The sequence below is a fragment of the Notamacropus eugenii genome, chromosome 1 (assembly GCF_028372415.1).
Source record: "Notamacropus eugenii isolate mMacEug1 chromosome 1, mMacEug1.pri_v2, whole genome shotgun sequence".
NCBI lineage: Eukaryota > Metazoa > Chordata > Mammalia > Diprotodontia > Macropodidae > Notamacropus > Notamacropus eugenii.
The window spans coordinates 696,164,090-696,306,511 of record NC_092872.1 but is presented as its reverse complement, the minus strand read 5'-3'; the positions used below and the strand labels follow the sequence as shown (position 1 = coordinate 696,306,511).

The following is a 142,422-nucleotide window of genomic DNA, read 5'->3' as shown; positions in this document are numbered from 1 at the left end:
TGAACTGGATTTAAGTGAAGGAGGGCTGTGCAAAGTCACCCGTCTTACTTTCATCTCTGGAGTCATCTGGATCCAGTGATCAGATATAGATCAGGACCACTGGAGATGGCCCAGGATGCAGTAGGGATCCTTGGCCTTTTCAGGCTAAAGTCCTTAACAGGTCTCGATTTGATGGAGGCAAAACTTGTCCTGTGATTAAGGCTTAACAAGAAATGAAGCAAAGAATGGCCTCTTAAAAAAAAAAAATAGATCTGGGAGGGGAAGACCCTCGAGGTTTCTGGTCAAAACAGAAACAACTGCTATTTACCTTCATTCTAAGCCAATTAGGACCCAAATAATGACCAAGGAGGGCACGGGTCTGGGACCTATTATTGGCCAATCAATGAAAGACAAGTTTGATTTAGGGTTAAGGCTGCTCTTTGAAGAGAGGAGGAAAAAAAAGTTACAAAGATGGGTATGATACCATATGTGGACATAGAGGAAGGATGGAAGGAAGAAAGGGAGGGAGGGAGGAAGGAAGAAAAGCACATGTGACCTCAAGGCCGCAGGTTCCCCACCCCTGAATTAGACTCTGTCCCAAAGTGCGATGAGCTGCCTCAAGAGATGGCAAGTTCCCCCTTTTTGGAGCTCCTTTCATTTGATGGCACCTGGGGTCATGTTCAACTCTAAATTCTGGGATTCCTTTTACAGATGAGGCCCAGAAAAGTTATGTGTCCTGCCTAAAGTCATGTAGCTAGTAAGCAGCTGGGCCAAGTTCAGACACAGGTCCTCTGACTCAAAACCCAGAGTTCTTACCACTAAAATGAACAAAGGTAATAAGTATCAGAAGCAGAGTTCCTACCTATACCCAATATTCTTTGAGCTCCAGCATGTGGCCTCCCCAACGAGGGGCATACCCTCTGGATATTGATACATAGTCATGTTTTTAACCTGTGAACTTACCTATAAGCCTAATGGGCTGTTCCTGTGGAGGTTCCCTCATTACCCAAAACTGGGTCATCACAGCTGCCCACTGCAGTGTGAGGTAAGGACCCTAAAGCCACATTCCTTCAAAGTCACAGGAACTAAAGCCCCTGCAGAGGAGTAGCCTATCCCAAATCTATAGCTTTGGCTCTTCATCGTACCCTGGAGTGATCCCTTCATCGAGTCCTGGCCCACACCTCACCTCCGCAGCTATGTTAATCCTAGGCCCACTGGGTCTGTTTCCTTTTACATCTGCCCATTCCCACATTTCATTCTTGCCCAAGCCGCCACCTGGTTGTCCTTGGAGAATATGACTGATCATCTAATGCAGAACCTATTCAGGTCAGGACAATCTCAAAGGTGAGCAGCCCAACAGGTCTCAACCCTCTGAGGTGGGGAGATGGTTGAACTGAGGTTAGGAAATTGCTAGGACCCAGACCTCACCATCTAAGTCAAAGGGAAAGAGGAGACCCGGCACCTAGACCTGAATCCTGTAGAGATACACAGTCCAATTCATTTCTAGTTATTCTTTTCAATCTCCACAAGATCAAGTTCTGAACCCAAAGCACTCAACCACCCTATACCTAAGTGTCCCCTTTCTGTGCCTGTCTATTAGGCCTTACCAGGGAAGAGCCTTGAGACTTCAGACTTGACTCCTGTGCCCTCAGGGCCCTATCCAACCTCACTGAAAATGGTTCCCCACCGGTCATCACCTACCCTGACTGGAATCCCAATACCATTAACAATGATCTTACTCTGCTTAAGCTGTTCTCATCTGTCCAATTCCAATAACTCCTGTGTGTCTGGCCATAGACAACAGCATTCCCCAGGACATCACTTGTGGCACTACAGGCTGGGACCGCACCAGTGGCATGGGTGTGTGAAGGGGAAGGTTCAGAATGAATAGGACTTCTATTGGGGCACCCAGAGGAACGATGTTGTATGTGAATCAGCGTAAGGGCTCTGGGGCCATTTGGGGGGACATTCAGCCTGGGGCATCACTAGGATAGAAGAAAATAGTAAAAGACTTTTGCTTCTACTTATAGCCAACACTACCCCTGCTCAGTTCCAGCAGGTGGCTGTGCCCCTGGTGACAATATATTAGTGTCAGCAGTACTGGGGCAGCCAAGTCATGGATACCATGATCTGTGTAGGAGGCTTTGGAGCCTCCTCCTGCCAGGTAACATGAAAGCTCCTGGTGCTGCCCCTAGGGGCTAAGGCAGCCCCCAAAGGATCAAGAGCTCAACCCAGAATAGGTTCTCAGATTACAATACCAACTCTTCCTTTCCCTCAGGATTCTCCACTGTTGACTCACAAGAGCCAAAATTATGTATTCTCAGGATGAACCAGAGGCTCCGTCAGAGTGCCCAGGCACCCACTACTCTCTAGGCTCCAATGTTAGCCATCTCCAAGCCATTCCAGCTCTCCGTTCACCTGAGTGATGATGGAGGCCCCCTTGTTTGCCGACTAAACAACCTCCAGGAAGCACCCTGGGTCCAAGGTGGTGTTGTCTCCTGGGGGACAAGCAACTGCAATGTCCAGGCACCAGCCGTGTACACACCCATCAGCAAATTTAGCTCTTGGGTCAGATGATGGCCAACAACTAACGAGCTTGAAGAAGGGGCTTTGGGGACACCCCACACAAACCCAATACCCTTCTTCCCTATTCCCTGAAGCACAAGAAATTCCGTCTTCTTTCAAGTCTGGGCCTTTTTTCTCCTCAGGCTCTTCCTTTACTCATCTTGGGTAACCAGCGGGCATGGGAGCTGGGTGCCCAGGATGTGGTGAAACAAGCCAGAGGCTCTGCTCCTAGCACTCCACACAGTCCCACCCACTCGGGATACTGCCAAGGTATTCTGCTTCACCTGGGGCTGCACTAAGAAGACCTACTGGGTGTTTAATGAGAATGTATGCGTAGAACCCATATAAGATTGCATGCCATCTTGGGGAGGGAGGGGGAGAAAATTTAAAACTTATGGAAGTGATTGTTGAAGACTGTAAACAAACAAATAAATTATCTAAAAAAAAAAAAAGACCAGGACTTGGCCCTGGCACCACCAGAAAGGAAACCTGAGACTGGCGAAGGAAGCAATGTGCTTCCAAAAGGTGTTTCAGCAGAAATGAAGTGGGACAGGGAGACCTCAGGGTGAGAGGAGCTGCTCCTCCCTAGACTCTAGCACTACCTCACACTCCCTACCACTCCCCATTAGGGTTCTCAACTCAAGGCATTCATGTGCTATGGTGGACACAATGCTAGGCCCAGAGTCACGAAGATCTGAGTTCAAATGTGATCTCAGATATTTGCTAGCTGCGTGACCCTGGGCAATTCCTTTAACCCGTTAGCCTCAGTTTCCTTATCTATAAAGTGGGGATAATAACTACATTTACCTCCCAAGATTGTTGTGAGAGTCAAAGGAGATAATGATTATAAAGCACTCAGCACAATACCTGGCACTCATAAGTGCTATATAAATGTTCATTATTATTATTATTTTTCCACCTCCTCCCCTACCCCAAACCAGGAAACAGTCATGGCCACAGGGACGGCACAGTCATCCTGGGGGAAGACTGCACGTTTATTGAATATACAAGATACATTTGCAAACTGAGTACACAAAATAAATAACTTTATACATTCTCAATCCAATGGCACAAGCTCCCAGGGAACAATAGTATGAGGGACTTTTTTAATGTCAAGACGCTGAGACAAAGAGCGAAGGTCTCAAACCCACAAGTACATATTTATTCAGCCTCTCATGGGGCAGGGGGGAGGAGTGGGAAGGAGGGGAGATATGTGGGTCCAAAATTGGCAAAAAAAAGTGGGGTAGTGGTATGTAGGTAGTAGGATTGGCAAATGAGAAAGTCCACTGAAGGGACAGGCTCCCCAAAGAGATCCCTGGGAAACAAGTAACAGAAGAAAAGTACAGGAAGCTTCCACCCAGTCATCTCCCTTCCCCTAACCTAGACAAACTCAATGACCTCTCCAGGGTAGGGCTCCTGGAAGCAGGACAAAGAGTAAGCTGAAGGAGGTATGGGAGCAAAGAAGCTCTAGGTCCACCACATCAGGGATTTGCTTTGCAGTCCCTTAGGTCTCCCGTTGCTGTCCAGAACTCCAGGACATTGGATTAAGTGGCTGAGAGTTCTCCTGGTTGTGGGACCATCTGCCTGGGGAACCTTATGTCTTTGGGACAGTAAACTGGGTCTGAAAGTCACTGGACTGTCAGAGGAAAGCAGAATGGCCAGTAGAGTAGCCTGGGAGAATAGTGTCTAGGCTCCCTAGGCCTTGGAGAAGGCACTCTGTGACACATGGCTCTCTCTCTCTCTCTCTCTCTCTGGCACAAAAGTAAACTTGCATACATAAACATAAAAAGTCACTTTGGCTTGGTTTTCCTGTTGGTACCAAGAATCACCAGAACAGGAGGCCTGCTCCTTGGCACTGCTGGTCAGAGTGGGCAACAATGTTCATATGAATAGTTTTTGTCTTTTTATTGTTGGTTTGTTTTACATAAAGAACAGTGTTACATTAGATCTCTATGGGCCTGGAATATAGGAGAATACCCACTTGTTTTCTTGGCAGAAGCCCCTACCCTAAGTGCAATGAGGGTCTTATTAAGGAGGCAGCTTGGCTCCTCTACTAGAAATGAAGCCCTAGCCCCTTCTCAAACTTGCTGAGAGTAGCTTCAGTTTAAAAACAGGCAATAAAAACTGAGGGCAGCCCCCTAAAATAGGCTCTACTGCTTTATCTTAGCTGCAAGCCTGACAAAGTTTGCAAGTCCATGCATTTAAGAGGAGTCAGAGATGTCTAAGCAGACAATACAGTCTGGTCAGGACTGACAGTATACAGTCCCAAATGGGCCATGTTGGGGGAACCAGCCCCCCTCCATCCCAACCCTGCAGTTTCACCTTGGGGCACTGGGGCCTCCCCCACCCCTTCCCTGCAGGGCTAGGCAGATTCGCACAGTATTGCTAAGTTCCACAAGAAATTTCGTAAGGAGAGGCTTTCTGGGGGGTGGGGGGGGTGGGGGGTGGAGGGGAAGGGGATGAAGAATGAAGCTATCACAAACTGCCTTATTCCTCAGACAGCACAATTCCAACTCCAGAACCTCCTGTCAGGCCCCATAGTGGCTCCTTCCCAGACTCACTGCCCATCCATATCCCAAGTAGCCACTAGATGTCACTTAGACTTTGTCCATGGAAGACTGGTTCATTTAGTGGGCAAACCCTTATATACAAGCCAAAAGAGCCCTGAAAACATCCTGCCCGTATAGTATGATGGAAAAAATAGGCTAGACAAATGAGCTCTAAAGAGTACAGAAGAAATAAGGCAGGGACATCGGGTCTACATTGTGATGGCAGAGACAGCACCTGGAGGCAGGACAAAGAGGTAACACTCACCCAGCTTTGTAGCCATCCCTGACTTAGAAGTGGAAAAACCCTTGAAAACAGAGGCAGGGCATAACTCCTCCCCCAAGGACAACAGGGCATATAGGATAAGACGGGAAAGGGAAATGTGTATATGCAGTTTTCTAAGAGGAGGGAAAAATTGGTAGCCACAACTCTGCACAGAGGCCAAGATGATTTACCTCAGTCTGCCTTGGAGACTAACTTCAGCTGTTTTCCCCTCCAGCCCAAGTACTCACCAACAGGAAGGAAAACCAGCCACTATCCTTTTTCCTGGCTACAGATTAGGTTATATGCCCTTTGTCCTTCCAGAGCTAACGACTAGTTAGGTTCAAGTTTCCTTTATATACAATTTCCTGGAGAAATCAGATGAAATGTAGAAGACCAGGACAACACTGGGATATCATAGGACACTTGAACCCTTGGAATCAGCTGGGTACCAGGTCTGCTTCGAGATAGTCAATATGTATATGGTAGCAACTTCCCAGGGGAAGGTAAGCAGCTAGGTAATACACTGGATAGAGCTCTGCTCTTAGAGTCACAAAGACCTGAGTTCAGATTTGGCCTCAGACACTTATTAGCTGGGTGACCCTGGGCAAGTCACTTAACCCTGTTTGCCTTAGTTACCTCATCTCTAAAATGAGCTGAAGAAGGAAATGGCAAACCACTCCAATATTTTTGGCAAGAAAATCCTTAAATAGGGTCTCAAAGAGTACTACAAGGCTAAAAATGACTAAACAACCAGGGAAAGGAAGCAGATTGTCCTAAGGGATGGAATGACCAAGATGGCTACATGTACTCTGTATTTCTTTTTTCACATACACATATTTCTATTGAAAAGAAGATCCTATAAGAAGATAGGCCCTACACAGGCTCCTTAGTGGATCCTTCCCCCATTCACTAGATAGAAATGGACCTGGATGCTCAGCTGCACCCCTCCCATGCCACCCTCACCCCAAGGCCCCCAGAGTAAGTCACACTCTTGCACATCCTGGTAGATTCTCCAGCCTCCCTCCCCCCACCAGGCACTTCCCCTCTGAGTCACTACTGATCACTTCCTCCAGCCCAGGTGAGCCCACCACAAAGGCAATTCCATTTTCTGTTAGTTATAGCGGTGGTACTGATCAGAAAGGGTACTCTTGTGCCAAGGACATGCTATAGATAACAGCTCTGACTTCAGTGTTCCCTTCTCTATTTCTGGATACTCAGAGCCTCTCTCAGAAAGGAAGGACAAGAAAATGGGAAAGAAAGGAAAAAGGGTAGATATTTGGGCAAGTTTTCCTGTGAAGCCTTCAAATAAGCAGAACTAAAGGAAACTTATTTGAGATCAGGGGGCTCTCATGTACTGGCCCCATCTGGTGCCAAGTGAGTAGAAAAGAATAAAGAGGCCTGGGGTTTGGTTAAAAAAAATGACAAAACAAAAAGCACCTCTCCTCAGGAAAATTTGGAGCATTACCACCAAATAATGCAGCCTGCAAGGAGGTGCATCCCTTACTCTAAGCCAACAGCCTGGCCTGTGTAACATCACACCCACAAGTACCATCTCTAGGGTGGGAATAGTAAGGAGACAGGGCAGGGGGGACTGGATTCAGGGAAAGAGGAACAAGGGACTTCCCTTTCTTTAAAATGCCCACAGAGCTCTGCTTCTTGCCCTACCACTGTAAGGTGCTCAGATCTAAAGTTCCTAGTCTAGTCTTGGTTCCCTCTTCATCCTCCAGACTGCCACTGGTTCCCCCTACCTCCACCTGGTGCGTTTACAGTTCTGACACAGCAGGAAGCTCTTAGGTAGTTGAGTCATAACCACTCAGTACTCCAACCTCCCAGTAAAGGTGGGCACACAACAGAAATACCATCTGTCCTTTGTCATCTAAGAGGGGTTCTTGATACAAACAAACATGACACCTATGAATATGGGATGGATGTGGGCAGACAGTCCTTAGAATCCAGCATTAATAAATAATAGTGGGTACCCCAGCCCCACAAGGCTTTTCTCCTTCTGGGGCCCTCACTAGCCTGGGGAGCAGCACAAGGCACTTAAGACAGTGGATGTCTGGCAAAGGGATGGGAGTCTGTTGTGTAGCCCAAGACCCTTCCCCAAGTGAGAAGGGAAACTCAGGGGACTATGGTGCCTGCTCCTGCTCCCAGGCACCGGGTCCCACTGCCACTTCCCCAGGGTGTGTCTGAGAAGATCTCAGTTGTGCAAGGACAGTAGCCGCTCAGCCATTATACTGCTGTTGGTAGCGCAGGTTGAGTTCTCGAAGTTCCCGCTCACGCACACGCCGAGATTTATTGGACTTGGTTGAACGGCTGGAGCGTGTGGACTGAGCCGACTTGGTGCTCTGGCACCGAGAAGATGCCCTCTTGAGAAGATTCTGGGAAATTGAGCGGTGAAGATTCTTCATGGATGAAGAGGCAGCCATGCTCACCACCCATGGGTGCTTCAAGGCTTGGAGAGCTGTCATCCTGGCACCAGGATCCACAGTTAGCAGACGGTCAATGAAATCCTTCGCCAAATTTGATACACTAGGCCAGGGCTGGGAAAGCAGAGAGGGAAACTAGTTAGGGCTAAAGAAAACCTGGTGAATAGAAAGATCACTAGATTTGAGAGTCAGACAATCTGAGTTCAAATATACCAACTTTCTACCTGCATGATCTTTAGACAAATTATAATTTGTGTTTCAGTTTCTACACCTAAAAAATGAGGGTCACTCTGTGACCTGTGTCCTGTTCCTGTGTCCTTTAGGACCTTCTGTCTTAATCTTCTAAGAAAGTCAGTCCCTTCCCAGCTATAAATTCCACAAGCCTCCATGGCTGACACTAGGAAGTTGGGCAATCCCAACACTGTTACACAGCAGCTGTCCTGCTCTGGGCTCCCAGGCCTTTGGCAAAACTGCTCTTAAAAGCCAGGGTGCCAGGTCTGGCATTTTAGGTCACACATTTCCAAGGTTCCCATTATCTTCTTCTTGGGGAAAGTCTCTCTGAGGAATTGAGAACCACCCCACCCCTTGTGCCTTGTGCCCCCTTCTTTTCTAACCATTCCTTATTAAGGTTTTGGGTTTTCCTTCCCTACTCCTCAATCTTAACCAAAAGGCCTGGTTTCCATTAGTCCCTGATAAACTGGCAAATTTCTATTCTGCCCCCTACTCTTATATCCCATGTAGTTAGCATATCTCTAGATTTGCCAGGGCTTCACAGCACTTCCAATCCTTCTGAATCTGAGGCAGGGTGGGGAGGGGGTGGCAGTGGTGATGGCGCCTGACTTCCCAGGAGTGTTGGCTTTCTTGAGAGTAAGAGGGCCTCTCAAAGGGTCCCAATGACTCCAAGCCTACTTGGCAAAATGCCTGTCCTACTTCCCAACCACTACTTGATCCAGTTTTACAACTGAAGAGACAGCTCAACCAGGCTATGAAAGAAAGCTTTTTCAGAAAGGCCTGCTTTTCTTTTGCCACAGAAACATAAGGAACAGTCTTAGCCCTGAAATACAAAAACTCTTGCTGGTCATGAAAAGAAATCTCTTCCTTTCATTAGTCCCTCCACAACCTGCAGATGCTTCTTCAGTTTAATTCAAACTTCATTAAGGGCCTTCTGTCTCTAGAGTCCTGGGCCTGTGGGCACTAGGGGAGATGCAGAACTTAGATAAGACAGATGTGTCCTGCCCTCACCCATCTTGGTCTACTACTATAGGACTTCTTAACCTGAGGTCTATAAACTTAAAAAAAAAAAAAAAGGATTCTGATAACTACATTTCAATATAATTGGTGTCCTCAATCATGTGCCTATCTCCAGTATATGGTACATTATATCTTAGGAAGCTCCTGACCTGCAGAGACATTAGCCCTAGAATTCACACTTCTCTAATTAGTGAGGTGCCCTGCCAGCCACCGGGCAGCAAGCCCAGCTTCTTCAACAAGCTCTCAGGCCAGTGGCCTCTCTGTCTTCTCCATTAGAAGGCAAGCTCCCTGAGGGCAGGGATTCACTTTTTTTTTGCTTCTGTTTGTACTCCCAACATTCAGCACAGAGCCTGGCACATGCTAAGTGCTTAACAAATGCTTGCCCACCAACTGCTAATTTTATTCATTTAAAAACATCATTTTGAAAAGAGGTCCATAAACCTCACTGCACTGTGGAAGGGGTCAAGGACACAAAAAAGTCTAAGACCCCTGGCCTAGGAGACAGCGGTGACACAGACCAACATTAGTGCAACACTAAGTAGCATGTTCAGGGAGGGAGGGACAATGGGTTATGGGACATCAGAGAAGAGAAGAGCTTATTTTCTACCATGGCTAATCCCACACAGATTAGAATTCTGGGTCTCAACTGGAAGGTTCATACAATTATAGATTTAGTCAAGCAGTCATTCAACAAGCATTTATGAAGCACTAATTAATTATTAATCAGGCACTGTGCTCAGTGTTGTAGATGCAAAAATGAAAAAACAGTCTCTACCAAGGAGCTCGCATTCTAACGGGAGGCACTGAGGGGGAACAAGAGACACATCATATGGAAAACTAGATGATATAATACATAATAAAGTGGATGGAAGGGAATCTGAGAAGGAAAGCACCAGCAGCTGGGTGTGGAACTAATGGGGAATGTTCCTACAGAAGGTGGGATATGAAACTGAGTCCTGAAGTCAGAAAAACTAAAAGACAAAGGCCAGAGATTTAGAGTTAGAAGGGGCTTTAGAACTCATCTAGTCCAAGCTCCTAATTTTACAAGTGGGGAAACTAAGTCCCAGAGAATGGAAAAGTCTTGCCCTAAGTCATGCACTACTGGTCACCCAGGGGTGAGGTCTCCCTATTACATAGAGAGAATGGGCAGGTTAAATGATTTACATATCTAAGGGTTTTTTTTTTTAAATTAGCTTTGAATACCATGGACAAGTCATTTTCCCACAATGAGCTTTAGTTTTCTCATCTAGAAGATGGGTAAAGATATTTTACAATCGACCTTGGCAGGGCTGCTATGCAGGTAGAGGTTTATACAGGTGAGCTATAACATCTGTCTGCATAATCATGTAGCTTTAGCTACCCAAACAACGAACTCATGAGCAAATTGGATTTCTTAAGCGACCAATTACTCTGTTTTCATGGAAAGAGGCGGCTGGCAGGTTCGCTAATGAGCAATCTCTCCCAGTCAGCAGACACAAATCACCGTATTGATCTGTTTATGCCACTAGAGGGCTCACCTGCTGTACTCTGTGCAATTCAAATTTTAATTCATTATACTCCTCTGAGGAAAATAACAACATGTCCAAGGCCACTGGTCATAAGGTGCCACCACTATCTGATGGGCCAGGGCTAAATTTCACATAAAGTAGCACCGAAAGAAGGAATGCTCTTTGGGAGCAGGAATTGTATTCACTGTGCGTTATGTATTCCCCCTGAATAATAGTGCCTTCTATACAATAAGCACTTAATGAATGCTTGTGTAATTCAGCTGAACCATGACAAAGCTCAGGTATAAGACTGATATCACCAGACTGACACTGGGTAGGATAAAGCACACTGCCAAACTCAGGATGAAGCTAGCAGAGAACCTGAAAAGACTATCAAAGAGAAACGCAAGACAAGGAAGGAGGATGAGATGAGTGGAGCTGACCAGGATGGTGACATCACGGAGTCCTTCCCCACCTGACTGAGTTTCCTGGATCTTGCTGGGGAGTGTCCCCAGTGGAGAGAACTGGTCCGCTGCAATACTATTAGCAAGGCAACATGAACTCAACTTTCACCAATCATGGACACAGGGGAAAGCAAAGAAAAATCAACATTCTTGCATAAGAGGAAGCAATGGTAGAAACAAAAAACATAAAAAGGACAAAGGGATATCAATTAGATCTCTGATCCCTTGAGTGTTTTGGATGGAAATGGTGAAAAGTTAGATGCCTGGGACTCCCTGAGGAACAAGGTGGACCCAACTAAGCATTGTGTTGAGGCTTCCTTAAGGCAATATGGTGTAAAGAACCCTTACACAGTAAGTGAAAAAATCTAAGTTACTGTCCTGGCTCTACTAATTCCAAGATGTGTGACCTTGGAAAAGTCAATTTTTCTGAACCTCAATTCTTCAAGTATAAAAAAAAGAAAATAATAATCCCTCCCTTACCTCCCTCATACAGCTTTGATGAAGATCAAATGAGATAGTGTATGAGAGTGATTTTAAGAAGAGAGATTTAAGAAACATAAAGTACTGTACAACATAAAAGGGTATAGTATTAACAAGAGAAGCACTAATCACTAAGTTCTACTTCCCTTGTATTTGCTGAAGCCTCTTAGCACAGTTTAAAATCCAAAGGCTGTCACTGAGCCCACAATGCCTATCACCACTTTACCCATATCCCCATTTCTCTAAACAACAGCCCTGTGCCCTCCACACTATAAACACCCACTATAGCCATACCCTGAGAAACTTTCCTCTTAAGGCAGGAAGCAGGGCCCTCTGTCAACCAACTCAAGCCTGCTCACTCTGCAGCCACTGAAAAGGGAAGAATCTCTGCTGTAATTAATTCTCGTTAAAACAAAGCATTAAGAAAAACTGCAAGGCTGTTAGCGTTATTTCCTTTTTTTCTTACCTTCTACAAAATACCTAAGTCACAGCTTTGGGACAGGGAATGATCAGGGAAAGGCAGGGAGAGGAGGCTGGGAAGAGGCTTGCTCAGTATGATGCCAGGGTAAGGAAGTAGATTCCAAGTTGGGACTCACAGAATCACACAACTGGAATAGGAAGCAACCTCAGCAGCCATCTAGTCTAAACGCTATGTGAAAGGAATCGCTACCCAGCTTACAGGACAAACGGTCCTCCAGCCTCTTTTTGAGGACCTGTGATGAGGGAAATGCATCACATTTTTGGTCTCAAGGGGAACAGTTTGATGAAATTCAACTACTCTTCATACAAGGTAGCATCAATTTAACTTAGGTGAAGATAAATTCACTGAGGGTGACCTTTTGGGCAGATCTAACAGTGAGGAAGTTTTCCCTAACACCGATCCTGACTCTGCCTCTGTATCTCACACCTATGGGTCCTGGTTCTGCCTCTATGGCCAAAGAGAACACATCTCATCCCTCCTCCACAAGGAAGACCTTCAAACACACATCTACCCTGTCCCTGCTCCCTTCTTCCAGTTAAACATCTCCATTTCTTTTAGTGATCATCACATGGAACAAACTCGAGGAACTTCTTTCCTAAAGATGAGTGATTACAAAGCTTATTTTATACAGTGCTTTACAATATACAGAGCATTTTCTCCTCACAACAACCCTGTGAAACTCTGAGATGAATGGAAGAGTAACTTTCTCCCTAGCTCTCTGCAGTGGGAAGAAAGCATCACTCATTGAGCTCACCAAATATTCATCCAGGCTCACTCTCTACAAGAGCCTGAGAGGGCCATGAATGGAACTGGCTGGTATCTTTGCCCACCCAGAGTTTACAATTATTCAGGAGGAAGAAACTGTGTACAAAGCTGACTACTTTAAACTGTGATTACTTTTAAATACCATACAGGGGCACAGCTGGCAAACCCTGGAGAAAGTGCAGCCTTTCCTCTAAAAGACCTTGATCTGCACTTGCCCTTTGACTTCTTATGGTCACAAACAGCAATTCTTCTTCAAAGGTCTTCCTTGGCCTGGGGAAACTTGTTTTCAAATGAAAGGCACGCCCCTCGAGATGAAGGGAGGGCATCACAGCACTCTTAGGTGCCCCCCAATTCTCTTGTCAAGGCAGCTAATCCCTGCTTTGCTGGCCATCTGTCACTGATGGGGAAATCCCTTCCTATGGATTGGCCCCTGGCCTTTCTAGGCCTGAAGCTGTGGAGGAGACAGAAAACCACAGTGAAAAGGGAGAAAGGAACATGGCCAGCAAGTCTTTGGCCCAAAAATAGGAAACTCAATCTGCTTCTTTTTGTTGCTGGCCCTTGTGGCTTTCCCTATTGGTGACTAGCCTTCCAGTGAGCTACTAAGGCCCTGCAGCCTCACAAGAAATAGTCAAGAGGGGGGAGAGAGGGAGGCTTCATAATCAGTCTCCCCAAAAGCAGGTCTACCCAGCAGCTCTCTCAGTAACCTGCACTGGTGATAATGACCACTGTTTACCAGGGAAACCAGGTAGAGTTTACATGTCCTGTCTCAGAACTGTCCCATTTTACTCTTCTAGCAAGGGTTAGATACCAGCAGGGAATATGCCTCCAGTAAGACCCAAACACTGAATAGTTTGATCTATAGCCAGGAAACTTCAAAAGAAGCTAGTTCCAGAAAGGTCAATTCTGTCACATTCTCCTCATCTCATGGCACCAAATCTGAGAGACCAAAGAGAACCCGAATGTTTTAGAAAGCCCAGTGCTCACTCAGCAAAAACTAAAAGCCCACAACAATTTGGAGCAAGCCTAGCAAGTCATCGGAACTTCAACAGGGAGAAAGGAATCAATGTTTTCTAAACAGAACAGAAACGATGAATTATCAAACTAGATGATGCCTCCCCTTAGATGTAAGCCTATACTCCTGCCCTCCCAGCTGACAGGCTCCAGATTATCAATGAGCTTTATAATAGCTCTGCCAATCACTTCTTTAAAGAAAAGCTGGGTGCTTTCTGTGGATAACAACTACTTTGGCTGCCCCGTTATCATAGTAGGAGAAGCATCTGAGTAGGAATTAGAAATCTAGGCTCTGGCCCTGGGGTTATCTCTCTTTTCTGTGACATGGACCATTTCGGCAGTCTAAGGAAGCCTATGGACCCCTTTTCAGAATCATGTTTTAAGTGCATGAAAGAAAATATGTAAGCTTGTAAAGGAAACTAATTATATTGGAATAGTTATCCAAATATTAGAAAAACAAGCTGGCAAATCCCAGGTTAAGAGCCCCTGCTCTATCTTATTCTGCTACTCACTGGCGCTGTGATGGAATAATTCCCTTCTTGGGACCTCTGTTTACTGATGGGGTTTGAGTATTTGAAGTTCCTTCCAGGCAACATTCTATCATTACTCATTTCAAAAATTTTCTTCTAAATTTAATATTACAAATAATGCTTCCATCTGGATTCAGATTTTACTTTTCAGGATACTTGGCTTGGAATCCTGATGTCTAGCCTCTGCCAGTGTCTTCTGCCTCTGGATCCAGAAGCCCCCAAGTAGCCTGGCCCATAGGCCACAATCTACCTTGCACCAGTCTCCCAAAAGGTCCAACAGGAGCCTCAGTTCTATAGAAGAGGGATATACAATGAATCACTTTTTGTTGATTTTTAAACATACCTGAAAACATTATAAGAGGCAGACTGAATGTGTTACCTCAATCATGATTGGAAAGCCCTTTCTAGAAGAGCCCCACTGCTTGCTCTTTATCTCTTCTCACTATCCAAGTCCTCCTCTAGAATCTGACAAGGCCATGCATTCCTGTTCCTCTCTTCCTTTTCATTCTTATTCCAGATTCAGCCCTAAAGCAGTTAGATTCCACCATGAATCACAATGACTAAATTCATTTTCTGCACGAGCTCTTAACTAGGTAAGCAGAACCTAAGTTCTAAGGATGCAAAAGCACTTGCTCCTGAGCCCTGTGTATGTCAGCTTCCCCTTACTGTTCTTACAACATCACAAACACCACAGAATTGCAGAATATGGAATTCAAAGAACTGGGAATTACTTTAGAGAAGATCTAGTTCAATCCCCTCATTTTAAAGCAGAGGTGAAACTCAGAGAAATGAAGGAGCTTCTAAGATCATGTAATTAGTAAGAGACAGAACGTTATAGTGAATTTTTTTAAGTGGATTTGGAGTCAGAAGAAAGAAAGTTTTCTCATCTGTAAAATGGGAATAATGTTGGTGAGGCTCAAATGTGATAAGGGACGTAAAGATATTTTTTAAACAATAAAACATATAAATGTAAAAGATAATGAGAAGAACCCTCAAGTCAATATTCTATCCATCACGCCATGATGCTTCTCCTTTAAGAATGGAGAACTTTCTCCAACATTCCACAATGCAAAGGGGGGCACCTAAGCCCTCCTTGGACCATCCTAACATTGTGTTAAATTTGTCTTTGCACATATTTTCTAAGCCTTCGACGGTAATTGGATAAAATAGAATACAGTGGCTGAGGAGATGACATAAAAGAGAACCACAATAACCTTTTAATAATCCACTGTTCTCTAAGCAGGAGCAGCCATCTGGGGCTCTGAACTGCTACGACCCATCTTTCCCAATAAAATCACCAAGTGGATTCCACTGATACAACCCTGGCCACCTGGGCACCAATGCTGCTCCAGATGCCCCTGGGCTCTGACCAACTGCCCTGAAACAACGTCTGGGCAACCCAGCTCTGTTAGCTCGTTCAACCTTCATGGACACACCAGCTCAGTATAGATTTCTAGGGATCAGACAGTAATTAATGGTTTTGCAGAGTAAGGGGGTGGGAAAGAAGGCTCAGGAATGAAGTATTAGAAAGTTGGCACTTTTTAGCAAAGGCCAAGGTGACACAGCCAATTAAAGCAATTAGGAATTCTGCTTTCTGGCATTTGCCTCCTGAACAAACTTTTTAGAGGAGACTGCTGGTTCCAGAAAGCCTGAATGCTCATACTACCATGATTAATTATCATCTACATTCCTATTGACCTATTTCTTCTCTAAAGTAAAGAAGATAAAACACCCAAGTGGGTGTTTAAACACTAGGTTTAAACACTGGCTGTGTACTTACCACCAGCAGAACCTCAGACAAGTTCCTTAAACTTGTGGCCAGCTTCCTGGCCTATAAAATTAAGGGCTTGGGACAATCATGATCCTTAAGAACCCTTTCAACTCTAAATACTACGAAACCTCTTCCTGATTCCAAAATAAGGGGTTTTTCTTTATGCACATCCCCAACAAGCCAAAGAGACCACACTGATGGCTCCTACAGAAAGGAATCTTTCCCAAGACCTGTGGGACAGTTTCCAAGGGTAGGTAGGGAGCCTGTGGTCTCAAGGCCATATGTAACCCTCTAGGTCCTCAAGTGGGGCCCTTTGACTATACCCAAACTTCAAAGAACAAATCCCCTTCATAAAAGGATTTGTTCTGTAAAACTTGGACTCAGTCAAAAGGCCAAACTCGAGGACCTAGAAGGCCACATGTGGCCTCAAGGTTGCAGGTTCCCCACCCCTAGTAGAACTTCAGAGTCAGGAGAGAAGAAAGACTAGTGCAGGGGCAGTCAACAGTCAGTAAGACAAAGGCAGTATTACTACTTATTCCTCACAGACTTCAAAGTTCCTGAACAACAGTATTGTGGTTTTTAGCTCCACAAAATCCTTAATAACCTTGTTGCCACATCCTGGAGAATGAGGTGAGCCACACTGATGAAGATGACCCACTAAAAGTCACACATTCCAATTTGCTTCCCCAGGAAGTCAGTCCACTGTAGGAACTAGGAATGGCAGGAGGCCTTCCTCTAACAAGCAACTACAAAACCACCATTAAGTTAGAAATCTGCACAATCTACATTACAGATGCCTGCTGCAATATAATACTGCATCAACTGAAATGTAACCTAAATACAAAAAATACAGAAGAAAATGATGTGGCTCAGATCAGTACCTGAGCAGAGCAACAACAAAAAAGGCCATTAGCCAGTCAAAACAGAAGTCTGAAATCTTGGTCAGTCAAAATGCGCCTGAGCCTTGGCTAGTCAGAAAAAAGATTGGAAAATAAGCAGCATTAACCAGACATGTCAATCAATTAATCAACAAATATTTATATTAAACATTCACTATGTGTCAGGCACTGTGCTGTCTGTCTGTGCTAGGCCCTGGGGATACAGACATAAAGAATGAGACAATCTTTACTTGCAATGAACTTACATTCTAATGGTGGAGATAATAAGTACATATAAATATCAATTTGTACAGCATAAAGTTAATAAACACAATTATATGCAAAGTATTTAAATACCAGGTGGTTTGGCAGAGAGGAAGAGAAGGAGGACACTAGCCATTGAGGGATGAGGGAAGGTTTCACGAAGACTGCCTGAGCTACATCTTAAAGGGAGAGGGACTCTGGGGTAGAAGAAAGAAGGGCTTGGATTCCAAGTATGGAGGACAGCCAGTGCAAAGCCACAGACACAGCAGATGGCATATCTTGTGTGAACAACAGACAGATTGCCAATTTGGCTAGACCACAAATGTGGGAAGGGGAGTAATGTCCAATGAAGCTGGAAAGATCAGTTGGGGTCCAGCTGTATAGGGCTTAAGAGCTAAACAAAGGAGCTTATATTTGATCCTAGAGGCAATGGGAAGTCACTGAAGTTGGTTAAGGAGAAGAGTCACATGATCAGATCTGCACTTAAGGAAAATTATTCTGGCAGAAGTGTATAGGATGGACTGGAGTGGTAAGAGACTTGGGGCATGGAGATTGACTAGAAGGCTGCTGCAAAAATCTAAGTAGAAAGTGATAAGGGCCTTAACTAAGAATGTAACTGTGAAGTAGCGAAAAGGGGTCACATGGGAAATGCTCGTAAGACAGAAATGGCAATTGATTAACTTCACAGGGTGAAGGCACTAAGGAGTCCTGGATAATGCTCAGATTATGAACCTGAGAAAATGGATGGTGCTTCCTTCAACAAAAACAGCTTGTGTGCAATCCTTAGAATGAAGGATTTAGAGGGGGAAAATAATGAGCTTAGTTTTAGACATATTGAGTTAAAGATGTCTCTAGAACATCTAGTTTGAAATGTCCAATAGGCAACTGGTGATCCTGGGGCTGGATATATAGATCTGGAAGTTATCTACATTTTTCAAATCCATAGGAGTTGATGAGGTTACCAAGAGAGAGAACAGAAGAGTAAAACACCTATAATTAGGAAACATGATGGGGAAAATGAGGAAGTGTATGTAAGCGGTAGGACAAGTAGGAAACATACTAGGACAGAGTAGTAATGAAAATCCATATATGCTATCCAATCAGGCTGACTACCTTTATGGACTCCAATGACATCTATCCTAGTATGTTTCATTTACACCAAGCTTTGAAGGAGGAGCAGCAAGATGACCAAATCACCCCCACTGCCTTGCCGTGAGTCATATCCATTTCCCTAAGACACTGAAGGGAGATAAAACCTAGATCAAGGGTTCTTAATCTCTCCGGGGTCATTGATCTCTCTGGCAGAATGTTTTTAAATACATAAAACACACAGGTATTAAGACAATTATCAGAATATCAAAAACCAAAACCATCATGTACCGCATGTCAGGAATACCTGGGCTAGAGTAGCTAGATATCTCTCTGGTTCCTGTCCTTTTTACTTTCCCAAAACAGAGCTAGATTCCATATTGTCTTTCCTGCAGGATACATGCTGGAGCTCCCTCTGGAGATTCTAACTGCACTCACTTTGGGTCAGCACTACTCAGGATGCTACACTTAGGCACTTACCTTAGTATCAGACCATCACGTTACACAGTGCTCCAAAAGGTGAGCCACCAACTTGAGAAACTCTCCAGGCTAGGGGAAGGCCTTGTAGCTGTATGTCTCAATTCCTTCTCAGCCCCTCTGCACAGGAGTAGACCACACCACCCTTGGCCTCTCATTGTCTCAGTCTAGATTTCTGACTAATCTAAGGATATGACTATGCTCAACAACAATTCACAACCTGTCAAATGGCTTGGCTCTCATCCCACTGAAATTCTAATTTCTGAAACTTCAAACCTGAAAGATGTACTTACTCTTACATAGATTAGAACACACCTGCTAAAACAGAATCAAAAGGAAAGTACAGGGTTAGAGTTCCTGAGCATCAAGATTGCTCTTGGGTTGATTCTGAAATTCAACTCCTCTAGAATCATTGTTATAAAAATGAAATTAAAAATATAATCTTTAAAACCTCCAAACTTCCTTTCCAATAATTCATTTTCAAAGTCTCAAAAAAGGGAAGAAATCATCTCACCAGCATCCTGCTCCTGACTGACAAACAAGGGAAAAGTCCTTTAGTCCAATGCTTCAAAAAGCACAACAGTACAGAATCTGAAGTCACTATGGGCTACTGGCCCTGGAACTGTCACTGACCTTGAGGCAGTGGGCCTCTAATCAAACTAAAAGAATGACTATCCCCTGAAATGGAACTGTAAAATTCCATCTTCTCTGAACTCTCTGGCTTCTTTGTTTTAAAGTATGGAAACTTTCTTTTCACAGTTCAACATTAAAACAACCTTATGCAACTGCTTTTACATTAAATACCCTGGACAATTCAATTCTTCAATTCAATTCAATTTCTAGCTTTTCTCTGGAGCCTAGAGATGACAGGAAAATGCAAAGGAAAAGAAAAAACTGTCAAGTGGAGGTACTGAGGGCTAACTTGATCAGTGTACAGATGTTCAACATTGAGATGGTTAATTTAAACATAAAGGTTATGGCTGGTCAATGTACTCACCAGCTCCTCTTGCTTTACTACTAAATGATCACTTCTATACTCAGCAAAATTGGGGATAGCTAAAGCCAAAAAAATTAGGCTACTACTCATCCTAGAGTTTCTATTCAAAGGTGTTTAGAGACCAAGCAAAAGGAGTTGTGGTGGAGGTAACCTGGGACACAAGTCATGCTCTATAGGAGGAAGAAAATGACCACCTAATTAGGAATCAGGAAACTACTATTACCCTAAGGCTATGATCTTACCCAAGTTGTCAAAAAGCAGCCTGGGCCTGAGTTTAGAGTAGACAGCAATGCCTGCGTGCTATCCTTGTTTAACAAAGCAGCCAGAAGCCAGTGGCAGCAGCCTTGGGTTTTGTTTCCAAGGCCTTGGTTTGAATCCTTAGCTCTCCTGTTGACCTTAGATGTCACATGACATCTGTGAAATTCAGTTACGTTTCCACAAAACAAAGGTACTAAAGCAAATTCCTAAGTTCCTTTCAGCTCTAAAATTCTACAATCCTAAGAACACAAAAATTTACCCGAATGCTGAAAATTGCAAAAGAGAACAGAACAGTTCACATAACCAAAGAGTTTTTCATTCCTATTTAAAAGACTGACCATAGATGGGTTTGTTCTTAGGCAATGCTAGTCTGCTGATGCTAGGCTGATCATCTCGCCAGACTGAAGCCATATGCTTAAGCATCAATGTCTACAAAATGGCACATTCTCATATAAGGTAATGAATTCTGCTGTCCTACTCTGGCTGAGCAGTTCTTGTTTATTTTTTCTTTTCCAAGCCAGTAAACTGATCAACCCTTCAGGTTTTCCCATAAAGAAAACACAGTCTCTAATCTGGGCTGAGGTGGGATGCTCCTGGAACCACACTTATCCCTCTGCCCAGCCCCAAATGCATCAAGCATTTTCTGTTAATCCTAAGAGGCTGCTTGTCATAAGCTTCCTCTACTCCCGTGGTATATTTTGCTGACAAGGCTGATAAAAATCTGGATGGAACAACAGTTAGTGTAGGGTCATACAATTTAAAACTTGAAGAGAACCTAGAGATCATCAAGTCTACTTTCTCATTTTAGAGTAAAACTGAAGCCCAGAGAAATAAGTGATTTGCCTAAGGTCAAAGATGTAGAAAATGGAGAACTGAGAAGAGGAACCCAGGTTTCTGACTCCAATTTCTACCATACTACATTACCTCCTATTTCAGGGGTTCTTAACCATTTTTTTAGTCAGGGACCCCTTTGGAAGCCTAATAAAGCCAATGGATTCCTTTTCTGAATGTTTTTAAATGCATAAAATAAAACATATAAAATTACAAAGGAAATCAACAATATTCAAAGACAATTATCCAAATATCAAAAACATAACAACAACAACTTTATAGACTTTAGGTTAAGAACTCTAATCAACTGATCCAAATGAGGGAAGTGTTGTCATGTTTTGTTGCCCAGGATTCCAAGTTCTATGCTGAAAATTCAGGTCTAATCTTGAGAGCTGACCCAAGAATCCTAATTCTTTGGACTCAGTTTGTCTCCACCCAAAGTTTTCAGTCAGTTAACAAGTATTTATTAAACACTTACTATGTATCAGGTATTATGCTAAGAGCTGGTGGTACAAAGAAAAGCAAAAACAGTCCCTACACTCAAGGAATTCATATTCTGATGGGGAGGCAAAATGTAAACAATTATATATATTATTTGTATACATCTATGTGTGTATACATGTGTATATATATGTATATGTATGTACAGACACACAGAGCAAACTGAATGTGTAATTTTCAGAGGGAAGGCAATATAGCATTGAGGGGAACCTGGAAAGGCTTCCCAAAGGATTTCAGCTGTGACTTGACAGAAATAGGAATGTTCAGAAGAGGAGAGGCTGGGAGAGAAAGCTGAATGCTGTTCTGAACATGTTGAGTCTGAGGTACCTGGAAGACATTCAGTTGGAAATAGGAAAATGATGCTGCAGGAATGGAGCTCAGAAAAGAGATGAGGGCCAGGTATAGATCTGGGAGTCATATGCTGAGAGTCATAGTTAAAATAACTGAACCCACTGAGGACAATCATATAAGACAATATAGAATGACAACAGAAGAAGGACTAGGACAGAACTTTAAAAGACAACCACAGTTAATAGTTGAGACTTGGGTAAAGATTTAGCAAAGACAGTGAGAAATCATTACGAAGGTAGGAGGAAAGCCAAGACACAGCAGTGTCTTTAAAACCCAGAAAGAAGAGTGTGTCAAGGAGAATGGTCAGAGAGGTAAAGAAAAGATGAAGACTGAAAAAAGTCCATGAGATTTGGCACTAAAGAGATGACTGCTAACTTCTGGAGAAAGTAGTTTGGAGAAAGTTGAATGATGAGTTTGAAGAGTGTAGAAGAGAGGAAATAGAGATATCAAGTATAGGTGGCTTGTTGGGGAATTTAGCTGAGAAAGAAAGAAAAGAAATAGGATGACAACCAGCAGAGATGGTAGGATTGGGGGAGGAGACATGGGCATATTTGAAGGTGTAGGAAAGTAGGGAAGGAACAAGTATCTAAGGAGAGACTGAAGATTGGAGGGAGAGTGGAAATGATAGTGGGGACAATCAGTTGTAGAAGAAAAGAGGGGATGAGATCAAGGGTGCATGTGAAGGGATGGTTTCAGAAAAACCTGCGAAATAATACAAAGGGAAGTGAGCAGAACCAGGAGAACAACCTACACAGTGATAGCAATATTGTGAGGAAAATCAACTGTGAAAAACTTAGTAACTGATCAACACAGCAATCTACCACAACTCCAAAGGACTCATGACATAAAATGTTATCCATCTCCAGTTAGAAAACTGATGGATTCAGAGTGCAGACTGAAGTATATTTTTTTCTTTATTTTTGGGGGGACTTAAATTTTAATTAAAAAAAAAAGGTATTTGTGGCTTTGGCAAGGACAACAGCCTTCAGCAGAAACTGGAATGAAACAGAAGAAAGTAAGGGCTGATGCCAGAAGGATATAAGATGAGAATGAAATAAAAGGGAACCCGTAATAAATGGCCTCAATCTTTTTGGTGAAGTATGATGCAAGGTGTTCAGCTGAAATGATAGGAGGAATCATTCCTGTAAAAAGTTTGATGAGAGATGAGGTCTAAAACTGCCACTGTGGTGAGTAGGACAGAGAATTAATTAGGGAGAAGATTATTTTGTTGCAGTGAGGCCCCAGCTGAGATTTGTCAGGAATTTAAGAAGTCTTTTGATAGTTGCAAAGACTGGTTTCTTCACTTTGCACATAATGGGAATTTTGTGTAGATCCTAACAATGCCTATGATACAAGTCAGTTGGTGCGGAAAAAATGAAAGACTCTCAGTAACCCTATGTTTTAAGACCAGATCCCTCAGTTCCATGTCAGCTGGTGGCACAGAATGAGGGGGGCAAGGATGCCTGCTCCACTGGCTGCCATTTCTAAAATAAAGAGAGAAACACAGAACTCTGATTCTTTGTCAATAGAAGGAAGCCCCTTAGAATCTGAGAGGGCAAATGCTAACCTTTGTAAAGATCTGCAGTGTCATATTGACAAAGACCTTGAAAGTACAGCCTAAGGAGCTATCATTAGCAGTATTAACTCCTCACTAGAAATTGCTTCCTTTGGTAGAGGGATGTTTTAGAATACTGGGAAGTACAAGAATTGGGTTTGGACATTCTAGGCTCTTTGGATTTTGTCTAGATCTGTGGACTGAATTTTCATTAAATTACAAGGGGTTTCTCTCCTGCAAAAGAGAGTTAGAATTTAAGCTTTGAAAATGGCAATTGGAGAATAAACTGAGGGATTGTGCTCACTGGATCTTAATCAGTGAGTATACCAAGTGTTTTTAGGCAGAATGTCATTTGCCATTGCTATTGACAGAGGGACTAGAGGCTTCAACTTGTAGTGGAGAGCGAAACAGACAAGTTATTAGGCCATGTGTTAACTAGAAAGAGGACTTAATTTGATTTTTGTTTCTTGTAGGGCAAAATCTCTAGAAGAATCAGGCCAAGTCTGCGTCTTGGTCATGGCAAGGAGAGTCTATGGGTCCTTTACCTCCAGTAAACAATTCAGATGGAGTGTGTGTTTCAGGTAGAGAAACAATGATAAAACCTTTAAAATCCTGCTCCAGTGATTTGTAATCAACAGTCAGTCAACTACCCTTTCAGTCTTTGGTATGTTATTAAATCTGATGCAATATGATAGAGTGGAAGGCATTATGAGCATCAGGGTCTGAGAAGTAAATAGTCTTTTTTTCAGAGGTAATGCAGCTCTTTAATTCCAAAACACTATTTACTTAGGAATGGTGTTAAGATGATTGATAGAACTTTTTTTGGAACTCAGATTTACAGGGAAGAGGAGGATAAGAATTTTTGATCAAGGTAGCTGCCTGAAGAGAGAGGCAGGGTGCCTGGTCCTATTACATGTATTCCAGAAAAAAAAATTAGACTATCCAAACACCTTAAGCACCCTATTTCAAGAAATCTTTAGAGAAAAGTACCCAAATTTCTTAGAAACAAAGGACAAGATGAAAACAGAAAGAATCCAGCAGTCTCCTCCTAAAAGAAACCTCAAAAAGAAAACTCCCAGGTACCTCATAGCAAAAATTCAGTTTCATGTCAAACAAAACATGCTGCAAGCAGCCAAAAAGAAAAAATTCAAAGTATCAAAAAACCACAGTCAAGATCATATATGTTTAACAGCCACCACTATAAAGGAGTGGAGAACTTGGAATAACATATTTTAGAAGGCAAAGGATATTAAGAGTTATGTACTCAGTTTTGCTGGATTTCTAATGAAACAGAGGACTTCCAAGCATCCCTGATGAAAAGACCAGAGCTGTGGAGAATCTCTGAAGTTCAATCACAGGAGTAAAGAGAAATATGAAGTGAAATCTGAAGTTCATTCATAAGTATGAATGAACAATAATAAAATACATGAAAAAATAGGGAGAAGATACACGTCCCCTACAAACCAACAGAGGTCATCAAGAGGTCACAGAGGAAGTTCAATCAGACAAGGCCTGGTAGTTTCATAATGTAACAATGAAGAATGTTAAGAGAAAGGTAGAGGAATATGCTAAGGGGGAAAGGGAAAGGAAAGTGAGGGAAAATTATCTCAAAGTATCAGAGTGGGCAAATAGACATCTATATAAACAAGGAGAGGGAGAAGATAGACCTTTGAATTTCACTGTCATCTGAAGTGGTCAAAAAAAAAGGAACACACACGCACGCACACATGCACGCACGCACACACACACACACACCCAAAATAATTTCACTCAACAAAGGAAAATAAGAAAAGGCAGGGAGGAAGAATCAGAGGGAGAGTAGATTAAAGGAGGGATTAATCTTAAACAAAACAAACTCAAAGTTATGTACAAAAGTATTTATGGCTCTTTTTGAGGTAGCAAAGAATGGGAATCTATAGGGATGACCACAAATTGGGAAACTGATGAACAAGTTATGGCATATAAATGGGATGGAATACCATGGTGCTGAACACTTACCAGTAAAATGACCAACCATGAATCCAGCCAACTAACCTGAAAAAAATGTGACTCACCTCCTGATAAGAGAGATAAAAGACAGACTGCATAATGAGACCAATATTTTTGGGGACAAAGCAAATGTACAAAGTTGTTGTGACTAACCATACATGTTTATAATGAGTTTTGTTTTGCTTGTGTGCTCAACTAGGGGAGAAGGAGGAGGGAGGGGAAGAAGGCAGATTTTGGTTGATTAAAACAAAGTATTTCTTAAATTAATGTAATACTATACATGCACTTAAGAGGATTGCCCTCCAGATACCTATCCTGTTCCAACCAGGTACAATTCATTCTAAATAGTCCTCACAAACCTTAAGAGCAACTTAGCCCTTTCACAAATAAAGATGTATAGCTGTTGTACTCACAGTCTCTGGTCCTGAGCATTAAATCACTAAGGCTGACAACCGTGACAACCTGGACTGGGGAGCATTATGGGATTCAGAGGCAAGAGGATGATGCACTATGGCTTTTTTTTTCTCCCTGTGGTTCATTCAAATTATGTTAGATCAAACTAGATGAGAGAAGGACTGAGATAAAGAACATTTCCAGCTACTCCCTGCCCCCATCCCCACCTTGTGAAACGATCAGTTCATGTGACAAATATTTCCAACAATCTGAAATAGCAGCTTCTCCTTGCATTGGGAGCCCAGGTGTCTGAAGGCAAAGGGGCATCAATCAGCCCACTTCTCAGGAGTTTCCATCAAGGACAGTACTAAAGTCAAACATGGAACTCAACAGGAATTTGAGGGAGGAACATATTTGTCAGCAACTTAATTCTTAAATACTGGCTATTCTTAAATCTCCACTTGCCTGGGTTAGTATTGTGGGATCAAAGCTCACAGCTTCAAACGTAAAAAATAAAAGCTTTCTAGTTCCTTTCTCAAAGATTTTTTACAAGATATGTTCTTTAGTCAGAAGTTGAAGTGACAATTAGCGTACATTCTCTGTACTTACCAGCCTGGCATACATCTATAAAGCTAATGTATTTTTCCAAAGATCATCTCTACACTCTGTATACTGCTTTCAGAAGCTCTCAAAGCCTGTCTAAACGAAGCCTGAAAAGAGTAGGATGGAAGAGGAGGAAACAGGGGAACAGAGCACAACCAAAACATCTTGGTTTTATCCAACAGACTACAGCTCTTTTCCAACTGACCTTAAAGAAACCAGGGCCTATAACTGGCTGCGCGATTTGGCAGAAGGAAAGACTCTATGGCTTTAACCCCGCCCCCCTACTTTAGATCAATCATCTGGATAATAACAAATTACTGTTTACAAGTCATTTTACATACATGATCTTAAAATGTATCAGCATCTCCAGCCTCCATGTGAGGTTCAAACAGGCAAAAGTGATTTGCCTAAGACCATACAATCTGAAAATGAAGCAGCCAAGACTCTGACCCAGGGTTTCTGACCCTAAGAGTCATGTTGTCTCTCCAAAAGCCTACTTCTTTGTCAAGGGATTCCAACTTTCAGTTTAGATGGAAGAAATGAACTTTAGATGGAAGGCCACTCCCCTTAAGGGTGATTAATCTTCCTACGCTAAATGTATTTTAAATGTCAGCCTGATTCTACCTCCTTTGTAGTGGTGTGAGACTTAAATGATGCAATTGTAGGTAAGGACCTTTACAAACGTTAAAGCATCATATAAACGTTAGTTTTATTATTATGAATGTGTGCAGTAAGAACACCCCTGGAGTCAAAACCTCTAATGATAATATAGCCATTTGTTTGCCTATTTACTCAGGGGGCTGGAAATCACTCCTCAGATGCTTAGGAGGAGAGTGGGTTCAGCTCTCCAACTCCTTGGCTAAAGGCCAAGAGCAGTAGAGAATGAGCCAAGAATGAGAACTCACTGACATGGAATTTGTTCGAGGAAGGTAAGCTCGGTAATTCAGAACCCTGGGCTGTCCACAAGCAACCTTTTGGATGAGGAAGAGGAGCATCGTGTAACCGGACGTGTCACAGACTAGGAGCAGAGAGGCCTGGGCTTTAGGCCCACTGCTACCACTAACATTGGGCAAACCACAACTTCAGCTTCCTACTCTGCAAAGCCAGGCAGCCAGAGCATCTGAGGCTGATCTCTCAGGCCCCACCCAGCTCCAAAGCTCTAGGCTCCAATTTACAGCCACTTTCTAACGCACTCACCTTTGTAAAAGCATAGGCCATAGTTTTGTTGTATTCCTTTATTAGACAGAGTGTAATCTTCATGACAACAGGGACATGTATCATATTAACTACAAATCTCCCCTCATCCAGGAAAGCCCTCCACCCAAAAGGGATTAAATGTTTATTGGGCTCAACTTCTTCCAGAATCTGTTTAGATGACACAAAGTTCCTGACACTACTGACTAACTGCAGCAGGTCCTAGGAAGAAGGAATTCTCATCTTTTTCCCACTTGGCTCATATGAAAACAACAGCACATGCGGAGTTTAGGCGGTGCCTCAGCTGCCTGTACACTAGCTCTTCTATGAAACACTGGACCTGACCAGGCTGAGAATGAGAGGGCTTACCTTATCAGTCCTCATTCAGAAAGAGGAAAACCATCAGGCTTTTAATAACTCTATTCACCAACCAAAACTATTAGTTGTTCCTGAGAAGAACCATCTGGTGGGAGAAGCAATTTCACCCCTGAGATGACCCTAGGAGAAAAGAAGCCTGGACTTGACTAGCATGATCTGGTCCTTGGTTGCCAACAATGCCTAGTTATAACAGGAACGATCTGGCTCTCTTAAGCCATCTTCCCGCTCTGTCACTTTGCTTCCTATCCCTTTTCTGTCTCTGATGCTCAATCTCATGACTTCATGGAAGTAGACATGAATGAGGAACAGAAGTAGAGGCTGAGGAAAACATTCTAGAAAACAGAGCAGGATAGTTTTACTCCAGAGAAAAGGACCATCAGCATGCCAAACAAGAAAATCACACATTGATCTGGCTTATGAAAATTATCTTAAAAGTATAGAAAAAGTGAAACATACCAGTGGTATAAGCACTACTTCCTCAACCAAATGTCCCCTCCTCCCTTAGGTGCTGATACCATCCTGCCACCTGAACCACAATCTTCACCCCCAGGACTGAAAATAAAGTACAATCTGAAATCAAGAAGCAGAGATAGGAGAAGAGACAGAGGAAAGGAAGCCTAGTGAGATAGGAGTAGGAGTAAGTAGAAAACTCAGGGAAAAGGAGATGAAAAGGTCGGAATTTTTTTTTAAGAGAACAAGGGAGATAAAAATAACATTATAAAAGACGTGACAACTTAAAGGTTAGCAAAATTGCTTTTTAGTAAGCATCCTTCTCAGATGAATACTAAGATAAGACTGCGCCCCCACTGGTCCAGGCCCTACATGTCACATATGAGAGAAGAGACTGACAGGCACACAGGAAACAAAACAGGTGGTGACTCAGAAGACAAGCAAGGGTTTTTCACATTCTGAAAGCCACTGTCCCAGGAATAGAGCTGGAGAATGACAAGGCTATACCACTGAGTTAGCAAAAAAAAAAAAAAGTGGCATTATGGCTTAATAAAATAAAAGAATAAGAGCAATGGGCAAAACTAGTGACATACAATACTTAGTGGCAAAACGTGAACTTCTAGGAAATTTAATTTAACTCTAGGAAATGATATATTACTTCACCACCTTTTACTGTCGAATTAGTTTAAAAATTGGTTGGGATGAGGTCACAGAGAATCCAAATTACCTCAAGTATTAAACAAGAGAAAACAAAGCAGAGAAGAGGACAGATTTAGCAGAGGATGCTTGGAGAGGTGGGGAATGGGGGCCTTCAACATCTCCACAAAAGCCAACAGTAAATGAAGAAGTATGAGGCTGTAAGAAGGGTAGAGGTAAGAAGCTGTCTAGACAGAAAGCAAGGGAAAGAAAGATGAACAAATCGGGGCGCTCTGTAATTTCTCTTTAAAAATGCATATCTTCACTAAAACTCTCCTCCAATGCCTGAAAACATGATTGTAGTTTCTCAGAAGCTATGGCAATGGACTGCCAACTAAGGCAGGTTCTACACAGCTGAAAAAGCTTCAAAAAGAACAGACCTCAAAGCCTGCCATCTGAGGCCTGCCTTGCTAGGTTCAAAAAGGGTCAGCAGCAGGCTGTAACACATGAGTCTGTCCAAGTCTGAAGTGGGCTTATAAGCATGTACTCCAAAAATGTTGTTTAGGCACTCCACAACAGCCAACTCTGTGACCTTACCTGGGATTTTCTTGGCAAAAATACTGGTTTGCCATTTCCTTCACCAGTGGATTAAGCAAAAAGAGTTTAAGTGAGTTGCTCAGGGTCACATAGTGAGTGTCTGAGGTCAAATTTGAACTCAGGTCTTCCTAACTCCAAGGTCAGCACTTTATTTATCCATTGAGCTACCTAGCTGCCTCAACTCAAGAATAACTTTACCAATTTTAAGCACAGGCTCTGCATTGGGAATGCCCAACTTAGTCTTGGCTGCTCTGATACAAAGGCAATTTGGGTTACTTTGGCAGATGAGCTGAAGTGAATTCAGGGAGAAACAAATAGATTCATTTATAGTAGAAACTGGACACAGTACTTAGGAAAATCCCAAACTCTTTACTCAGTAAACTAACAGCAATTTCCTGAATGCCCACCATGCTCCTAGCCAGGCAGGCAGTATGGGGGGAATGAATGAAGTATAGGACATAGTCCCTTATCCAAAAAAAGCATATACTTATACTGAGGAGGCAGAACTCACACGAAACAATCAATGCTAAACTATATGCAACAGTACCACAGAGTTCAGAGACAGAGAGGAGAAAGTAGCTTTAAGGAGATGGGACTTGAGCTGGGCCTCGAAGAGTAAGTAGGATTCAAAAAAGCAGAGGAGGACGGAGGGTATTACAGGCTGGAGATCAGCATGGGCAAAGGCACAAGGGTAGGAGTAACCATGGGTTGACAGTCAATAGATCTTCCTGACTGAAGAATAACTTTTGGGAAGCTGCCCCCAAATCAGACTGTCTAGGCAAGGTGGAGCCAGACTTGAAAAACAAGCAGAGGGGTCTAAGCTTGATAGCGCAAGCAAGAGGAATAAGTGCAGATCTTTGGGAATCTGTCCTAGAAAGGGACTAGAGTAAGGAAAGCTGGCCAGGAAGATCTTTTGATAATTAAGCAAAGCATAAAGTATTTAGATTAGATGGATGGCATATGAAGGACAAGACAATGGAGAAACTGACACACCTCTTTTGAAAATTAAAATCCTAGAATACATCAAAATACCTACTATACAGGTGAGATCAGGTATTGGCTGGTCCAATCAGAAAGGTACGGAGTCTCAAAATGGCCCCTAAGCTGCCAAGACAAAGTTAAGGAAAATCTCCATGTTGGAGGGTCCTGTCTGTCATTATGGTTCATGAACAGATGATAGTTACTGCTCAGAGAGAGAGAGAGTCCTGACACTGAGGAAACTGTAGTACACAAGCCTAGCCTGGGCATAGTTCATTCTGAAATCTGGCATTAGAAGTAATGTGCCTTATGGGAGAACCACTGGAGGATTTAAAAAGGGTTAGAGTGTGGGGAAAAAAAGATAGCTTTGGTAGATATATTTTGGAATGATTACAAGGCCTAAAAAATCTGGAGGTGGCAGGGGCCACTGAGAAGGTTAGAGTCCTCTAAGTGGGAGATAAACAATAGAGCCAGAAAGAAAAGATGACTAGGGACGGCCAAAGCAACTAGGCTTAGAACACAATCAATGCTGCTTCCCTTTTGTTAGTGAGTGTGTATGTCAATGCCTGTGGGGGAGGACGGGAGATGAGGAATAGGGTTTGTTAAGGGCAGTTTGACCTGAAGGTGAATGAAATGAGGTCAGAGCTCAGTGTTTCTATAAGAACCAGATAAACAGAGCAACATTGTGTAAAGAGGCCCTTCATTCTCAGCCCCTAGCACTGGGATGGACTTAGGTTCTTTATGCACAAATACAGTATAGGTAGGTATGCAGGGACATTTCCCATATACCCTGAAAAGGAGAGGAGAGCATATGTTAAGCAGCAGAAGGTTTTCTGGAGGAGGAGTGGAAAAGGAAATGTGGGCATGACTCAAGAGCACTGCAATGAAATAAGGCGTAGCTAATGCTAAAAAAAAAAAAAAACAACAAACCCTCCCCTGTATTAAGGCAGGCAAAGAGAAATCCTACTTACTTCTTGTTTCTTAACCCTCATATTCAGGGGGTACAACTACCCAAATTTTCTAGCTCTTCAGCTATGAAAGGCATTTCTGCAGCCAAGTGAAAGAACTGACCAAACTGACCTATGTTGGGAAGCACCTTCCTTCTCACCCTACCAAAAAAAGCAACCAGTTGGTATACTGTCCATCTTCACCAGATTCCCACACACAGCTATTCAGATGCCTCACAGGGTAAAATCCCACATCTTTCTTCTCCCAGGAACTACAGGCCAGGCCTTATCTTTTCAAGTTAACAGATCCTGAGAAAGCTATAAAAGAACCTTCTCACCAACTAAATCCCTCTCCTAAACTCAACCGTTGGAGAATGAGTTACAGCCCCCAATTCCTACCACCCCTACCAGTTCTGTACCTACGCACCTCAGAGGAGTCACTCGCTTCCCGCTATCTCCCATCCCCCTACCTCGAAAAATGTTGAGTTGTAGCAAAAAGGCATTTTTAGGATATGCTATAATGCCACAAAATCTCCATATGCACAACACGACTTCACTCTTGGTAAACTTTGCTAGGGGCTGGTATACTACCAACTCAACTCCAATGACTCAGAATCCCACGGTCCCTACCTTGGATTGTTACCAACAATTACCTTTGGCTGTTGATGTGTGGAAATGTCTGGGGGGGGGAAGGAAAAGGAGGGGGCAAGCTGGTACTTGTATCTGACACTTCACCAAGGTGCCTCAACTCTATCACTACTAAGGCTACAAAAGTTCTCAAGTTGCTACATAACAAGGTTATCACTCTCTTGAGTTCTCTTGAATCATAATCCAATGAGAAACATTTGAGTAAAATCCAAACAGTCTCAGAATGTGGGGGAAAAGTCAGAAGAAGGAAAGGAAAGGGTTTAAACATTTCCTTCCTGGTGTCATATGAGGGACAATTCATTTTACACAGAATTGAAAAATAATCTAAAAAATGTATTTTATATTCTCTGTTAACATTGTCCCTTGTCTACTCTTTGCATCATACTTGGTCACACTCTCTCCTGCCTAACCAATGTTTTCTTTCAACCTCCCATATCTCCCCTATCCCCATATCTTCTGTTTGAAGGACTTTGAAGGCCTCACATTAGGTATAGAAAGTAGGACCTAGAGAAAAGGTAACCATAAATAAGCTCCACTGAGTTTAGGGCAGGGGACCGCTATTCCTCTCCTTTCTGCACTCACTGTGGAGCAGTCTCATCAGGGAAAAGAAAGAAGATATGAAGAAGAATTCTTTGTGACACACTTGGAAAGGGAGTAGAAAAAGAGACCATCCGGTATGTCAGAAAGAATGTTAGAGTTTTAGTCAGAGTCTTAGGTTTTCATCTCATCTCTGCCTCTTTAAGGTGGGTAAATTACTTCTTTAAACCTGAGTTAGATAAAAACTGGACTGGATCTCATAGGTCCGTGGACCCCAGTTTGTTGTGTGGCTTTTTTTTTTTTTTACAAAGGTAAAGGATCATAGAAATGCAACACTGACTGCCAACAGACTTATTTGATGCATTGATTAGTTTCGCTGAAACTCTTTTTGGTTCTGTTTAATTCTAAGGAAAAGTTCTCTTGGAGGAGAGAAAAGAAAGATACATTTGGCAATATAGGTGATATAAAAACAAAAGATATCCATAAAAATTTGTTTTGTGTTTTTACACTCCTTTCACTTAAAGAACATAGTGTCTCTACCTAGCCTCAAACCCCTGTGAGTTGAGGATAGCAAGTATCCCTTTTTAGAGATAGGAAACCTGTGCACAAGCTTCGCCCAGTGAGTTGTACAGCTAGGACTACGACTAAGGTCTGGTCTCTAGCATCAAGTTTACTAGATCCCACTGCTGGGCATTCTGAGTGTCCTATACAGTAGGACTCACCAAAACACCAATAGCTCACCAACAGGCCAGATTTCTCCCTTAAGGCAACAATTAATAAAAACAACTGGGTTTGGGTTTTGTTTTTAATAGGTCAAACCATTTCTGCCTGGCACAGTGTGCTCACTCTCTCCTAGACAATATCATTAGGAATTAGGTTCTAACCAAATTCTTGTTTCTAGAACTTGTTCAACTTCATGACTTTTCTGTACCAAAGTTCTCTGGATTAGAAACTGCCAGAGCAGATGGGAGTGATAATTAGGCTGAGGTGGGAAGAATCTCAAAGGCCTGTTATAGGATACCTCTACTATTGATCCCCTAATGGCCTCTTCAAATATCCTATACTATAGGGGCATAACTAAAATGGCAAATAAAACCTCTTGACAAAAGCAACTCTACTAGGCTGGGTCACACCTCATCCACATGAAGAAAAGAGAAATGATGCTTTGTTCAACATGTTTATCACTAGCCTAGGATGCACACAGACTGGTTAGTCCTTACCTACAATGCTTAATGTGGCAGCAAGAGGCCATTTTACCAGATGACTCTTACTCATCTATACTCTAAATCATCTCCTCCTTCTGATTTGTAGGACCTCAAAAACTTGCCTTTTTTTCAGGCATCCAAGTCTAGCCCAGCACTATTCTCACCAGAGAATCTCTCTCCTACCTGCCCAAAGAAAGTGGTAGAGTGGGTAGAGAGGAGGACTTGGAGCGAAAAAGACCTGAGTTCAAATATGGCCTTACTAGGCACTTCCTAACTGTATGAACTTTCTCATTTCTTCAATTATAAAATGGGGATAAAAAAAATGCATGACATCTACTTCATAAGGACACTGTGAAGTATGTTATCCTATCAACAAAATTAGCCTCTGCAAACCTTAAAGCACTGTAGAAACACTATCTAGAATCATGATTAGCAATCAGGATCTGATCACCTAAATTAATTAGTTTGTAATACTTGAGGAGTTTTTCTCTAGGTCATCTCTTGACCTCCAATCTACACCAGACCACTAATGCTGCTTTTAGCTGGCCTTCACAGCCATCCCCCTGAAGCCACAACTGCAATGGAGAAGGCACTAGTTGCCACACCCAGAGCAGGAAAGGCAAGTGACCTGAAACATCAGGGTACCCTCAAATGCCTCCGCACAAGTCCAATTCACCACCAACTCAACCACCTTGAACCTGATGGAAAGAATATTATGTCTAATTTTCTAACAAGTATCTTAGTTATCATCAACATTAGGCCTCAACCTTGGATGAACATTCTCAGATATCTTCCAAGCCTCTCTTTCTAGGGATGGCTCCATTTAAAAAATCTACATTTTTGAATTATAAACTTAATAACCATCAACAAAAACAAACATACGAAAAAAGGAGTATAATAGAGGATAAAACTCTTAGCAGCTAAACTTGCAGAAACAAATTAGCAAAGAAAAAAATGTCTTATTCTGTGTCCCCCCATTATCTAGGATGATTTCTAATAAAGCAGAATGGCATAGGGAACATTGGATGCCTTAAAAACAGAAAGCCGAGGTTCAAACCTCAGTTCCGCCTTTCGCTTCTGTGACTGGGTAAATAGTTTAAGCTCTCTAGGCCTCAGCTGAACTAAATGGCATCTAAATCTATGACTCTAGGGAGTAGAAGGGTGGACCTGCAGAAGCTCTTCCCCCCTCCCCCCACAGCCCATAAAATACCTGTTAAAAATGACTCTAAATAAATTCTAGAGCAGCAGAAGCCACAAAACGACAGACTGAAAAAGATTTCCAGCCCAAGGCAGCCTGGAAGGCTGACAGGAAAGGTCTATCACACCCAGTCTCGGAGTGAAGCGCAGGTCTCGAAGTGGAGCACAGTCCATGAAGCGTAGCCCAGCCTTGGCTGCAGGGCCCAGCTTGGAGAGTACCAGAGCAGGCTTTAGCAGCTGTGGTTCCCAGATTTCTCAACTCATAAATGCCAAAGACAGCTTCAAATGTCAGTGAGAAAGCTCTTTCACCTAGGTGAGAAGGGAACATGGTCTAGCCCTGGCCCCAGCAGCATCCACTGTTGGAGCCTTCATCCTAAAGACCCTGGGGATCTGGATCTCAGCCCTGAGTGGAGGTCCTGGGGTGAGGAGGAGCACTGGCTGGTGGAGCTGGTGGAGGCTCTGGAAAGGGAATTCTACTTGTCGATCCTTGGCAGAAAGCTGGTGGTTGCTCCCAAACCAGAGCACAGACCAAGAGAGGAGCAAACTCCTCTCCCTTGATTGTGCCACCTTGGAGGAACTGAGAACTTACAGGTCCCTAGAGTATATCCTCCACTTGACAAAGGATGCAAAAGTCAAGTAACTGGCTGGAAAAATGCCCCAAAAAGGAAAAAAAAAATAAGAATAGAAAGTTACTTTCTTGGTGAACAAGTATTTTCTTCCATCCTTTCAGATGAGGAAGAACAAAGGATACCATCAGAGGAAGACACCAAAGTCAAGGCTTCTGCATCCAAAACTTCCAAAATAAATATGCAATGGTCTCAGGCCATGGAAGAGCTCAAAAAGGATTTTGAAAATCAAGTAAGAGAGGTGGAGGAAAAATTGGAAGAGAAATGAGAGTGATGCAAGAAAAGTGGGTCAATCCCTTACTAAAGGAGACCCAAAAAAATGCTGAAGAAAATAACACCTTGAAAAATAGGCTAACTCAATTGGCAAAAGAGGTCCAAAAAGCCAATGAGGAGAATGATGCTTTAACAAGCAGAATTAGCCAAATGGAAAAGGAGGTCCACAAGTTCACTTAAGAAAACAGTTCTTTAAAAATTAGAATGGAGCAGATGGAAGCTAATGACTTTATGAGAAACCAACAAATTACAAAACAAAACCAAAAAAACGATAAAACAGAAGACAATGTGAAATATCTCACTGGAAAAACAACTGACCTGGAAAATAGATCCAGGAAAGACAATTTAACAATTATGGGACTACCTGAAAGTCATGATGAAAAAAAGAGCCTAGACATCATTTTTCATGAAATTATCAAGGAAAACTGCCCTGATATTCTAGAACCAGAGGGTAAAATAAATATTGAAAAAATCCACCGATCACCTTCTGAAAGAGATCCAAAAAGTAAATGTATGATTCTAAAATATCTCCCCTGAAAAATCTCTAACAAAAGAACACCCAGAATCAGCTGCCCTTTAACTCTTTGTCAGAGGAACAGGAAACCTATGTCCTGAGTTAGCACAAACTCAAAGTAACTGGCTCTGCCTTAAGAGAAGCAATAAAGAACTCTGGGGAATGATTAGTTAATTTCCATTTGTAAAACAAGGTTTAAATTCTCAAGACTGGGAGAAGTATTTGACATCCATCCATGCTAAGCACCAAAAAAGAGACACATGAATGAGGAGGTGGGCTACTGGACATAATCCCCATTAGATAGAACCAAAGTCCCTGCTCCTAGTCAATTTTTGCTCATTGACAGAAGGACTTGAAGGTAAAAACACCACTGCATTCTCTTAAAATTCTCCTGCTGTAAAAATCAATAGCCAGTTAGAGACTGCAAAACTTTAATCAGATGAATTACCAGCATCAACAGCTCTCAAATCTGGAAGTTATATGCAGACCCAGAATACAAGAAAGTAGTCTTTCTCAAAAGTATGGCACCTTTACATATAGACTTGCATATGGATTTCTTTCTATTGTAGCCATGTAAGCTTGGACAAATCATTTTCTTTGAAGGTATATTTCCTCATCTACAAAATGAAGGCAATAATTCCCACCCAAAGCTAATAATGTCAAAATAACTATAAATTGTTTAGCTGTTTAGCTTGTTTTAGAAAATAACAAAGAATTATACAATAAGAGTTACAAAAAAAATGTTTTAATATCCTTTGATCCAGCACTTCTACTTTTAGGTTTATACCCTAAGGATTTATGGATAGGGAAAAATAGCTGTTTGTACAAAAATATTTGTGTCCAATAATCAGGCATAAGTGAATAAATCACAGTGTGTGTATTGTTCATTTTTCCTAGATTTCATAAGGGTGAGGAACTCCAAATGTAGAAACTCTCTCCACTGACATATTGGCAACTGATTTGTAACTCAGAATCTTAGCACCAAAAATTCAGAACTGGTAAGGAAGGTGCCTTAGGTGTCATGTAGTCCACCTCCCTCCCTGTAGAGATAAGGAAACTAAAAAACCAAAGAAATTAAGCAATTTGTTATTTGCACATGGCGTATATCAAAGGTAAAATTAAATCCAGTTCTTCCTGACTCCAAGGCTGCCCCTTTATCACAACAGGCTGCCTGGCATAGTATCAATATAAACAGAGATTACTGACAAAAAAAAACTAACAAATTTGAAGAATTCAAACAAACGTAAGAAGACATGAGGTGATAGAGTGATGAAAGCAGAACCTGAAGTACATAAATATAGGCTAAAACTACACAAATAAAAATGTCCACAGCAACAAAATTCATGTTACATATAAGGGACAATTTACTACAATTATTAAAATATCTCATTTCTTTGGACAATCACTAAATAACAGAACTATCCAGTTATGTGTACAATCACTGATGACCAATTTTTAAAATTTATTTTTTTGTCCTTATCCTTATTTATTTGCTGCAAGTTAAATGTATAGTTTTAAATTTTAAAATACCTAGCTTATGTGGATAACAATTCACCTAATATATTTTTAAAAGCACCTTAAGGTTTACAAATCACTTTACTCACAACAACTTTAAGTAATGTAAGTATTATTAACCCCATTTTGCCAATGAAGAAGGCGAGGCTCATAGCCTCTGTTATTCAGCTTTTGAGTTTGTGAGTGTTCTTAACTGTCTTAAGAAGATTCTGCGCAGAATGAAGCAGACCATTTTCTCTTGTGTTATGTTTTGTTTTGTTTTTTTCTCATGGCTTCTCCCATTAATTTTAATTCTTCTATGCAACATGATTAATGTGAAAATGTGTTTAATAAGAATGTAGGTATACAACCCATATAAGATTGCATGCCGTCTTGGGGAGGGAGGGGTAGAATTTAAAACATAGGAAAGTGATTATTGAAAACTGAAAACAAATTAATTTTTAAAATGTATCATATAGGTTAAAAAAAAAGATTCTGAAGATCACCCAGCAAGATAAAGTATCAGACACTAAGGTCTTTTTCTGAGCCAAACTGTCAAGCATTCAAACTCTACTGCAGAGAGCGCACCTCTGATAGGCCAGCATGTTGTTCCAATGCCAAATGTACATTTGCCTAAGACTGTTTTACAGAGAGCTATCACAAGGCAAGCACCCACAGGGAGGTCAGAAGAAGTGATACAAGGATACTCACAAGGTCTCTCCGAAAAACTCTGAAACTGACTGTGAGACACAGGAGACACTGGCAGAAGACTACCCAACATGGAGTGCCCACATCAGAGAAGGTGATATGCTCTATGAGTGAACTGTAGTAGCTCAAAATAAACATGAGATGTGCCAACGTAGAGACACTCCAAATGTTTATATAGACTATTTGTGCCCGACCTGTGGTAGAGCCTTCCAAGATCATACTGGTCTAATCAGTCATAGATAACCTTGAACCCAACGTAGTGATGTCATTTGGGTCCTCTTTGAATACAAAAGACAATAATAACCAAACCAAGGCTATTTTTTGCAAAGAACTGAAACCATGTTTTCTGATCAAGGTCCAAGGTCCTTTACCACACTAAATATTATGTGAATGTAAGAAAGCATTATCATTAATACTTTTATTATTTGAGTTCAATTAATCCTTGATTATCTTATGCCACTCCCTGTATCCTTCTGAGACACAGCACAAGAGTTACAAAGCATTGAGACACCTAATAAGTACTCTGGGTTTTGGCAGCCAACAAAACTCTGTAAAATATGACTCTATTTAAATTAACACACCATATTTGGAAGCCTGTACCTACCTAGTCATACTTTAGATTTGGGCTTTTTTATGACTATCCATACCAACACCTGGCAGCTTACCTCATGCCTCCAGGCCTTTCCTTCTTCTGGTTCAATGTGAAGCACAGAAGGTACCATGACACTCCAAAACCCACATCCCCAGGGAGCTATGTGAGGAAAAAGTGAGATTTGGTAAGTCCCCAACTTTCTATCCCTTTGCAACCAGCAACTAATGCCTTCCCACAAGCTTCTCCTTGTGCCTGTGTTTCCATAAGATGGGGAAAGCTAGTTTCCATTCCTGCCAAGGCTTAACTTAGCTAACACTTCCCCATGACATCACACTGAAGTTTTCATGCACAAATCTGTTCTCTCATTTCAAGGGAAATAAAAGAGAGGAACCCCATATTTACAGGCAACTTATCATTTACTGTATCTGGTTTGTGAATTATCTAGAAACAAAATCTTAGCTACCACCTTCATTCTCTGTGCATTTCCAGTCTCAAAACCTTAGAATTTTTTTTTTTAAAGATTGGTTCTCCCTATCTCATCCAGGCTAGAAGTTCGAGGACTCCTCCCAGGTACAATCCCACTACTAATTAGCATAGGGGTTTTGACCCATTCCATTTCTGACCTGGGTCCGTTTGCCCCTCTTTAGGCAACCCAATACTCCTTCACTCCCTGGGGGGAGTGTGAAGAAGGGGAATCACCATATTAATGCCTAGCATAGTTCAGGTACCTGGTCATTATAGCTCAGAACTCCTGAGCCCAAGAGACCAGCCAGCCTCAACCGCCCTGGCTGGGATTACAGGCATGTTGCCACTACACTCCACCTCAAGAGTCATTTTTGATTCCTCACTAATGAATGCTACATTTAAATAGTCACCAAGTCCTATTGGTTCTTCCTTTCTCTTTACACTAACAATGCCTTATTCCAGGCCCTTGATCGCCTCATATCTAGACCACTGCAGTAGCCTGTAGTCTCTTTTCACTTCACAATACAAAGTGAGGCCCTCTCTTCTCTCATCTCCTGTAATATTGATCTATGGCTTCTCATCGAGCACTTTGTTAGCATTTGAGGGTGTGCACATTTGTCCTTTTCATGCCTCCCCCACTAGACCACTAGAGACCTTGAAGGCAGAATCTTATGCCCTCTGTCATTCTCCAGGCCTTGCCCAATGCCGTACACGGCAGAAATTCCATAAATTGCTGACCATATTTCTGCTCCAAGTTGGCCAGAATGAAACAACAGCAGGCAGGGAAAAAAAACACTAATGTGTGAATCCTCTTTAAGCCCAGAGTACTAGAGGCTGTCTAAGCATGAAGATACTTGGGGTCCTCAGGGTACCAGGCAGACCTGGAATGAGGACCAAGAAAAGCACTTTGAAGTCTCAGCAATGCACCAACAGTGGACTGTCATGATCACATGCAGTAGAGGCTTGATAGATGCTGATTCTCTCACTCTTAATTCTGTCAGTACCCAGCTTCATAGCCTTGCACAACTCACTTCTACTGTAAACTTCAGTTTCCTTATCCACAAAATGAAGATGCCATTGACTTAGATGAGGGGATGGTTAAAAAATGGTACATGAATGTGAAAGAATATTATTGCATTGTAAAATGTTAAACATAAATGCAGAGAAGCATGGAAAGACAGAGAGAAATAAGGAAAACACACAATGACTACGACAAGATAAACAGAAAGAACACAAACTCAACACAAGTATTTATAATGATGTTTGGTCCTAGAGAAGAGATAAAAAAATACATCTTCCTTCATTCTTTGCACAGGGGGAACTAAAGGTGTGGAATAAAGCAAGGATTGCCAGGCATGGTTGATATGTTGCCTAACTTTCCTCCACTGCTTTTTCCCTCTTTTTTATTCTGTTACAAGGAGTGGCTGGATAAATAATGGCAAGGGAAATTATATCTTCAGAAATAAAGGTGATATGAAAACAAAAGATAGCAATAAAAGTTGTTTTTTTTTTAATTTCTAAAATAATGGAGCTAACCCTTTGACCCAGCAATATCGCTTCTAGGACTATATCCCAAAGAGATCATAAAAACAGGAAAGGGTCCCACATGTACAAAAATATTTATAGCAGCTCTCTTTGTGGTGGCCAAGAACTGGAAATCAAAGTGATGCCCATCAATAGGGGAATGGCTGAACAAGTTGTGGGTATATGAATGTAATGGAATACTATTGTGCTATAAGAAATGATAAACAGGAAGACTTCAGAGATGGCTGGAAGGACTTATATGAACTGATGCTGAGAGAAAGGAGAAGAACCTGGAGAATGTTGTACACAGCAACATCCACAGTGTGTGAGGAATTTTTCTGGTAGACAGTCTTTCACAGCAACGCAAGAACCTAAAAAATTCCCAATGGACCCTTGAGGCAAAATATCTTCTACATCCAGAGAAAGAACTATGGAAGTGGATCGCAGAATGAAGCAGACCATTTTCTCTTGAGTTAGGTTATGTTATGTTTTGTTTTATGGTTTCTCTCATTCATTTTAATTCTTCTATGCAACATGACTAAGGTGAAAATGTATTTAATAGGAATGTATGTGTAGAACCTATATAAGACTGCATGCTTTCTTGGGGAGGGAGTGGAAAGGGAAGGAGGAAGGAGGGGGAGGAAAGGGAAAAAGTCTAAGACATATGGAAGTGATTGAAGAAAACTGAAAAGAAATAATTTTTAAAAAATGAGGGAGCCAGACTAGTCCCTTCCATCTCTAACATGGCATGACTATGAATCAGAATGAACTAGGAAATACTGACAACCACTTCATATGTCAGGCACACATAATCTCAACTAAGATGATGCAAGTTAAGTTCTAGGAAATTCTCTTGGATTCATATTTGTTTGCTGGGGAGCTGGAAATTTTCAATAATTTAACCTCAACTTCCAAAGTTTCACTTGATTTTTCAGTTTTCTTATCTATAAAACAGGAATAATACTTACTTTGAAAGACCTGAAGCATTACAGAAATGTAAGTGATCATAATTACTTGTTATTCTGTAACAGAGTGAAGAAACTTTGGTTCAAATTCTTAAGCTGCTAGAAGACCACAAAAACTTAACTGCTTAAATTACACAACTTGTAATCTCAAGCAAGTCACTAAAATTTCACCAAACCCTAAGGTCCTCATCTCTAAAAATAAAGACTGCACTCAATCACTAGGATCGGTTCCAGATCTAAGATCTGATCACTCTAATCTGGGTGCATCACAACAATGCATTTCAAAATTTCTCTTTCACTATAATCTGCTTTTCATGACATTTACAAAGGTTTAGTCACAGCAATGAAAATATAACAGATAACATTATCAGCAACGGTTTCTAGGTCTTCATCTATCATTTCATATCAAAAGAAGGCAGCAGAATTGCTACACAAAGATTCTGATAGCTTGCTTTCATTTGTTACCTGTAATATTGGGCTGTACTGTTTCCCCTACATTTCTAACATCATTATTTGTAACAATCATTATGCTTCCTAAGTACACTATCTATAAAAACAGTATGGTACAGACAGAGAGGGAGACACCTTTACATACATACGCACGCGCACACACACACACACACACACACACACACACACACACACACACACTCTTTCTCTCTCTCTCTCCGCCTCTCTCCATTCAGCCAACTGGGTTTCACAAATCTCACCCTGGAATTTCCATGATGGAAATAACATATGTAGAAGGTTTCCTCTAAGCAACATAAGTATCTAACTTGTAACTGGGGGAAATTGCTAATTTGGACCAGCTTTGACTTTTAAGTTGATATGGAGAGAGAGAGAGAGAGAGAGAGAGAGAGAGAGAGAGAGAGAGAGAGAGAGAGAGAGAGAGAGAGAGAGAGAGAGAGAGTCAGATAAGTTCTATCTTTAAGCAGTCATCTGAGAAGCATGAGGAATCTCAATGACTTGTGCAAGGAAATGCAGTCTTGCCAGCTGACTGAGGCAGAAGTAGGGGAAGGCCTTTAAAGCTTCCTATTGTGAGGCAAGTCTCCAGGCCCTGTCCCTCACTCCTCAAACTAAAAAGGATGGAAAATGTTCTTTCTAAGCAGACCAAACAATGACCTCTTTAAGGAAATCAGCAGTGGCAGCAGCAAGCCATAAAGCCCTTTCTATTCTTTCACTGTCCTCTTCACCAAGAAAGATTAAAGAGCACTGAAGACATGGAGAAAAAGCAGACAAAACTCTAATTTAATAATCATGCACTGATATCAGGCAGAATTCACTGTTCTGAGCACAGAATGCCAAAAGGAGCAATTCAAAGCTTAAAGAGGGCAAAGAAAAATAAATAACTTCATGGACTAAAATCCTGTATTCTCTGAGAAAGAGATCTGCCTACTTATCCCAATAACATTTCAGAGGCTACTGCCAAACGACCATGCTTGGCAAATGCTTTGCTACTGGCAAACCAAAAGGTAGGATGATTTCCAATCCCCAGCATTCTCTCTGCAAACCTCAATGCCTAGATTGATCTTTGCTCCTTGGAATCCTGACTTTAGGATACAAAACGAAGCAAAACAACAGTCTGCCCCAGGAGCTAAGCTCCCTTGTTCCCTTGGGGAAGTTAGGGGCAAGTCAACAAACCAAGAGAAAGGACGCTGCCAAGACTATCCAAAGGATCACTTTCCAGATATGCACTAAGATAACTCTAAGCAAAGTATTATGGGGTTCAGATATGACCTAATACCTCTCCCTAAGTTTCTGAGGTCGCCATAACTACCAGTAGTGTGACACACCCTGAATTGAGAAAATAAAAAACAAGCCTTAGCCCATTGGCCATGAGTCACTTAGTCATTCTAGGATCAGAGATAACACTGGATTCCACATGCAGGAATTCAAACAGGACATCAGAGGTGCCAGACATACATCAGCACTCTCAATAATACTATTCACTGAAATGCTCAAATTCTATCTATCCTTTAAAGCTCTGCTCAAGTCCCACTATTTTCATGCAATCTCCCCCACCTATTTCAGTCCTCATGAATGCCCCTCTCTTCTTAATTCGTAGAGCATGTATCTAAAGGCAACACAGTGTATAGAGCACTGAATCTGGAGAGAGAAAAGACCTAAATTCAAATCCAGCCTCTGCCACTTACTAGCTGTGTGACCCTGGACAAGTCCCTTCACCTCTTCCTGCCTCAGTTTTCTCATTTGTCAAATAAGTTTTATAATAGCACCTACCTCCCATGGTTACTGTGAGGATCAAATGAGTATTTTAAAGTGCTTTGCAAACCTTAAAGCACTATAGAAATGCTAGTTATTATTATCATTATTACACAATCTAGCACCTAATAAAGTATTTTTTCCTAGGCAGACCCTGTGCCATAGCAGGCACTAGAGCTTGAATCAGGAAGCCCAAGAAACTCAAATTCTGAAAGGAACAAGCTGTGTGAACAGGAATAAGTCATTTCTGAGTCTTTGAAACATAGTTTCCTCCTCTGTAAAACAGGGATAATAACCCTGCAGTCCCTACCTCAAAGGGTTGATAGAGGGATCCAATAAGATCACGTGCTGCACAGCACTTTGTAAACCTAAAGCTCTATACACATGTCAGCTACATTAATCTTTTCTTCAGATAAGACTTGGGTTCCCTAAGGACAGAAACTGTCTGAAGAGTACTTGTGTTTCCACCATGATACCAGCTAGCCACTGGACTGAACACATACATAAGAAATATCGACAAATGAAATACTTAGAGAAACAAAGGAAAAACTCTTAAGGAAACCCACAGAATTGATATCCTTGAGCAGGACCTGCAGGGTAAGCCCACTTACCATCTTTGTTTTCAATGCTAAAAAGATTTTAAAAAATATTTTTAAAAGAATCCACACCATAACCTAAACACACCTGTCTGCTTTCTCTCTACAACAGTCACAAATGTTCTGGAAAGAGAAATGTATGGAAAGAAAGGCTTGTGGGACATGTTTAGTTTAGGACAGCAGAAGGGATGTTCTCTCCAAGGGACTCCTTGGAAGCAGAAAACAAAAACACTGTCCATCTTCATGCATGTCAGGAGAAGTCACAGCCACCATACTCACCTCCCCTGAGTAACTATACTTCCCCTTTAGGATCTGCCGGTACAGCCTTGACCGGTTGTCATCTTCAAAGGGCATAGTTCCACTCAGCAGGATGTATGATATGACCCCCAGGGCCCACATGTCCACAGAGTTAGTGTAGGGCTTCCTGACTAGGATCTCTGGGGCAATGTACTCAGGAGTGCCACACGTAGTCTTCATAAGGCAGTCATCCCCTTTTTTCCGGGCACTTGCCAACCCAAAATCAGTGATCATGATCTTAGAGTCTGTGCCAGGGTGATAATACAGTAAGTTTTCTGGCTTCAGATCCCGATGTGTGATACCCAGTGTGTGCAAGTACTTGACCCCATCCAGCACCATCTGCAGTACCCGGGTGGCATCCCTCTCAGTAAAAGAACCTTTGGCAATGATCCGGTCAAACAGTTCTCCACCAGTGGCCAGCTCCATCACCATATAGACACGTTCCTGCGTCTCAAATACTTCAATAAGCTGGATGATGTTAGTATGGCGAACTCGTCGCAAGACACACAGCTCAGACTCACATACTTCCCTCCCTTCCCGGTACTTAGTCTCAATCATCTTAATAGCATAGGGTTGTTTGGTAGCCTTATGCTCTACCCGCACAACTCTGCTGAAGCTGCCCCGCCCAATTAAGGCCTTGATATCATATTTAGCTGTTACTCGAGGATCAAATTTGGCCCGGTATTTGGCCACTCTGGTCCTTCGGGGCTCATGAGGCTCCATGTGGTTAACCAGATGAGTACCTGGATAAGGCTGAATGTGATAAGGGGGTGATGGGCATCCAGTTTTAAGGCCCCCACTTCCATCATCTTTGATGAAATGCTTATATACATCAGTCTTGTGGCCAGTGTAAGGCTCAACCTTTTTGACCAGATCTAGTTGGACATCCTTGGGAGGCTCAGGAAGGACCTTACTTGTCCCACAGCCCATCACGGAAAGGAGCTAAGCAGCCATGGAGGCATTCTCTCAGGTCAAGTCCAGCAGGATCTGCTGTGCACGCTGTGTCCCTGTCTATACCTAGACAGAAAAGAAACAAAGATGATCAAAATCACAAAATTTCAGAGATTAAGAGACTTCAGAGATCACTGAGTCTAACCCCACCCCTCATCAAGAATTCTTTTTACAACACCCCTGAAAAATAGTCATCCAGATTACATTAAGACATTTTCAAGGATAAAGAACTCAGGATAACCTCATGGAGCAACCCATTTCTTTGGGAGACAGCTTTCATTCCAAGTCTTTCCTTACAGCAAGTCAGAATATGCCTCTGCAACTTCATTATTCCTAACTTTGTACTGTGGGGCCAATCAGAACAAAGTTAATCTTTCTACATGATTACCTGAATAAAGAAATCACTGCCAGACTCAATAACCCTAGCTTTTTCAACTAATCCTCTATGGCATAATCTCCAGTCTTTTCACCATCCTAGTCACATTCCTGTAGACAGACTTCAAGAAACATTTCCTTCCTAAATGATGGAACAATCTCCCACTTCATCCAAGACACTATACTTCTCTTAAAGCAGCTTAAGAGAATATTATTTTAGTTTTTTGTTTTTGCTGTCCTGTCACCTTGCTGATTTATACTGAATTTTCACTGTACTAAAATTGAGCTCTTTCTCACATGAATTAGTTTAACCACACATTCCTACTGACTTTTTGAACGAAAGTGTGGAACTTTACATGTATTCCTATTAAATTTCAGGCCACTAGACTCAGCGCATGGCAGACAGAGGAGTAGGGAGGAGATACTTCATTGATTCTTTTTTGATTTTATTTTTAAGAGCACTGTCACATCCCAAATATTCCACTGGTTACCCTCCTCATCCCCAGAAATGGAACCCTCTCTCTTTAAAATTATTTATTTTTAGTTTTCAACATTCACTTCCATAAGATTTTGAGTCCTAAATTTTTTCCCCCTCCCCAAGATGGCGTGCAATCTGATACAGGCTCTACATATACATCCACATTAAACATATTTTCACATTAGTCATATTGTAAAGAAGAATTAGAATCAATGGAAGGAACCATGAGAAAGAAGAAACAAACAAAAAAAAGGAGTAATTAGTCTGCTTTGATCTGCATCCACACTCCACAGCTCTTTCTCTGGACGTGGATAGCATGTTCCATCATGTCTTTTGGAGTTGTCTTAGATCCCTCTATTGCTGAGAAGAGCTAAGTTTATCAAAGTCAATCATCGTACAACATGGTTGTTATTGTGAATAATGTTCTCCTAGTTGGGTTCACTTCACTCAGCAGCAGTTCCTGTAAATCTTTCCAGGTTTTTCTGAAGCTTGCCTGCTCATCATTTCTTATGGAACAACAATATTTCATTACATTCATGTATCACAACTTGTTCAGCTGAATGGGCATCTCCTCAATTTCCAATTCTTTGCCACCACAAAAAGAGCTGCTACAATATTTTTGTACATGTGGGTCCTCTTCACATTTTTATGATCTCTTTAGGATACAGACCTAGAAGTGGTATTGCTAGGTCAAAGGGTATGCAAAGTTTTTATAGACCTTTGGGCATAATTCCAAATTGCTCTCCAGAATAGTTGGATCAGTTCACAACTACACCAACAATGCATTAGTGTTCCAATTTTCCCACAACTTCTCCAACATTCACCATTTTCCTGCTTTGTCATGTTGTTCAATCTGACAGGTGCGATGTGGTACTGCAGAGTTGTTTTGATTTGCATTTTTCAAAACAATAATGGTTTAGAGCAGTTTTTCATAGGGCTATAGATAGCTTTAATTTCTTCATCTGAAAACTACCAGGAACCTTCTCTTTTAACAATTAAGCAAAATAAATCAAAACAATGGCCATGTCTAAAAATCTATGTATCTTTCTGTACCTTTAGTCTACCACTTCTCTGTTGAAAGGTGGAAAAATAGTTCAGCCCATTATGCCAATCTACTGAGATCCTGACACTGCTGTCCAACATGTTAGCTCTCCCTCACAACTTTGTGTCATCAGAAAACTTGACAAGAAATGTCGGACTAGGCTGTCATCCAAGTGAATTCATTTAACAAGTATTTAATTGCCTAATATGTGTAAGGCACTGTGAGAGAAGCTGGGGATACAAAGATTAAAAATGACACGAACTATGAACTAGTTCAACCATTCTAGAAAGCAATTTGGAATTATGCCCCAAAAAGCTATTACACTGTGCCTACCCTTTAACCAAGGAATAAAAGAGAGAGAGAAATCACCCATATGTACAAAAATATTTATAGTAGCTTTTTTGTGGTAGTAAAGAACAGGAAACTGAGAGGATACCCATCAACTGGGGAATAGCTGAACAAGATAAAGTATATGGATGTGATGGAATACTATTGTGCTACAAGAAATGATGAAGGGAACGGCTTCAGAAAAACCTGTAAAAACTTGTATGAACTGATGCAAAGTAAAGTGAGCAGAACCCGGAGGACAATTTATACAGTAATAGCAATATTATAAGGGTAATCAACTTTGAAAGTTCAGGAACTGTGATCAACAACAATGACCCACCTACAATTCCAAAAGACTCATGAGGAAATACGATATCCACATCCAGATAACAGAACTGATGGACTAAGAAGGCAGATTGAAGCATTTTCTTCTATTTTTTTCTTTTCCTTGCTTTTTTTCTTTTTTTGGAGTGGTAGGAATATAGCTAATGTGGAAATTTGTTTTACAGACCTATGTATATTTGTAATGGGGTGGTTTGGGTTTTTTTTTCTGTCTTCTCAATGGATAGGAAAAGGGAAAAAGAGAGGAAGGGAGTTTGGAAGTGAAAATAAAATTGAATTTTTAAAAATGATAGTCCCTCAAAGAACTTACAGGCTAATGAAGTCAAATGAGAAAACAATAGGTCAATATGCAATATGCTACTTAGCAATTTTCCAGAATCAGATCTACACATAGAAAAATATGTATTCTTTTTTTTCTGATTAAAATATTTAATATCATGGGCCAAAGGCACCACCCTTGCAAAAGAGTCTCTCAAAAATGTTTTTGTCTACACGACCTGACAGTAAAATAGGCAAAAAGAAAACCATTTAGTAAGTTGAACTTAAGTCATGATACATAATACAAGTAGTAGTGTCAACTGTATATACCTGCTAGAAAAGGTAACAGAGGAAAAAGAATACTGGCTCTGGAGGCAGAGAACCAAAGTCAAATATCACCAGTGAGGGTTACTGGGCAACAAACTTAACCTCCCTGGGCCTCAGTTTCCTCATTTGTAAAAGAGGGGAGTTTGATTTAGCCTCAAAGAGCCATTCCAGCACTAATATTTCCAAGTCATCAACATTCACACTACAGTTTAATCTTATTTTGTAAAGAATATATACTATCACTAAAGTTACAGAATCATAATTTTAGAGTAGAAAAGGCCCTTAGATACCATCTGCTTCAACACCTCAGTTTTACACATAAGTGGGAGGCATAGTTTAATGAAATGAATGTTGGACTTTTTGTCAGAAGAACTGAATTCAGATATACCCTAACTAGATGTATGACCTGGGTAAAAGAGTTACTCTGGCCCTCATTTTCTTAATCTAAAACATGAAGATAACATTTGTACTCTCTACTTCACAAGACTATTGTGAAGAACTTATGAGACCACTATATAAAGTACTCTATAAACCATAAATACCATATATAATTATGTCAGCTATAATTGTTTCAGTTATAGAATCTCAGGTCCAAGGAAGCGAAGCTCAACAACTTTTCTTTACAAATTAGTATATCACCCTCACTCAAGGGCTTTGCTCATCTTTTCTCTTATCATTCCCATTACGTGCTGCCAAAGTGAACACTAAATGACTTGTCCAAGATAACACAGCAAGTCAGGAGCCAAGCTCAAACTAGAACTCAAGTTTCTGCCTCTCTGTCTAGTCCTCTTTATGTTGTACCACTGATACCCAGATTTACAGCCTCCTAGAATCTGAGGAGCCAACTGCTCTGTTTCCAAGTGGATGAAATACAGTCTGAACAGGAGAACTGATACTGCTATCCATCAAAGTTAGCCTTAAACTCTGGACCAGTAAAAAACATATGATAGCTACACAGCCAACTGTCAGTTCAGTATGAGAGGTAAGAGACAATACAAGACATCAAAGAGAAAGCTAAAAGCTCAGTTCTGACCCCTCTCACTGAGCTGACTAGGGCATGGTGCCCTGTTTCTAGGGATGAGATGAGAGAAAATGGGATGTCACCCACCCACTTCACAGGCCTACTGTGACAATTAATTTCCTCTAGTCAGCTCAACACTTGCAAATGTTTAGTGCTAAATAAAAAGCCAATCTCAAACAGGGGTTCCCAACCTTTCTGTGCTAGGACTACTTTTCTCTAATCCTTTCAGAGGGTCACTTCAAAGGAGCCTCTGGTAGAACCTGAGGAAGCAAAAAGTGGAACTACAGAATGGCTAAAATGTTGGTTAATTCACAGCAACAGAGAACAAGTTAATAGGATGAAAAATACAGATAAAGTTTTCCTTATTTAAAATAATAAATCTAAATTATTATCAGACAGAATGAGGTTCTCTTATTTTTTCTTCCATGCAGGCGATAGTGTTACACACATACTCTTTCTTCCTTTCACCCTCTCAAAATTATTTATGATTTTATTTGTTCTCATCTGGCTGCCTGAAAGGCCAGAAGCCCACATTCCAGCCACAGGCTTCACACAGCCAAGGAGCAGATTCTGAAAGTTAATTTTTAAACAAAGGCATTTGGAAGTAAGCATCCTTTTTATAGAGGTCAAAAACCATAAGTAGGTCTTAGGAATTCTGCAGATTTATCTTGTTCCCTCAGAGAAAATATGCAAACTAAATGTCCTGCTCAAAAGCAGCTACTAGCTCAAAACATTAGCCTGTTGGGGTTTTTTTTGCCAATATTCCTGATGCACGATGAGGCCCCTGAATTCCTGGACAACTGGGCACAGATACACATTGTGTGGAAACATACTAAAAACTTCATTTCTCTAGAAATATTAATACTATTTCTCCAGCCTAAAACTCTTTCCAGATTTTTTTTCCTTTAGGAAAGTGCTGAGAACTAAGTTTATGGCCTTTCTCTGAAATGGAATTAAATTTCTTAGCCAAACTAAACTCTTGTCTAGCTTGGATCACTACCTTCCCACCAGGGTCTTCTCTTTTAAGATTCAAGATTAAGACACTGATCACAGGAAAGGAACTACGCGGTGACGATTCTGGAATATTAATTTCAAACTGTATTTTAACATACGTGATCATTCCCTCATTCAAGATTCCTGTTATCTGAAATCATTTTGGAGTAGTGCTATGTCACAAAGCATGGGGCACTATGCCAGTCTGGATATCTCTCTTTGTCCAGGCTTCAAATGGCTTGGATATATATGGTATTGAATTAAGGCTAAATTCAATAAAACTGTTTCTGTCGGACTTGAGTCTAAATTGCTGTGTACAGTTTTCATATTAATTTTTTTGACAGCAAGTGAACAATTTATATTATCTTTTCCAAGGAAAACAAATCCCAACATCACACACACACACACACACACACACACACACACACACTCACACACACAGCCTTAGTTCATTCAGGCTAAAGCTTTGGGCTACGTTCTTTGCGACGGTAAAACAGAATTTCAGATACCTGAGGTCAACAAAGATGATCTCCTTTCAGTTCATATATCTACTTTTTTCCTCATGTGAAAAATTCAAACATCTGTAAAAGGCACAATAACTTTTCTCTCTCCCTTTAAATAAACAAGCCTCTCTCATACTTGAAAGAAGGACCAGGGATTTAGCCTATTTGAACTCTGCCCTTTGTTCCTGGAAGATGTCTCTCAGTTTCACTTTGCTTGAAGAAATCCTCAAATCTGAATAAATGTCTACAGATTCCCAAATACCCTGTGCCTTGCTTTTCAACACAAAGCAGTTCTATGTGTGTATGCTTTTGCATGTACATGTATGAGAATATGTGTTTGGGGGGGTGTATGTGTACATATGCAAGCAATGCTGTATGTTGTGGGGTGAAAAGAGGGCATACATGACTCCAAAGGGTTGCAGCTGCTGCTTGCTCCATAACATCTGGTAACTTTTTTCTAAAAAGGTCAAATACAGACTTTTAAAGCCACTTCTGGGAATGGAGAATGGAGCCCCTTCCTGCCTACAGCTCTACCAGACAGCTTTCCCTGTTCAAGTGTCCTCCAGAGTGACTGGCTGGGGGCAGGCCAAGTACTCTGAGTCATCCTTCTGGAAAACAAGTAAGAAAGGTCCCCTGGGGATGCCAATGCTGAAGTTTTAACATACTTCACTAAAACTATTACAATTGCTGATCTAGTGCCTTCAGCATGAATGGACTAATGCCCGCCAACATTTGGCCAACCAAATCACAGCCCAAGTTAGATGACTTCTGCCAGACCAAAGAGGAAAAGGCAAAGAGGCCAGGGGCAATGGTGGCGTGAGGGTGACTATGCAGCAGAGTTGTCATGACTGCACAAAAAAAGTAAGAACATCAGCACTGCCCTGAAGAACAGTTTTCAAGGAAGCAAAAGGCCAGGGATACCTCTATCACTGAAAATGTCACAGTCCAGATTAAAAAGAAACATTTCATTTTTCAAAGCAATTGCAACCCTGGGAAGATTTGCAAGGACATGCTAGTTATATATGAATCTGAATATACACAATGGTGAAAGAAACTAATAAAAACTTACCCAAAACTTAAGTGTTGTTTGAACTGTATCGCAGAATTTCACAGTTGGAAAGGATATCACATTTACTCCAACCAGCACCTGCCCACGTACTCACTCTACTCCTAATAAGGTGGTCACATGGTGTTTACTTGAAGACCTCCAGTGAGAAATAACTAGTACCTCCTGGGCAATCCACTCTACTTCCTGGCAGCTTTAATTGTTTAAAAGATTTTCATTATACACTGAGCCCATATCTGTTTTCTGCAACTTCCACACTGTTTCTAGTTCTAATTTCTAGGGACAAGCAGAGTTAAGTCCAATTTTATTTCCATATGTCAGCCCTTCAAATATTACAAGACAACTGCCACATTCCCTAGGTGAGGCAGTGGATGGAGTCCTGGGCCTGGAGTCAGGAAGATCTGAATTCAAATCTTTCCTCAGACCTTTAACTAGCTGTGTGACCCTGAGCAAGTCACTTAACCTTTCTTTGTCTCAGTTTCTTCAACTATAAGAGATAATAAGCTGGTACCTCCCAGGACTGTTGTGAGGATCAAACGAAATAATACTTACAAAATGTCTAGCACATAGTAGGCATTTAATAAATGCTCATTCCCACCTCTCCTTCCCTTCTGATGTCTTCTCTTAAAGTATTAAATTTGCTTTAACTTTTGAGTACTTTTTGGTGTTAAAGACTTAAGAGTTTCTCTTAGGCTTTTAATCCTCAGGTTCTAAAAATGGAACAGCTTTTTCCAAATCTATATTCTAAGGTTTTTGTCTCTTGAAGATACAAAACAGAACTTGTTACACTTATGCTGGAAGAGGGCTACAACTTAGCATTTGGCCATAAAGAAGCTATATTTATAAATGACCAATTTACAGATGAAATTCTTGAAATCAGAGACATTATCGCTCTCTGAGTAAAAGACATAACCCAACACCACGGAGCAGCCTGCTCTGCCTAAGGAAACGAAGAGCTGCTCCTCTTCAGTACCAGCACCATCACTAGAAGCAGCACCACAACACACTTAGTAAAGGAGCCCAATGATCATCAGTTCCCTTTCCAGCGTACGGATGTAAGGAATCACTGAAATCACAACGTCTTACACACCAGGACAAAAGATACAGTGGGCCCTTTCTAGCCTTATGATGAAGGAAGGGTCCAAAATCCCCAGGATGAATGGGGAGCACAATCCCTGCCCCTAAACTGGAGGAAAACTGTCTGTCATGCCAAGAATGATATTCTAGGAGTGGGCCCGTAGTTGTATCATGTCAGAGATAAAGGACACAGATCCAAATCCTAGTGCTGCTCCTTGCTATTTAAACGGCCACAAGCAAGTCATTTAAACTGCTCTGGATAGAAGTGTTCTCATTTGTAAAATGAGTTGGTTCAATGAAATGATCTCCAAGGTTCTCCTTCCAGCTCTAAATTCTATAGTCCTACTACATAAAGGGTCAGAGGTACTTCAAGGGCCAAATTTGCCAGCAGATATTATTAACAACCATCTATAAATTGCATTACCTATCTCTTGTCTTCTGAAGGAGTGAAAATAAACCTAACACAAACTATTGAGGAGATAAGAATTTGTCCAAACAATCTGGAGAGCAATCTGGAATTATAACGCCACCCCTAATCACAAACAATGCATATCCTTTGACCTAGCAATACTACTACTAAACGTAAAACACACACACACATACATACACACACACACACACACACACACACACACACACCTGCTCAAAAAGATCAAAGACACAGGAAAAGAATTCAAATGTACAAAAATATTTGCAGCAGCATTTTTTGTTGTAGTAAATACCTGGAAGTCAAGTAGGGGGTCCATCAGTTAATGAATGGCTGAACAAATTATATGAATATAATAGAATATTACTGTACCATAAGAAATTACAAAAAGTGGGGATTCAGGGAAATATGGGAAACCTTTTGCATGAACTAAACTAAAGTTTAAAAAGATAGAACAAAAACAACTGTTCAATGAGAAATATACAGGAAATGCAAAGGAAAGAGTAATGCAAAGGAAAACAACTCTGAAAGACTTAAGAACTCTGATCAATGCACTGATCAATCATGATTTATAAGAATGATGAGAAATAATGCTTTCCCAGCTCTTGGAACAAAAGTGGTGATTCAGAATCTAGAGATTCTAGGTCACAGAAATTCTAGGATTTAAAATCAAGAGTCTTGATCTAGAGGAAGAGAACATGACAGACATTTTTAGTCATAGCCAACGCATGAATTGCTTTGTTTGACTACAGTTATTTGGTACAAGGAAGGGTTCCTATTTGGAGAAGACAGTTGTGAGGAGGCATAAAGGTAATAATAATGATGCACAACAAAAGAAGAAAAGAATACCCAGAAATGTGTTTAAAATAAAAAGAAGAGTGCACATGGAAGTTCAAAATGGGACAAGGCCAACCAGGGCACTTTTTTCATTAATACTTTTTAAAAAATACCTTTTCTCACTAATACCCTTTTTAAAAACTTCACATAAAAGACATTCACAATTTCATTATTTATTTTAATTCTTTTCGCATCCTTTGTCTACAGAAATGTTTGTGAAGATGGCAGGGTGAAGCAAGGAAGTTTTCAGAGCTTTCCCTAGTTTCCTTCAGAAACAACTTTAAATCAAGCCTCTAAAAGAATTTTGGAGCAACAACCAACAAAAAGATAGAGTGAAACATTTTTCCGGTACAAGATAACTTAGCAATTCAGGAAAGACCTGTCTCACTTGTGTAAAAGGAGAGCACAGCCCAGTACAGGCGGTGTCCTGGCAAGCCAGTGGGAGGCTCTTAACCACAGTACAGATCAGCACCTGAGGCCCCACAGTTCCAGCTCAGAAGGCCAGCTGTGACGCTGCCAGTCCTGGAACCCAGAGCACAACAGGCACAACGAGGACAGGTCACTCTAGCACAGTGGGCAAGCCACCAGCCTCAAAGGTCCCAGTGCATAAGCTCAGGGACCAGGCCCCTGGCTTCCAGCGCAAAAAACTTGGGACAGTGCCCCCTGTATTCCAGGAGGAGAGCTCAACTTTTTAAAATGAGGAAAAAACAAAAAAGGGCCCTGACAATAGAAAGCCACTACAGCAACAGGGAAGATCCAAACACAAACTCGGAAGAGGACAACAATGTCAAAATGCCTACATGCAAAGGGGAATGAGTTAGTCTCAAAACCAAAAAGTCCTCTTGCAGAGCTCAAAAAAAGGATTTTAAAAATCAATTAAGAGAGGCAGAAGAAAAATTGGGAAAAGAAATGAGGATGCAAGAAAATTATGAAAAAGGAATTAACAGCTTGATAAAAGAGGCACAAAAGAACCAATCCAACCATTCTGGAGAGCAACTTGGAACTATATCCAAAAGGTTATAAAACTGTGCATACCCTTTGACCCTAATGTGGAAACAAGTTTTATATGATCTCACATGAATAATTGATACTATATTACTTGTCAGTGGACAAAGGAATGGTAGGGGAGAGGAAGAGAATTTGGAACTCAAATATTTTATTAAATGCTAAAAATAAATAAAATAAAAAATGGTTTTTTTAGTTTAAAAAAACCGGCAAGAAAGAAATATACTCAATCTATTTGCCCAACCAGGAATACCTTCCCCATCCAATTTAATCTACCCAAGTCCTATCTCTTACCTTAAGCCTCCCCAATGACTCCCATCCCCACTAATCAGAAAATAAATATTTGTATGCCTTACAAAACAATCTCACATTTAAAACACACTTGAAGGTTAAAAAGCATTTTCCTAACAACAATCTTTTGAGGTAAGTAGGGGTGCAAGTCATAGTATTGCCATTCTGTAGATCAGAAAACAGAGGTAAATAGATAAAATGACCACCAGACACTTAATTGCTGCTCTGCCTTTTTTGAACTTCTGACAGATTTAACATTTCATTCTATACATTCTTCCACTACTCTCTAAATGCTTCATCAAAGTTATCTGTCTTCCCAACTAGATGGCAAATTTCTTGAGCGTATGGATTGAGTCTCATACTTCTACTATTCTCCTAGCCAAATACAACACATGGCTAAATGTGTTAGGAAAGCCTGGGCTGTAAGTGCTTGCACACAGAGTTCTCTGGAGCAAGCTCTTAGTGTCAGGGCCTACTCTGACTAAAGTAATAAAGCCTTGGAAATGAGAAACAATCTCCTTATTTTAGAAGATACAACTGGTTAAATAACTCCAGGGTAGGGTAACACAGAACCCTCTGAAACAGAGCCATTCTACCCTCTGTGGGCATGAAATCTGTCGTTCAATCGTTTATAGTTGTGTCCAATTCTTCATGATTCTATTGGGTTTTCTTGGCAAAGATAATTGAGAAGTTTACCATTTCCTTCTTCAGTTCATTTTACAGATGAGGAAACTTAAGGCAAACAGGATTAAATGACTTGCCCAGGGTCCCACAGCTAGTATCTGAGGCCATATCTGAAGTCAGGTCTTCCTGGGTCTGAACCTGGCACTCTATTCACTATGTCATCTAGGTGTCCTGTGTTTTCTATATGTTATGTCTTCTAAAGATAAACCTAGTTAAATTAAGAGAGGCTCACCATCAGCTTGGTCAGAATTTGATGAATTTGCCATAGCAATTCTTGAAGACGGCCTACTGAGTTGTATATTACAACCCCTCTAAATTGCTGAAGAAAATACCTATACTAATGAAATCAGCGTTTTTTTAAGTATTGAAGTATAGCGATCCCCTGGTTCTTCAACATTCCAAACTACCATTTTTTCTTACAGATGAAGTAATGTTTGCAAAATACTTTACAGACCTTAAAGTTCTACATAAATGTTAGCTATTATGATGATGACCAAGAGTCCAATCAGTAAAAAACTCCTTAAGAGGCAGAATCTCTCCTAGGTAAATAAGATTACCTATATTTCTCTCCTTTGGAATCACTGTTTCTGGACAACTTGGTAACAAACGTAACAAGTACTGGCTCAGCGATGTCTGACAAAACTCATCTTAAACAGAGAAAGTGAATAAGATTCCTGGAAGAAAAATGATGTCAAATAAACCTCTTTTCAATCCTTTCAACAGAATAGCTTTCCTCCAAGGTAAAGAGAGGGAGGAAAGGAAGGAGGGAAAAAGGAGAAAGGAGGAAAAAGAAGGGAAGAAAAAAATCATAACTTTCAAGTTTCCTGTAAAAGTAATAGAAAGACCAAGATTATAAACCAAGAATTTATAGTCATTTCTTGGTGCCCAAGTCACTTAATCCCAACTGCTCCATGGAGCATTCGATCTGGCAATTGAAGATGATTCTGAGAAATAAGAAAACATTGAGTTCCAACAAAACTAAGTCCCTAAATTCACCGTCAGAAGCAAGCAAGTTCCTACTCACTACAATTTAGCCAGTTCAGTAACAAAATTGGAGAGGAACCAAGAAATCAAAGCAACCTCAACAAAGTGTTAGAACAGCAAACCTGTTCTACAGTGTTCACTTTTCAATTCAATTCCATTCAACTCAACAAACACTGACTAATTACCCACAATTAGTAGTACTGAGAGAAATACAAATAAATAAGAAAATCATAGAATTATAAGATTTATGGCTGATTGCTACCTTAAAGAACATCTAGTCCAAGTCTCTCATTTCACATACGAGAAGACAGACACTCAGAGAGGTCTCTTGTCCCCTTTTGGAGATTATAATCTTTTTTGCTTTTTTCAAACTCCAAAGCCACCCATTACTTAAGTCAACAAGCATTTATTAAGCACCTATTATGTATCAGGCACTGTACTAAACATTTGGGATACAAAGAAAAGCAAAAGACAATCCCTGCTCTCACACAGCTCACAATTTAACGGAGTCAACATGCAAACAACTCTATACAACAAAGATATATAGAGAACAAACCAGAAGTCATTTCAAAAAGAAAGCACTAAGATTAAGGAGGACCAGGAAAGGCTTCTTGAAAGTGGGTCTTAAGCCCAGGCTGAGATAAAGCCAGGAGATGGAGGTGAGTAGCAAGAGTTCCAGACATGAAGGAAAAGCCAAGGAAAATACATGGAGTCAGGAAGAGAAGGAACAGAAAAGTCAGTGTCACTGGATCTCAGAGTATGTGGAAGGGAGTAAGCTGTAAGACGCCAGGTTATGAAGGGCTTTAACAGCCAAAGCAGATCTTACACTTGATACTGGAGGTTATTAAATGGTATATGTGAGAAAGAGAGAGAGAGAGAGAGAGACTTGGCTTTACTTAAGGAAGATCAATCTGACAGCGGAACAAAGATGGACTGAAGTAGGGAGAGATTTGGGTATATATGAGAGATATCACAAAGGTAGAAATAAGACACTAGAAGGATAGTAGTGTTCAAGATTAATAAGGACATTGGGAAGAAGGGGGGGCTTGGGGAAATGATAATGAGTTCAGTTTTGGACGTGATGAGTGTTAAGATGTCAGACACAAGACATCCAGTTTGAGACATCTTTGAGGCACCTACATGATGCAATGGATAGAGCAGTGGGCCTGGAGTCAGGAAAACTCCTCTTCCTGAGTTCAAATGTGGCCTCTTACTAGCTGACATTTACTATCTGTGTGAACATAGGCAAGATTCTTAACCTTGTTTGCCTCGGTTTCTTCATCTGTAAAATGAGCTGGAGAAGGAAATGCTAAACCACTCTAGTACCTCTGCCCACAATGGAGTCACCAAGAGACGGATGTGACTGAAACAACTGAACAACAAAGCTGTGCAACCCTGAGCAAGTCAGTAAACCTTGATATCAGTTTCCTCAGCTATAAAATGAGAATAATAGCATCTACCTCAAAAGGTTGTCGTGAGGTTCAAAGGAGATAAAATTTGTAAATCACTTAGCATAATGCCTAACACAGAGCAAGCACTATATAAGTATTAACTCCCATTAGCTATGTTTTTTTGTCCAATAAGCAGTTGGAGATGTGAGACTGGAGGTTACAAGAGAGAATAAGACTGGACAAACAGATCTAAGACCATCTGCATAAAGGTGATAACTGAACCTGTGGGAGTTGATGAGATTACCAAGCAAAAGAGTGTAGAAGAAAAAATAAAAGGGCTTAGGACAAAGCCTTAGGGAACACCCATGGTTGGCACACATGACCTGCAGGAACATCCAGAAAAGAAGACTGAGAAAGAGGGTAGGAAGACAGGAAAGAAATCAGAGAGGTCAATCTTATAAAAACTTACAGATGATCCTTTCTCCTGTCTTACTAGAGTCATGGAATCAACATTTACTACTTACTATGTATGTGTTAGACACTGTACTAAGTGCTAGAGAAAACGCCAAAAACATGGTTGTGGCCCTCAACGAGTATGGCTCCACTTTCCCACCATGTCCTCTTGCATTCTGGCTTCTAAGCCCACCACCCTACTTGCTGAGCATGGAGAACCTGGGCAACAAGTTGCATGAGGTCTTTCTTTGTCTTCAGAGTTGAGTCTCTGGGAGGTTATCTACAACTGTCCAAGTGCTAAAGCCAATGGCCTTTGCTCAGTGCTCATTCTCCTCAACTTCTCTACAACATTTTACGTTATTGTTCACCATTTCTTTTTAATATTCTCCCTTCCCTTCATTTGCTACATTACATTCTTTTACATAATTCTCTACTCATGTTATTATACCAAACATCCCCCTGTTCATGTAATAGTATTATACTATGAGAGATTCATAAAGGCTCCCAACCTCCCTTGACAGACTATACACACACACACACACACACACGCACAGACAGAGAACGTGTGTGTATATATAGTATGTATGTGTGCAAACACATACATAGGTATACACACACATACACACTCTCAAATGAGCCAAGACAAAAAGTCTGTATTAAGTAAAAACTGCCTGGCTGTAGGTTTCTTCACCACACCTGCAACCTTCTCCATGACTAATGGAAACAGCTGACCAGCACAGCTTCAGTGGAGACCATAAACTAATTTCATCCTGTCCTGCTACCTTCAATTCAATGGGCTGTGTAGGTTTTGGCTCTGATGCAGGAACATAACCCCAAATTTCAAGCCTGGATCAACAGAAAAGTAGCCAGAATTTCAACATAGGTTGCCTACACAATAGATAACCAAATATAAAGCAGTATACCCTTCACCCCAAAGTCAGACTTAGTAATGGTTTTCAGTTGTTCAGTTGTTTCATGTCTGACTCTCAGTGATCCCATCTGGGGTTTTCTTTGCAGAGATACTGAAACAGCTTGCGATTTCCTTCTCTAGACCATTTTACAGATGAGGAACAGAAGCAAAAAGGGCTAAAGTGATTTGTCTGGGGTCACACAGCTAGTGTCTGAGGCCACACTTGAACTCAGGTCTTCCTGACTCCAGGCTCAGTGCTATATCCACTGTACCACCTAGCTGCCCCATTAGGGGAAGAAAAAAACCCTTTTGAAAAGAAATGGTCAGTTGTGTAATTGGTAGTAAGAAAATGATAAGGTTTCAAAGGACAATGAACCCTTCCTCAGTCTTGAATACCTCTCTCACCTCTGAAGAACACTTATCACCTAATAAGCTGCTCTGATAGTATGAATGCTAACAAGAATGACCATAAGAAACAGCAGCTCACTACAGGGAAAAGAATACTGGATACCGAGGAAGAGAACAGGGATTTATCCCAACTAGATCTACTACTTAAAAACCTCAGTGACTCTGGACAAGGTGTCTCTCCTCTTTGAGTTTCCATTTCTTCAGCTCAAAAATGAGGGAATCATTAAACCATATGATCTCTAAGGTCTCTCAGAGCTCTAAATCCTTTAAGGACAAGTCCACTACCACCAGCACCATTTCACAAAAACAAATAAGGCTGTGCAGGAGAAACAGGGAGCTGCAAAGAAGTGGGAGGGAGAGGCTAGAGAGAGGTTTGGTCAGTTCTGGGAAATAAGAGGGGGGCTGGCTTTTAGGGTTACAGGAAAGGAATTAAGGTAAAGAAGGAGATGTAAGATTGAATTAACCCACTTGAGTACAGAAAGTGGCTGCAGGGGGGCAGAGCCAAGACACTGGAGTGAAAGCAGGTACTTGAATTCTCCCTCAAATTCCAACAAATACCTGTAAAAAATGACTAAACATATTCAACAGCAGCAGAACCCACAAAAAGACAGAGTGAACCAAATTTCCAGCCGCAGACAACCTGGACAGTCAAGGGGAAAGATCTGTTGCACCAGGCTGGGAGAGGAGCACAGTCTAACGTGGGCTGTGCTGGCACAGAATGAGCCCCAGCAAATCCAGAGCAGGCCTCAGGGGACGAAACCCCTGGCACCTACATGGTTTATAGACTTCTCAACTTACAAACACCAAAGACAACTTAGAAGGTCAATGAGAAAAGTCTATCGGACGTGGGTGAGAAAGAAGTGAAAAACAGCCCTGGTCCCAGTGTAGTCCTAGGGTGGTGGCAGCAAAGGCCACAGCAGTTGTTTTCACAGGGATCTGTTTGCTGGCACTGAGGCAGGACTCTATTTGTTTGCTCAAACTTGGATCTGGGTAGCAGTCCTGGGGCGAAGAGAAGCACTGGCACAGCAGAGCTTGTGGCAACAGAGGAGAGGGAACCCCTTCACAGTTCCAGGGCAGAAAAGAATGCTTGTGTGGACACTCTCATAGACCAGAGGCACACGCCAGGAGAGGAGTAAACGCCTCTCCTTAGATCATACCACCTTAGAAGAACTGAAAACTTATGTTCCCTATAAATATCTCTGAAACAGCTACACAAAACCCCTGAAGCTTGGGACAGTACACCCTCCACACTGGAAGCAGAGCCCTACCTTAACAAAAAATTAAAATTTCATGTAACTGGCTGGGAAAATGAGCAAACAGTGAAAAAAAAACCTTAGACTACAGAGTCTTACTTTGGTGACAAGGAAGATCAAAAACATACCCTCAGAAGAAGACAACAAAGCCAAAGCTCCTCCATCCAAAGTCTCCAAGAAAAATATGAATTGGTCTGAAGCCATGGAAGAGCTCACAAAGGATTCTGAAAATCAAGTAAGAGAAGTACAGGAAAAATTGCAAAGAGAAATGAGAGTGATATAAAAAAAATCGTGAAAAATAAGTCAATAGCTTGCTAAAGGAAACCCAAAAAACTACTAAAGAAAATATCACCTTACAAAACAGACTAGACCAAACGGCAAAAGAGATCCAAAAAGTCAATGAGAAGAATTCCTTAAAAACCACAATCAGCCAAATGGAAAAGGAAGTCCAAAAGCTCACTGAAGAAAATGATTTCTTAAAAATTAGAATGGAGCAAATGGAAGGAAACTAACGACTATGAGAAATCAAAAATTATAAAGCAGAACCAAAAGAATGAAAAAATAGAAGAAAATGTAAAATATCTCCATGGAAAAACTACTGACTTGGAAAACAAATCTAGGAGAATTTTAAAATTATTGGACTCCCTGGAAGTCATGATCAAAAAAAGAGGCTAGACATCATCTTTCAAAAAAATTATCAAGGAAAACTACCCTGATATTCTAGAACCAATTTAGAGGGTAAAATAGAAATTGAAAAAATCCATCAATCACCTCCTGAATGACATCCCAAAAGGAAAATTCCTAGAAATAATATAACCAAATTCCAGAGTTCCTAGGTCAAGGAGAAAATATTGCAAGCAGTCAGAAAGAAACAATTCAAGTATTGTGGAAACACAATCAGGATAACACAGGATTTAGGATTTTCTACATTTAAGTGATCACAGAGGACTTGGAATATGTTACTCCAAATGTCAAAGAAGCTAGGATTAAAACCAGCAAAACTGAGTGTAATCAAGGAGGGGGGAAAAATGACATTAAATGATGTAGAGGAATTTAACGCATTCATGAGAAGCCAGAGCTAAATACAAAAATTGACTTTCAAATACAAGACTCAAGAGAAGCATGAAAATGTAAACAGGAAAGAGAAATCATAAGAGACTTATTAAAGTTGAACTGTTTATATTTCTACATAGAAAGATGCTATTTGTAACTCATGAGACTTTTCTCATTATTAGGGTAGCTGGAGGGAATATTATATAGACAAGGGGCACAGGGTGAATTGAATAGGAAGGGATGATATCTAAAAAAATAAAATTAAGGGGTGAGTGGGCAATGTACTGGGAGGAGAACGGGAAATGTAGAATGGGGTAAATTAACTCACATAAAAGAGGCAAGAAAAAGCTTTTAGAGTGGAGGGGAAGAGGGGAAAAGTGAGAGAGAATATGTGAACTTTACTCTCATCAGAACTGGCTTAAGAAGAGTAAGACACACACTTAACTGGACATGAAAATCTATCTTACCCTACAGGAAAGCAGGGAGGAAGGGGATGGGGGAAAGGGATGGTAGAAGGAAGGGCAAATGGGGGGAGGGGGTAATCAGCAGCAAACCTTTTTGAGGAGAGACAGAGTAAAAGGAGAGAACAGAATAAGCAGGGCAGATGGAGGGAAATATGGCTACTCTTTCACAACATGACTGTTAGGGAAGCGTTTCCACCTGTATAATCTATATTGAATTGCTTGCCCTCTCAATGAGGGTGAGTGGAGAGGGAGGGAGGGAATTTGGAACTCAAAGTTTTAAAAAAGGAATGCTAAAAATTGTTTTCACATGCAGCTGGAAAATCAGATACACAGGCAATGGGGCACAGACATTTATCTTGCCCTACAGAAAAAGACAATGGAAGGGGATAAGAGAAGGAGGAGAGAGAAAGGAGGCAGACTGAGGGAAGGGTGGGGGGAGGTGAGGGAGAGGGAGAAAATCTGGAAATCAAAACCTTGCGGAAGTGAATGTTGAAAACTAAAATAAATAACCTGAGATGCGAAAAAGAAAGCGGCTGCGGGAGGCGGAAGGGACCTTGGGCCTGTCTAGTCCCCCCCCATTTTACTGATGAGGAAACTGAGGCCCGAGAAGGGGGTCGGTGGAGAGGGGAAGCCTGCACCACTCTCCGCGAGTCCTAAGTGGAAGGGGGGGTGCAGGGGCTGCCCCCCATGGAGGGTGGGGGTGGGGCAGGGCTGGAGATGAGCACCGGTCCCGCCCCTCTCAGGGCTGTGTAGACTAAGTCCGGCACGACAGGCAGAGAAGCGGGGTGGGGAGGACCCCACCCGCCGGCCTCCGGCCCGCGTAGACGCCAGCTTCCGCAGAAGGGACGGGCAAGGAAGGCCTCTGGCTCCGGGGCGCGGCGGGTGAGGTCGTTCCCGGGAAAGCCGGGTCCGGGCTCACCTCGGCCCGACCCCAGCCAGGCTTGGCGTAGCCCGGCCCGGTCGGGCCCGACCCTCCGCCCTGCCCGGCCCGGATTGAGGTCGGGGGGCCCTGGCCGCAGAGCCCTCAGGCCCCCGAGGCGCGAGCTCTTCCGGAGCAGTCGACCGAGCGGGGCCGCGCTCACCTCAAACCCCACAGTTTCCTCAACTCCTCGGCGGCTTCCGAGGAGGACCCCGCCGCCGCCATCCTCTCGCGTCAGCGTCATTGTGTCATCAAAGTGCGCGCCTGACGCCAAACCTCCTCTCGGCGCCCCCCATTGGGAGTGGCGAAGGGCGGGCTCTGGGGCCGGCCCTTGCTCTCCAATGGGAGAGCAGGCTGCCAATCCTGCCAATCAGGAGGCGGTCTCCCGGGATGGGCTCGTCAATCATTCAGACAGGCCCTGTCATAGGCTGGCAGGTGAGACCGAGGCTATAAAAGACCCGCCGTGGGCGCTGAGGCGCGTAGTTGGGCTGCGGAGAGCTGCAGAGGTTGGTGAGGTGGCGGCGTCTGAAGCAGGGTCTGTAGTCTGGCGCTTCCTGGGCGCGTACACCCAAACAGAGGAGTGTTTACGAGATGTTGTGACGCAGGGATAGGGCTGACAGCCAGGCTTGCTCAGTTGTCTCAGACTCTTCGTGACCCCGTGTGGGGTTTTCTTGGCAAAGATCCTGGAGTGGGTTGTTTCCTTCTCCAGCCCATTGTACAGATGAGGAAACTGAGGCAAGCGGGGTGAAGTGACTTGCCCGGACTCACACAGTTGGGGCTAAATTTGCACCCAGGTCCTGGTGATTCCAGCCCGGCACTCTAGCACCTCCTGCCTGCCCTAAGGCGACTTCCTCCTCAACCTAGGGGCAGTCAGTTGAGGACAGTATTGATCACCCTTCCCCCCCCCCACACCAAGCCCTCTTTTCTACCTCTCTGACCACTCCTCAGACACCTTTGCTAGATCCTCTTGGTGTTCATACCCTCTGACCACAGGTGTCTCTCCGAGTTCTGTCCTGGGTCCTCTCCTCCCTCTGTCCTACTTCTGTTGGTGACCTGCTCCTCAGCAGTGGATTTAATGACCACCTCTATGCTGATGATTTTCAGATCTACCTGTCCTGCCCTAACCTCTCTCTGACCTCCAATCTCGCATGTCCAACTACTGTCTTTCAGAATTCTCAAACTGGATGTCCAGTAGACATCTAGACTAAATATATCCAAAAATAGACTTACCTTTCTCCCTAACCCACCCCTACATCTTCCTTGTTACTGTAGAAGGCCACACTGTCAGAGTCATCCCAGAATCCCCACTATTTCCCACCACCACCCCACTATATCCAAGCTGTTGCCAACGCCTCTCATTTCATCTTGGCAACATCTCTCAAGTACATCCCCTTCTCTCCTCTGACACTGCAGCCACTCTAGTGCAGACCCTTTTCACCTCACATCTGGATTTTTGCAGTAGCTTGCTGGGGTGGGGGTGGGCATCTGCCTACCTCAAGTCCCTGCTCTCACTAGTCCATCCTCCATTTAGCCAACAAAGTGATTTTTCTAAAATGCACTCCTGACCATGTCAGGACTCTATAATAAAGTCCAGTAGTTTCCTATTACCTCCAGGAGCAAATACAAAATGTTCTGTTTGGCATTCATTCAAAGACCTTCATAATCTGGCCCCCTCCTACCATTCTGGTCTTCTTACCCCTTACTTCCCCAGTAGGTATTCTTTGATCCAATGACACAGGCCTTCTGACAGAGACACTCCATCTTGGGTCCAAACACTTTCTCATTCTATCTCCCATGCCTAAAAACTCTTCCCCTTCTTCTCTCACCACAGACCTCCTTGGCTTCCTTCTAAGTTATAACCAAAATCCCGCCTTTTACAGGAAGCTTTCCTTCTCTTTCTAGTGTGTTCCCTTTTTAGTTATTTATATAGATCATTAGTATGTATTTGTTGCATATTGTCTTTCCCATTGGATTGTACGTTCATTGAAGTTAGGGACTATCTATCTTTTCCTACTTTTTGTATCCCCACTACTTAAGCACCATGCCTTGCACATAGGTGTAGGAGGCATTTAATAAATGTTTATTGATCAATTCATATAAAAAGTATTAATGCAAAAGGTCCAAATATGGGAGAATGCAAAAGCCCCAAGGCAAGAGATCCACAAGTTTGTTAAGTGACTGTTATTTGTCAGGCACTATGCTAACTAAGCCTTGGCACAAAGGCAAAATAAAAAGAGTTCTTGCCCTCAAGTACCTTACACTCTCATTTGGGAGGCAACGTGCGCATATATACGTATATATATATACGTACATATATGCAGAAAGGAGTCTGTTCTGGGCATGGAGGGCGGTCTTCACAAAAGCACAGAGAACAGAGATGAAGTATTATGTGGGCTGTCTGGCCGCAGAGCACAGTACACGGAAAGGGACTATATCTTAAGACTAGGAAGGGAAGGACAGAGTCAGTCTGTAAAGAGCTTTGAATGTTCAATAACTGAGTTTACATCTTACCCTAGAAGTAATAGGAAACCATTTGGAATTTATTGAGTAGAGGAGTGTCATCAGACCTACTATGCTTTGGGAAAATCCCCTTGGTGGTTTGTATGAAGGATGGATGAATTAGAAAGAGAAACTTTAATAATAATAATTATTAGTATTGCTAGCATTTAGTTAGTGCTTTGTGGTTTACAAAGTACTTTACAAATGTTATTTCATTTGGTCTTCAATTCTGGGACATAGGTTCTATTGCTATTTCCATTTTACAGTTGAGGAAACTGAGGCAAAAAGGCTAAGTGACTTGCCCAGGGTCACTCAGCTAATAACTGTCCAAGGCCATGTTTGAACTCAGGTCTTCCAGACGACCAACAGTACTCTGTCTACTATGGCGCTCCCTAGCAGCCTGGGCCATCTCCAGCTGTCCTGATGAATATCAGGCCACTGGATCCAGATGACACAAGAGAAGAAAGTGAGGTTGGTGACCTTGCACAGCCCTCCCTCACTCAAATCAAAGTCAACTGCAAGTCATGTCATCATCTTGATGTTATGGTCCTCTTCGAGAACGAAGGACAAACCTAGCTGCTAATGCACCTGAATAAGTCAGACGAATTAGGAGGATATCCAAATTAAGGCCAGACAAGATGAGGGCCAAAAAGCTGTAAAGTAGGAACAACATTTAGTAACTGATTTGGATATATAGGGGGGAAGAAGAGTTAGAAAGCTGAGATGACAGGCGCTAACCTCCAAGTAACCAGGCTCACATCTTCAGGGATGAAAAGAACTCTATTTGTTGCCTCTTTAGCTTTCTCCCATTTCACTGGTAGACTCTAGCATACTTTCAATTTAAAACATCTTCAGCTCCTCATTAACAACTCACCTGAAAAACCTAGTCTGTTGTTAAATTTCATTGTTTCTAGGTTCATACCACTTCATAGACATACCCTTCTCTCCACTCATACAGCTAACATCGTGGTTCCATACTGGCCTCTTGTTGACCCATGTCTGGGTTTTAATTGGGTTGTCCCTGCCTCAAGTCTTTCACCACTAATCCCTCCTTCCACTTAGCTGCCAAAAGTATTTCCCTGATGTGTAATTCTGACCTTGTTGCTCCCCTTAAACTTCAGGGACTCTCTGTTATCTCCAGGACCAAATATAAAATCCTCCTTCAAAGGTGGTGAAGTGGACAGAGCACTGGGCCTGGCATCAGGAAGACATCTCCGAGTTCAAATCCAGCCTCAGACACTTAACTAGTTGTGTGACCCTGGACAAGTCATTTAACCCTGTTTGCCTCGGTTTCCTCATCTGTCAAATGAACTGAAGAAGGAAGTGGCAAACCACTTTAGTATTTTTGCCAGGAAAATCCCAAATGGCGTCATGAAGAGGCTGACATGACTGAAAAAACAACCGAACAGAATGTGCCAGATACTCTGCTAAGTTCTGGGGACTCAGATAAGTACAAAAAGTAGCCTGTGTCCTTAAGGAGAGTCCATTCTAGTGGAGGAGACAAATTTGAAAATCCCTAGGTATATACAAGAGAGATGGAATAGATGAAAGTTACCTGAAAGGGAGAAGGAGTCAGTAGCTGTAAGGCCCAGAAGAGGCCTCCCACAGGAGGTGGCATTTGAGCTGAGCTTTGAAGGAAACTGGGGAAACTATGAGGTGGAGGTGGGGGGTGCAGAACATTCCAGGCATGGGGAAGGCACCTGTTCAACAGCTATTATTCCTATTTTACAGATGAAAACACCGAGGTTCAGAGAAAATTTTGTACCATCCCCATGTTCACACAGATAGGGAATGAGGGTTTGAACTGATGTCCTTCCCTCTTTGCAAGATGTCATTCCACCCCCTCCTGCTCAGTTAATGGGCTATACAAGGAGAGCTTTGTGACTGTCTCCTTCCCTCTCCCTCCCTAGGCTCTGCTAAGGATTGGAGGCAGGGCTGGGGGTGGGGGTGGGAAGAGAGAGAGAGAGAGAGAGAGAGAGAGAGAGAGAGAGAGAGAGAGAGAGATAAAGATCTAATCCAATGAGATTGTGTGTGTAAAGGGCTGTAAGAATTAAATAACACTATAGAAATGTCGACTATTTCATTATTATTAGAGGGAAGGATTTATAATAATACATACATATAATATAATAATATAAAAGTATGTCTTTTCTAGGAAGACACTTGACATGACAGCTTTCCAACTCTGGCTAAAAAGCTGGGGAGGTAAGAGAAGCAATTACACTCACTCCCAGAGCTTAGCTCCTCCTTTAGTGGGAAGCTGTCTTCCTGATCACTCTCCGTTCTTCTAATGCCTCACTGATGCTCTGAAGCCGCCAGAGGATCCAGGAACCAGTTGCCAAGGCTGAATCCCCAAGGAAAGGGAGCAATTTCTGGTCCTCTCTCCCACTCTTTCTCTTTATTCCTGGGCCCCAGCTTTGTCCCTGGGAAGGAAAGGGATAATGCCCACAAAGCACTTAATCTCCTGGCCAGAAAGCAGTAGAGAGCAAATTAGGCCCCACTCCAGTTTATCCTCTGCAATAGGGAAAAGCTGGAGAAGAGCCATCTCAGGGATTTAGGAAGCAAAGTTGGGAAGGAAAAGTAGGTCACTGGAGTTTTGAAAATGAATGAGAAGGTTCCCCCACTTCCATCTAAGACAAGATTCCTCAGAGGCTCTGTGGGTAGCCTGGGGAGGACCCACACTGGGTGGAAAAGGAATTCTGGCTAGTAATTACAGCAACCTCCTGAGCTGGTTTAATAGCTCGTCAAAGTTTATAAGATATTTTATGTCCATTAGCTCATTTGCCCCTTACAACAGCTCTCTGAAGTAGAGATATTGCAAGTATATTGTTGCCATTTTGTAAATGAGGAAACTGGAAGGCAGGATTCAAATGCAGGGTCTCTCTCGATGCCAAAGTTCTGTATTCTCTTCGATGAATCTTCAGCCTTAGAACAGAAAGCAATGTTCAGGGTGGGGCCTTCCCTACGTAGTCTCTCTTCTCAATTCAAGTCAATTTATTTACTGTCTCCAAGCCTTCAGAGCAAAGGATTGAGTAGTAAAGACATCAAGTTCTATTGTTTAGGTATAGTGGAAAAAGCAAGGGGCTGAGAATGAGGTGAGGTCTGGGTGCAAAGACTGTCAATGAAGGAGGTTGACACAGAACTAGTTGGATGATGACTTTGGGCAGGCGGACATTGACCTGTCAACATGATCACATGAGGAAGTCTCCAGGGGTCTATCTTTGGTGTTGGGTCCTACCATTTTTAGCAGTGATTTGCACAAAGGTATCTTATTCATCAAATTTATAGCTAGAAAGACTTATAGCTGACACACCGGGCAACAGGCAGGATCCAAAAAGATCTTGACCAGGTTAGAGATATGGGGACGAAGAGGATGATGAACAGGACAAAATTCAATATGGATAAATGTAAACCTTTATGGCTGAGTACAGAAAGTCAACTTTACCAGGAAGGCAGAGTTGGTAGTTGCTCTAAAAAAGATCTGGGGCTTAAATGGACTGGAACTCCAGCTCAATACTCAGACCCAAAATTTCATGCCATCTTGAGCTGCTTTAAGAGGGGACATCATTTCTAGGAACAGAGAACTGTTCCACCTTACTTTGGTCTCATTAGCTTCATCTGAAATATTGTGGTCAGTGCTGAGTGTTAGGCTGAAGGACATTGGTAACCCTGGAGAAGATACAGAGGTAACTAGAAAGGTAAAGGGTCTTGAGTCCATGTTCTAGGAGAATGGATATAAGGAACTGGGCACGTCTGGTCCGGAAAAGTGAAGGTTCAAGGGGAACATGCTGGCAGTCTGTCCTCAAGGATTTGAAGGGATTTCATAAGGAGAGGGGATTACACTTGGTCTGTTTGGCCATAGGCCAATGAGGAGTCATACATGGAAGTTACAAAGAGGCAAATTTAGACTAGAAAAACTTCCTGCCAATTACAGATGTTCAAAAGTACAATAGCCGGATTTCCTAGAGAAGTGGTAGGTTCCCCGCTCCTTGGAATTGTTAAGGCAGAGCCTGGATGACCAGGAGTGGGATATGTTCTAGTGAGGAGTTTTGACATATATGGGTTGGACTAAGTCAATGGTTTCCAAAATCAGGGGGAGGGAGGAAGCTTCCTGGGATGCCAAGATATGACTCCAAAGGGTAAATGATCATGCAATTGAAGGGTAGGAAAATAGGTCCCACTATAGGCAGTCAGTTGTGGGATTTACTTCAATGTACACCTTTACCCAACATTTTCCTAACCTCTGTCTTGCTTGGTACTGCCCCCTTCAGGGTAGTCATAACTTAGACACACACACACACACACACACACACACACACACACACACACACACACACACACACACGCACACACTTTCTCTGTCTCTCTGCCTCTCTGTCTCTGTCTGTCTCTGTCTGTCTCCGTCTTTCTCCATCTCTCTCTCTCTCTCTCTCTCTCTCTCTCTCTCTCTCTCTCTCTCTCTCTCTCTCTCTCTGTTTGTCTGTCTGTCTGTCTCTCTTGCTCTCTCTCTCTCTCTCTCTCCCCAACATTTACCTTCTGCTGCCAAATCTGACTTTTTGGCAGGTATCCTTCGGAAGGTGGGCTCTGTAGGTCTGAATCCATCTACCTTTTCATTTTAAAAGTGAAACAAATCGCAAAAGGTGAATGGGCATGATTGGATTGTGATCCATGGCCAGAAGTCTTATTCCATTATCTTTTCCCCAAGACCCATCTGTCTCCTGAATGTCTCTGAGGCAAAAACACCATCAACTTTCCATATAAAACAGTCATCTAGGTTTGGAACCTTAGTGTTATCCTCATCTTCTTGCTTTCACTCACTCCCCCTACCGAAGCAGTTACCAAATCTTGCCATTTTATTCTCTATGACATCTTTCACATCTCTCCCCTTTTCTCTGCTTTCACTGCCACGTACTTCCCAAGTTCAGGACTTAAGCTTATGTTGACTATTGCAGTGATTTCCCCAGTAGTCTCCTTGCCTCATGTATTTTTCTATTTTTTGTTTTCCTAAAGTATGTCTGGCTATGTCACCCAACCCTACCCCAACTCAATAAACTCCAGTAGGGCTGACTTTTAGCTCCAGAATCAAATATAAAGCTTCTTTCCATCTAGCCCCTTCCTATCTTTGTAGAATTCTTACACTTTTTTCTCCTCCACAAATTCTAACTAAAAGGATTTATTTTCTTTTCCTCACACATGACACTTGATCTCCCAACTTCCTGGCTATCCCCCTCTGCCTGGAGTACCCTCCTCCCTCACCTCTGCCTCTTAGAGACCTTCCCTCAGGTCTCAGCTCATTATTTCCCCATCTGTCAGATACCTTTCCCAATGCTCCCAGATCATAGAGCCTTCTCCTGTGAACTTTCCTTTACCTCTCATCTCCTCATTGTGTGTGTGTGTAAACACATCTTTATATACAGTTATTTACATGTCGTCTACCTCGTTAGAATATGAACTTCATAAGGGCAGAGATTATTTGTTGTCTTTCTTTGTGTTTTTTGTATGATATTTGGCACAGTGCCTAGCACAGAGTAAACATTTAATAAAATTTTATTGATTTATTAATTGATTACTTAAAAAAAGAAAGAAAGCAATTCACCTGCTTGGCCAGCCACATCAGTGAAGTTAACTGAATAATTAATTACTGACAATTATTATTTACAAGCCCACCCTTTCCCCCAGGGCATGTACACAGGAATTTTTCAGAAATAAGGAAACATATTCATTCACATTGCTCTCAGAAACAAAAAATATATATTTTAAAAATTGTTAGTAAATAAAGTTTAAAATTTGTAAAAGATATTGTTTATTTCATTTTTATCTTTAATTTCTATTTTGGGTATGTTTAAAATAATAGTACTATATCATTTACAAATAAGTACATGCTCAAAAATTTTGGCACTGATAAGATATGTGATCCAAGACTATTGCCTTGATGACTAACTTTCAAATTCTGTGATTCTGTGAAATCCCATGTCTGACACTTACTAGCCATGTGACCCCATGGGTTGCCCTCTCTGAACCTATTTTCTTATGTGTAAAATAGGGACCTTTGGAGGATCAGATGAAAGAATATATGTAAAGTAGTTTGTAAAGTTTAATGTGCTATATAAATGAGTTATTTAACCTGATGATCCCCTTCTTTTCCTCTTGTCTATCCAAATTCTACATATTTTTAAAAGTCCTAAATGCTGTTCCTTCCCTGATCTAAAATGACCCAGCTAAAAATTACCTCTCCCCTTTCTGAACTCTAATAGCATTTAATGTCCATACTGCCTACTTGGCATTTATAATATGCTGCCTGCATATCTACTTGTATCTATCTTATGCTTCTTCTCCTCAGAATCCCTACCTCCCTCCATCTTCTCCTCCTTTGGTCCAACCTTAGAAGATGAGGTGGCCTCTCCTCCTTTTCACAAATCTCTAGAAAAATCTGACTCCTGCCTCTGTCTTCTAACTTCTTGGCTCTTTAGAATCTGTGTTCCAACTTGTATGAACTGATAAGGATGAAATGAGCAGAACCAGGAGAACAATGTATACAATAAATTGTAGCGTTGTACAATGTTGTACAACAACAATGTTGCACAATGTTGTAAAGACAAACAACTGTAAAAGACTTTACTCTGCTCAATGCAGTGACTAGTCACAATTTTGGATAACTCATGATGAAGTATAATACCACCAACTGACTACAGTAATCAATTGCCAAATCTTGTTGATTACAGCTCCTAGATATCTGTCTCATTTGTCCCTTCTTGACACTGGTTCAGTCACCAGCCCTTGTCATCACCTCTTGTGTGAACTTTAGCAGTCCGCATGAAAAGAATCAGTGTCTAACTGATATCCCTGAGTCCAATTAATTCTTTCTACAATCCAGAGAGCTGCCAAAAGAATATTCCTAATATTTAGTGCCTACTATGTCGCTCCTCTGCTCAAGAAGGTAAAGAGCAAACTATACATGCTCTCTGGTATTAGTCATACAAGGCAAGCCACCAAACCCACCACTTTTCCAAACTTCTCAATATTTGTCCAGGTCCAAGGTTCATGACCTTGACATTATCCTGGAGTTCACTCTCCCTCATTCCATCTATCCAAGCCAGCTGCCAAATCTTTGTATTTCTATCTTTACAACATTTCTCACATCCAAACCCTTCACTGCACAGCCACCCTCTATGTTCAGGCCTTCTCTATCTCTTAGATTATTTCACCAGCCTCTTAATGCTTCTCCCTCCCTGCCTCTCTCCACTGCAGTCTGACTTATACTCTGTGGCCAAAGTACTTTCCTTAAGTGCAGATTTGACCTCATGATCCCTCTTCTCAATCAGCACCACTGTATTCTTGTTGCTTCTGGGACCAAATGTGACTGTTTGACTTTTAAAGCCCTTTACAACCTGGCCTACAATTTACCTTGTTATCCTCTGCTCTTCCTCCCATACTCTGCAATCCATGTTCTACACACACACACACACACACACATGCATACACATGCACACACACATGCATGCGTGCACACATACACACACACACACACACAATGGGTGCCTTTGTGCTGGCCAGTCCCCTGCCTGGAATGGATGCCAGGCTTAACTTTGCTTCATACAGTTGCAGTTTAAACATGATGCTTTCCTGGTCCCTCTGATTATTGCCCTTGCTCCCAAACTCCCTTCTATTTAACTACTATTGCTAGTATGCTCTGGTCCTCTCTCTCTCTCTCTCAGAGACAAGCTGACCACATCTATACCCCTCAGGAGTCTCTGAGAGCTTTGGGGCATTCTCTTCTTTAAGGCTCAAGCTCCCATTGGCTGTGTTGCCTCCCATGTGAGGGGTCAATGACTAGTGCCCAAGATCCATTAACTTTAACAAATTAGCTTTTACAAAGAGATACTTCTTTACTTCATACTTCAAGCAAGAGCAAAATTACAAATATTTCTTTCAGCACCTTGGACAGGCATATACTCTCTCCTGTACCACTGGTGGGGAACAGGGAGGGGAAGAGGAGATGAATAGGATCACAACTTTTTTCAATTCCTCCTTAGCATTGGTCCCACCAAGTTCATGTCCAGATGGGGTGTGACTGCTGGACAAGTTCTCATCTCAGCTTTCAGTGGCCTGGATCCAGAAGGTCACTCCCTGCTCCTTGAGGCATCAATGAGAAGTTGGCTACAAAACCCAGTTTGGATTCTGTGACTCATTCCCCTGACCTTTCAAAATTCCCAAGGTTGGAGACTCCCCTCCCTTCCCCTAGAATGGAAAAGAACAAATGCAGAGGCCAAGGACTGAAGCTAGGGTCACATGGATTCAGTGAGAAGTCCTCAAAACCTCTTCCCTTCATAATGGTCTCCCAGTGGAGTCAAAGAGGTAACCAAAGCTGACAGCCTTTCTGTAGATGTCCCCAGTTGTAGCTACACAGCCAGATGGAAAAAGAAAAACCAAATTCCTTCCCATTGTGTGGTTCACAAAAGGGAACTGGGGACAATATGCTAGGCAGGCTTCCTGGTCCCCAAGGCACTTTCTTTCTCTGTATGCCATCCTGATTCTTCTGGAAGCATGCTTCCCAACTGTTTCCACATGGAGAAGACGTATCAGTTGAACAACCTAATGGGATCTGTGTGGAATTTAGATCCTGGTTACACTATGTTGTAGTTATTTCTATTTATTCATTTGATTTACGCAGCATATATTTTTATATGTATTTGTCCCACCCATTAGGATGAAAGGTCTTGGCAATTATGAGTTTTCATTCTTTGTGCTTGTGTCCCTAGCATCTAACAAAGTGCCTAATACATAACAGGTGCATAACAATTGCTCCTGATTGACTGATAGATAAGAGAACAGGTGACTAACAGAAAGTAATACTGAAAGACTTCAGAACTCTGATCAATGCACTATCCAAGCATGATTTCAGAAGAAGAAAAACAAAGCATTCTTCCTCTGCCTCTCAGGGGAGAGATCGGTGAGTCAGCAAGAATTTCAATGTTTCCTCATACACTGTGCCAATCCCTGGGGATACAGAGAAAGGCAAAAACAGGGACCCTGCCCTCAATGAGCTCATGTTTTAATCTGGGGAGACAATATGCAAACAACTACGTTCAGAGAAGACAGATGCAGTGTAAATGGAAGGCAATCTCAGAGGGAAGGGACTGGAGACAGGAAGGAAGGCATGAGGAAAGGCTTCTCATAGAAGGCTAGCTTTGAGCTAGATCTTGAAGGAAGTCAGAGGAGCCAGAGAGCAGAGGTGAGGAGGACAAACTTTCCAGGCATGAGTAATGAATGGAAAGCCAGGGCAAAGGCAAAGGTGGGAGGCGTGCTATGTGAAACAGCTAATTGTGTTTGTCCTTTGTTTTTGGAGAAGACCATGACATCAGAGAAATGATGACATGACTTGCACTTGACTTTGTTTTAAGTGAGGGAGGGCTGTGCGGGTCACCAGACTCACTTTCCCCTCCTGAACCATCTAGATTCAGTGACCACATATTCATCAGGATGACTGGAGATGGCCCAGGATGCGCTGGGAGACCTTGGCCTTTTTAGAATAGGCCTTTTCATGTACTCCCTTAGAGGGAGGTAATGCCCATTGAGTGAATAGACCTCTTTAAGAAGTAATCAGAGAATGGCTCTTTTAATGAGCAGAAGAAAAAAAATAACTAAATCAAACTGGGAAAGAAAGAGAAACTGTTACTATTGATAATCACTCTAAGCCAGCCATTAAGTGGAACTTGGGCAGGGACCTATTGTTGTCCAACCTATGGGCTTCAGAGTGCACTAGGTTTAAGGTTTTGGGAATGACAAGAAAGGAAGGAAGGAAATAAGGAAAGGAGGACATCTAGCCGGTAAACCCCAAAGGAAAGGGAGAAGTAGACAAAAGGGAGAGGATGAGCTGGGACTAACTGGATCCCCACTCAGGCATCTCGGTCTGCTCACAGGTTGTGTTCATCCTTCATTTTTGAAGAAGACCATGCCATCAGAGAAAGGATGACATGACTTACACTTGACTTTGTTTTGAATGGGGGAGGGCTGTGCAAGGTCACCAGCCTCACTTTCTCCTCCTGAAACAGCTAGTAGATGACTGGAGAAGGCAGAGAGTCTGGAGACAGAAGTGAGTGTGAGAAGATGAGAAGAAGGGGCCAGACTACGGAGAAAGATCCTTAAATGTCAGACAGGAAGAAAGTTGTCATCTGGAGGCAAGGAACAAGACCTGCATCAGGCATGGTCAATGAATTGATTATTTCAAGTTGATTTATTTTGTATAATTATATTTACTTATGATGAGGGAGGGATTACGTGTGGAGTAAGTTAAGATGAGGTAACAGAAAAGTAAAATGAGTATCAATCAATTTTAAAATATACAGAGGAAAATAAAAAGGGTCAAAGAAACAGGTCAATTTTGTTTAATTTACTTTTTTAAAGCCACACAAAAGAAGTTTCTCATCTTAGGTACAATTCTTTTTGTTTGTTCGTTTTCATGTATTTGAATGAGTTTGCTGCTGGTTGAGGTCACAATAAAAAAGAAAATATTCCAGAAAAAAAACTAATAATTTACCCAACTTCCAAAGTAAGAAGCTGTAGTGGCTCCCCATGTCTTCATGATAAAATAAAAAAATTTTTGTGCCATTAAAGGCTCCTTAACTCTGGTTCCAGACTCTTTCTAAGCTGTTGACATATTATTCCCCTCATCCACTCTGCATTCCAGTCAAACTGGTCAACTTGCTGTTCTATATAATCTCCCGCCTCTATGCCTTTGCCCAAGATATCCCTGATGCTTGGAATGCTTTTCCTACCCCTTTACCTCTTGGATCCCCTAGCTTCCATTTCCTTCAAGTGCCCTTCCACAAATCCTCCATTTGTTAGTCCTACCCACTCAAATAACTATGTATTTATACCATATATACCCTGCATTTACTTATCTCTAAACATGTTGTTGTACAAGGCAGCTAGATAGCTTAGTGGATAGAGCACTGATCTTGGAATCCAGAAGACCTGAGTTCAAATTCAGCTTTAAGTGACCCTGGGCAATCACTTAGCCTTTGTTTACCTTAATCCACTGTGGAAGGAAATGGCAAACTACTCCAGTATCTTTGCCAAGAAAACCTTATGGGCCATATGATCATGGGTCATGAGGAGTCAGACATGACTGAACAATAACATAAACATGTTGTACCCCCTAAAATGTCATCTCTTTGATATTTGAGGAGAGGGACTGTTTCATCTCTGCATTTGGATCTGTGGTGACTGCCACACAGGAAATGCTTTTAAATTCTAGTTTGATTACACAGATTCATAGAAACATATTTGGAAGCAATCTCACACTCCTTCTAGTCCAACTCATGCCTTGTGCCAAATGATCCATCCCAAAGGATCAGTTATCTGGTCTCTTGTTTAAAAACACCCAGTTTTCAAGGATGGAGCTGGGGTGGGTGAGAGTGTGGAGCCCTTTGAGCCAGTGGTCACCCCATTCCACTTTGGATAACTATAATTGCTAGAATTTTTTCCTTACGTTGCCCATAAGTCAGTCTTTCAGCAACCTCCCCATACTGCTACTACTTTTGACCTCTAGGATCAGGCAGAACAAATCGAATTTGCCATCCTGTACATGATAGTCTTTCAGTTATCCTGTCTGTCCCCTGCTAAGTCTTCTTTGCTCCAGGCTAAATGTCCCCAGTTTCTTCATATGATCTCCAGTAACTCCTGACCCCCTCTCTTCTCATTATGCCATTCTACCTTTTTACTGTATGAGTGATGCCATATTGTCATTTTGTTGGACTTCCCTCAATGTAAGCTACTCAAGGGCGTGGACCATTTTGTTTCTTTCTTTGAATCTCCAGCATTCACTCTGGTGCCTTGTACATGGGTGGTACTTAATAAATATTTTTTAAATTAAACTGAAGGGTATTTTAATGTATTCCCCTCAGGGTTCTGTGGAATATGATTGTGCTACTTTCATTTCCCCAAGGAGACATAAGTTTCTATTTAAAAAAAAAGTTTTAATTTCCAAAATCCTTTGCATGTGGGAAGGAGAGAAAAGGTCCAGTTGCTTCATAAGAACTTCAAGAACTGGCTGAAAATTTCACATTCCCCTTTATCAGAGTTGGGGGACCTCTCCATCATACCCCATCCCTAATCACTTCAGACCCAAGAAAGGAAGAAAAGAGGAGGAAAAGGTAAGGACAACCCCACCACCAAATCCCAATTTCTGTTTCCCTCTAATTACTTCCCTACTAATGGAAGTTTCACAGGCCCTTTCAGCCTCCACCTACTTGGTTCCCCACCTTGATCATAGGACCAGAAGCAATTAAAGGGTACTAGATCTGAGTTAGAATTTTGAATCTGGTGCTGAATATCTGTGTGACCTTGGGTGAGTCACTTAACCTTGGTTACCTCATCTGTTAAATATATGGGTTAGGTTAGATAACCTCTAAGACCCCTTCCAATTCTACATCTATGGAATCATGCCCTAGAACTGGAAGAATCCTGAGAAGCTCATCTAGCTCACCTCCTTCATTTTACAGATAATGAAACTGAGACCCTGAGGCCATGTGACCTGCCCTCAAAGTCATACAGCTAATACTTGGCAAAGCTAGAATTTGAACCCAGTATTACTGAACCCCATTTTCCTCATTATACCATGCTCTGCCTTGTTATTATACAAATTATATCATGTTGTCATTTTTTTATCTTGCTTTGGACTGAGTCATTTACTTCCCTGAATAAAGTTGTTTGGGTTTTTTCTCTTAACCAGAGAAGTTAAATGCAAAGCCCCAAGATCTATCTACCTTCTGGAAAATGCTGAAATGCAAGAGCAGGAGATCCCACCTAGATCTTACCTGGTGTGATTACTGGTTTGCCACCAAAAAATACTGACCTCCATAGAATACCTGAGGATTTCCTATCTCCTTGTATGGACCCAGAGCTACTAGGGTGCAGGCAGACATGACCGCCCTTGGCCTCAGGCTTGATTGGCTCATATCACCTGGAAGCCAATGGGTTAAGGTTAGGGATCTCAAGTCAAGCCTCCTTGAGATTTGCCTAAATAGACAGCAGAGAAAGGGATGTAAGTCTCCATCCCCTAAGCCCTCTACCCTCCTGGTCTTTGTGTGTTGGTGAGCAGGGGCTGGCAACTCTTGAATGATGGGACCAATCTGGAGTTTTGCAGAACAAGGCTTTCAATAGCACCAAACTGAAACTGGGATGGGTATATATGTGACCCGACCAGGAATGAACATATTGAGATGAGGGTCTTTTCAGGAGCCTTCTATTAGGATCAAGGAGCTCTTAAGCTGTTGTAGTCTAGTGTGATGGATTTGGAGTCAGTACCTGGGTTCGAATCCTGACTCTGCTACTTATTACTTGTGACACCTTGGATACAAGTTACTTATTGTCTCTAGGTGTCAATTTCTTTATTTTTGAAAATGAGGGACTTGGACTAGATGATGCTAATAGCTCTAGCATGTATGTAGCGCATTAAGGTTTGCCAAGCACTTACATATATGCTCTCATTTGGTTCTTACAACAATCCTGAGAGGGATGTTCTTATTACTGAAGCTGAGAAAGGTCAAACGACTTCTTCAGGGGGTCACATCCAGTGTTAAGTGAGGATCTGAACTCAGGTCTTCCTGACTCCAGCTTGGGCACACTATCCACTATGGCACCTAACTTAGATCATTTCCAAGGTCTGTTCCAGGTCTGGTTTCTGTTAGCGTTCTTGTCTCCAGACCAGCATTGATTATGAGAGCTGTAGGTTAGGACCCTGTGGAAGTGAGGGCCACAATCTGAATACTTAATGAGTAGCCAAGCCTCACACACACACCCTCTTCCCTCTCCCCACTTATTAGGTCTCAGAAAAATCAGATGTATAGTAGGATCAAGGAGGCACCTAGGAACTTTAGCTCCAGACTGAAGGGTTGGGAAGGACGTAGTGATACGAAGCCAGAGGAACCCTCTCCCCCCAACCCAGTGCCCCCCAGGGCAGTGAATATTGCTTATGTTCCTCCAGTGCAGAGGCTCCAGAGAATGTCCACTCTTCTCTCTAGCACAGAAAATCAGTTCTCTACAAACCATCCCAGCGAATGGACTATTGATAAGTAATTAATTTTTGTTGATTGCACTGATCCAGGTAGGCCCATCCTCATTAGCATTTTCCCTGAGCACACTCTCGCTGCTATTCCTGCCTTCCTTTTTCCATTCTTTCACCCGATAAGAAAAAGGAAATAGTTTAGGGGAGTCAGATGTAATGTCAGGAAACAGGCCCTTCCCCTCCTTTGCTCTGGGGACATGGAAAGAGCACACAGCAAGTTGTACTTACTCCACAGCTATCATCCTCTTTAGCAACCCTGGACCAATCTGTTTTGGGGGATGAGGGATACAGCCTCCTTCCCCCTGCTAAGCAGAGCCTTTGTACTTCTTGGCTAAGTCTGAGGAAGGATTCACGAAATGGAGCCAGGGAGGCTCCCAGGGGTACTCCTGTTTGTCAGTGGAAAATGCTGAGTTCACTGTCCTGACCCTGGGGAGCTGGTTGTGGGCCCCAGACACATTCCTGTCCATCCCTAATAGGGAATTTATTTTCAGTTTTTGTTGTCTTGTCCCACTCAGGACAGGACAGAGCAAGGCTGAGGTCAGAACTTGACACAGCCAAGCCACAGTCCAGCTAAGTGGGGGACTGTGTTCTCTTTTTCTCATCTTTACTACAGCACCTGGCACCTCTCTCAGGAAAATGAGGCATAGAGCAGGTCAAGATCACACACGGAGGAAACCAGAGCTGGCATGCAAACCCAGGGTCTTTGCCTCTTTCTTTGTGCCACTTAGCCTCTCCCTTCCTCTCCCAGATCTCAGGCTCTTGCCCTCAGTAGGCTGCATGTCACCCTCACACTTCCAGTCAAAGCAGTTCCAGGAATAGAGGCCTTAGGGCAGAAATCTCCTTGGAATCTGGCCCACAGGTACACTAGACAGCAAGTGCCCTCAGCAGGTGGTCATAGTCTGCATACCTCAGGCATCCTGGGCTAGACACATCTTTGAGCCAGACAGCCCCAGTCCTGGGTCAGACAGATGCCACAGACAGGGCATGGACCAGATGCTCCAGCTCTTAAGGTTAGGGTTGGAAGGAAACGATCTTTAGTACAAATATAGATCCTTTTTTTAATGAAACCAGAACAGACAGAGACGGGACAGAGGGAGGGGTGTTAGAGATGTGGGACAGCATCCAGTTCTGGTACGAGGGTTCCCAAGCTTTGTGGAACTCAGGGATCCCACAAGAGAGTCAGGAACTTTAAGGAGAAGGGGCCTGGGAGACAAGAGGGCTTGCAAGCCCTTGCTTTGGAGAGGTCTCTGCAGCTGCCTCCCCTGCAAATGAAGCCCCAGTTGGAGCTGTCCGTGGGGAGCTGAGGGACTAAGGAGCTCCACAGAACTTGGGGATTCCTGCTCTCCCCTCTAAGTGGACATCAAGGAGAGGGACATGGGACGCAGGGATTCCCCTTCTCCCATGAGTGCTCGGAGCTCTGGGAGGTGGTCCTTCACACCCTTTCCTTGGCTAGAGGAAGGCAGGGAGAAGATGAGCAGCTCCTTTAGACCAGAAAGACCTAGTACCAAGTAGGGAAAAGGAAGGGCTGGACCCAAGGAAGGAAATTTGGTCTTTGTAGTTCCAGCCTCAACATGGTACTTTGCACATAGTAGGTGTTTAATCCAGTCATTGGACTGACCTGAAATAGATCTCGGGCTTCTCCTTAGAGTGGGCTGTGAGGGTTAGGCTCTCTCCTTGGAGAGCTAAGCCAAGGGCCCCAGGATACAGGCAAGGGCCAGTGCTGCAGCCAACAGTGCTGGAGCTGGGGCTGGGGCAGGGGAGGCAGGAGATGAAGACCGTTGCAGGGTCTCCTGGTTGGTCTCCTCACTGGACACACCTCTGACACTGCTTGGGGGGAAGGGCCGAGAGCTGCACAGGTCATGTAGGTTGCCTGGGTATTGGACCTTGCGGGATTCTTCTGTCAGTGATGCCCAGATGGCAGTTGCCTCCTGTGGGCAGTTGGCCAGGACCCCATTGGCACAGGTCTGAAAGTTTTCCCATGACCTGGAAGGAGATGAGAAGGGTCAGGAGTGAGTCATGCCAGAAGGACTGGAGGTGTGAGGCAAGGGCAACAGTTACTATATTATATACATGACAGAGTGACAAACAGAAGTTAAGAGTCAGAGACATGGCAGAAATTAGGTCAGCTGGGGATGAGGCTAGGGTAGAAGTGAGGCTTGGGAATAGGGGAAGCACCTGAAGACAAAGTGGAGAATGGAATGACGGAGGATGGAGGTAGAGATGGAATCAGCAGTGAGGGACTCTTGTCCAGGACCTTGGATCTCACCTGCAGATGGACTCAAGTTCAGGGGGTGGGAGGTCAGTCCCTTTGTCAGACTGCCCACTCTGGACCATACTGTTCCCAAGGTTGATCAGACAGTCAGCAAAGCCCTTGTAAATAGTATCACATCTGTTAGAGGTGGCAGCAGTCCCAGGACCCGGGGCCAGGACTGCAGAAAGAGAAAGGAAAGAGGCATAAAGCTGGGCACACACCCTCAACTCCTGGGGGAACCAGCCCTGTTTACCAGAGCAACAGCTCAGCCCGAGGGATGCAACTCAGCTAGAGTCCGTGGCAGCATCACTGGTGACTTGCTGAGCGAAGTAGTTTCACAAACCCCTGGGTCCCCCTCTCAATGCAACAAACATTAATCACTTGCTATGTGCATTGTACTGGGAGTGCTAGGGTAGATATGAAGATAAAATTGAGCAGTCTCTTCTTTCTCCTTTCAAGGAGCTGACAAAAAAATGGATGAACCCCAGTGCAACATGTACACACACACACACACACACACACACACACACACACACACACAAATAATAAGGAAAGCTTGATGGAGGCAACGCAGAGATCCAACAAGCTTTAAGAAAGAGAACTATGGAATTGGATTGCAGATAGAAACAGACCATTTTCTTTTGTATTATATTTTGTTTTGTTTTATGGTTTCTCCCATTCATTTTCATTCTTCTATGCAACATGCACTTAATAGGAAGGTATGTGTAGAATCTATATAAGACTGTATGCCATCTCAGAGAGGGAGTGGGGAGGGAGGGGGGAATGAGGAGGAGGGAGTGGAAAAAAATCTAAGATATATGGTAGTGATTGTTGAACATTGAAAACAAATAAAATTATTCAATTAAAAAAAAAGAAAATTTTAGGGGGAAATCCCTTTCAGTTGGGGGAAGTAGTTCCACAGTAGTGGAAGACAGAGGCACCTAAGTTGGGATCTGAAGGAAAAGGATTTTAATAGGGGACGAAGTGGAAGTGGATTTTAGGGAATTGGGGCAGTCTCCCATGATGGGCCCCTAAAACTTACCATTCAGGCTATGTGACTGAGGACTGTCTGGGAGAGTAAGGGGAAGGACATTTCTTTGTGATTCCACTTCTCAAGCTGTCAGACTTGGGGGAGAGAAGGGTGGCAAAAACAGTACCCAGTCATCCTACTATCTCTTCTTAACGTCTGTTCCTGCTCTTTGTAGTAAGTCTGAGTTCTTCCCCAGCTAACTAAGGGAATGTGGTCCAGAGGCCCAGGAGGAGACTTAGGGGCAACTTCTGCCTAAGAAATCAGTTTGAATCTGTTCCAGGGACACAGTTCACAACCCTCCCACCTTCAGGCACCCATGTAGTGGTTTGGGGCAGGACAGGATACCCCCTACATGGGCTCCAAACCTGAGTGTTGATGATTTCCGGGCAAAGAATACATTTAGACTTGGGAGTAGGGAGAAGACCACCACTTCCTCAGAGGAACACAGAACCCTTGTCTGAAGTCAGCCAGGCCTCTCTCCCTGCTGTCCTTCCTCCCCTCGCCCTGCCCCCCCCCACCAGGTCATCTGGCTTGCTGGTTAAAGACAGGCTACAGCTCTACACACTCCTCATTCATGCCCTTTTCACATTTTTAAAATTATTATTAATTTGTTTTTAGTTTTCAATAATCACTTCCAACCCCTTTCCTCCCCAAGATGGCATGCAATCTTATATGGGTTCTACATATACATTCTTATTAAACACATTTTCACATTAGTCATGTTGCACAGAACAAAACAAAACGCAAGAGAAAATGGTCTGCTTCATTCTGCGTGACAACTCTATAGTTCTTTTTCTGGATGTGGATGGCATTTTGCATCGAGTCCTTTGGGAATGTTTTAGGTCCTTGCATTGCTGTGAGCTCTTAAAGGGGTCTGTTCAGCTCCATAGCAAGCAACCACTGGGGTTCCCCAGAGCACAAGCTGGCTAGATCCTTTTTTCTGAGCCTTCTAACTTAGAATCTATTCCTGACCCTGCTCAGGAGTACCGTGGCTGAATTCTTTGAAGTCACTGTAGGGACTGAGCTGGGAAGGGTCATTATGGCCATCTGTGGCCAGAAATGGATAGAAACCTGGGGGTGCAGTTCACCACAAAACTTACTCCTGGCCAAGCTTGGTTCCAGAGGAGATATGAGACATACCTCCCTTCCTGCTTTACAGTAGTGGAAGACGAGGGGCCTTGAACATTGCATATACTGTCGAGCTCTTTAATGTGCTGATTAGTTTTGAACTCTCTCCTTACAAGGAATTGCTAACTGGGGCAGGGGAGAAGAGGGATATTGGGAAGTGAAGGTGATGTTAAAGCAAAAGGTAGCAATAAAAACTATTTTTGAAAATTGCACTCCCTAACCCCTGGGGTTACCTCCTCCAACTCTATCCCCACACAAGCGACCAGTCCCCAAAGCTTCAGTCCTCCCCCTAACCCTCTTCTCTCCAGATTGCCAGTCAATGTGGGGAAAGGGGGAGGGAGAAATGGTGGAGAGAAGGTGGGGGTGTGCCTTTGGGCCTGGGTCATGTAGTTGGGGAGGGTATAGGCTCCTCCTGAAGTAGGAGAATGCCACCTTCCTCAGTTCTTAGCAATCAGCCCAGGCTCTAGACTGGGGAGCAGGAGACTGGTCATAGGTGATGATGGAATGTATAACACTGGTATGAAGCCATAGTAAAAAAGCAGATCCAGGATCCTCTTCCCTCGAACATCTTTTAAGCAGTCCCATCTCCCTGAGACACACCCCAGTGAGATTCCTGAACTTTGGCAGGGAGGGGATGGGCAGGGACCACCTAGGGAACTGTGAAGGCTAAGACTGTGGGATACAGGATCATAAAACCACAGATTTAGAGCTAGAAGAGACCTTCCAAAGAGGCTGTGACTTGCTGAACATCACACGGTGGCATATTTGGGATTTAAATTCCATTCCAGCACTCTTTTCAAACGCGGCCAGAAAAATTTCTGGGTAAGATATATGATCAGGGGAGTTGGGGAGTGCCCAGACCTGTCCTATCCCCACCTCCCTAAGGTCAAGTCGAGCACCAGGGGACAAGAAAGAGGAACCCCCTTCCTCAATGCTCACACTTGTTTCCCCAGGACTTACTGAGCTGCAGTAGCAAGAACCCCAGGAAGGGGAGTGGTCTCCAACAACAGCGGCGGCGGCGGCAGCAGGAGCGCATCATACCGGCCACGGGAGCGCCGGGAGCCCGCTCCCACCTCAATCCCAGCGGCTCCAAAGCCCGAGTGCAGAGCCGGCGAACTGGGGCTAGGGCAGCAGCTCGGCCCCGCCCCTCCCTTCCCCAGCCCCGCCCCCTGCTCCTCCCCGCTCCACGCCCCCTTCCACCTTTCCCTTCCCCAGCTAGCTCCAAGGAGCCTTCCCTCTGGGTCTCTGCTTCTGCCAGTCTATTTCCCAAAGTAATGGAGTTGTGGACCCAGGCAGCCTCAGCACCACCCCAAGATACCAGTACTGCTGCTCCACCCCGCCAGGGATGTCAATGGGGAGGGGGACCCCCAACCCCATAGATAACAATACTGTCCCCACGGGATGCCCATTCTGCTCCCCTCCTCCCCCAGACCCACTCCTGGCCCCACACGATGTCAATTTTGCTGCCCCCCCCCAGCCCCACAGATTATCAATGTACCTCCCCTCCCCCCAGGTGTGTCAATTCTGTTCCCCCCACCCCGGCCCCACAGATGTCAATATTGTCTCCCACCTGCTGGCCTCCACTGACAATCAATTCTGCCCCCCTCTGGCAGGACAGGATGTTTCCGCCGGCCCATCATTCCATCTCCATAGGATGTCAATGCCACCACCCCCCTTGTCCACAGAAAACTGAGAGCCTTAAATTAAGTGCAGGGGAGCTCAACATGGGCATGAGGATTTGCTAGAAAATCAGAGACAGGAGCAGGGGGTGGCTGCCCCAGCAGATTGGAAAATAGGGCAAAGGTGCCCTAGGTTCACCCTGCTGCTAACTAGCAGACACCAGATACAAGAGGCTGGCCACGCACATCAAGAGGACGACCACACACATCAAGAAGACCAAATTCTCTTATGAAAAGAAAGATATGTCTTCTAAACATCTCCCAGGAAGTGCTAGTGTTCCAAATGGTGTATGTACACTAGCAGGTTCAGCTGGGGTAGGGGGTAGTGTGGAAAACAAAGGGAAGGAAGATCCAAGTCCAAGATAGTAGAGGAGAGAGAAGGGAGGGTGGAGATAGCACTTTAGTAACACTGGCTCTGGGAGAGCTCCAGGTCCCTTCCTACCTCAGTTAGCTCTTTAAGAAACCTGTGTTTGGCCTATAGGGCTAAAGCATAGCAAGGAGAGAAACAGGACATTCTAGCACAGGTTTTATCTAAAAAGCATTTAATTGAATTTTTGTTCAATGTTTCTCAAAAACAGAAAGATCCAAATTGGAGGTAAAAAGGAACGTGTAAAATTCAACTCAAGTTATAATAGTTGAATCTGGAAACATGCTCCCTAATTGATGGAGCCTGGAGCGGGGGGCATGCCCAGATTCCCCAGCCTCCCTAGTCAGAGCTGGAAACCACAGCCCCTTCAGCATGAAGAGTCAATCTGAGGGAAAAGGAGGGAGACCTCTTCTGCTCCAGAGGCATCACCAGAGCTGATCCCCCAAGGTCAGTTATGGTCCTCTGACAGACAAGGGGCAAGGAGGGGCTGGCAAAGTTCTGGCTTTGGACTTTTCTTTATCAACAAGTCCCCAAGGCCTGGAGTCATCATAGTTAAGTACTACAACCCCTCCTTCCTCCTCTTCTGGGTCACCTAAGGTGCCTGTGTCCACCTAGTTGAGGCCAGGGACAGCCAGGCCCTGCAGCATGATGGTGAGACGCCGGGCGGACTTGCTGAGTGAGTTGTGGGGCTCAGCCTGTAGGAACTGAAATAGCTTCTGCCGCACCTGGGCCATGACTGAGCCCATATGGTCCCTGGTGATGGGGTCACTATGGTCCAGATGCATCACAGCTTCCTCCAAGTAGCTATGGGTGAAGAAGAGAGGCTGGAGTCAGAGGTAAGGAAGGCTCCACTTGGCAGCTTGTGGCCTCTGGGATCTCCTATGTTTGATGAAGGGAGTATTCTAACCTTCTGTGAGCTGTCAGGTCCCCTGTGCTGCGGACAGGGGAGGTGGAAGTCCACAGGCACATTAACCTTTGCTACAGATTCCCTAGTTGGTTCCTGGGGCAAGGTGAGGAGCACAGTCCACTGTGTTCCTGATGGAGTGCCCTGCTACGCCCACACTGACCTGAATTTGAGCTCTGTGCGGGTTCCCAGGTCGGAGGAGAGCTGCTGGATGAGGGAAAGCAGGACAGGCTGGGACAGGGGACAAGGTGGCTGGCCAAATACCTGCTGTGGGTCTACAGTCTCACACACAAAGAGCACCAGGTTCAGGTCAGCTGCTGTCAGGGCCTGAGGAGACAGGGTGGATGGTGAGAAGAGATGAGGGGAAAAATTCTGAGAGGACACATGAAGGAAGACATTCGAGGGCAGAACACTGGAATAGGAATAAAGGATCAGGGAGTATCTGGAGATGAGGGAGAGCAGGGAGGTGGTGAAAGAGGCAGGTAAAGCAGTGAGTGGAGAGGCAGAAGTGAGGAGAAAGGGAACTGAGTTAACAAGGGAGAAGAAAGAGGGAGGGCAGGGATGTGTGCGCACACACAGGAGAGGATACAGGACCAGGAAAGTGCTGAGGCTCCGAGCTAGCACAGGTCTGCCTGCTCCCCCTGCTGGCACACTGCAGCACAGTCTCCAGCCAGGAACATACCTGTTGGAAAGCCTGGTTGAGGTGGCCCTGCTGGAGCATCTGCAAGATATGTGCCTGCTGGGCCTGGCAGTCAAGGTGGGCAGCTGGGATGGGTGTGCCAGCAGCAGAGCGCATTGCTTGCATGATGCTGGAAGTGACTGCCGCCTGCTGCTCCTTCATGGCCAGGCTTACCTCCCCCTTGATGATGCGCTGAACCTGAGAGAGGATCGACTCCTGCATGCTGGGTGAGGAGAAGACAGGCGGAAAATGAAGGCATAGACTCAGGCTACTTACAGTGACCCATAGAATGTCAGCATGAACAGCCTTTAATACTGTTCAGTTTGTATGCCCAAAGGGCTATACAAATGTGCATTTCCTTTGACCCCACAAGAACACTTCTAGGACTGTATCCCAATAAGATAATGCAAATGGGAAAAGGATCCACATGTACAAAAATGTTTATAGCAGCTCTTTTTGTGATGGCAAAGAATTGGAAATTGAGGGGATGCCCATCCATTGGGGAATGGCTGAACAAATGGTGGCATATAAATATAATGGAATACTATTGTGCTATAAGTAATGATGAGCAGGTAGACTTCAGGAAAACCTGGAAAGACTTGCATGAACTGATGCTGAGTGAAGCGACCAGAACTAGGAGAACACTGTATGACAATGTTGTAACATTGTAACACGACAGCAACAGTATTCGATGACCAACTCTGACAGACTTTTCTCAGCAATGCAATGATCTAAAACAATTCCAAAAGACTCAAGATGGAAAATGCTGTCTACATGTGGAGAAGGAATTATGGGACCTGAATGCAGATCGAAGCATATTGTTTATCCTTTCTTTTTTTTGTTTCTTCTTTCTTGTGATTTCTCCCATTGGTTCTAATTCTTCTTTATATATTACGTGCCGTCTTGGGGTAGTTGGAGGGGAGAGATGGGGAGAAAACTTGGAACTCATAATCTTATGGAAGTGAATTTTGAAAATTAAAAAAAAAAAGACTGTCCAGTACAAATTTCAATTGCACAAAATTAAAAAGTTTTTATGTAAACAAAATCAATGCAACTGAAAATTGAAGGGAAAGTTTGGAAAAAAATCTTTGCAACAAGTTTCTCTCATAAAGGTCTCATTTCCAAGATGTATAAAGAACAGATTCAAATTTTTAAGAATAAGAGCCTTTCCCCAATGATAAAAGGTAAAATGGAATAATAAAAATAAGAATTTTTTGGAGCAAAAAATCTAAATTATTAACAGCAAAATGAAAAAACTGCTCCAGATCACTAATAATTAGAGAAACCTCCATCAAAATAACTGAGAGGTTCTACCTCATACCCATCAGATTGTCAAAAATAATTAAGAAAAAAAGAAAATGACAAATACTAGTGGGACGATAGGAGAATAGGCATATTAATGAATGCAATGTTGACAAAAAGTTACTAAGTGATGCGAAGTCTTCGATTCAGAGACGCCAGGCTTACAACCCAAAGAGATCAAAGAAAAAAGAAAAGGATTCATCTGTACGAAAATATTTATAGCAGCTCTTTTTGTGGAATTGGAAACTGAGGGGATGCCCACCAACTGGGGAATGGCTGAACAAGCTCTGGTTACACAGATGTGATGGAATACTATTGTGCTATAAGAAATGATATGAACTAACAAAAGCATAAAGACAAATAACTCTCACAAACTTAAGACTTCTGGCCAATGAAAAGACCCAGCACAGTTCCAGAGGATCACTGAAGAACTATGCTAGATGTAGAAAGAAAAATACACTTTCGGATATGGTTAATGTAAGTAATCTGTTTTGTTTGACTATATGTATTTGTTCAAGAATTTTGGATTTTGGATTTTTTTTTTTAAACTGGAGGCCAAGGTAGAGGTAGGAGGAAAAGAAATTAAATGCTTTGTGTAGAACCCATATAAGACTGCATGTCATCTTGGGGAGGGAGAAGAGAGGGAGAGGGAAAAAATTTAGAATTTATGAAAGTGATTGTTGAAAACTGAAAACAAATTAATAAATCTGGAACAAAACCAAAAAAAAAGAAACAAGAAAAATTAAATGCTTGTTAAATGAGAAAAAAATAAGAGTTAAAAAGATTTAGCCTAAACTTCTCATTTTACAAGGGAAAGGGGGAAAGGGAAGGAGAATTTATTAAGTGATTAATTTACTATGTACCATGCACTGTGCTAATAAGCACTTTATGAATATTATCTCACTTGATCTTTACAACAACTTAGGGAAGTAGGTGCTATTAATATCCTCATTTTATAGTTAAGGAAACTGAGGCAGCCAGAGGTTAAGTGACTTGCCCAGGTTCATACAGGTAGTAAGCAGCTGAGGATGAATTTGAATTTAGGGTCTCCTTGACTCCAGACCCAGTGCTCCAACCAGTGGGTCACTATCTGCCTCTGGAAACCTAAGAAAACTGAGACCCAGAGAGGGGACATGGCAAGTGCCCAAAATGATCCAGAGTTGGTAGAGGAACAAATGCAAATTTTGCTTCCTATCATGCACAACAGACCCCTGGGCTGGCCCCTCCCCTGGTGCCCAGGATCTATAGACTAGCTGAGTGACTTTGGGCAAATTCTTCTACTTGCAGGTCCCCTCAGGCCCCATCTAGACCTCATTCTTTGCACCATGCCTGTGGGTCACTGAACAATACAACCTTAGAGCCCCCTTCTCCTCCTCTGTGGGGGCTCCTGTCCCTGACTCACTTGCTCACAGCAATGTGGAGCTGGTGCTGGACCTCGGCCCGTACACTGCTGCTCACAGTGGCTGCCATCTGCTCTGTGGCACTCTGCAAGGTGCCCACCAACCCTCGAAGCTGCACCAGCACTGGCTCTCGCGCTTCCTGCTCTCTCACCTTCCGACTCTTCATGTGGTTCTCTAACTGCTGCAGGTCTGAAATTGAAGAGGACAAGAAGGATGGAGAGGGAGTTTGGTTATCACCAAGACGCCAGACTACGAGGACACAGATTCTGAATGGGGCACCATGACTGAAGGTGAAAGGGTCCAGGAGCTGCCCCGCAGAGCAGAGGGGCAGGCTTGGCAGGGAAGGTGAGGCCTTCACTCACATTCCTGGGTCCCCAGCTTGAAGCTGTCATTGATCTGCTGGAACATGGCCTGGCAGCTCTTCTCAAAAGTGGGCAGCACTATGCTCTGGAAGGCCTCTCGGTAGGCTGCCTGCATGGGCCCCTGTAGCGTGTCTGCTGCCGCACGGGCAATTGTGTCAGTCAAATTCTGGTGAAAGTGATGAAGAGCAAGCGGCAGCACATGAATTATTCTATGAGGAGAAACAAGCTCCCGACCTCCACCTGCAGATTCACTGGATGTTCTAAGAACCCCTGGGACAGGCTCCACACCTTGGACTTGACCAGCTTGGTGACATTCTCCTTGAGGGTGCCTTCTACTGCTGTCAGCTTGGCTGCCACAGTGCTGCTCAGCTGGCTCGTCACTGGTTCCAAGCTTTTGGAGACGCCTGTGCCAGAGCAGAAACAGCAAAGGGATAGTGTGGGCTGGGGCACTGGACTGAGCTGGTAGGCTAGGCAGGAAAAGAGGGGCTCCAGGGTTGCTAAGTTCTTTTGCCCCTATACCTCCCTCTTTGATGCCCACAAACACCATTGTACTCACACTGAGGAATCGTTTTCTTCATCTCCTCTCTAACCGTGCGCTCCAGCCGGCCTGCCACAGCTGAGGACAGAGCCTGAGACAACTGCTGTGACAAGTGTTCCTGCAGCTGTCCGCTGCGCTGCTGCCCCTCAGCCAGGGCCCGCTCTAACCGTCTCTCTAAATTGCTGGCTAAGGATCTGAGTAGGCCCAACAGTGGCCAAGCAACTTCCAAGCAACTTCCACCACCATCCCTCCACATGCCTCTAGTAGAGACTGTGGAAGAAGCCCACAGGGTCTCCTAAAACATTCTAAGCAAGCATGAGCTTTAAGCCTTTGGACATTCCCCAAATAACCCAGGGCTGTATGTAATGCACAGATAATTGTTCCCATTTTACAAAGGAGAAGAACTGAGGTGCAGAGAATCAAAATGACTCGCCTTGAGTGTCACAGCTGGGAGCCAAAGCTAAGTATCCAGAGTGCACATCCAAGCTCTTTCTTTGCCATGACCACACTGGCAGTTCCTAGAAGAAGCCCCTCACCTGGCACCTGCAAGTATGCAGACAGATGACCCCTTCCACTGGCCCCAAAGCCTAGAGCCTGCCCCAAGGATACGCTCGTGTTCTTGTCGAGACTCCAGGACTCTTTCCACATGGCCCATGATGGAGCTCTGCACGGAGTCCAGCTGGTCTGTCAGTCGCTGTAGTAGCTCGGCATGACTCTGCCGCAGCTCAGCAAGCTCCCGCTGCTGCCCTCGAACCAGGGCCAACCACTCTTCAGGAGGTTCTGCTGCCTGGTATGGGGACATGCATATCACCCTAGGATGAAGGTACCAGGCCCTCTTCTTCCTGCTTTGCTTCAGGCATGACCCAGAATGTCTCTGAATCCTGCCCTGCTTGGAAGGCAGCCTTCTGAGATGTCCCGGGGAGAGAGAAGTCTTGGTCTGAGGAGCTACCCAGATAGGCAGGGAAGGAGAGAAAAAGACCTAGGGAGAGGAATGCCTGGGGGAACTCTGAGCTCACCTGGTGTTCTACCAGCCAGGGGCCTTGCGCCAAATCCCTGCAACAAGAAAAGAGTCTGATGAGACCTGATCACAGGGGACCTCCAGGAGGTGGAAACCAGGGAAAAGTAGGGAAGAGGCCAGGGCAATGGCCAATGACCCCACCCGGCTGCCCTATGGCTCCACCTACCCATCATCCTTCTTGCCCTTTCTCTTCAGCTTAGGTGAGGCCCTGGGAGACCCCTTGGTTTTCCAGTCCTTCACTGGCAGTCGTGGGGCTGTTGCCTTGGCGACAAAGCCACCTGAGGTTGAGGCCAAGCTGGCCACCTCATCATCATGGTCACTGTTGAGGTAGGAGAAGGCAATTAACACCACCCTCTTCTGCACCTCCTTGTTCACACTGCCCAACATCACCCACAGAAAAGATGGATATGGTCACCACAGAGGCGAGTCAAGACACAGCAGCCCAGGGGCCCTGAGCTAGGTCACTGTAGGGATGGCCAGGGAGAGGGCGAGTGGTGGGGGAGAGGGTGGCACCTCTGTTCAGCACTGGCATCTTGACTGTCCTGTTGCAGCAGATGGTAGGCATGTCTGTGGTAGGAAGAGCCTTTGTGCTTCTCTTGAACGTCATCCCTGGGACTGTGTGGGAAGTTGAGGGGGAGGGAGGACATGTTTAAAAAGGCCAGAGAGCAAAGGATCACCCCACGCCCCTCCTACACCTGTGGAGCTAGAGGGGAGGGAGACAGGGCAGAGCAGGCAGGACCTTACCTGTCGGCCAGGCTGTTGCGGGTTTCCCGGGTGATATCAGGGGCGGCAGGCCAGGCCTTGCTGTCTGCAGCGCCGGACTCCTGGCTCAATGCTGTCTCCAGCAGGGAAGGTGTGCTCCGCTTCTCGCCCTCCCCAGGACTCCCATCCAGGCTGTGCTGGGGGCCATGCTCGGGGCCGGGCCGGGGCCGGGGAGACAGCAGGTGGAGGGCCGAGGCAGCAGATGCCATGCTGTCAGGCTCAAGGCCCTCTGGAGCGGTGGTGCCAAACCCTCGGGGGAGAGCCTCTGAGGCAATCTCAGGGATGTCCTGGGATAGGGCTGTGGAGGCTGAGGAGATGACGTCGGGGGAGCGGGCCCGGGTCGGAGAGGCCTGTGGCACCACTAGGGGCTCTACCTCCTGCAGCTCCAGGGACAGTGATGAGTTCCCTTGTGGGACCTGCTCAAAGAGCTCCCACTTAACCACTGCCCGTCTCCCTCCTGACCCCCATTCATTCCACTTCCCAGAAGGTGCTCACCCACCTGGCTGGGCCCCTTGGTAGCTAGTTTATCAGAGAGGCCTGGTATGAGGACGCTGTGGCCACGGGGACTAGCCTGAAGGCTGCTACTGCTACTGCTCAGGGTCAGACTGCTGTCTAGCTGCAGCTTGGGGCTCAGAGTCAGCTCCTCAGGTGGCCTGGGTTAGGGGAAAAAGGCTGATGCTGTAGAGAAGTCCTCTAACCCTTAACTCTTGATCCCTTAATGGCCTTTTGCAAGTCTGGGATCCTCCTTCTTACCTGGGCATGGTCGTGTCTGTGGCCGAGGTGGTATTCAAGGATGTCACAGCTGTTAAAGAACTCCCACTGCTTCCAGGGGACACTGTGATCTACAGGGAAACGACATGAGGAGGGTGGCACAGCTGACCTGACAACCCACAGGCCAAGAAGGGTCCAGAGCTCTGTAACCTTGGACAAGTTACTCATCTTTCCTGGGTCTGAGTCTCTTTACCCTTGTGATGAAGGCAGCCCCTCCCTCTACCCAGGCTATACCTGCTGCAGAGAGGCACTCGGAGTCATGAAGGCATCAGGAGTCATAAGCTTGGGCTTGGCCTCATTAGTCAGGCTGAGAAAGTCGGAAGGGACAGGCAGGTCAGCAATGCGCCGAAGGTCAGGCTGAGAGCCCTGGCCAGAACCCTGGCCAGAGGCCAGACTCTCTGAGTTCAGTTCTGGCAGGTGCTCTCCAAACCCTGAGGGAGGAAAAGAGCATCCCTGAGACTTGACCCCTTTAGAGAAAGACAGAAAACAAAGTTGGACCCCTTCCCCTTTTGCTCTGCCATAAGGATTCTGAGCCCCACCACTCACCAAAGTCTTCTCGGGCCGAGTGGGAAGGGAGTGGGGCCACCACATCAGGGCTCTGCTGGGGTTGGAAGCGTATCTGGACATCCTGCAGGGCCCTGTGTCAGGGAAAGAAAACTCAGTGCTCCTCTACATGAGCCTCTGGGCTCACAAAGACCCCAGGTGCTGGGGGGCTCACAGTCCCTCAGCTGAGATGGACCCAAAGGTTACTGGGGGGAAAGGCTTACTTGGTGTGGACACAGAAGAGCTTGATAAGGACACCAGCTGCTGACTCCACTGCCCCAGCACCATGGGAACCCTCTGTAAAGACAGCGACATGGCCTCAGGGGCAGCCCCTTTTCCCCTCCCATTTCTGTGGCTCCCAGAGCCGAGTTGGAGCAATTGATTTGCCTCAGTGGGAGTGGGAGGGTGGGGGAGAACAGGAGGGGTAATATGTTAAATTAGTCTCACCTGTACTCAAACTATCACCCTCCTCCTCAGCTGGGAGAACCTCAGTGTGCCGAAGTCGACAGCGGCTCACCACCTGGATGCCAAAGCTCAGCACTGGGTGAGTGAGCAGGAACTCAGAAATGGAGCTGAAGTAGGCCCTACCCTCCTCCTGGTTCTGCAGCAGCTCCATCACATACAGCACCTGTGCATGGGATCCAAGGGAGGGCTCAGACTGTGTTAGATCCATCTAACTCTTGGGTAAGCCCTATCTTCCACAGCTATCTCCTACCTTTCTCTGGACATCACTGAGGATCAGGTATTCAGCTGAAAGGTCCAGGCAGGCCTTGAGGCTGGGAGGCACACTCACTGAGCTAAATATGTCTGGACAAAAGCTAAGGGGATACAGAGGAGACAGGCATTAGTGCAAAGGGAGCCTCCAGAATGGCACCTTTTCCCTGCCTCTGGCCCAGACCTCACTCACCGGATGGTCTGCAAGCAGGTCCATGACACTGTGCACCACATCTTCAGCTCCCGGTTCTGGTCAGCTCCTGTGATGAGGAACCTCCAGAAGGGGACTCTGCGAAACAAGGAGGAGCTTGGGGGTGGGGTGGGGGAGTGGGCATGGGCTCGTGGGGCCTTATTTGCCATTCCCCACCTGCCCTCCTCCACTGGTGATCTCTCCCTCTCCTCTGCTCCATGGGGCTCACTCTACGACCACCCTCCCCCACTCACCCCCAATATTCCTGACCTGAACCTTCTGGGGGGCCCCAAAGTAAAGGGAGAGGGAGGGGGCAGGCTCACTCAGGGTCTTGTTTCTTGTGGTTGTCACAGAACAGGAGGCAGGACAGAGGCCTGCCATCATGAGGTTTCCATTCATGAAGACATCTGCAATGAAAATCGTGGGAAGATGGTCCTGGTACACAGGTTGTCATCAGCACCACAGAAGTTGACGTACCCAGCCTGAAGCCAGTCTCTAATACCAATCCACTTCCATCTCCCCAGACTTGCCTTACCTTGGCTCATCTTGGCCCTCTATATAGATCTGCCAGAACTTAACAAAGCCATCATGACTTGCAGTGGCTAAAACAGTCCCATCGGGGGAGAGAGCTCCTTCACTCAGGCACTAGGAGGAAAAAGACCCAACCACTTACTATCCAACCCCAGGAACCAAGAGGAGAAGGGAATAATCAACAGTCATCATCAGCATAGATTCTGCACTGTGCTGGACACGCAGCACCAGGAGACACATTACAGCATAGAAGAAAAACATGTATTTCATGGATCGTTTGTTAGGACAGAATCTGGACATACACATGTAGACATGTATGCATAACCAACAATAAATTCTGAGAGGAGAATGCCTGCAGTTGGGATGAGTAATTAGGAGTCCCAGGTTCTTCCTGGGTGAGGCATCATTTTCATATTCTCCTTAAAGACATTTTACTCTAATGAGGTACAGATTATGTTTTTAAAGTGTGCTCCCTTTAAGAGGCCAAGGGCAGAGCTGAAATTCAACACTTTTCTTAATAACTTAAATGACATATGGATAAAGGCGTGACTATCAAACTTACTGAAGGAAAAAACTACAGCCCACACCCTGGAAGACAAGTCAGGATCCAAACTAATCTCTGTAGTCTCAAAAACCAATCTGACTTTAATAAGATTAAATTTTAAAGGGATGCATGTAAAATACCACACTTGGGTTTTAGGAATCAAGCACACAGATATGGGAGACATGGTTAGACAACAGTTCCTGTGGAAAAAACTGGATCAGTAGTGAGGGGTGGAAGGATCCCAAGTCCAATGAGCAAGTGTCCTGAAGGAGATGTAAGCACTCTCTTGAACACTGTTCTGGTCAGAGCACTGATAGTGTTATGGTCACTGAATTCTGGAAGGACTCTTAGAGTTGCTCATTTCTAACAGTTTCCTATTTTTGAATTCCAACCATATAATACAATGTTATAATACAATGTCTGAAACATGGCAAACACTTCAGTGCTTGGTGATCAATAGAATGGACTCCTGCACAGGTAAAAGTCATACCACACGACCTCGGAAAATCTACATTTCTAAAACTACCTGGCATTTCTGGGCTCTGTTCCCAACATGTGGGTTTGTTGGTCCATGACTGAATAAAGGTGACAGAGGCTCTGTACCTCCCAGCTCCCCTGGAAAAGGGTCCCAACTGCTCACCGTGCTATGGCCCTTCACCACAATGAAGCCTTCCTTGATGTGGTTGACATCCACAGGCCAGGAGCTGTTGTTAGCTCGGAGGATGTCCAGATCCCACACCTCAGCCTAAGCAAAGGAAGAATGAGGTGAACCATCAGAGAAAAGGGAAGCTTCAAGCCTAGAAGCCAGGGATGGCTAGAACATCCTGTAGGTTGTTTCAGAGAACTCCAAGGCTGTCAGCCTGGTATGAGAGAGAGGAGAGAGGTAAGAAGGGAGAGAGACATGGAGAAGGATAAGAAGAGGGAAAGAGAGGGGGAAGGGATAGACAAAGAATGGGGAAAGAAGAGGAAAAGAAAGAGACAGAGACAGAGACAGAGAGACACTGGTTCTATACACAAGCACTAGCTCTCCAGCTCTGGAGTGACAGGGTGGGGCAAGAAAGATTATGGTCACTGAGACAAGTCCTGAAGTTCCCAAATCCAGCAGAAAAAATAAAACAATCATTTGGGTTTCCTGATACCTAAACAACAGAATTGGAAAGAGGCAATTAGATGTGCTTGGCCGCTGGGAATTTCTAAGAAAGGCTGCTTTAGTCTTTTACTAATCCCTTCATGCTGATAGGGGGTTCTTCCTCATCAGCAAATCTTCTCTCTCCCCCTCTCCCTACCCCAGCTGGCCTATAGGCTCCTCCCAGTCCTTGCCCCTTACCCTGTCTTCATGTAGCAGGGCCAGAGTCTGGCTGCCCTCCTCACTGCTTTCCTCATTCTCCTCTGGGATATAAGGACACCAGATGATCCTTCGAAAGTGATTCAATGGTGTGCCCTCTGAACGCTTAATGTTCACCACAATCTCCTCTCTGGAACAAAGCTAAGGGCCTGGCAGGTTCCTGGCTTTCCCCTTCCCTAACTCCTCTGAAGAGGTCTGAGCCCCTGGTTGTTCCCACCACCTTCAACACTAAGCCCAACAGGCAGAACCCAGGAGGGTGGGAGCTCCCCAGAGAGCGATAGCACATTATGAAGGAATCCTGCCGAGTGCCCCCAGCAGACCCCCACCCACCCAAGGAAGGATACTGGATCTTGTTGTTCTCCATGGCCAGCCGCCACACAAAAAGGCTGCCTGACTCATCCAGGCAGGCCAACTGCGGGGAGTTGAGGTGAGCGAAGGCCAAGTCAGCCACGCTTCCCGTGAAGCCCTTCAGCAGCGTTCGCTCTGCTGTGCTGACGCTGATCACCCGCACCATGGCCGAGCCATTGCTGGCACCTACGGACATCAAAGGGCGTAACTCCTGGCCAGGCCCCACAAGCACCCTCCAATGCTCCCCCAGCACAGGGCCCAAAGATGAATGGCACCAGTCACAGCCTGCTTCCGACCTCCCTCTGTCTAACTCCCAACTCTGCAGGTCCCCAGCAAACACCCCACAGTCTTGTGAAGAGCCATCCCTCTGACCCAACCACAGGGCTCTAGTCTGCCCACTCACCAATGATCCCCTGCCCCTGCCATCCCAGACAATTCCTCCACTGTGTCCTAAAAGGTCAGAGCTGGGATGGGGGGACAGAGCTTGGGTGTTTCCTGCAGTCAATTGCTTTTCTCATACTAAGGAATCTGCTTTGGGCAAGCAACAGCCTTACTTCCCAGGCAGGGGAAATTAAAGTCTCAGAGGGGGTTGCTTAGGGGCCTAGGGCCTAAGAAAAGAGTCCAAGTGACCTGCCTCAGTGCTGCCAGATCCCAGGAGAACCTGGTAAGAAGGCTGGGGAAAATTCTTGCTAAGAAAGTCTCTGGTCCCAAGGAGCAGCAGCTCACCTCTGATGGCATATGCCAAAAAGGAATTAGACACAGCGATCAGGTTGCCATAATAGTATTTCTGTTCCCAGTCGTACTTGGCCACTGGCTGGATTTTTACCTGAGATCAAGAGTGAAAAATGTCCCAGGTCCTGAATAGTGACCTCCACAGAACTCATTTTCAGGCCACATCTCCCTCCCTCAATTCCACAAAGAAAACAGCGGCCCTCCCAGGCTCCAATCTTTGCCTCACTCCTCCTGTCTGCCTCTCCATGGCCACAAGGGCCCTGCAGGTTTCCAACATGTCCAAAGAGGTCAGAGGCAGGATGGAGGGAACAGAGGCTGACCAAATCCTGGGGAGGCTTTGGCCCTTCAACACCCCTACAGGGCCCTTTAATCCTGCAGAAGGGAAAGGAGATACCTCAAGTGAGAACCCAGGCACCCATCACCACTCAGGTTTCTTCACCTGAGGTTAGGCCTAGAGAAGAAGGGAAAGAGAGACAGGGAATGGCACTAGGGATGACCCAACAGGTGAGCCCCTCAGAAAAGATGGGAGAGCAGATAATGTTGGAAAGAGAGGGGCAGGTACGTGGTGCAGTGAATAGAGCACCAGTCTTGGGAGTCATGAGGATCTGAGTTCAAATCTGGCCTCAGACACCTGACACTTACTAGTTGTATGACCTTGGGCAAGTTACTTAACCCCAAATGCCTTGCCTTCCCCCTCAAAAAAAAAAAAAAAAGATGGAAAAGAAAGACTGGTGACACCATTCCAGCAGTTCTTACAGGAGGCGACCCAGTTGCCTCCGATACCCCCCAAGTCCCCCTCCTCAGTCCCTTTAGGGCTAAATGTCGCCGTTTTGTACCTTGTTGCTCCCCCGAGCCTTGCTAGAGATGTTGGAGTCACTGCTAGCCACTATTTCCACCTCCTTTGCTGAAATGCCAATGCAAGTGGAGCTGTCATCTCCAGAAAGGCATCTGGATAGGGAAAGACAAAGGAGAAGCCCATAGTTCTGTCTTGGACACCAAAACTCTCCAGTGTGTAGGGACATCTGTGAAGGGGGCTGAAGGCTTCCACCAAGAAAAGGAAGGCCAACCACTTAGCCTACCTCCCAGCTCTCCTCCCACCACCTGCAGGACCAGCTGCACTTGGGCTGGCCTCAAGGACTGCCCTAACTATTCCCCATTCCTCAGTGTGCCCTATATTCATTCACAACCCTACAGAGAAGGGGAGAAGGAGTCAGAGTTGACACATATCATCAATCCTACCGCCCGAATTTTACAGCTGAGGACAGAGAGTATGTGGACTTGGGCCATTAATGACAGAGCAGTAACTATAAGCTAGGTCTGATGCTCTAACTTACACTTGTGAAGTATTTTAAAGGGTTACAATGTACTTTTCCCAAAACAACCCTATTTTAGGCAGTACAAGTATTATTAACCCTATTCAGAGAAGAGGTAAGTGGCTCAAAGCAGTGGGGTAAAAACAGCTCCCACCTCCCAGGGCTGCTGTGAGAACTGAATGAGATAATATGGGTAAAGCACTCAGCACAGCACTGGCATACAGTAAGCGCCACGTAAATGCTGGCTATTCGTACATTTCTAGCATGCCATTAGTCATTCCATACTTGTATGGGACGGGTGCGGGGGTAGTTTACATATAAGGGATCTACTAGACAAAAGCTGTCCAGCAAACGCTGGCCCCAATACAAACAGCCCTCTTAAAAGGAGCTCTCTCTGAAAGAAAACAAACCCTGGCAAATGCCACTCTGGTCTTACTATGATGGCTAATGACGTCAGCATGCTACCAGAGGTCATGCTTAGGTTTTTATCCAAGTCAGACTTGGATAAGGGGAAAGGGGAAAGGTAGCCTAGATTTGGGTCCATATTGTACCCAAATTCTAGTTTGCACTAAATCCTAATATTCCTCCTAATTTTGTTGAAATACAAATGAAAATTTTAAACCTATGTTGATGCTATATTTTGTCCCCTCAATGCAGATAAGTGAATTCTCAAAGGATCCTACAGTTCAGATACAATTTAACTCTGTAATGAGGTTGTCATGTAACATAGTATAGTATAGCTGTCTGTAATGGTGTCACAGTCAACTACTGTCAGTTCCAAGAGGGAAAGAGAGTATTTCTTATCTAAGCTCGGTACACTCCACAGTGCCTAACCTAGGGCTCTGGACAAGGTATATGTTCCATCAATGTTTTTTGCATTGTGCTCCAATTCTGCATGGCCCAAAGCACTTACATGACCTGCTTCTCCTCCAGGCTGGCCAAGGGTGCTACACGGTGACTTGGTTTGGATAGTACAGTTGCATCACCAGAAGAAAGGGGGTCTGGCACCAAAAGTCCATTTAGATCTCCATTGTAGGAGCTGGATGTCCGCTGGCTTTCTGTGCCTGAGCCTAACGCCAGAGGAAAAGGAAGATATTGTTTGTCTCTTAACTGTTCTGAGTCCTAACCATCTCTGCCCCTCCCACCTGGATGCTTTGGTTCATGCTGCTTCCCTCTGTCCCCTACTTCAATCCCACCACCCTTTGAGAGCCAGCTGAAATGCCATCCCTTCCACAAAGCCCTTCCTCAGCCCCAAGTGATCTTGGGTCCTCTAAATCCCTATCGTGCTTCTTGTCTGTCCCACCACTCTCACTTTCCTGCCTGTGTTCTCATTTAGCTTTTCATGTAGTAATCTCTCCCTAAGGATTCTGTATGCTCCTTGAGGGCAGGGACAATGTCTCATACTCAGGATTACAAATGAGAGCAAACATTGAGAGATGTATGGGACAACAGAGATTATCTAACCCAACTCTCTTATTTTACACATAAAGAAAATGAATTTGCTCAAGGTTATATGATTTGCCCTTGGTCACACAGATTGTAAATGGCTCAGCTAAGATTCGAACCCAGGTCTTCTAACTCCAAATCCAGCACACAATTTTTACAATATGAGCTTTAAGCCTTCCCAGGAACACCTGTCTGGCACACAGTAGGCACTTGGAAAATATTTATCTATGTCAATTTAAAAAAGACTATGACAAGTAGACAAGTAACTGCTGTACTGGCTCCCTTGATAGATACTTGACCAAGTTAGTTATACTGTTGTTTTACTTTTCTTTAAGGACCACCCCGGAGGGGGGCAGCTATGGGTCTGAGGGCCTGGCTTTCTCCCCAACTGGGTTACCTGTTGCTGTGCTCTCCTTTCACAACTCTCCCTCCTAACATGTAAAACAAAAACAAAACCCCCAGCTCTCATGGAAATAGCATGAAGAAGGTTACCATGACTGAGAGAGTTCAAAAGAACTTAATTCTAGAACTAGAACAAGTTCTAGAACTAGAGTTCAGGAAGAAATCAGGAATGAATGTAGACAGGGAACAGAATGAGTTTCCTTGGGATAACACACAGGACCCAGTGAATGAGCAGCTCTGTGGCTGGCTATGGAAATGCACACACATGCATGGAAACTCTTGGGTAATTTGCCATGGCTGTTTCGTAGACATTAACCATCTCCAATAGCTCAGAGCCAGGTCAGGGACCCAGGGTGCCCAGGAGGCATTAGGCACCTGTTCACCTCATTTCAAAGGATAGAAGAAAAGGAAGTAAATGTCACCTATTTTCATGAATGGAGAATAACCCTAACCAGAATACTGCTTAGAACTTAACTGCAAAATGAAAGGGAAAAAAGCCTCAAAAGACAATAGGAGCCCTGAAGAGAAAGTCCTTGGCAGTAGGAGAGCGATTAAAGGTCGCTACTTCTAATTTCTTCTGTAGCAGAAAAGATAAAAAGGTCATACAGGATTTTGAGGGGATATGAGACTGGCTCCTCTGAAATCTTACTTGTGAACTCCTTTCATACAGTTGGAAGAAATGTTTACAGAGGGGCCTGTTGCTCTAACAACTGCCTGCCCCACACACCCAAACACCCAAACACAAAAGTTGGTTCCTTCTACAGAAACTCAAGTCTACCCACTGCAGGTAGTACCCAGGATAAACAACAGCCTACAGAGATGCAGGGGAGCCAGATCTGGGCTCTACAAAACCACCACAGGTATCAGCAGTACCCTATGTGAAAGCCAACCTACAATAACTAAGAAAAGTAAATCAAGCAAACTGAATGGGAGTGAGAGGGCTTCTGCTGGGCATTTTGTAGATCCTTCAGATAAGTAAAACCTTGGACCCCCTAGCAGAAAAGGAAAAAAAATACCTAACTAATCAAGAGGTGAAGCCAAAGCCAGACTTGTCAGCAATGCCTTCAGTGCTACTCAGGAGGAGTAGAGATACTAGAGATCCAAGCAGGTTCATCTCCAGGACTGCCTGGTCCCCCCACTAAGGCAAGGAAGAAATGCTCAACAGAGATCATCGGAGGGTATTAAGTGAGAAATGAGTATACTAAGTTAGCTGGTAGAGGAAGCGGGAAGACCCCGTGCCTAAGGTCCCTGCCTGACAAATAAAAGGGATTATTAGGCCTGACAGTGATTTCTGTCTGTGCCCTTCTAATCAGCTGGTCTGCAGAACCTGGAACAGTTTGCCCTTCATGCTTTGGCCACCTCCTGGTTAAAACTCAAGACTAATCTGTACAGTCTACCATCTCCCTTCCTCCATCTGCCTCAGTTGGCCTACATGAAACACAGGAGTGTTGTCTGTGGCTCCACAGGAAGAAATGAACACTTAAAGGGGATGGGAGGAGGGGGAGAGAGGAGAGAAAGGAGATGAAAAACTCCAGTTCAGTCTGCTTATCCATTTTTGGCTTCCCTGAACAGGCTGTCTTTTCAAAAAGGGAGAATGGGGGTGGAGATGGAATGGAATGCCTGCTAAGGACCACTAGGCCTTATGCTGCATAACCAACTCACATCAGATGTTCATACACAAAGTGGGTGAAGGATCCATATAGCTAGTTGCTCCAACATAAGGATGAAGCAGTATGGCCTAGAGCTGACCCTCAGAGGCCCAAGGATTATATGGACACAAGACAAACCTCTGAATAGCAGTGAGAAAGGAAAAGGCAGCAAAGGAATAAACTCCCCCAAGCTCCAAGGGCATCTATGACTCAGGAACTGCAAACTACTCAATAAAAGGTAACACTCCTCCTTTCCTCCACCTCCCCATAATGAATGAGAAGATCCTTTCAGTCTCCAGTGTTTTGCACACTGTAGGGACTTAATAAATGCTCTTTTATTCCATGTCATTGCATTCCCAGAGATGAGATGACTGGGATCAACTCTAGAAGGAGGCTGAGGAGACTGGAAGAAAAAACTAAGAGTTAGAGTCAAAAAGGCACCTTAAGAGATCATCTAATCCAGTACATTCATTTTTTAACAGATGAGAAACCCAGAGCCCGATTTTACAAATTTGTAGTATAACAGGAACTCATAGGCAGACGATGTTTTAATGTTGACAAAAGGCTTTTAATATCTATATATGACATTTCATCGTCTCCTCACCACTTTGGGAGGTAACTGGTTTGAGAAGTATCGTCCCCCTCCCCTTCTTCACGACTAGCAGGGATCTTAAGATCCCCAAGACACCCTCCTGGAGGGGGAGGGGGGCGGCGGGGTGTGTGGAAAGGGCCCTGGAATCCCCCAGCAGACCGGGGGGCTCGCTCCTGGAGGGCAGGCACGTCTCTCGGCCCTTCCTCGTATCCCCAGCCCTCGGCCCGGCGCCGGGCACACGGAGGGTGCTTCATCAAGGCTTACTGACCACGGCCTGGGAAGGCCCGGGCTGGCACCCTGGCCGGGTGACCTTGGCCTGGTCACTTGGCCGGGAGGGCCTCTGCTTCCCCACAGGTAAGACGGGACTTGGTCACATGGTCTCCAGGGTCCGGCCCCCCGGGGGCCGGCCTCGCCCCGCCCCTCCCCCCGGCCCGCGCCCCCTGACCTCCGGGCGGCCGGTCCAGCTTCAGGATGTCCCGCAGATGCTGCGTGGCGTCCTCGATGTCGATGCTGGTGCAGGAAGAGGCCATGGGGCCGGGCTGCGGGGCCTCGGCTCCGCGAGGGCGTCACCGACACCGTCACCGTCCGCTTCCTCCTCCTGCTTCACGTCCTCCCCACCGGGCCGGGCCGGGCCGGGCCGGACCGGGCCACGGGACCGCCGGCACTCCTCCTCCTCCCCCTCCTCTCCCCTCCGCAGCGGCGGCGCCGGCCAAGGCGGCTCCGTCCGTCCCCTCGCTCGCTAGCTCGCTCCCTCGGCGCTCCCTCCGCCCCGCCAACCCCACCAACCGCCTCCACTTCCGGTCCGCCGCGCGCCGTGCTCCCCCCACCGCCCTCGGAGCCCGCGCAGCCCCACGAAGGTTCCGGGCTGCGCAGGTTCCGGCTCCGCCGGGGTCCTGGGGAAGACGAGGACGGCGCTTGTTTCTCCCTCTCTCCTCTCAGAGAAGGCGCAGCCTCAGTCAAGTTAAAATGGCCCACCGCGGCATGACCGGGCCAGAAGGGTCCTTCAAGGGGCTCAAGGACACCCGGCTTGTCCAGGGGGAACAGCGTTGCCCTCGGGTTGGAGTCCTGGCCATGCTGACCTGCCCCTGCGATGTTGGGAGGCCACTTTTTCTCTGGACCTCAGTTTCCTCATCTGCAGGACTGGTGGTCACTGAATGGGGTCCTTGCCATGGCTTCTGGACAGAAAACGATCCCTCGGCTCAACCGCGGCAGTCCTGTCTGTCTCATGAAGGCCAGGGCAAAGGTTAGCCCTGGACCAACGGCTGACCCCCCAAATCGGAATGGTGTCTTTTAAAAGATCCCAAGACTGAGGGAAATCGCAAATCCTTGAGGCTCCTGGTAAAGAGCAGGGTGGAGAGCGCTGGATTTGGAATCAGAAGCTCTAGATCAGTCAATAATGCCATTTATTTGCTCGTTGTAGGTTCTCAATAAATGCTTTTTCCTGCCCCTTTATATGGCACTATAAGATTTACAAAGGATTTTCCTACAAGAGGTGCAAGGTTTTCATATATGAGGAAACCGAGTTTCTAAAGGTAAACTCCCAAGTTTGCCAAGGGCCTCGTGGAGAACCGAGGAGGTGCCAGATCCTTTCGACTTACAGTTCCAGTCCTCTTTCCATTAATAACACGCAGTCTGTCATTCTGAGGCTTACATCACTGTCCCTCCCCATACGAACTCTAATGAGATTGTCTTTCCACACATCAATACAGGACAGAAAGACAGACCAGACCCATTGACAGTCACAGGCATTAATAACCACCCATCCAATCTAATCTCTTATTTTACTTATGGGTAACCTGAGGGGCGAAAGGGAAAAATGACTAGCCCGCCCATGGTCACACAAGTGGACGAGCTAAATGTCAAACCCTGATCTCCGGGGTTTCTCCTACAATTAGAATCACAGAATATTCGAGAGTTTAGAGAGACCTTAGTTTCTAATCCAAAACTCTCATTTTATAGGTGAAGGCCCTGAGGCTTCAAGGAGAGAGGTGACTTGCTCCAGGTTATGTGGTTAGTAACCCTACAGACTGAAACTCAAATCCTTGGATTCCAAATTCAATACCCTTTCCACTATGCCCGGTAGCTGTCAAAAGACAGATGCCTACAGGGAGTTTTACCTAATCATCCAAGCCCCCAGGCCTGAGAAAGGGAAATTGTAGGGATTAGTCCAGGAAGCAGAAGTAGCGCAATCCCAGTTTCTACTAGCTAAAGAGTCTTTCTCAAATGTCCAAGAAGCTTTACATTATGCAGTCTGGCACAAGAAGCATTTGGGGGAAAAAATGAACCCAGAATAAACTCTGGACTCAGGAGATTACAGGGATTGGGACTTGGTTCTTTGGAGATAATCTGAGCTTCTCTAGCGAGAAAGTATTGCACTGGGCATTTAGAGGTTTAGCATCAATTCCTAGCAGCACCGTAGTTCTTTGCTACCTTCTCTGAAAAGTGGGGTGGTCAACTCGTCATTCCCAAGTCTATAGAAAGGACAAGGGATCCAGAAAACTCAAAATCAAAGATAAAGGACCACGAGGCTCTTGGAACCCTGCACTGATACATACTGGTCACAGTACATGCCTGACAAAGGAGGCCACCATGAAGGGGACTCAAGTCTCCAAAGAGGGGCCTGCCTGGAATGAAATTTCCTAGGGATAAGGAGAGGCTCTTAGGTAGCCCAGGTTTTGGGCTTCCACCGACATCTCTTCTCCCAGGTTTGGATATTCCTCTGTCTTATCAAGTAAAATAATTTTGTTTAAATTAAAAACCCAACTCTTTATTGGTGACACTTTTCAGGCACAAGCATATCGTTGCAGCTCTCATATATAGTTTATCATGATTGTACTGGGTCAGTGGAAAGTAACTAGGCATCTGATTTATCCTCTCTGTCAAACAGTATCTTACAGCCATGACTTCTTCCAGAAGCATCTTTGTATCGAAGTATATAGCATGTCTGTTCCCACAACTCAAGAAACTTACCCTAGAAAAGGTGGCAAGTCCACAACCAAACATAGAAGGAAAACCATGTTATAAATATGTACAACTTAGTTTTACATCACAGGCAGAAAACTCTGGCCCCTGCAGGCATCAGGCATTTCAAAGCAGGGATTAGTGGTTCATTTCAGTAAGGTTACCCTCACCTCCCCAGAGTTGGGAGATGTGAGTGTGGGGAAGAAGCAAGCCAGTTGGCGTCACTGTACAAAAAGCCAGCTCAACGCTAGTTTCTGACAATGCTGCAACTGCTGGTGCACTGAGAACTCACTACTTTAAGTTGGGCCTGAAAGGTCCTTTGAGAGGCAGCGTCCTGTTGTGGAAAGATGGTTGATTTGCTAGTTCTCGCCTAGGCTCTTCCATTGGCTATCTGCCCAGGCTGACCTTAGCTAAGCAAGCAATTTCACCTCTGAAAAATGAGAGAACTGAACAAGATGACCTGAGGGCCCCTATAGTTTTAACACTGTATATAAAATGGGAGACCAGCTCAAGTCCTGAGGTGGAGAAAGGAATTGAGTTTGAGTTTGGTCCTAATAAAAGGTCCTGCCACCCTTGCTTGCCTTTCCATACTCCTAGTTTGGCAAGGGACTCACCACTGAAACATTAGACTATTTACCTATTTAGACTGTTTTCTGGGGGGACGTTCTTAGAGAACAGAAGCACAGAGGGAACTCAATTTGTATCCTCTAGTCCATCAGACTTAAGGAAAATAGATTTAGGACTGTCTGGGTTATGTGGTGGTGCCGGAGAGGAAAATGGATAGAAATTAACCTAGCAGAGTGGTGTGTGCATGCAGGAATTTCAGAAGTATGAAGGGGCTTTCTCCTCTCTCCCATGTCTTCAATACAAAGCTAGATACCAACAAAGTAATCAAGGTCCTGTTGTCTAATGGCATATGATTGTGTCTCACTGGATAAGAGAGCAAATTCCCACAAGTTACCTCACTGCCCCCCCCCCCCCCCTTTCCTCTCCTAAATCAATCCTGTGTTGGTCTTCCTACAACGTAGTCTATTTGTTGCAGTATCCTGGGTACACATTAACAGTGCAACTGGCAAGGAACAGGATCATGTGTAGCTTGGAAAAAAAACCCCACCAAATCTCCACATGGGCTTTCTTCCTTCACCCAGATCCAAATTAGAATGGAAAAGGAATTTTTAATGAATCACTAAGATAAAGAAGCAAAAAACATCTTTGTAAGCCAAGCCCTGGAAAAGCCAAGGCACCTTAGAGATCCCTGGGGGGCAAAAGGAGATTTATTGGACTTTCAAACTAGGCCCCAGGACAGGGCATTACTGGAGTCAGTACAGAGAACACTGGCTGGCAAAAATCAAAGAGGTTTGTATGAGAGTGGAATTATATCCCCAGATTCACTATGGGAAAGTGAAGCAGTCCTCTGCCCGGTAGGATGCCCCCAGAGGCCAAAGCTGCTTTCTGGGAGGATCAACCTTTCCAACAGTAATCCTTATCCCTATTCTTTCTGATCCTTTGACCTTTCAGATGAATGCTGCTTCCATGGTCACATTCTAGAGAGACAACTCAGTTGCTTTAAGAACCTACTTCTGCAGAGGACAGCAGCTCTGGAGGAGGTATCCCCATTCTGTCCCTTTTAATCCAGAACAGGAGCTAACCTTCCCCAGATTCTCTTACACACCCAATGAGATTCCATAAACAGTTAAAGCCAAAGAGAAACTACCAGAGTCCTTCCTGTCAGGCTCTGACAGAACCCACTGGGCAGCATGGCCACACATCAGCCTTCCTGGCACTAAGATCCTTGAGTTTGGGAGAATAATGTGCAAAGACAGATGCTCAGATTGAAGGAGATGGAACCTGATGGAAACAGTAGAGAGAGGCTGGAAAGGGCACATTTGTGGGAGCAGTTGAGTATTCCTGAAGGTACAAGATAAAGGAAGAGACCTCTACTCAAACCAGAAACTCACCCTGCCTCTGCCATGCTGACACCTCAAACAAGGGTGCACACTTTAATCCTTCCACTCCATGAGGAGTGTCCAAGCCTTGGGGATAGGTGTTTCTGGTCTCCAAGAAGACAGAAGGAATATTCCTTCAGAAATTCTCAGGCTCCAATGCATCAGGAAGAAGCAAAGCAGAGGGAAGCTGAGTGCTACAGAGGTTTTCTTTTTGTGAACATTGTTTAGGGGAAAATTAAAGACAAAAACAAAATTAGAGTATGACCTACTGAATTGTTTATACCCTAAATAATCAACTAGTTAAACTAATTAAAACAATGTAAACTGTTAAGAAAATTTTCATGGTTTTATTGTATAATGAGGCATTGGAACATCTGAACAAATCAAGATCTGGGCTGCACACGCAGCTGCTGCTTTCTCCTTCGTTTCTTTGGGTTACTAGAGCAACTTGTCAGTACATTAAAAAAAAAAAAAGACAACCTTTTGCATTACTTAGTCTTTCTAAGGCATGCGCTGGTACAACACAAACTTCTCCTGTCAGATGCAGCTAGTCTAACGTCCAAACATCATGCACAACACACTCAAACAGTGATGCTACCGCCACCACGGCAGCGTCCACCCGCCGCGGCCTTGCAGGCTTGTGTATGATATTTGGAGTGCTCTGAGGGGGGTGGGGAGAGGAAGTGTGAATAATATCAGGAAGAGGAGAGAGAAGGAAACAGCGTGGGCGCCTTGGGAAGAGGAGGCTCAGCCGAAGTTGTGCAGAGCTAGCCTGAACATGTCATTGGTGCACACCCAAGCATCATTGATGTTCTTTAATAGAAATATCTGGTGGAATCCCATGATGGGGTCTTCATCAGCCTGTGAGGAGAAAGGAAAGACACACCTTTGAACAATGCGGTAAGTGAGGCAAAATCAGAACCAGCCAGCTAGAGGTTTTTAGAACAAACAACACAACTATGCCACGCTGCCTTCAGGCAATAGAAAGGTCATTCAGTGGATTTAGAGTCCAAAGATGGGCAGTACTACTTAATACCTACATACCCATGGTTAAGACACTTCTACTCTGGGCTTCAGCTTTCAAAGCTGTAAAACAAGGGTCTAGTCCACATGTTTTCTCAGGTCCCTTTCTAGCTCTAAAGCCTAGGATCACATTAAATAAGAAATTTAAGGCTATGTTAAAAGGGGCATACCCCACAATTCCAGTGCCTAAACCTCCAGGATACTCCTCTGAGAGTTTGGGCCATTTAACACCTGGCCTTCTGTTTCCTTGAGAGCACATTAACCACCACCAACCAGCAGGCAAGGTTATCTGTGAGGATTAGAGACAGCTCCTTGGAAGGAGAGCTTTTCAATCAGACTTAGTCCAGATGCTGGCTCCAGCTAGAATCACTTAGAACAAGCAGAGACTGTAAATCCCTGCAGGATCACGGGAGGGAGGGTCTGAAATTTACCAACCACTGGCCCTGAATCCAAAGTAGCCTATTCCCTACGGCAGCATGGACTATTATTAGACATAGGGAACCACACCCCTTGGAAAAGCAACACAGAAGCATCAGATAAGAAAACAAGAGGCCAGAAGCAACATGCACTGACTGGGCAGCTTGGGGTGTTCCCTCCAGATATATCTGGGGAAACAGGACCAGCCTCTGGGGAAAAGGGCAGGGAGAAGATAAGTACGACCAGTGTAAGAGAATAGCCAGCAAACAGGTCCTTTACAGCCCTCTGGCAGAACAGGCGGGGAAAAAAAGAGACTCCGATTTTCCAGATGGTATAAAGAATGCCCTTTGCACAGGCCCCCTGGCCCTCTTATTCCTTTCAGGTATCCTAAGTAACATATGCTCCCTGTGTATTCCGAGTGATCCTAATAAAGTTCAGACACAGCCTCCAAACATCTCAGGTCAAGTAGTAGGCAGGTGGTCTGCATGGGCACATCCCCTACCCCAACTCTCAGACATATGCCTGGCCCTGCTGCCCCAGGCACAGAAAACCCAGACAGTGTCCATGCAGCTCAGAGCAAGTGCCAATGTGGAAGGGGATGGGAAGGAACAGTCTTTCCATTTCATGTCTGGGGTTTTTTTGTCTGTTTGTTTGGCTTAGGGATGGAAGCAGCTCTCTGACCTAAGGGAGGGTGGCTTGTCACTGCTATGTGGTATCAGAGTGAAACGCATGAAGGTTCACTGTGCACAATTAGCAACTTTGCTTTAAGACTAGAGTTTGATGTGAGCACAAAATGAGAGACAAATCTCTCATAGAAACTGCTCTGGGAGATCTCTCGGGAGACTGAGGGCAATGGTGCCAACTGGAAAGACTGATCAGGAAACCCTTTCCAGCTAAGAAGGGACAGAACAGGGGAAGGTCTGGGCTGGAAAAAGAAGCCAAGCAGGAACTGATGAACAAGCCATTGAAAAGCGGTCAGCTAGCAAGGCTGATGTTGATACATAAGGACATACGTGTGTGAAGAGCTAAACTCATCAACAAGATCCCTTGTTGGAGGGCAGAAACAGAAGGGACAGAAGCAAGGCTTTGTCTGTTTCTTCTTCACATTACTTGCTCAAACTGAGACGCCCCCAGAGAAGCCAAATACTGATCATCTCACTCTGAGATATCACTTTTAAGGTTTACAAAGCACTTTCCTCACCTTGGTCCTATGAGGTAGGGAATGTAATTTTATCAGTCCTACTTTACAGATGATAAACTAGACAGAGGTTAAATAACTTGCCCAAAGTCACAGAGATATGAAATAAGAGACAGAGACTGGACCATGGCCTTCTGCCATCAGACCCAAAGCTCTATGAGCTGTGCCAGGACTGTTCCAGCCACAGAGGTGCAACCCCCTCTCCCCAAGCTATGCCAATGCTTCTACACAAGAGAACTCTGCCAGTCTGCCCATGGCTCTGATGTCCCTTGGGGTTTGCCGTAGCTTTCTACAAGGGTCCACAGGTGGAATTCCACTTGAACTTCTTGGATATTTCTTCTCCTTTAAGATGGTCTGCACTATTCATTTTGTCCTGATTTCACCTAAATTAACTATTTTGAGGTGGTGGAAAAACATGAGGTACTCAAGGACCCCATTAGGACAGGAGGTGGAATATGTGATTAGACAACAGAACTTATGAAAAAGTTCTGGGGATTTTAGTAGAGAACAAATTTAATGAATCAATGGTGTGACATAGCAGCCAAAACCCCGCCCTTATCCAATGTCAGATTGGATGGAGAAACATAATATCCAGGATGAGAGAGTTAAGAGTCCCACTGTCCTCTGCCCTGATCAGACCATAGTTTGGACACATTCTAGGAAGGACAGTGACAAGCTGGAGTGAGTCTAGAGGAGAGGGGACCAGGATAGAGAATCAATTAGAGACAGAGTCCTCTAAGGATTAGTTGCAGGGAATGGGCATGTTAAGCATAAAGAAGAGAAGGTGGAGGAAGGGAGAGGGGAGGTAGTGGAAGGGGAGGATGAGAGCTGTCTTCAAGTATCTGAGGAGTTGTTTTCATGTGGAAGAGATATCAGAATTGCTCTCCTTGGTCCTGCGGACAAACTAGGAGCTGAGGGAAGACGTGGCAGAGAGGTTGATGTCAACTCTAAGTATAAGGGAAAACTTCCTCCCCATGAGAACTCTCCAAAATCAGAAGGGGCTGTCTCTAACTGGAGGTCTTCAAATGGAGGCTGGATGACCGCCTGGAGAGGACATGGTAAAAGGGGGTGAAGTAGGAGTCAGAGCAAAGAGCCACTGTGGTCCCTTCCAACTCCGTGCATCTGTGATTCTGAATGACACCCTCCAGCCTAGCTCCCCAATGCTCAGTAGGGATGTGGGTCTGCTCTACTCAGCCAAGACACCAAGGGCAGCTGTGAAGATAGGGTGTAGAGAGGGAGACATGCCCCACAGCAAGCTTTAGAGAAAGTCTGATAAGATCCCCCCCAAGTGGCAGCTGCTCATTCTATGTACCTCTGAAGCAGGAAACAATGGAGGGCAGGAGACAGAATAACCCTTCTGCCTGTTATCCACAGGCAGCAGCAAGATGTAGTAGAAAGAGCGCTGGACTGGAGTCAGGAGAGACCTGGATTCGAATCCTACCTCCGACACTTACTTGCGATGTGACTATGGGCAAGTCACTTAACCTCTCTGAGCCTCAGTTTTCTTCATCTGTAAAATGGGGATAACAACACCTGTAGTACCGACCTCCCAGGGTTGTTGTGAAGGTCAATGAGATATTGGGCATAAAGTGCCCTAAAGGGCCAGAATGGCGGCTCTCATTATGCATTATATTGAAAAGGAAAGTTCCCATCTGCTGTCAAGGTGGCCCCCTCACCTTGAGCTGCCCCACCACCATACTGAGTATACAGCTGTCAGGGGTGGGCTGGTGGTCCTGAGCTGTGATGCTGTGCTGTATTTTCTGAAATGGAAGGCTCTGAAAGAGAAAAGGAGGCAAATGTGAGCCTGCAACTAGAAGCAGTCATCTCAGATCCCTGAGAAAGAAGGCAGACAGAGATGGGGCTCCTACTTACAGACAATTTCTCCACGATGGCTGCTTTGCCTTGGAATTGCTGCCCTTCCCATGTAAGGCAAGATGCATCAATCTGAAAGAAGAAAATAAGTCAGAAAAATCTAGTATTAGGGTGGAGACCAAGGCCTCAGGACTGGTGACTGAGGAAGCGCAATCTCCCCACCACAGTCCCTTTAAGACTTAGTCTAATTTTTCTTCTCCAATGGAATCATAAAGGAAGGTGAGCTGTACCGCCACACACTGGCACATTAGTCACTACCTGGGAAAAGAAGAGATTGCCTTAGCCAAGCCCCACAGAAGCCTGAGCCAGCCTTGCTTTACCCCTGAGCCTGCTGTATGCTCCATGTACTCACCAGCACTCTAGCCTATGGCCTCCCACCAGACATCCCAACTCAATTACCAACAAGTTCTGAGCATCGTTTCGGGTCTATGGTAGTAGCCTTTTTTATCTATCCATTTCACACTCCTTATTAAACCTCTCTCATAGATAGGGAGCATTCAAACCAGTGTAAAAGAAAGCTGTCTGGAGCTTTCCCATTCTTAACTTTTTTCTAATTTCACTGAGATAACCATGTTTGGGGAACATTCCAGTACTGAACAAAGAGAGACTCTGCACAATTATAAGAGCAATGGAAGACAAAATTCTCACAGAAATGCTAACTTAATTACATAGTCTATAAATATTTTGGTGCTTTGCCAATTCAAATGTGACGTAGTCAACAGAATTTTTAAAAAATCATATTGGATCATAGATTGAAATTGCACAGGCTGCGACGTTCTTGCTTCACCCTCTCATTTTACATATAGATGAAGAATTTGGGGTCAGGTCTTGCGGCCACAAATCCAGGGCTCTTATCATTGTCAAAGTTGTGCTTTGCCAATTCTCCTGGCCCCATAAAGGGGTATTGCTCTGTTGGTGAAACTGCTGGTTTGCCATCAAGCTTGAATGTCATTTATACCACATCCAGTCCCCAAGCTCTTTCCCAAGACCAACAATAGAAACAGTTTTTAATTTTATTTACAAGGCACTTTCTTTCTTCGCATCAATCCTAGAGGAGCAAGAAGTTTGGAACTTGGAAAACATTTCTCCACAGAAACAATGTTATAACTGGCAATTAGGTTCCCAGACTACCCACAAAGAAGTTCATCTAACCCATGATGCCCCTGAAGTATACTACTACTAGTATTTCATTGAGCCATAAGTTATAACATTGTTTCCATGGGAAAATGCATGAAGTTTTTTCTAGCAGAGTGTGTAAGAGGTCTTGTAAGTTACACAGGGTAAGGGCTTAATAAATGTTGAACTAGGGACACACTGCATGTCTGAAGCATCTGGGGGACTGGTAAAGAGGCAGAATCCCTGGTGTAAATGTTTACTTCTTTTTATTACATAAGTTACATTAAAAAAGGGACTTCCTCGGTACCACTTTACATTTCTGTAAGAGAAACCTCTCTAGATTAATTGCCCTGCAAGTGTTCTAAACTGCAACAAAGGGCCAAGTGAGGTCAGAAACAGGTCTTTCTATTTAGGCTGTTTCTCCATCAAGTACAGAAGTAACTAGGAAGCTCGAAAATAGTGTGAAAAAATCAAATTAAAACAACTACAAGTCACAGAATCACACATTTGGAAGGGATATTAATTCAATCCTCTCCTTCTGCAGATGGAGAAAAACAGCCCCAAGGACTTTCTCAAAATCACAGAGCTTGACTGATTAAGTGACAACACCAAGAACAGAACTGTCTTCTCACACTCCAATCCCTCTGGTAAAACTGATTAAAACTATTCTATCTGCTTCACTGAATACTGGAACTTCTACTAGGGAGGGGCCAAAGGCTAACTCAACCCCCACCTTGTCCCAACCCCAATTATCCCACTCCCCAGGCACTTACATATATTGCTCCTAATTGAGTTCTGTCATTATCAAATAACTGGTAGTAATGTTGCACAAAGCTGGATCCAATCTGCTCCCAAATCGGCTTGTCTCCCATTCTGGATCTTCACTTAGCAGCAAAAACTGCAAAAGCAGCAAGACAGAGACAGCATTGGTACCAACAGCCAGGCACAAAAGTTTGAAAAGCTTGCCCCCTCTGACTCTGGGCTCCTCTGCTCTCTCCCATAATCCTCTCTTCAGACTACACCAGGTATAGAGCAGCCCACTCCAGGTCCAATACCAGGGTGGCCCCAGGATAGTCCCTTTCGAAGGTTTTGCTAATCATACACATGGTGATTTACATGAGTGAAAATACATATAGTCATGGAGCATTTGTTGGGGAATAATATTTTGGACTGGGGCAGGAAGAGGAGGAAAGGGCACACAACCAGAAAACATCTCCCACTAGTGATGGTCTTATAATTCAGGGGGACCCTGGGTTTCCTAGGATATCCTCATCAGAACTAGAGGCCATCTAGGCAACTGCAAGGGTAGCTTCTAATATTTTGGTTATAGGACTATCTCATACAGCAACCAGAGCCTTCACTGATACTAACATTCAAAGCCAGTCCACCCAAGGGCTGTGATTAAAAGCAACCCTATTCACCAAGCTAGCAGAGGCCCTGTGACCTAGCCCTCTCCTGCTGTGAGAAACCCTACGATCATTTTTCAGGGAGAGATAGGTGAGAAGGTTCTCTGCCCAAGGCCTCTACAGGAGAAGCAGTCTCTTCTACCCTTACTTTCACAAGGAAGAACAAAAATCTCTAGGAGCATTAACCAACCTTCACCCAGAATGAGGGAGGCCTTAGGGAAAGGCCTGCAGTCTGCTCTGCCATCTCGGCTATTCTGAGGTAAGTTTCCTTGTCAAACAGGTTATAGACCATTCCTTGTAGTTCTGGCTGGAGTAACTTTCTTATCCTGTCATGCCTCAGAGGGAGGATAAGGGGATTATGTTAATGTCCCTATAAACAGTGGAACTTCAATGCTAATAGGCAACAGAAGAGCAGGACTGTCCACCCATGCTGAGTCACAATAACTGGTTACACTGGCAGCAACAGTCATCAAGATGAAAATACAATCGGTAAATCACAGGTATAAAAAGCTGGGGAGTGGTTAAAAAAACAGATGGGGGTGGGTACTCAGGTCTCCATTTCCCCAACTAGCAGACAGAATGCAGGAGTGAAGATGAAGAGAGGCTTTTTCCATGAACTTCTATGTAAGGCTGAGGGAAGGAGGGGGCAGGGAAGGAAGGAAAAGGTCTGGACACTTCTTTTTATATTCATTTGTACATGATAAATATGATTTCTAGAAAAAGACCCCCCTTTTTATATAGCTGCTGGATGGAGTGCCTCAACTTGGGGCCAAGCAGGGCTGGGCTGGGGAGAGTAAAAGGTGGATCTCCTTGTTGTCTGCCCGACTGCAAAAACTTCAGATGGATTCATTTCAGGGCCAGCCAGGGACGAGGGCCTGGACCAGGGTGAGGCCAGGGTATTTAGCTTAGCCCTGGTCATCCCTGGGTCCCAAGTCCTAGACCCAGCAACCACTTGATGTGAACTTCAAGTTGCTTGAGAGGAGATTGGTCTTTCTGGCTCCTGGACAAAGAACGCAACACTTTCCAGCTCACATGATGCAAGGTACAGATGCCACCTGCAGCGTGGGGAATCCCAAAGACCACCTGGCCTAGGGTTTTCTTCTGTGAAAATGCTGGCTAACACAAGGCAAGTTTCCTCCAAGTGCTGAAGGGAACAGAGGATGCAGCACAGCAAAGGTTATTCTCCTATACACCGTAGTGCTGCTCACTGCAGAGGCCACATGAGGGAGCTGGCTGCATTCTACACAGACAAACAGGGACTTAAATAGAGAAGGAACATCAAGAGATAATCTAGTCCAGCCTCCTCATTTTACAGTTGTAGAAACTAAGGCACAGAGACCTGTCTTAAAATCACATTGGGAATAAACAGCAGAGTCCAGATTTCAGCCTGGAGTCTTCAATTCCAGATGCTTTCCCACTGAACCAAGTTCTCAAACTGCCTCCCCCCCCCCCAAGTAGCTGAGGGTTAGTTAGGAGGACAGTTTTATTTTTAGCCAACATAAAAATACTTCACCATGCTGGCTGTTCTAAAAATAGAGCCTACATGGTTAGATGACTAATAAACCTATATCTAGGAAGTCTAAAACTAGCTGCCACTGAAGGAGAACTGAAGTAGGACTGGGTAAGCTTTGTTTTAGCTAGCCCAAGGTGAGCCTTAGCTAACTGGCTGTTTAAGAAGAAGGAAAAGGCTTAAGATTTATTCAGTTGATTGCTATAGGCCACTGAAGGCCAAGCCCTATCTCCCCTGATCTGACCAGCTTTCAAAAACACTGAGTAGCAGCACTGAGTGCCAAGCCACCCATGGGCAGCTACAATGAAATGCCAAGCCATTGGGCAAACACTATGGACTGAGGCACTTCCAATTCAAAGTGGGCACAGCTCAGTCTGCACTGGCAGCCACGCCTCCCAGGCCCAAAGGGCAGACATATGAGGGTTTGGGGGGGATGTCTTTCAGACCATAAGTGATCAGCTGCTTTCAAATCTACCCCCCACCCCTTTCCATCCCATCCTCTCCTGAGGGAGGTAAAGCCACACTCTTCAGGTTCCACACTCACTAAAAAGCCCCCTGGTGGGTTCCATGCCAGGCATCCTGACTTAAATTCTGTGCTTTCTGCACATATCCTGCACTGCTTCTCCTCAACCCTTTCCTATTCTGGACTGGAGAAGGCCCTCTGCTGTGGCTCCTTTCAAGCCTGTTTCTCCCTCCCATACTAGGTGCTATAGAAATGTTTATCCCCTCCCCCTCCACAAGCTAGTCCCCAGGAATCAAACCTGAATGCTACTGAATCTGACTAAACTATAATTGAGAAATGTTTAACAAAATAAATAAATATAATACAACTTGGATGATGTTAATTCGTGTTTTTCTGAGTCAATATGCAGCTGCAGAAATCCATCTCTACTGGATTCTGACACCACTGGTTTAGTCTGCCTACTGAAGCATGGCAAAAACTCAGCTTCACCTCCAGCTTGCTCCAATTCCTTCCTGCCGAGAACTCTAAACTGAGGGAGGTCCCCGGAAGACTGACGCTGCTCTCTACCCAGCGGCACAGCTCCTCACCACTGTAACTATGTCCCTCCAAGACTCATGAAATGATAAACACATGCATATGACTTTCTGAGGAGCATCTATGACAATCACCGGCAGCATCTCAAAGAGAAGGACTACTTTTCAAAGTGCACTAACTTGGGAAAAGAGGGTGGAGGAAAATCCAAAGGCAATCCTTGATCATTTAAAAGCAATTCACTTTAGACTGCACTGGGTTGTGTGAGGTGACAGTTCGGATCTGAACTGGAGCTCAGCCAAGGCAACGCTGTGGGGTGGAGCTGGGTAGCACCACCTGTATCACGCCCAAAGGAGCCTTTTTTTAAACTTCACCTGAATTATAGTCACCAAGGAAACATTCAGACAGTGAAGATCCCAGAGAAGAGTTGACAGAATAACAAGAACTGTACAAGTAGAGAAAAGTCTAAAAATCTAATAGATAACAAAGTCCAGGAATAAATCTATCAGCTATTGTGCCAAGTAATGGGAATGGGACCAGATGCAAATGGCTCACTATAAAAAAGGGGCCAGTGTCCAGCCAAAGCAGCTCTTGTAGGTTAAAAACAACCAGTGATTTCTTTTTTTTAATCTTATTTAATTATGCAGAGAATATATATTGTACTGTAGCAGTTCCATAGTTACATTTGTATGATGTGACACAACAGATGTGAATGTTCATCACTGCTTGACTGTTAATAAAGTTGTTTAGATATAAAAAAACTTACTTAAAACTTTTATAGGTTTTTTTTTAAATATAAGACACCAAAGCACAATTACATCAATACAGAATGGGGATTATAGCTTCTAACTTTTCTAGGAAGGTCATACAATTGTCTATAGCCTCAAGCAGCATGTGAACAGAACGAGTCTGCCACAGATGTTTTCAAAGGCCTGGTCTTTTTAGAAGGTTCTCTACAATTTTGAGACAATAAGGAAAACCCATACTTATTCAGGCTAAACGATCTTCCAAAGCATCATAGAAGTTTAGCTTCTGTTAGCAAAACCTGGATTTATCTCTTTAGGGATAAGGCATTTGTTAATAATCACCTATGGAGGAGAGAAATAGGCCTGATCAATCCAGATGTCTGGGTAAGTCTATGCAATTATTTCAAGAAAATAAATGAATTGGACAAGAAGGAAGATGGACTTCCAAATGAGAAAGACAGGCTGGAAGAGCCCGTGCTGCTGATGGTACCCAGGACAGTCCACCTCCTCAGTGGGAAAGCACAGATGTCAACTTTCACAATGGTTTTCAGCTCCCTTACTTAGATGGTATGAAGTGGTAACCTTCTCTGCTTGAAGTGGGGAGGAGAGGAAAAAGAAGCTTTCCTTATTAATATGTTTAATCTGTAAAGAGTCCCTAGGAACAACCAAAGAATAGGGTAAGATCTCAAATCCAAACCAATCAGCCAGAGAACTGTTTCAGAAGCTTTAAAAGACATGATCTCATTGCATCTTAAAACCTTCAAAGTCACAAAGTCTAGTCAAATTACACAGCAAAAAACACATCCAGCCCTTGGTCTGATCAGAGAGGAAGAAATAGGAAGGCATTCAATCCAATTCCATTTTCCCAAATGATAGGCAGGATCTACAAAAACCGCAGATAAGATTACAGGCCAAGTCTAGCAATGCAGTTAAGAACGTATAGAAACAAAACTCAAAATTAAGAGATAGGTTTTCTAAAACCAAAATCCAAAGAAAACAGAAAAGCCAGGTCTTTGGAGACATTCAAAATCAACCACGTCCCTTTAGTATTCTACCACTCCAAAAAAAGGAAAAACTCTATGCTTGTTGACTGATTTAGTGACCATTAAGTCAGAGAACAAAAATCTGCCTATCTGGGACAAAAGTGCGGCCTTACTGTATCCATCAAGCTGCCAGAATAGGCTGATGCTCACCAGGCTTCCTCCTGCAGGACTGCTAAGTATTTTCCCACTTCCAGAAATACCAACAAGCAAAACATGAAACAGACACAAAAACTGATATAAACCTCATATAGATGGCAAAGTGGTAAGTCTAGACTGAATAACAATTGATCAACCAACCAATTTTTTAAAAGCCTATTTTGAGCAATATTCCTAGCCCTATTATACAACACTGAAATTCGAAAGGCGGAGAAAAGTGTTAATACTAGATGTCTACAGTGGCCTGAGTCACGAGCAGTATGGTGTACTCTAGCGCTTACTAAACTGTAGGTCTCCACGCTATATGGGGTTTCAAAGCACTGAAGGGGATGTGAGTGGGAAAAATGGTGTAAAATATTTAGAGCAGCTCTCTTTGTGGTGGCCAAGAACTGGAAATCAAGGGGACGCCCATCAATTGGGGAATGGCTGAACAAGCTGTGGTATATGAATGTAATGGAATATTATTGTGCTATAGGAAATGATGAACAGGTTCCCCAATTGATAAATGGTCAAAGTATATGAACAGGCAGTTTTCAGAGGAAGAAATTAAAGATATGTATAGTCACATGAAAAAATGCTCTAAATCACTATTGATTAGAGAGATGCAAATCAAAACAACTCTGAGATACCACATCACACCTATCAGATTGGCTAACATGACAAAACAGGAAGATGATAAATGTTGGAGAAGATGTGGGAGAGCTGGAACACTAATTCACTGTTGGTGGAGCTGTGAGCTGATCCAACCATTCTGGAAAGCAATCTGGAACTATGCCCAAAGGGCTACAAAAATGTGCATACTCTTTGACCCAGCAATACTGCTTCTAGGACTATATCCCAAAGAGATCATAAAAATGGGAAAGTGTTCCACATGTACAAAAATATTTCTAGCGGCAATCTTTGTGGTGGCCAAAAACTGGAAATCGAGGGGATGCCTATCAATTGGAGAATGCCAGAATATATTATGGTATATGAATGTAATGGAATACTATTGTGCTATAAGAAACGATGAACAGGAGGACTTTATAGGGGCCTGGAAAGACTTATATGATCTGACGCTGAGCAAATGGAGCAGAACCAGGAGAACTTTGTACATAGCAACAACAACAGTGTGCGAGGATTTTTTCTGATAGACTTAGAACTTCATTGCAATGCAAGGACTTAAAAAATTCCCAATGGTCACCTTTCAAGGCAAAATGCCTTCCACATCCAGAGAAAGAACTATGGAATTCAACTGTAGAACGTAACAGATCATTTTCTTTAGTATTACATTTTGGTTTGTTATATGATTTCTACCATTCATTTTAATTCTTCTATGCAACATGACTATGGTGAAAATGTATTTAATAGAAATGTATGTGTAGAACCTATATAAAATTGTATTCAGTCTCAGGGAGGAAGGGCGGAAGGAGGAGGAGGGAGGGAAAAAAATCTAAGTTATATGGTTGTGATTGTAGAACACTGAAAATAAATTAAAAAAAAAAAAAGAAATGATGAACAGGGACTTCAGAGGGACCTGGAAGGACTTATATGAACAGATGCTGAGTGAAAGGAGAAGAACCAGGAGAACTTTATACACAGCAACAACCACAGTATGGGAGGAATTTTTCTGGTAGACTTCGCCCTTCACAGCAATGCAAGGACCTAAAAAATTCCCAGTGGACTCCTGAGGCAAAATGCCTTCCATATCCAGAGAAAGAACTATGGAATTGGATTGCAGAATGAAGCAGACCATTTTCTCTTGGGTTATGTTTTGGTTTGTTTTATGGTTTCTCCCATTCATTTTAATTCTTCTATGCAGCATGACTAAGGTGAAAATGTATTTAATAAGAATGTATGTGTAGGATCTATATAAGACTGCATGCCATTGGGGTGGGGGGGGGGGAGGAGAGAGAGGGAAGGGGAAAAAAAAATCTAAGATATATGGAACTGATTGTAGAAAACTGAAAACAAATAAAATAATTTAAAAAAAAAAAGAAGAAGCCCTGGTGTATATCAGTCCTGAGCTGAATTTTGATTGCAGAAAACTGAAAACAAATAATGATCTCTAAGGTCCTAAGCTGGATGGTAAAGTTGATAGAGCACCAGGTCTGGGGTCAGGAAGGACTTGAGGTCATACACAGCCCCAGATACCCGCTATGTGACCTTGGACAAGTCACTTAACCCTATTTGCCTCAGTTTCCTCATCTGTCAAATGAGCTACAGAAAGAAATGGCAAACCCCTCCAGTGTTTTTGCCAGGAAAATACTAAATGGGGTCACAGTCACACACGACTGAAATGACTCAACAACACGATGCTTCCCAATTATTCTAAATGTATTTACACTCTTACAATAATTTCACTTACTTATCTCCCCCTCAGATTTCACAGAAACCTTTGTACCTTTCCTAAGTACTTATGCATTATATTACTTATTTCATAGGATTACATATAGATTTATAGATGGAACAGGCCATCTGAGATTATCTAGTCCAACACCATTATATTACAGACGAGGAAGCTGGGGCCTAAAGAACTAAAGCGACTTGCCCAAGATAATAGAAATATCAAGGAACAATGAATGGACCCCCATGCATATTTTCTCTTAAGTTTATATTTTCCTAGCACCTGGCAAAGCACTCAATTCAACCCTTAAGAATGAGAAAGAACTCCCAGATTAGATCCTAGCAGAACCCTACCAATTTGAGCTTGTTTTGGTGGTTCCTGGTTGAGAGTGGGGTACAAGGATGGACAGCCATACTGCCTGTACAAAGACCCAACACAGAAAACAATCTTAAGAGTTGGAAGAGTCCTTGGAGGTCTAGCCCACTTTCCCAACCAACACAGGAATTACCTATACCAGTGGTGTCAAAGTACGGGCCACATACTGACTTAGAAAACCATATATTAATGTTACGTAGGTTGCATTTTTCTTTATTTTGTTAAATATTTCCCAATCACATTTTAATCGAGCTCCAGAGCATGCACTTGGGAGTTAGTTCAGCAGGCTTTGCCACTTGAGAATCTGACATTTCTTCTCTGCACAACGTCCCTTATAGAGGGTCATCTAGCCAGAGACAGGATGTTCACCACCTCATGCGTGACCTCATATAGCAATCCTCTCTATTCTTGTTTTGATTGTTAGCAGATTCTTCCAGGATCTGGGAATTACTGAGGTGATATCCACAAGGCCCACGGAGCTACTCCAATGAAAAGACACAAAAAACTGAAAGCTCAATCCCTACCTCAGACCAAGAAATGGGGAATTACAGAGATTCTCACATCTCACTTCAATTGAGTGTCTGTCTGTCCAAGGAGTCCAGTCTGCGGCCTCTACTGCTTTATGACATCCAGCTCCATTCAGGTCGCTGATGGGCAGGGGTGAGGGACACAATCCCAAAGTCCGGCTATTCCCGTGGAGCTTCTACCACAAGTTGAACTGGGACCAAGCAGGGCTTCCTCCCCACAATGGTGCAAGCTCATTCAGAGAGCTACATTTAATTCCATATTAGACAAGATAGTGGTCCTAGGAATTACACCAGAAAGTATAAAACAAACACATATGTATAACCTGCAACTTTGTAACAGCTGGGTTCATTATACAGCCATGGACTGGTCCTGTCTCTCATTAGGCCTGGCTTCAATTACTGTTGTTATTGTTTAGATATTTTCAGTCGTGCCTGACTCTTGGTGACCCCTTTTGGATTTGTTTTTTTTTTTTTAGCAAAGATAATGGAGTGATTTGTCATTTCCTTCTCCAGCTCATTTTACAGTTGAGGAACCTGAGATAGGGTGAAGTGATTTGCCCAGGGTCACCTGCCTCGTAAAAGTGCCCAAGGCCAGATTTAAACTCAGGAAGATGAGACTCTGACTCTAGGCCTGGCACTCTACCCACTGTACCACCTAGAAGCCGTTAAAAAATGGAAAGGAAGCTAGAACGAGTCCCAGTGGGGCATACCAAAGTATACGAGACAACACACATAAACAAAAATCACTTTTGCTTGGTTTTAGAATGAATTGCTTATATGTAAACCTCTACCTCTCCTGTGCTGAGGCTGGTAAAGTCTGTATCCCCAGGTCACCTGATGAGTGACGGTGAAGGAAGGTAGTTCAGAAGCATTCTGGTGATAGAGGGAAGCTGAGCTGGGGTGATTTTGTGATCAGTCTTCCCATACAGTGTGGTTAAATGGAGGTGATGTAAAAACAAAATCCACAGGAAGGATTTTTTAAAAAGGGACAGTCAAAGATAATTTGTTTCATGGACAAACAGTCCATATGTTGCATCCTCAAAAACTGCCTCTACTGGCCACGAGGAACATGAGAATTACTGAGGCAAGTTTATTAACGGTGCGGCTGCCTCAAAGTAAACAGGCTGAGCTCCCATTACTGGAGTTCTTTCCTCAAAGACTAGATGACCCCTTGTTATGGCAAGAATTCCAGCTCAGATATGGTTTGGGGGAGGGCAGAGGTTCTAGAGCTGGAAGAGACCTTTGCAATCACCTCGTCCAACTCCTTCATTTTAAGGATTTGGAAACTGAGGCCCAAAGAGCAGGAGTGATTTGCCCAAAGTCACACAGGTAGTTAGCAGCCATGCTGGGAAATGCAGCTGAGCCCTGTTATTCTATTGATGTCCTTGCTACTAGACCAAGCTGCAGATACTCCCAAAATAGATAAAATAGGTAATCCAGTGCCCTCTGAATTTCTGTAGGGAAAAAAGAGATAACAGAAATTCCAAGTTTAAGCCCTGCTCAAGTCACCAAACATAAAAAAGAATCTCTGCCTGCCCAAAGCTAAGGTCAAGCTCCTGATTCTACTTGGTCTGCATATATCTAGAACCAGAATTTCCAAACCAGAGATTCTTACTCTTTTTTGGGTCATGGACCTCTGCTCAGATTAATGCTTAGATTAACTCAGATTAATTTCAGTTAGAGCTGTGTGAAAATAAAGATGCAGCTTTTTTTTTTTCAACCCACACAAGTTCACAGAGTCCCTGAAATAAATCCATGGATATAATGCATGTATTTTTGGATATCCATGGATCCCAAGTTAATGATCTGGCTACTCAGTTTTAATCTTCACTCAATCTGAGGGTACAGAAGGCATCTGCTTTTTTCAACACTCATTTCTTCTCCTTTCACCTTACCTACAGAAACCACAATTACAGCAGCAGCGTGACTCAGTAGGCAACATAAGAAACTATGAGTTCAGTTCCTGAAGGAGTGAGGCTTAGCATTTGTCTATAAAGTGGGGTTTTCCCCACTGCACTAGGTCAGAGAACACTCTACTAATCAATGGAGCTAGCCAGCCTACAAATCCCTCATCAGTAGCAAATAGGCACTTGGGGAAACACTGAAGGTGTATCCACTGAAGGTGGCTATTAAGAAAGATAGAAATAGCAAAACCCAAGATTAGTCCAGAATAGGAGGAGAAAGAGATGAAAGGACAAAAGATAAGAGCAGGGTAAAAAGCTAACCTTTCCAGTTACAACGAGAAAGCAGTGGAGAGAAAAAACAAACAGCTGCAAATTTGAAAGTGGATGTCTAAACCTAACAAACCAGAAAAAAGAGAGATGAAAATGTCTTGACTTTCTAATAATTATAGCAGTTTAAAATGACTGAGGATGACAGTCCACTTCTTAGTTCTCCAACCTCAGGCCTCCATATGGCCAATGTGAAGTAGCCCCAGGATTGACCATGGCACCCAGCACTTACTAAATGCTTGTTGATCAGACTGAAAACAGAATCTCAAGCCTAGTCCTCCTACCCCCCCAGGCTTTGAATCAAGAGAATCCTGGAGGTAAAAGGGGCTAGAAAGATCACCCAGACCAATCGAAACAGGGTCAGAAACACTAAGAGCCTTGCCAGAGTCACACAATGAGTCGGTAGTACAGCAAGCACAAGGATCCAGACTGGCTTCTTCCACTACTGTCAGGCTATCTTTCCTACACTCATTTTTAACCTGGATGTCATCCTGGACAGGTCAGACCCAATTTAATTTCTTTTCTATCAAAGAACAAAAACAGAAAAGAAATACGAACACTTCTCTCTCCTACCTAAGCTAAAAAGAATGGATCCTGAGGACTTCTCTTGGCTTAATTCCATACATACCAACTTGCAGCATTCTTCCCCTGAGAGAAAACCTGGGGCTAGCATTGATCTTCAACCCATTCCCATACCAATGGGACCAAAACTGACCATCAAACACTCACTGAGCTCCATCCTTCCAGCTGAGAGCTGGGAAAGGCCATTTGGGGGAGGACTTCCTGCCTCGCTGGGAAGAAAGCATGGTGGTAAAAAAGGGAAGGGAATAAGCATTTATTAAGTACCTACTATATGCCAGGCACTATGCTAAACACTTTAAGAATATTATCTCACTGGATCCTCACAACCCTGAGAAGTAGGTGCTATTATTATTATTACTACCCCCATTTTACAGCTGAGGAAACTGAGGCAGACAAAAGTTAAGTAATTTGCCAGGGTCACACAGCTAATGAGCATCTGAGATAGGATTTGAACTCAGGTCTTCTTACCTGAGTACTCTGTCCACTGAACCACCTAGCTTACCTAATGGTAAAAGAAGCTGCTCTACAAATCTGAGCCACAAAGGATTCCCAGGGAACACCAGATTTGAGACTTCAATTCCTACATCCTTGACAGGGAATTTTAACTTACTCTATCCCAAAGCCTGAATAAAATCATGTGGTCATTGTTATGAAATCTAGAGGTCCTGGAATTTAGATATCAGAGGATCACAGAACTAGGAGCTGGAAGGGTCATCTACTCTCACAGTTCTTAACCAAGAGTTCATGAACTTTTAAAAAATATTCTGATAATTTTATTTCAATTTAATCTTTTTTTAAATAACCCTGTGTTTTATTTGATGTATTTCGAAGCACTACTGTGAGAAGGGGTCTATAGTCTTCACCAGGCTGCCAAAGGCATTCAGGACACACACAAAGTTAAGACATCTTGACCTAATCCAACTGTCATCCTACAGAGAAGCCGACAGAGCAGAAGAGATTCTCCCCCAAGTCACAGGCCAAGAAGCAGAGAAGGGATTCCAACCCAGGTCCTCTGACTCCAAATCTTGTGTGCTTTTCACTGTACCACACTCTCTGGTTTACTCCTGACAGGATGAGACCAAGCAAATTGCTCTGTGGATGTCCAAACATTCTAGATGGCTAGGTAGGGTGGCAGATAAAATATGGATGGTATGGCACATGGAGTCAGGAAGACCCGAGTTCAAATTCTGCCTCTGACACTGACTAGCTATATGATACTGGGCAAGTCACTTCTGTGCCTCAGTTTCCTCATCTGTAAAATGAGGATAATAATAGCATCTTCCTCCCAGGATTTTTGTGAGTATCAAATCATCTAGCATATGTAAAGTGCTGTGCAAATGTGAAAAGTGTTAACAGTGTGAGCTATGACTATTACCTCACTGGGGCTAGAAAGCCTCAATAACCAATCCATGAAGAGGCTTAGTAACCAAAAACCATTTCATCTAGTGAAACACTGAGAAGAAAGTCTACCTTTAAGTGGAAAGCTAACATAAACACTGACTCATAAGAAGGTTCTATGTCATATATATCATATCCCAAAGGGGATGATTTGGCATGGGTCTGAGAAAACTGCTTTCAGCACCAATGGATCCTGGTAACACTTACTCCTGCCATCTTCTAATTTCAGGCACCCATATGTGGACAGGAGTCCTATGTCCGGTCTCTTACACGAGACTCCTCAATGGCTGTTGCATGGCACACATGTTAGCTTCTTTGGAAAACAAGCAGTATTGGCTGATACTGCCTTCCTAGCCCAGAGAATGAGCTTAACTTACTGTCTTGTTTAGAGAAGGGGCAATTGAGAAGTTAGGGATAAAAGAAGTTCCCACTGAACTTCTAATAGTTTCCTTTCTCAGTCTCCTGCCTTAAGTATTGATTAGATAGATCATACACCCCCAAGCCCCAAGTCAAACTTAGAAACAATCCAAGTCTTTTCGGCCTTTTTGACACCTCTGAATTTTAGACCATTCTCCAAGGTGGTAGGAGGGAAAAAAAATCATTGTAACTACAGTAAAACTGTACTGGCTGGGACTGATACCAAGGAAAAATAATACACAAAGCAAAAACTGATAGAAACATTCTTCTACAGAATTCACAGCACTTCACACTGTCTCCTCAGATAACACAGCCTTCCTATGGCCATTCTTATTTAGTAGATGAATTAAACTGAGGCAGAAAAGTGGAATGACTTAGTCATACATAATGAGCCATGTGGAATCAGCTCTACACAACCAATTCTTTCCCCTAGACTGACCTAGTCTGTAGTAGCAACACAAAAGGCTTTCCATTAAGTGCTTACCTTTTTAGGGGTGGTATTAATTTCAATCAGATCAACTCCAATCTATGCCAGAGGAGTCATTATACTATAAGAAGTAGAAATAAGTAGATTTTGTAATGGTAAACAGATAGGACCATACAACAAATGATAATAAGGCAATGACTAAAGTCAGTTACCACATCAAGAGTGATGATGAGCAAGAGTGGCCAGGCCTAGCTCTTCAAGCTAATCTTGTAAATAAGGATACTCGTCCATGCCCAGAGTAACAAATCTGACCAATCCTTGAGAACTGGCCCTGTGTATAAGGAACTTATGGTATAACAGATTTAGAGCTATAAGGGATTATGCATATGAACTCATTTTGTAAATGAGAAAACTGAGTTCCAGAAGTGATTTGCCCAAAGCCAGTCACACAAATAGTTAAGTAGCAGCTTCAGGACTGGAACACAAGTCCTCTACCTTTAAATATAGTATTCTTCTTCCCATACCATGGAAGCTTTGGGTTGTTTTTTTTTTTTCCAAATTAAGTGTAGAAACTACCGTGGTTTCTAAGGCTACATAAGAGATACTAATGAAATTAAAGGGGCTAAATACTTGAGTGCCTATTATTGTCACCTCCTGGTTTTAGCTGAACCAAGCTGCCTCCTAGGCCTCCTTCACTACAGAACTCAGGGCTACTATGAAGAAAGAGACGAACAATCCGGGTGCCCTGGCGGGTGAACTTTAGAAGAACCAAGCATTGAAACTCAGTCACCAACCAATAAGCCCAAGGAGGGGAAACCATCGCTTCAATTCATCCATCAGATCACAGTGGAGAAAGGGATGCAAAAGATCACCAGAGTGTGATGTCCATACGCCTTCACAGTTACTATGTTTTTGCCCCATAAACCGGATAACTACCAACTGGGAACAGGGTTCTGCATTTAAGACCTAATGGATAGATTAGTGAGGGTTAGAGTCAAAGATCCAGTTCAATCCCATAAGCATTTATTAAGCACCTATTATGTATGAACAAAGCAAAGCGAATAGAGCACTAGATCTGCAGTTAGGAAGATCTGAGTTCAAATCTGAACTCAGACACTTACTAGCTATGTGACCCTGGACAAGTCATTTCACCTTGTTTGCCTCAGTTTCCTTATCTATCAAATGAGCTAGAGAAGGAAATGGCAAACCAATGTAGTATCTTTTCCAAAAAACCCCAAAAAGGGGTCACAACGAGCTGGACAAGACTGAAACCACTGAGCAACAACAGTTAACAATGAGCAAGGCACTAAGCTAGACAGGCTCCAGGGATCTTACTTCAAAATGAAAAAACCATGATACCGGCAAAGGTTTTTTAAAAAAATGGGATGCTGGCTAAATAGTAATGTTACAGGCAGGAAGAGCGAAGTCAGAGGGAAAAGCAGACTGCAGGGGAAAGATAAGCATCTAGCATCTGAGTTCTGGAAAGCCTGATCCCGAATCAGGTTATCGAGGTCCTAGTCCTACCCCGCTACTAACCAACCTTGGAAAAGTTCTAACTAAAATGAGAGGGGTCTCTAGATGATCTCTAAAGTGCCTTCCAGGTTTAATTACTATGATCTGCCCTCAAATCCCAGCTCTGCACCCTCAACTGTATGACTTCACCTCTCCAGGGTCTATAAAATTAGGGAGTTGGCCTAGAAGATGTCTGAAGCTCCTTCCAGCTCTACAGCCTATGAAACTCCCATAGAACCTGGGTCCCAATCTTGGCTCTGCTTCTCCATTAAATTTTGGAGTCTGAGAAGTTGGGCTTGAGTCTCAGCTCTGACCTGTGTGACCTTGGGTCAAGTCTGTTTCTCTGGGACTCAGTTTCCTCACCTGCAAAATGAGGGGATTGAATGAGAAGATGGTTTCCTATTATTAGGAGGTGGTCTCTTACGGCTCTTAAGCGCTATAATTAATGCTGGGCTCCTAGTCCGAAGCCTGCAAGCACACGCACACGACCAGAGGCAGGATGAAAGGGAAGCCCCCGTCCCCGTCCCCACCCCCACCCCCACCCCGGCAGGCCTAGCGGGAGCGGCGTGCGCCCAGACTGTGGGCCGGCCGAGGAAGGGCTCGACTCGTTCGGAAGGAAGATGGGACCTTTGGCCGGGTCTCCCCAGGGCCCCCCTCCCAGCCCTAGGACCCCGGCCGCCCCCGCCCTGCCCGCGTGACTTCCTTCCATCTCCCCACGACCCACCCCCGGCCCCTGGGACCTCGGCCCCTCCCCAGGCCGCAAAGGCCCAGCCTCCCCGGCAGCCTCGGAGTCTGAAGCGAGCGTCCAGCCGGGCCCCGGAGCACGAGGAGGGCGGGGGCCCCGCCAGGCCCGGCCAGCCCTGGACACAGGTCTCGAACTAGCGCCGGGGCGGGCCTGCGCCCGCCCCAGAAAAAAGAAGCAGGCAGTACCTCGGGGCCCGGCCCCGCGCGGGGGAACAGCGCGATGCACTCACCCGACTGGCTAGCACGATGGCAGCGGCGGTGGCGGCAACCGAGCGCGGTCCCGGACCGACTGTTCCCCCCCCCCACCCACCTTCCCTCTCCCGCCCCGAGCCCGCTGCACTCTGGGAAATGCAGTGCGGGCGCGCTAGACTTGAGCCAAAGGCTGCAGCAGCAAAACTACAACTCCCGGCATGCCCCGTGGCACGGCCCGAACGCACTCTCCCTGCCCAGGGGAAGTGGAGAGGGAGCCGGAAGAGGGCCCATCCCTGAGCATTGTGGGCTAGCGGAGGACCTCGGGAACTTTATGCCTTGGCGCCTTCCAGGAATCTAATCCAAACTCTTAACCTCTCGGAGAACTTGAGAACTCCCCAGCTCTGGCACCCCGTCTGGCCCCAGTCTCTGCGGGGTAATCCAAATTCTAGCCCTTTCAGGTCGCCCCATTTTAGAGGAGGAACAGCCCAGAGAGGGTCATTTTTTTCAAGTCATCCAGGCAGTAAATAGCACTTCCAGCCCATTCACATCCTCGATATTCGAAACCCACTCACTCTGCAGTCGAACCCCACCTGGAATGGTGTTCGGTGCTGGAGGGTTTGGGGGAGCTCGGCCTAAATGGGCAAAGGCCTTGGGATGATGCGTTCAGCTCGGCGCAGAGAAGGCCTGGGGGAGGAGGCGGGGGCAGATCCTGCTTCCTCTCCTGGAGTCACGTCTTGTGCAGAAGAGAGCTCAGGCTTGTCCGGATGGCTCCTACAGGGAGAGCTGGAAGCAGAGGCGGGCCTCCCTGCGAACACAAGCTTTCTAACAACTGCGGCTGCTCTTAGAAGGGAACCGGCTTCCTTGGGAAAGAGGAAGGGGCAGGGAACCGTGGCACCATGCCAAGCACTTTCTTTTACAAATGTCATCTCGGTGGACCTTGGCACAAACCCTGGGGAGAGGTGCTACTGTTATTCAAATTTTACAGTTAAGGAAACTGAGCCATAGCTAGCACCTCAAGTCAAATTTGAACTTGGGTCTTCCCGCCTCCAAGTTCTATCCACGGTCACCTAACTGCCTAGCAACTGATGAGGACAGCATCCTGGGACCCATGCAGGGATTTCAGGGAGTCCATGGACTTATGTAGGGAAACAAAAAACCAATCTCTTTTCACGAATCTCTAAAGGAAATTTAGCATTTCTTTCAGTTATTATTTTTAAAAGTTATTTAGAGGTGTCCACAGACTTTGCCAGACTGCCAAAGTGGCCCTGCATTAGGAGAATGAAACAATAATTTACTAGATTTGCTCTTCTAGTAAGTTAGGAGAGTTATGTAAGTTAGGGTAGTTTGTAAACTGGAAATAAGTGAAGTCAGATGATCACCACTTCCTAATAAGTATATAGGGCCTTTTCCACTTTTGTAAACTAGTGTAACCAGATTTAGGGAGTTTCCCTATAATCTTGACTAGGAAAGGAGATAAGCTAATAGATACCCAATGGGAGGGACTAATAACGCGTATATAATGTTAGTTCTTAGTAAAAAGAATTCTCCATCCCAGTAAAACGGAAAGAATGCAAAGGACAGCCTTTTCTCCTGAGATAATAGGAAAAACAGAATTCCTCCCATTTCCCTTCTGAGAATCAGTCATTTTTAGTGCTAGAATGTACCTCAGAGATAATTTGATCTAAATTCCTAATGTTACATACAATAGCCCACATTCATAAATCACTCCAAAGTTTACAAATGCTTTCCCCACAACTCTGTGAGGTAAATACAGTAATTCAAGTGTTATTACAGGTGAGGAAACAAGTTCAGAGGGAAGGGAGAATTTGCTCAAGGTCACTCAAGGCAGAGCAGAAAGCAGAAAAATCCCAGGTCTCCCTATTCTGAGGCCAGTGTGTGCTTTCTACTTTACCTAACTGCCTCCTAACTTTCCCTTGGTAATATCAATGTCCATGTAAGCTAGATCTTGAGGTCACAGCTATATTAAGGTTAACAGCTGTGTGGTTAATCTCCTTCCCTTGATTCAAAAGAACAAGGAGTAGTCTTATCCAGAGTTTTCCTGACTGGTGTAGGAGAGAAGACTAATCATCCCATCAGGGGTATATACATATGGAAATGACTGGGAGAAACAGACTGGACTAAGAATCTTCTACTCTTTTCCATTACCCATACAATTCCTTTCCTCTCCAAATTTCAGGAGAGGAGGACATCAGAGAGCCCAGGATTCTGTGGCACTAGACAGCTGGCTACTGGGAGTTCTTGGGTCCTAAGCTCAGTTTTCTTCCCTCTACTAGTCAGAGAAAAGGGCTGCTGGAAAAAGCAAAGCTAACAAGAAAAAAAATGGGCAAAGACATTGATCAGTCTGCGGAGGGTCAAGAGTAGCAGAGGCTCATTCGGTCCATCCCTGGGCACTTCTCCCTCCAGGAAGTTGGGGTGCCAAAGTTTTTCATAGTCACAGAGTATCAGAATTGGAAGGTACCTTGGAACATGAATATTGGAACACAAAATGTTAGATTTGAAAAGAACTAGAAGGAAAGGCAGTATTTTTACTGCAAAGAGCTAGATCTGGAGCAAGATGATATTGTGCTGTGTTTTGTTTTCTCACATTTCCTTTTGGCTCAACCTGACCCATCATGAGGAGCTACTGAGGGTAAAATAGCCCCCAAAGCCACCTTTAGAGCAGAAGTATCTCATGGGCCTACACAAAGCCAGTAGGCAAAGTGAGCCATTAAACCAATCAAAGGAGCAAAGGTGGAGAGGACAGCCTTGTAACATTTAGATACCCAGTTTGAAGAGAAAACACCAGCAGCTCTTCCTGCTTATCCATGGGGGTGGGAAATGAGATGTTAAGAGGTGGAGCCTCACAACCCACAGCAGAACAAAATAAAATATGTGTCAAATGAGGACTAATTGCCTTTGTCCACTTCCTACCCTGACTCTTTTCCCTCATCTCCCCTTTTTTGCTCACCACAAAAAAGGCAAAGGTCAACTAGTCTTAGAATAGATGGAAAGGTCCCTCTGTGGCACTAATCTGGAAGATGAGGCCAAAGCCCCACAACACAGAGTGCAGACATCATACACTGGGATGTGCTGTCACCTTTTAAGATACAGAAGGGACCTCAGAGGTCTGCTCTGCTCTACATCCTGGGCACACAGTCCAGATTCTGCTTAGAGACTTATAACGTTCTCTCCAGGCTGGGATCCCAAAGCCATGGACAGACCTATAACAGGGAAAGGGGCACAAGCCTTTTGTTCTTTAAAATGAAAAAATACAAGAAAACCAAAATACTGGAATTCAGCCTATCAAACCGAACGGCAAGAAAATCCTGAATTATCATGCACTCTCTTCTTCCAGTGAGTCACTGCTTGGCTATGTGTATGTGCACATATGATCCATAAAAAGGTTTCCCAACTAGAATTGAAAGAGCTGGGATGATGAAAGGCCAGCAAAGAGACAAAAAGAACCCAAAACAAGGTTTTAGAGTAGCCATCACAGCCCAAGAGTCCTTCACACAGGCTTCCATTCCATCCCTCACTGCACCACCCAATATTCCAAGCACCGAAGGCTGGACACATTCTACAGATCCTTTCAGGCCATTCTACAGGTTCTTTCAGATCCAGGCCTACATGTGGAGCCCAGGCTCTTCTCTGCTATAGGAAGAACGCAGGGAGATTGTCTGAACAGCCCATAAACCTGTTAAGGGCTCAACTTAGAGGATACCTCCTCACAGAAGTCTCTGATCGCTTATGAATGAGCAAAGCCACAAGTTCTGAGGACAAACCACGTTTAGGATCCCAACCAGAAAAAGAAGTCAGAGCACTGACTATTGATTAGCCCTTGGAGGTCAGTTAGCCCATCGCCCTCATTTTAGATGAGGGAACTGAGACCAAAAGAGGGGAACCAATTTGCCCCAGGTCACATAGGTAGCTAGTATGGCCAGGATTCAAAGCTACATCCTCCACAACAGAAGTCTCAAACACACAATCAGGCATCAGGGGCCAGATTAACTGGGAAATACTTAACAAAAATACACTAACACATAGTTCATATGTGGTTTTCTAAGTAAAGCTGTGGTCTCTACAGATCCTTCTATACAGATTGTTTCTACTTGAGTTTGACCCCACTGTTCTACAGTACACTGCCTCAATTTCAACCCAAGTTACTTCTCTCCAAATCCAGTGCTTTTCTCACTATACCTGACATCATGCCCTTCATTTTACGGAAGTTCGTATTTATATTTTAAGAGTTAAAATAACCAGGATCCAAAAAAAAAAAAAAAGATTTAACCCTCACTCAACTGTGACTTTCACAGTACTGATTTCTATTTTTAAGATTAGAAATGAGGGAAAGCATTCTTGGTTTCCTGTAAGTTTTTGCTTACCAAGAATAAAAATAAGAGATGTGGGACTCACATTCAGAAGGGCTACCTCAAATTTGGTGAGGATCAAAGGGGATAAAAAGATGTGACAACATTTTCGAAACAAAGTTTTATAGAAATGCAAGGAATTGCTAAAAGAATACCCTCACCCCCAAAACATGAACCTCATCCTACTAAATGCAAATCCAGTACAAATTCCAGCTCTAAGTGTGTGATTATAAATGTGTGATGAGGTCAGTTTTCTCCTCTGTTAAATGGGTTAATACTTGTACTTTACACCTCCCACACAGGACTGCAGGGAGTATTCAAATCAAGGCCTTTTCACTCTCAGACAGGGAAAGACCTAGAGCTAAGATCAGGACCACCAACCTGTCATAAAGGGCTGGAAGAAAATCTCTAAGACTTTATAAACTGCCCCAGGAGTTTCTCATTGAGCAGAGAGCCAAAAGGTCAATTCAAAGCCCTTTCAGATCCAGGCCTACATGTGGACTCCAGATTCTTCTCTGCTATAGGAAGAACACAGGAAGATTGTCTGAACAGCCCATAAACCTGTTAAGGGCCCAACTTAGAGGGTACATCCTCATAGAAGACTCTGATCTCTAATGAATAAGCAAAGCCACGAGTTCTGAGGATAAATCATGTTTAGGATCCCAACCAGTAAAAGAAGTCACAGCACTGACTATTGATTAGCTAGATAAATCACCTAAGAATAACTCATATTTTTGAGGCACTTTATGGTTTACAAACCACTTCCCTCACAACCTTGTGCAAATATTGCTAAACTGAGGCTCAGAGGGGAAGTAACTTGCTCATGGTCAAACACCTAGTGTCAGAGCTGGAGCTCTATGGCAAGCATCCTTTCCTTCCTAACTTTTACCAAGATACCTTTCCCTCTCCCTAGTGGAGCTCTGGTCTGAAATCCCCCAAAATCTAATAAGAATTCTGTTCCCAAAGCCACCAACCCTCCCAGTAGACCTCTGGCACCTTGAGGTAATATTTAGGGCCTTAGTTTAGTGACTTTTGTGGACAGATTCATCTTTCTTTGAAAATAAGAACCCCCAAACCCAAATAAAAACCTTACATTTTAATTTGCTTTGCCAAACAGGACACAGTGAAAACTTTAGTCTAATTGTACAGAAAATATAATTTTTTGTAACCAGTAGCAAACATATCACCAGGATGGTTTTTTTTGGTTTGTTTAAAAAAAAAAAACCCAAGTCCCTGGCAAATTGGGTCTACCTCAGAAAGGTTACCCAGTTCCCCCTCAAAGACAAACTGCCAGACAAGAGACAGAGAGGGGAACGTCCTGCTCACACCACCCAGGAAAAACTTAATAGATCTGACTCCAGATCATCACATCCCCCTACTGGAATCACAGTTCAAAATTGGGATAGGAAAAGGAAAACCTGAAGGGTGGAGGGACAAGAGGAAGGGGGAATAAGTATTAGATGCTTCTCGGGACCTGGGTCCCAACTCTGCCTTTATCACTACACAGAAAGGGACTGTCTCTGATCAACTCCAAAGTCAAGTTCCCCACATAGGGCTCCCCGGAGCCCGCCTCCCCGCCCACGGCTCTAAGGATGGGTTCCAAACGGCGATCTCTTTAAATCTCTTTAAATGGTCATCACAAGTCCTGATCATACCAGCTGGTATGACAAATGCACAGAACCGTGGGGGCCCCAGACACCCCAGGCCCCTGCCTCAAGAAGGTGTTTGGGTCAAGTACAGTAATGTCAGAGTCAGGATAAGAGGCCACAAGTGAGGCGCCCGAGCTCATTCCGTCTGAAGTCCAGGACGGCGGATGCCGGGCCAGGAGTCCAACAGCACAGCAAGAGGAAGAGGATGGGTCCCGTCCAGGAGTGGCAGGGGTGAGCCCTACCCCGGCAGGCGGGCCGTGACTCGGGAGTCTGGTCCAGGGGGCAGGCAGGACACGGGGGCCTTCCTCACATGCCGTGCTTCTTTCGGATAACGGCCATGGCCAGCAGCCGGTCCTTCTCGCGGAGCTCCTCCCGAAGCTTGGCCTCGGTGAGCCGCAGGTGGCGGATGCTGCCTTTCATCTCCTTCATCTTCACCTCCATCAGGGCCAGGATGTCTCGCTGCTCGTTCAGCTTCCGCAGCAGCTCTTCCTCCGTGGTGCCCGAGGACAGAGAATAGGAGTGGTCCGAGCCCGTGTCCGGGAAGCCCTCCTCGCCCACCACCACCAGCCTGGGCCCCGAGGCGGCCGCGGGAGCCGCGGGTACGCCGAGCTCTGGGGCGGGGGCCCCCTCGGCCGAGGCGAACTCCACCTGCACCGTCAGGTCGATGGGCTTCACGTCGTCCCCGGCCGGGGGCTGCGGGGGCGCGGCGGGGGCGGCGGGGCCGCTCTCCACGGCCGCCTGCAGGGTGAGCAGCACTGCGGCCGAGGCGGACACCAGGGACGCCTGCGAGGGGGCCGGAAGCGCGGCCGGCGGCGGCTGCGGCTGGGGCTGGGCCGGCTGCTGCTGCTGCTGCAGCTGCTGCTGCTGCTGCTGCCTCCGTCGGGCGGCCGCCCCCGCCGCCCCGCCGCCCCCGGGCCGCCGGGCCTTGCGCTCGTTGACGCCGCGCAGCGGGAAGATGGTGGGGACGCGCACCGTGTAAGTTTTGCGGCCGCCCTGGAAGTGGACGCTGCACAGGCGGTGGCCGGCCGTGGGCTGGAAGGTGGAGAAGCAGCCGCTGACGCCGGCCCGCGACACGTTCTTGAGCCACTGGCGCCGCAGCTCCGCGTCCTTGGGGAAGGTGTAGAAGTGCAGCGCCTTGTCCCGATGCGAGTTGTTGTAGCAGCCCGGCACGCAGCACGTGAAGCCCGGCATCGCGGCGGCCCCGGCCCTCCGACGGCCCCGGCCTCGGGCCTCGGCCGCCGCCCTGGCCGCCGCCGAAGCGCTCGGCCCGGAAAGCTCGGAGGGCCTCGGCCGAGACCCCGGCCTCGGGCTCCGCCTCGGGGCCCGGCCTCACCCCCGGGTCCGGGCCTCGGGACCCCGGGACAACCCACCGACGGGCGAGGCCTCGCCGCTGGCCCGGACCCCTACGCCCCCCACCGGCCGGGCGTCGGCGTCTCGCCCCGCCCCGAGTGGAGCCGGGCCTCTCCTAGCCTCGCTCGCTCTCCTGGGGACGCTCCCCGACGGCCCCCGCGCCGTCCACCCGCCCGCCGGCAGTCCCCGCAGCCACCAGAGCCTGTCAGTCAGTCAGTCAGTCCCGGGGCCGAGACGAAGAAGCGCCCTGGAGGTCGGACTACGCCTCCCACAATGCACCGCGTCGCGCGCTTCCGCCGTTGGCCGCATTGCTTCCGGGGTCAAAGCTGGAGGTGAGGTCAGAATGATTCGGCACTCGCCCGGGAAAAACTATCCGACTGGTGTTCCACCGGGGCGAAGCTCCAGCTCTGGCGGGCGGAACAAGAGATGTTTCTGGACGGATGAACTTAGAGTTCCTTGCGGAACGCCTTACTCCAATTGGAGAACTGCTTTTCCCACAATGCACAGCTTCCCGCGCGCCCCGCCCTCCAGTTCAGGGCGGGGGACTACAACTCTCGGCGGCCAGTGCGCGCGGCTGCGACCCCGCCTCTGCTCTGGGGAGCGCATCTTTTCGTCAACAAGCCCACGCCTCGAGGTGGCGGGCCAGTGTCCCGCCGGGGGCTGGGCGGGAATGATTCCTCGACCCAGTCCTTCCCGGGTCTTTCGCCCGCCCTCTCCCCCATCTGCAGGACTTGGAAACCATCCTGGGCCAAGTGAGGCCCAGAGGGCAGAGGCGACTCGCACTCACCCGGCCAACAAGTGACCAGCAGTTCTTAAGTCCCTGCTGCGTGCCAGACCCTGGGCCGGTCCTGCCTTGTGGTCCAGGGCCCCGCCCCCTGTCCTCGTCCATCTTCCTGCCCTTTCCCATCACTCTCCGCCCCACCCAGCTGTGGCTCCCCAAAATCATCGGGCTGTGTCTTCTGCCCCCCCCCCTCCCGGCCCATTTACCTCTTTTCTCATGGATCGTTTCAAGAGACCCTGGGGTAGGGTCGGAGGGGCGTTGGAGCCTCGGGCTGGTCAGCGTGCTAAGCCCCGAGCCTTGGCTGAATGTCCACCCTCGCCCAGAGGGAGCTTCGGTCTGGTCAGCGTGGGGAGATGGAGATGGCTACAACGCACACGCCCCGCTACAATGGTTACAAAGTAGCAGAGTCCGGGAGGACCGAGGCCGCTGGGCACGGAGTGCCCCCAGACCAGCCCTGCTCAGATGAAGACCCGTCTATCTGAACCCAAAGATAGCGAGGATACAGGGCACGGTTCCGCAGGACCAAGACCAGGTGCCGCTTGGGTCAGCCCAGCCCCTGGCTCCAGGAGACTTCCAGTCCTCCGCTCCCTATAGGAGACCCATTAGGTACTTGTGGCTGGTCTGGTTCTTTGAATTCAGTAGGAGGCTTGATTTGCGATTTTTGAAAACTGTGAGGGAGCTTAGATTTTAATTGGTGTACTGCCGTATTGACAGCTAGCTAAAAGGGGCCAGGAGAATGGGGAAGAGTTAAAGACTCATGAGATTTTCATCCAACTCTCTGTGATCTGAACACTGTGGTCTTCATTCATTCATTCATTCATTCATTCATTCATTCATTCGTTTTGGGTTTTTTTTTTAACAGTATGGAATTGCTCCTACCCCCACCAGACTGGGGCATTTGATCTTCCTTCTTCATTAAAGGACCCTTCTCCTTTGGATTCAGGCAGTCAGGTCCATAC

At 44.5% G+C, this 142,422-nt stretch overlaps 6 protein-coding genes across 17 annotated transcripts in view; 1 reads left to right on the top strand and 5 right to left on the bottom strand.

Annotated features, from left to right (window-relative positions):
* CTRL (chymotrypsin like) overlaps positions 1-2,944 on the top strand; it is a 4,424-nt gene extending 1,480 nt beyond the window's left edge. Inside the window, 6 exon segments of the mRNA XM_072633462.1 lie at positions 950-1,024; positions 1,248-1,322; positions 1,668-1,747; positions 1,750-1,839; positions 2,010-2,144; positions 2,402-2,944. Coding sequence (XP_072489563.1) covers positions 950-1,024; positions 1,248-1,322; positions 1,668-1,747; positions 1,750-1,839; positions 2,010-2,144; positions 2,402-2,556 — 610 coding nt within the window. The 3' untranslated portion in view covers positions 2,557-2,944.
* A 555-nt stretch (positions 2,945-3,499) lies between these two features.
* Positions 3,500-65,375, bottom strand: PSKH1 (protein serine kinase H1). 3 transcript variants are annotated; one of them, XM_072636097.1, is made up of 4 exons: positions 65,254-65,375; positions 45,234-46,268; positions 39,258-39,343; positions 7,626-7,898 (listed from the first exon to the last, which is right to left on the bottom strand). In XM_072636097.1, the coding sequence occupies exons 2-4, from the start codon at positions 46,179-46,181 to the stop codon at positions 7,847-7,849; spliced, it is 1,086 nt and encodes a 361-aa protein (XP_072492198.1). In that variant the 5' UTR covers positions 46,182-46,268; positions 65,254-65,375; the 3' UTR covers positions 7,626-7,846. The 3 variants fall into 3 exon arrangements, with proteins under 3 accessions (XP_072492196.1, XP_072492197.1, XP_072492198.1); XM_072636095.1 differs by lacking the exon at positions 39,258-39,343 and having other exon boundaries at positions 3,500-7,898; positions 65,254-65,364; XM_072636096.1 differs by lacking the exons at positions 39,258-39,343; positions 65,254-65,375 and adding an exon at positions 62,783-63,117 and having other exon boundaries at positions 6,809-7,898.
* A 17,320-nt stretch (positions 65,376-82,695) lies between these two features.
* Positions 82,696-87,224, bottom strand: NRN1L (neuritin 1 like). The gene is made up of 3 exons (XM_072636084.1): positions 87,027-87,224; positions 83,924-84,086; positions 82,696-83,640 (listed from the first exon to the last, which is right to left on the bottom strand). The coding sequence occupies exons 1-3, from the start codon at positions 87,103-87,105 to the stop codon at positions 83,340-83,342; spliced, it is 543 nt and encodes a 180-aa protein (XP_072492185.1). The 5' UTR covers positions 87,106-87,224; the 3' UTR covers positions 82,696-83,339.
* Positions 87,225-88,270: 1,046 nt separating this feature from the next.
* EDC4 (enhancer of mRNA decapping 4) lies at positions 88,271-106,935 on the bottom strand. 3 transcript variants are annotated; one of them, XM_072636114.1, is made up of 29 exons: positions 106,643-106,935; positions 103,022-103,178; positions 101,632-101,743; positions 100,790-100,889; positions 100,060-100,249; positions 99,698-99,845; positions 99,011-99,115; positions 97,831-97,940; positions 97,619-97,702; positions 97,299-97,394; positions 97,107-97,209; positions 96,839-97,019; positions 96,616-96,688; positions 96,395-96,486; positions 96,083-96,279; positions 95,831-95,919; positions 95,577-95,730; positions 95,060-95,493; positions 94,829-94,930; positions 94,482-94,634; positions 94,314-94,350; positions 93,907-94,084; positions 93,316-93,471; positions 93,048-93,163; positions 92,760-92,925; positions 92,400-92,586; positions 89,699-89,918; positions 89,180-89,343; positions 88,271-88,916 (listed from the first exon to the last, which is right to left on the bottom strand). In XM_072636114.1, exons 1-29 carry the CDS (start codon positions 106,725-106,727, stop codon positions 88,724-88,726), a joined length of 4,182 nt encoding a protein of 1,393 aa, XP_072492215.1. In that variant the 5' UTR covers positions 106,728-106,935; the 3' UTR covers positions 88,271-88,723. The 3 variants fall into 3 exon arrangements, with proteins under 3 accessions (XP_072492215.1, XP_072492214.1, XP_072492216.1); XM_072636113.1 differs by having other exon boundaries at positions 97,299-97,412; positions 106,643-106,840; XM_072636115.1 differs by having other exon boundaries at positions 95,060-95,454; positions 97,299-97,412; positions 106,643-106,840.
* A 4,496-nt stretch (positions 106,936-111,431) lies between these two features.
* Positions 111,432-142,105, bottom strand: NUTF2 (nuclear transport factor 2). Of its 8 annotated transcripts, none has more exons than XM_072636120.1 (6): positions 133,355-133,450; positions 125,811-126,091; positions 117,504-117,628; positions 115,615-115,686; positions 115,419-115,517; positions 111,432-111,965 (listed from the first exon to the last, which is right to left on the bottom strand). In XM_072636120.1, exons 3-6 carry the CDS (start codon positions 117,600-117,602, stop codon positions 111,852-111,854), a joined length of 384 nt encoding a protein of 127 aa, XP_072492221.1. In that variant the 5' UTR covers positions 117,603-117,628; positions 125,811-126,091; positions 133,355-133,450; the 3' UTR covers positions 111,432-111,851. The 8 variants fall into 8 exon arrangements, with proteins under 8 accessions (XP_072492221.1, XP_072492219.1, XP_072492220.1 ...); XM_072636118.1 differs by having other exon boundaries at positions 125,848-126,091; positions 133,355-133,446; XM_072636119.1 differs by having other exon boundaries at positions 125,855-126,091; positions 133,355-133,446.
* Positions 138,765-140,659, bottom strand: THAP11 (THAP domain containing 11). The gene has a single exon (XM_072636116.1). The coding sequence runs from the start codon at positions 140,521-140,523 to the stop codon at positions 139,639-139,641; it is 885 nt and encodes a 294-aa protein (XP_072492217.1). The 5' UTR covers positions 140,524-140,659; the 3' UTR covers positions 138,765-139,638.
* Positions 142,106-142,422: the final 317 nt, after the last annotated feature.

Bases quoted from the DNA above. Each gene is read 5' to 3' on its own strand.
- PSKH1 (XM_072636095.1), bottom strand. From the start codon at position 46,181: ATGGGCTGTGGGACAAGTAAGGTCCTTCCTGAGCCTCCCAAGGATGTC. The intron at 7,899-45,233 runs GTGAGTATGGTG...CTGCTTTCCCAG, and splicing joins AGTATAGTTACTCAGGGGAG to CCCTGGCCTAGTGTATCAAA.
- NRN1L (XM_072636084.1), bottom strand. From the start codon at position 87,105: ATGATGCGCTCCTGCTGCCGCCGCCGCCGCTGTTGTTGGAGACCACTC. The intron at 84,087-87,026 runs GTAAGTCCTGGG...CTCTTTCTGCAG, and splicing joins GTTCTTGCTACTGCAGCTCA to TCCTGGCCCCGGGTCCTGGG. The intron at 83,641-83,923 runs GTGAGATCCAAG...ATCTCCTTCCAG, and splicing joins GAACTTGAGTCCATCTGCAG to GTCATGGGAAAACTTTCAGA.
- EDC4 (XM_072636113.1), bottom strand. From the start codon at position 106,727: ATGGCCTCTTCCTGCACCAGCATCGACATCGAGGACGCCACGCAGCAT. The intron at 95,494-95,576 runs GTGGGTGAGCAC...CTCTTTGAGCAG, and splicing joins CTACCAAGGGGCCCAGCCAG to GTCCCACAAGGGAACTCATC. The intron at 92,587-92,759 runs GTGAGTGAAGGC...CTTCAATTTCAG, and splicing joins CAAGCTGGGGACCCAGGAAT to ACCTGCAGCAGTTAGAGAAC.
- NUTF2 (XM_072636123.1), bottom strand. From the start codon at position 117,602: ATGGGAGACAAGCCGATTTGGGAGCAGATTGGATCCAGCTTTGTGCAA. The intron at 115,518-115,614 runs GTAAGTAGGAGC...TTTCTCTTTCAG, and splicing joins CCATCGTGGAGAAATTGTCT to AGCCTTCCATTTCAGAAAAT. The intron at 111,966-115,418 runs GTGAGGGGGCCA...TTCTCCTCACAG, and splicing joins TGGTGGTGGGGCAGCTCAAG to GCTGATGAAGACCCCATCAT.
- THAP11 (XM_072636116.1), bottom strand. From the start codon at position 140,523: ATGCCGGGCTTCACGTGCTGCGTGCCGGGCTGCTACAACAACTCGCAT.